This window comes from Anguilla anguilla, chromosome 2 (assembly GCF_013347855.1).
Source record: "Anguilla anguilla isolate fAngAng1 chromosome 2, fAngAng1.pri, whole genome shotgun sequence".
NCBI lineage: Eukaryota > Metazoa > Chordata > Actinopteri > Anguilliformes > Anguillidae > Anguilla > Anguilla anguilla.
In genome coordinates this window covers 21,317,866-21,462,044 of record NC_049202.1, presented here as the reverse complement: position 1 = coordinate 21,462,044, position 144,179 = coordinate 21,317,866, and the positions used below count along the sequence as shown (strand labels likewise).

The window sequence follows — 144,179 nt, the reverse complement described above, 5'->3', positions numbered from 1 at the left end:
GGGTCGGGGTATCTGGATCAGGAAACCCTTAGTGCCAAATGAATGTAATGCAATGCAATTCAGTTGAAGGGTACTGAATAAGAGGAAATGGTAGTTAGGGTTCTCCTGTAGCTTCACTATGGTAACACACCCATGAGCTCAGACTCACCTGAAGCTCTGCCAGGGAGTGCGTCTTTCAGAGCTCCTGCACAGGTGCACCATGTAGTACAGGGGGAAGACCAGGATGTTCCAGGAAGTAGCGAACCAGGTGAGGGTGAAGGGGGCATCGAACTGCCTGAAGGTGACCTTGGCCAGCTGGGTGGAGCCCGCCCAGGTGGAGCACACGCAGGTCACCACGGCGACGCCCCACAAGGCTTTGCGCAGGTGAGCGACCGTCACGCGCAGGCAGCAGCGCAGGGTCTGCCCGCCTCCTTGGGATTCTGCCACTGCCCCGACCCCAGAGGCATGTCCGTCAGCCGTCACTGTGGCATTCGCCTTCAGCTGAGCCTCTCCTACACACACGCACAGACGTGCACATGCACACACACGCGCACACGCGCACATGCACACACACACACATGCACACGCACACACACACAAACGTACATACACACACACACACACACACACACACATGCACACGCACACACACACAAACGTACAAACACACACACGCACACACATGCACACACACACATGCACACAAACACATGCACACACACACGCACACGCACCCACACACACACACACACACACACGCACACACATGCACACACACACAGGCATACACACACACACACACGCACACACATGCACACACACACACACACGCGCACATGCAAACACACACGCACACGCACCCACACACACACACACACACGCACACACATGCACACACACACAGGCATACACACACACACACACGCACACACACGCACACACGCACACACACACACACACACATGCACACATGCGCACACGCACACACACACAAACGTACATACACACACACGCACACATATGCACACACACACAGGCATACACACACACACACACGCACACGCATACACAGGCATACACACACATGTGCACACGCACACACACACACACGCACACACACACATGCACACACACACACACACAGGCATACACAAACGTACATACACACACACGTGCACACACACACACACACACACACACGCACACACAGGTGCACACACACACACACACACACATGCCCACACATACACACACACATGCATGTACACACACACACACACACACAATTCAAAAACTCAATACACAGATACACCAAAATTACAATAGAGAAACACACAAACCCAACAATTACAGTTCAGCATTTATAGAACTGGATATATATGAGCGCATTTCAGCATCAGTGTCCCTCCTGGGAATCAAACCTGTGATCTTTAGGTCATAAGCCCAGTTTCCTACCCATTACACCACACTACCACCCATACCTGTGGAGCCTGCCCATCATTAAGAATGATTAATCAGGTAACTGCCACTTGCTGGGCTCTTGTAAAATGCCCAAGCAATCGTAACCCAGCCAGGTCTAATTCAAAGAAGCAGCTACTGAAGGCAATGTCATGTCACATGATATGAGGGGACACAGTAAATCCCCTTGGGAACACATAGCTTGGGGTGGGGGGAGCACATTTCTCAACATTTGTAACAATCTGATGGAAGTGAAATTTCAGCTAGATGGCATCTGGAGACTAGAGGTTGGAGCAGGTCACAGACCCACACTGGATCGAGCCACTTCTACTCCTGAGAACATGACTGTGGAGGTTCCCCGTGGTTTGGGCATGAGATGGGAACTCACTTTACAGATGCAGTAGTTAGGAACATGCTGACTCAGCACAAAATGTTCCATGAATAAAGCTGACTAGAGAGTAGTACAGCAAAGAGTAGCAGAGGCATTGGATAAGGCTGCTTCAGAGAATTAGCAGGCAGTGGGGCAATTTTGCAAACAGCAATAAAATGCAGAGACGAGTTAAAAATAGCTTTCACAGCAGAATCATCATGTGTGCCATCTCTTAAGGAAGCATATTATTACTTAGACATGTCACAGATTGGGAGCAGCACACTTTATTTTTTAATGTAGAGACAGACCTACTAGACGTAAAGCTAGGGTATCCAGCAATATGTCTAACTTAGTATCTCAAATGTATATAGAAAAGCACTAAGAAATAGGGCTTGAAACAATGTCCGTGAATTCTTCAGACAGACACACTGCAGACCAGAAAAGTCAGATAAGTTAAATATAAATATCTTCCTCCCCAATCTGTACCTTTAAATCTGGCCTTCTAGTTATTCCAATTAACCTCATCAGGGCTGTGGAATCAGAAGCTAATATTTCGGGAATGTTTGCATAGAGTCTTCTGCAATAGAGACAGGACTTAATTGTATATCCTAGCTGCAAAACTTTCCCACTACATGACCATTGCTAATCTTCATTGTGCTGCTTCATGAAGGTAATGGTAATGGTGCTGTCCATGGTTCTGAATCTCACTATCCACCCATTTCTGTGATAGCAGCAGTAGCTGCTGTGGTGTTGGGGGATGGGGTACACAGTACCCACTGATCCACATGGGACAACTGGAGCTGGGACTACAGCCAGGAACATAAGCACAATCCCAGTACTACTGTTTCTCTAAAAGAAAACTCTTAAGACAAACTGGAGTGCAAGATCAGGTTTGTTACCCCTGTTTAACCTGTACCGGAGGTGACTGCCCTAAGCAGTCTGCACACTGACTTCAAGGCAGCGCTGAGTATGTGAATGAACTGCAGAACAAGTCACAGTGCACTTTGTGGTGTGGAGATGGCTGGTTTAAGCAGCCACACCTGCCCTGGGTCAAGCTAATTAGACCTGGCCAATTGAATAATTGGTTAAGAATTAGATAATTGGCCAGGCTAATTGGACCCAGGAACAGGAGTGGCTGCACCTGTGCGTAGTGAGGTAATCACTGCGCACAGGTTAAATCTGCCATCCCCACCCACACCAGGGAGCTTCGGTCATGACTGGGTTACATCTGCTCACTTTGGCTGTAACATCTTGCCAAACCCTCGTTAATAAAATCTGGACTGTTTGAACATCATCTCCCTGTGTCTCTGTGCTGGAGGGCCCCTTGGAAAGCCACTTCGGTGGCCTGTGGCAGGCGTGTTTGTCACACACTTAAATACTGTGACTTTAATTTTACCTACCAGCAGAGAAAAGGAATAGGTACTGGTCATTGTCTTTCCTTTTTAAACCGTAACTTAAGTCTAATTTCAGCTCGAGGTATCTCGAGGAAGGCTAATGGCTTGTGTTATCATGTGCAGCAGGGGTGGGCAATATCTCCAAAAAAAACCCCCAAAAAAACCAAATAATTTAAAAATCATAATTTTTATCAATGCACAATACATATAACAATATTTTGTGTTAACATGATCAATAATCTAAGTAATCATGATAATGTGATTAATAAATATATGCCTTTGCTAGGTTGTTTTAAAAACATAAATACATTAGACATCATCAGTGACCTATTGACAAAAGCAATGAGTGTATCTACTCACCGACAACCCGCTCTGTCTGACACCAGAAATGACAGATTACACCTGGTAATGCCTGGCCTCAGTAGATTACAGGTGCTCCTGTGTCATAGTCTAAATTTATTCATGCCAAAACTGAATACACTTTACCTGAATTAATTTATGCGGACAATAATTTTCATTTCCCCTGACCTAACCCAGTGTAAAGAAAAAAGAAAAACATTTAAAAATGTACATTTAAAAATATACTGTATATTTCCATTTCCCTTACAGCAGATGGCACTGTACGTCAACCTTAGAAAATGTAGCACCCCAGAGTACCACAGTCCAGTTCTGTTCTCCTTTGGTCAATAGCCCATTGGAGAAAATACCACATAGGCATGTGCTTCAGAAATTGCTTCCATTGTTCAGATGTGGAGGCTCTCCTGGCTGTCCCTAATATGGGCTGAATTATGACAAGGAACGGTAAGTCATCACACCCCTACTTAGTCCTAAAAGTCCTAAACATTCTAATAAGGTCTGGAAAATGACAACACGCTGACAGAGTTATCAATTATCTTGAACACCTAAAATTTCATTTAAATTGTGCCCTTAAAACCTGATCCTGGATCCGAATCCACATTGAAAGAGCTGATGCAGGAAGAGGCTTTAGAGTCTGCAACACTCATTGCATAATCTACAGTACAGATCTTAACAGGTCTTTGATTTGGAGGGATGGCACCTTTAAAGGAACTGTAAAGTCTCTGAACTAGTGGTACAGGAAAGTGCGGGAACCCTCGCTGATCAAGAACAAAGTTTCCTTCTGTTCTCTGTTGCTTTGCCATAAGTCCTCCATACTCTATGACTACACACATTTATACTGTACATCTATTCTGACATTTATTCTACTACTTCTACTCCAAAATTAGATGTGCATGTACTCCAACATCAACAGTATACATTGTCTAACATTCATAACACACATACTCCAATATCTACTGTACACCTCCAATATCAATGGCATATCTACCGCTGAATCCACAGTACATCTAATCGAATATATCTATTCCAAGATCAATTGTGTATACACTCTAACATTTAAAGTTCATGTTCTACAGCACCGACTGAACTCCAGATGAAGCTACAGCTACAGCTCTGTACCCTGCTCCATGCTGAATCCTGAGCCCACACCGCTTGTGTGTGCTGTCAGTACCTGACAATCCTGTAAATTAAACTGCATGTTAAGCAGTTTCTTTCCAAATTATGTGACCAACACAGCACTACTCAGCAGTGTGCCAGTGTGAAGCTGGACATTCAGCGACAGTAGACGGTGGAGTTCAGGATGAAAGCGCGTTCTCACCCCTGAGACACAGAGAGACAGAACAGCTGTATCTCTCCCTCACACTATGGAGCCTCATTAGTGAGAACCTGTCATTTCTCACCCCCTCTCTCATTTTTTATCCATTCACCCTCAAATCCGGCAGGTGTGCGGACGAGGGCATCATTTATTGATCACAGGAAAACGCGGCACTCGTAATGTCTGGACTTTCCACACCAAACAATAGTTCCTCTGTCCTCTTTCCCCTGTGTGTTATCCACCATTACCCCCCGGTGGCGTTCACCCTTACCAACCAGATGAGAAGCGACAGTGTAACTCAAATGTCCACTGTCGGCAGCATCAGCCTGCTTTCACATGCATGCTATTAAACCAGAGAGCCATCAATACGAAACACTGAAGTCCCTTTCAGGTGTCAACAGATGTATGGATGTATGCATGTGCGTGAGCACATACACTATATGGCCAAAATTATGTGGATGCCTGACATCCAACATCTCATCTTATTTTCTCCTATAACAACCTCCACTCTTCCGGGAAGGCTTTATATTAAATGTTGGAGCATTGCTGCTGGGATTTGCTTCCATTCAGCCGGAAGAGCATTAGTGAGTTTGGGCAGTGATTGGGCCATTAGGCCTGGCTCACAGTTGGTTTTCCAATTGATCCCAAAGGTGTTGGATGGGGTTGAGGTCAGGGCTCTGTGAAGGCCAGTCAGGTTCTTCCACGCCATTGTCAACAAAACCATTTCTACATGGACCTCACTGCCCGAGGGCATTGTCATGCTGAAGCAGGAAAGGGTCTTCCTTAAATTGTTGGGGAAGCACAGAATTGTCTAGAATGTGATTGTATGCTGTAGCATTGAGATTTGCCTTCACTGGAACTAAGGGGCCTAGCCCAAACCACAAAAAACAGCCCCAGACCAAGGGGTGTCCACATACTTTTGGTCATACAGTATATTTGCATATGGGCAGGTTTATGCAATCAGTGGCAACTTTATTAGGTACACCTGCTCATTAATGCAAACATCCTGATCCTCCAAACAGTGAACAGTGAACTATAAAGCATGAAAATATGATCAAAGGTGTTTACAGTAGTTGTTGGTTGACCAAACAATAGAACGGGCAAGACACGTGACCTAACTTGACTTTGCCCATTGTTGGTGCCACAAGTGGTGGTTTCAGCATCTCAGAAGCTGTCCTCCAGGGATTTTCACACACTACAGTCTCTAGAGTTTACAGAGAATGGTGCAATAAACAAATCACATCCAGGGAGTGGGAGTTCTGTGGGTGATCAGCCACTAACCCTGTTAACCTTGTTAATGAGAGAGATCAGAGGACAATCAGTATTATTATTATTAGACAAGCCAACAGAAAGACAACAATGCTCTAATAACAGCTGTTTACAACAATGGTGTGCAGAAGTCATAAAACAGTTGAGCTACACCAGGGAAAGAACACGCTAGATGTGGTTCAGACATTCCTTCTGCCTTCCCTTTTTTAACTACAGGAGCTTCTGGCTAGCAACAGGAGTTTCCAGAGCTCCTAAGCATCCACTGAAATGGTATTATACTTGGTTAATTGGTCACACACATGTATTTTCAACAAATGTCAATGAAAAGTAGAAGTAGACAGAGCTGAGTATCTGGTAGCTCTGACATAATCTGTGTCACCACTCACTATGAGAGAGGAATGCTGCCAGCCTCTCGCCCACAGGAGAGCCCAGGATGACACTAGCTGACTGTATCATGCAGCTCTGTGAGAGGCCCTTCAGAGTGTCCCTGAGTGACCTCAACCAATCCTTACACTGAGCGCGGGGCAGCCATCGACTTAGCTAGCTCCTCCTGATTGTTTTTCCCATCCATAGTATCGCCATGCACGACTCAAATTATGCTCAAACATGCATTAATTATCAAAGGATAAATGAAAGACTGTGAACAACACTACGATTATCAGCATACTAAAACATTAATGCTTAAAACCGGTGAGCTGCACATCACATTTAAATTCTGCCAAAATGCCCTGGCTGAGCTGCTGTCCCTGAGCCACACATTTAACCCCGCACATACTGAGGACAGGGGCAGGGTATTATGGTGAGAAGTAATGACAGAGCTGCCAAGCTGAAATAAAGAGGAGGGTGAACTCTAAAGCGCATGTTAAATTCAAGAGAAGGTGCTGAAGGAGATCTCAGGTCTAGATGTGACATACAGTGCAAAGCTTCAGTAGAGAATGCCTTGTGTTCACTGCTAAACCTGCCCCAGTCAACCATGTGGAATATTATAACTGCACTGAGCAGAAGAGCCTAAACTTGCTTTCTTATTCAAGAGGCTACAAGTATCTACTTTACACCAGTCTACTACAGGCACTGGGAACTTCAGAAAAAATCCTGCAGTTTCATTCTGCGCCAAAGCAACTGTTCCTTAGTGTACCATTCCCATCCGGTTGTGTGTGTGTGCATTTCTGTATGTGTGCGTGTTTGTGCATTTGTGTATATAAGGTAAATACGGATATGCATACATTTGGTACGTGTGTGTAAGTTTATATGAATGTGTGAGTATGAACTGTATGTAGTTTTGCATACATGCATTTCCATTTGGGCGTGTCTGTGCGTGTCTGTGCATTTGTGTGTACTGTACATGTACGTGTGGATGTTTCCTGACAGGGCAGCAGAAAAGCCTGACTTTAATAACAGTTAATTGCAGCTTATAATATCAGCAGATATGAAGAATATGTTAAGGCATTATGCTGTAAGCTTACGTATATCTATGATCCACAGATAATGTATATACCATAAAGTGGAATTCAAAGACTGCTCACATCCCAGTGAATATTTTTGTGGTGAAAAGTTGATGAAAAGCCACCTAGGTGTTCTGGTGAAACCCTGTCTACAAGTGGTTCAAAAGCGTAAGTTCTCTGGCCGACTATGATGTCTGCCAGGCAACATCTGGGTAAAACCTGAGCGATACTGGGGTTAAACCTAGTTCATATTGTCAAAATATCTCTCGACTTACATTTCCACCGCTCTAGACGTCTATATTCCGGCTGTTATTCACTACATATACGAGAAGATATTAGAAGGAACAAAACGTCTGTGCATGCTGCAAGAACAAATAAGGCCACAGAGGGGAGCAAGCACTGTGGGTGTATTTGCTTTGTTTTGCCACGATAGACTGGTAGCATGTCAATGGCTGGTCATCACTTCATGTACATGGGCCCTTGTTTTTTGCTTTGTGGTAACAGATTGACAGCTTGGTAATGACCATGTTTCTCACTTTCATTAACAACAGCCCAGGTCTGTTCAGGAGCCCCCGCAAGTGTGCCAGTGATGATCCGCAACAGATCTAACACTGCCACGTGCTTCACCACATCAAAGTAACCTTAGCACATCATCCAATAGCAGAGGCTGATTTACTGTAGAGCCCTACAAGGTTACGCCCCTTTCCCCTGTAATGGTACTTTCCCTTGTCACCTCTGAGCCTTGGGGCGACATAGCTCAGGAGGTAAGACCGAGTGTCTGGCAGTCGGGGGGTTGCCGGTTCAAATCCCGCCCTGGGCATGTCGAAGTGTCCTTGAGCAAGACACCTAACCCCTAACCCCTAACTGCTCTGGTGAATGAGAGGCATCAATTGTAAAGCGCTTTGGATAAAAGCGCTATATAAATGCAGTCCATTTACCATTTACCTTACCCAGCACATTGTTGGCAGAGCTGGGATGGAACGCATCAGAAAACTGCAGCCACAGCCACTGTCACCACAACCAATCAAAAGCTTGGAAACAGAGCTTTAACAGACCCAAGGTAAATCTCCACTGTGCACTAGCAATCATACTGATTGGCTTTGGTCCAATTACATTTCAGCCATTTAGCAGATACTCTTATCCAGAGCCACTTAAACAACTTTTTAGAAAGGAATTTACATTGTATCCAGTTATACAGCTGGATATATACTGAAGCAATGCAGGTTAAGCACCTTGCTTAAGGCTACAACGGCAGTTTGGTACCAGGGAATCAAACCTGTGACCTTTAGGTTACAAGACCAACTCCTTACGCATTATGCTACACTGCCCTCACAATTGTGGCCAAGTTCATGAAGAAGTGCAGCCCAGCTCAGACTATGTAAGAATGAATTAAAAGTGCATCTCATCATTGTTAATGCATTAATCCTTCTTAACATCAACAGCTGTATTTTAAACATTTAAGCATAGTAGGTAGGTAGGCTACTGTTAAATTCTTTGGTTGAGGCAACAGTGGTCCAAGGTCACATTTGGCTTCTATAATCACACACACAACTGATAGGCTTCCTGGCAAACACTTGAGGCTACAGTGACATTGCAGCAAGGTTTATCCAACATTACAGAAACATAGTACTGGGGGGCGTAATGCATTGGCTAGGATTTGGAGTAGGACTGATCTCTGCCACCTCAATAATTAATGTAGAAACAGGCAGAATAAGCCAGAGGAGGAGAATAGAAGAGGCTGACCCACGTATCCAGCGCTGTGCGTCAAGATCGCCATTTCCTGTGCGAACAGAAGCGTAGCACACAGGTGAGGACCTGCTGATGTGGGCTTTGTGTGACTTTGAGTAATGTGTTTACAGAGGAGGGAACAAACAAGACGCTCTGATGTTCCACTCAATATAAAAATGCAGCTGTGTGTGTGTGTGTGTGTGTGAGAGAGAGAGAGAGAGAGAGAGAGAGAGAGAGAGAGAGAGAGAGAGAGAGAGAGAGATAAAATGCTTATTATGCCCTATTTCACTATTAAATTAATTTGGGGCAAAATTATCTTTAAGTATCATTAACCATCAGATCTGGAAGCTGCCATTACCAATATCCAAAAGGCCAGCTGGGCAGATCGTTTCTCATAAATGACTCAGCCAAGCCAATACTATTTTAACCCAGTAGGTGATGGGCTGTGAGAAAGAGAGAGTGAATGGGAAGATGAGGCATGAGAGATTTTATCTTTAAAATGCTCTTTCTTTAATTTGAAAGTAATTCTCTTAAAAAGCTAAAAGACAGAGGACAGAATGATTGAGTGGGAGAGAAAAATGGATGAATTGGCCATAGAGATTCTTCTTTGTTTTTAGTTTTTCATGCTATAACTGTATTTCAGCTTGCTATTTCATATATTGAACCTGGTTTATCATTTTGTTCATAGGCAGGTATGCATGCTTGTTTTACTTTATCGTGCTAAGGAAACCTCCATGTGGGTTGTCTTGCTTAATGGTGTCTTTTTGGCCAGGACTGCCTTGAACAAGTCGAGCAATTTTTCAGCGGTACTTTCCACAGAATATAAATGATGAATAAAGAAATACATGTAGAGAGCCTTCTGATCATGCCAATAAAGCCAGTTGCCCTGAGAGGAACTGAGAAGAAGTCAGAAGGACAGATGAGCCTGGTATTTGTTCTACAGTGCTTTGGTGGCCAAGGATAGCTCCCATTGTGCTGTTAAATTGAGTCTGAACCCACTGAAACATTGAATACTTGAGAAAAACAGAAAGACTGACTTTTTAGAAGTTCTATGCTGAAGTGCTATGAAAAAAAGTCCATTGTTGTTAATATACAAAATAAATCTGTGATTTAAAAAAAACTGCAAGATAATAAATCCTTAATGAACATATTTTACACTGGAAGTTGTGAAGCTTTTATGAAGGCCTCCTTCATCGGCAGCACAGACTTCCTCATTTATTACCCAATTACTAAATCAGACTGGTGGATGCAAAAGAATGTCAAAGTTGCCGTTGGACACTAGCATTGCTATCAGAATTATGACCGCATCATTAACCCCCTGTCTGTTACGAAGAGCCATAGGAGATTTGTCGACGGCACACTTTGTTTTTCAAAAAATGCAACTAGTCCACACTTGGAAGTTCTTTATTTATCTTTTTGCCATCTTATGCTTCCCACCAAATCCCATGATAAAAAGTACTACTGTGTAAGAACTGGACACCATTTTGGATCAACAGGTCAGACTGACGTCAAATGATCACAGTTGGACAGACTGATCACATGGTGACTGGATGCAGTGCGTTGCTTTCCGTCCAAAAATGAGCCCTCCTATCTCTGTTTCTGCCTCTTTTGCCATTCTTCTCTTTGCTACTCAACAGGAGAGACGTGTAGAAAGCATGGTCTCTAAGACAGGCCTAAAGAGAGTAAAGGAACATGCGTAGAGATGCACTGTGTATCTCAGGTTATAGCGATGACCAGCGGCTTATAACTCCAAGTAAACCTGTTAGCTACACTGCAAGAAAGCTAAAGACATTGAATAAGACCATAGGACCAATTTAGGTACTAACTTCACACATTGCTATCATTCTGCAACATAGCAACATGTTAAGAATACATAGTCTATTTACCTTCCTACGACAGCGGGCCAGCACAGCCTCCATCTCCAGCAACGACTTCTCAAAAGGATGGAAGAATCAGCAAAGATGGATCAGCAGGCTGGAGACCGGCTTTTTCTACAGACATGGTGCCCAAGTCAGAGTTTCCTATGACAAGCCAGTGCCACAAGGAACCATCCGAGCTCCCGCAGCAAGACTGACAAACATCCAGGCATTACTTAGATTAAAAAAAACTTCTGTTCTTCTGTTTCAAAGTGTGTTCTTGATTGTATGTAATCCCATTTAAAAAAAAAAAAACATGTTTTCAACGTAGAAAAATGCCAAGTTACTCACACATACAAGACATACACTGTCTATAACTCATTCATTCAAACTGGCAAAATCTAGGCCTGCCATTAAAAGTATTGATATCAAAATGACGCCAAGTTACTGTACTACAAACAATACAGGCTATCTTGCCTAACCAAAATTAAATAAGCTGCAATTTTTCCTCAATTGTGAGAAATTGAAAATTGCATTAAAAAAATGCATGTTCTAGTATATTTCTCAATGTATACTTTGGCAAACCTTTACAAGGGTATTTAATGCCAATAAAGTATTTTGAATTTGAAAATGAGAAATTGAGAAAAAGAAAGAGAGAAACATAGGGAAGAGAGAGACAGAGAACATCTGTATTGCAGGGAATCACTCTCCAATGTTTATCTGATCTTTGCTAGCACTGTGCCCTGTTCAATCAGCAGGGGAACCAGCTAGAAGCATTGCTATGACTACGTGACCCCAAAATCTCAACCATTGATCCACACACCCTTTGAATGGGCTCAGGGGGGAATGGCCTGCTTTAATCCTTCACTGCCTTGTGTGTCGCGATGGAGCTGGCCAGGAAACTGGAGAAAATAAAATGTGCTAGTCGTTTCGGTTAGAAGCGTAGGGGCTAGCTGGCGTCTGCCATGCATATAAAACCCTGCATTTACAGCATTAAAGAACATGGGCGTAAGAGTTTATAACACTACTAGACAGCACAACACTTATGTAAACTCTCATAAGCTGAAAGGAGAAATGTGCCTGTGATTGAGCGCATGCGTTCGTGCGTGTATGTGTATGTGTGTGAGCGCATGCGTGAGGTGCGTGTGTATGTGCTTGTGTGCATGCGCGTGTGAGTGTGTGTCTGCGTCCAACACTCCCATATTCTCCCATATCACCCCACTCTTCCACCCCCTTTACTGCCGCTCAGTAACAGCTCACATCAGGTTCGTTTTGGTTTTGTACACCTCTTCAAACCTCTGGCCACCGGACACTCCAATCCTTTAGAGGAGCCTGCAGAAGCTCCTCCCAGTCACAGCTCCTCTTTGTCCTTTGTCCTTTGACCTCTGTACCATCGTCAGGACAGAAGAGCGGCTGCCCATCACCCACTTCAGACAACCCCTTGGCTCCCTCAATCCCATCTTCCCTCAAGCACTCTTATAAATATGGAATGGACACAGCTGCTTGCTTCTCTCACAAAAGTTGTAGCAACCAATATGTGACCACTGTTGTGGAGTAGTTTAACAAAATCAGACTAGGTCAATTACATTTTTCAGCAGTTTGCTGGTAGTTCAGCTACATTAAAATTTGTGTAGTAGCTAATTTCTTTTCAGTCGAGTTCAGGTCACCTATTTCCCAAACCCCTTTGATGAAAATACCAAATCCTCTCTCATTTTTCCCTCTAATCCTGATTGGTGAGATGTTCAACTGCCAATTGTCCAAATTGCTGGTTCTCTCCACTGAGCATTCACATTCACAGCATATGCAAAAAGAAGGCCCGGCTGACACATACACAAGTCTGAGGAACATGAAAATAAATTTCAGCTAAGGTTTTGACAAAGTAGTTTGAACCACATTTTTTGAGTAATTGTAGCGGAAAACATTTCTCATTTCTCAAACTAGTTCAGCTAGTTTGTACTACTACGCTTTCCGTTTCCCCAACACTACTAACGTCATGTCACCTTTTATTACCGAATCATGTCAAGGAAAACAAGAGGATTAACACCAGTGGATTAATCGGTTTGGAAGAAAAAGGCAGGAGTTTCCCAACTTTAGTCAAAGGGAAATCTATGGGGCACTGGGCACTATATTGGTTGCTGCTACTTCTTCTCCCACTTCTCAGTTCCTATAGTTGCTCTTTGGCAATTGTTCGAATGCAGGTGAACAAAAACACAGTGCACAAAAAACCAAAAGTGAAGTACTCTGGGTGATTCCATTATTGTCTGAGGCACGTTTCCTGGGATGTTTGGATGGAACTCAGTGACCATCTTCCCGTCATATTAAAGCATTTCTTTCCTGTACAGAGGCATTTCTTTCATTATAACAATGTTAATGTGTCGGAAACTGAAAATAGTAGTACAGCAATACCCTGTACACCTTGTGTGGTGTTTTACTGCAGTAGTGATGGCTGCCACACAGCCAGTTGTCCCCAGAAATGGGAAAGTGGAATGGTTTGAAATGCAGGTATCTGTGTTAGGTCAGCGACACCATGTACACAAAGCTGATCTGTAGGCAGTTAATCTGAGTGTGCTGAGACATATCTTTTGGCTAATATTAATGATTGACTTAATTTTTTATTGGTGACTTCTTTCTTTCCAGAGGAACAGCTTTATAACAACCAGCCTAAAGACTCATGCCAATATTTCACTTTGATTAATGTTACATGCGTTCTTGAATTACCTACTGTGTATATCTAGCAGTCATTGTGAAACATTCAAACATCCATCCATCCATTATGTATACACACTTATCCTGGGCAGGGTTGTGGGGGGTGCTGGAGGGGTGCCCAGCATTTATTGGGCGAGAGGCAGGAACACACCCTGGACAGGCCGCCAATCTATCGCAGGGCACGCATTTAAACAGACAACTTTAAATTCCTTGATGCAGAAGTGTGCCAATGATGAGAATACATAATTGCTAGTAGTCCCAGTTTCTTCAAACCACATCAGAGAATGTAAATGATGTAAATGGTAAGGCAAATATTAATATAATTTGTATATTGGAATTTGATATATTGTGGAATATCAATCAATACACTGAATACACCTTTAACTCAAAAGGATCATCACTCTGTTAACTGCATACTGCGTACCAGCTTTCTGTACAACATGCACTTAAGGCTATCCAGCAAACCAGACATCTGGACAAAGTCTGGACAAATGTCTGATTGTGTAGAGTAATGCAATATTACCATAAAATAACGTTGTGAATAACTGGCCATACTATTGGTTTAAATTATTTTCATCATAAACCAAGAAACAGAAATAAAAAGCAACTGAGGCCAATGCTCTTTTTGAATAGTTGTGCGGCTTTCTCTGTATCCAGCTCACCAACCACACTATACTGTACATAAAAGGCATCTTGGATCAAAGCATCTGATAAGAAAATAAATATAGCAATGTAATGCATCTCTATTCCATTTCGTAAAAACACAACCCCTCTCCCCTCCACAGACATGCAGCTGATCTTAGGCTCGTTTTTTGTACATTTCCAGTCGAGACCTTGCTTAGGTTTCATGGGTTTATATAATGCACTTCTCCTCAGATAATATGCCAAATTAAGTTTCCCCCTCACACTACAGGGAGCACTAAAAACACCCAGGGGAACCACATTCATCGCAGCACACAGATAAATAAGCCTGCACTCACATTCAAAAAATGACTACAAACCAACCAGCAACCGGGCCTGAAATTTCACCCTACACTTTCAGCACAACAATGGGCAGAAAGAGCGTTTCACAAGTACTTTCACAAAAATGTTTCGTGAGAACATTTTACATTCACAGAGCCTCTCACTCTGTGGTTACATGTTGAATCACTGTGGAGCCTGTCTAGCTGTTCGAAAGGCAAAAATCCACATTTTCCATTGACATTTTACCAGTGCACCTGTTACAGGCCCAGCATGCTTGTTATTTACATATAAATAATATATAAATAGCAACCATACACGTTGTTATTTTAACGCATTAAAAACATTTTGATTCAATATTTAATGAACATTTTAGAGTAAATCACTATTACAGAGGGGGGTGGGGTTAGATGAGGCCAGAATGTTACCAGCTTTTTCTGGTGACATCACCCTGGCTGACACGCATGATCTTCACTAATTTATGCGCATTTGCAAAACACATTTTGTTACATAGGCACAATTGCAAGGGCTGGGCTGACTCCTAATCTCCCTACATCCATACAAACATCTTCATTTGCAGGCTCTCAAACAAACACACATGCACACAAAGACAATCATGTACATACAATTCATCATACATGAACACACACACACACACAAATACACACAGAAATGCACCGTACCTGACCACAGTTAAGAGGGGAAATTCTAGTAAATCAAAATCTGTCACATTTTATCTCTGCAGAGGTACACCTGATGCTTTTGAGCCCAATTGTGGTGTTCTTGGGGTAGAGGTACACCTGATGCTTTTGAGCCCAATTGTGGTGTTCTTGGGGCATCATAAAAAATGTAATTTCTTAAAAGCTGCTAAGACCTTTGTGCAGAATTAATTATAAACTGTACAAACTCCTCATGCTGGTGACACTCATGGTGCATTCACACCATTGAATCTCTTGCTGAGTTTCTTTTCAACTGTCTGTGCCAGACGCCACCAGACAGTATTTAGTGGAGACCATTATTTTCACAGGTTCCATTCACCACAGGTGAAAATCTATGTAGGGCCCCTCACCTTTGAAAGGCACATTCCACGGCTGGTATCCGTAGTAGCCTGTTATTCTCAAGATTCTCTCCTCGATAGAGGCACTGTTTATGTCCTCGACCGAGCGGGATGACTTCAGCTCCTCCTTGATCGCTTCCTCCACGACCAGGTGCTTGAGCTGGCGAAGCTGGGGGCTGATATCAGACAGCCGCCGCGGACTAACATCCGGTGACTTCCGCATGCCACTGAAAAGATAGGAAACGTCTGTCAAAGTCTGCTACGGGTCAAGGCTGTCAGTGGGACACAGGACACATTATGGTCAAAACCCAGCTGTGATGTGAGGTGTGAGGTGTGGTGTGTGCGATGGGTAGTGACCTCATGCTAAATAATTTCACAGAGTCTACCATAGTCAATTCTTACCACATTGGATGCACACACACCATAATCACATATTAAATGGCACACACTACACTGAAATTAATTAAAGAGTGCACATAGGTGGATAGGGATACCAGGGTCATTGGTGAGAAAGTGAAAGGCGTTAAGATAACTGGCGTAGGTTCTATGACCGCCAGAATATTATTTATTACAGTGCCTTCCTGATACAACGCACGCACACACACAGTGCCACCCGATTAAATAATAACTATTTTAACAGTTGTACTTACTGCCGAGCCGAAAGCGAACTGTTTCCTAATTTACACCGTAAGTGTATTATGTGAAGTGTAAAGACATGCTTCAGTTTAATCGGTTACACGTGAGTTCCGTCCATTAAATGTGAAAAAGCCAGAAAAGCGCACGCCTGATAATGTAGGATGAACTAGCGCCAGCTGCACACATTTCTCACTCACGCAAGGACTTGCCTTTGTTAACGCAGCAATGTCAATCAAAATCCTATTTTGTGATACCAATATCAATGACCAGTTCAATTGATGTTTCAGATTCGAAATTGATTGTATACACGTTGCCTTCAGTTTCTGGCTGCAAAGTGCGTAGGTGCAAGTGATTTTAAGGCGTTGGATACTCAGACAAGGAGGGTCTTTTGTTTATACTAGTATTTATCCATTTGCGCTTTGATTTTATGTAGCCAATTTAGTAACCAGAAAAAAGAAAAGAAACGAAAACTCATATCTCACATCGGCAACTTGAAATTGAGTATCTTTGGATTCAACATCGATCCAAATGAGCACCTTGCTGAAGCCAAGGGAAAAGTTCAGCCTCTCTAAAATGGATTAGAACCAATAACAGTTGACAATGCTGCGCCATGCTTCTGTACTGTAATTACTGGAGAGACGCTGTGCTAACACACAAACGTGCTCCTTTTCGATTGCATTAGTCAATAAGCTAATAATATGTAAATAGCCAGCAATCATTTACATATAAAAATGTAGCATTCTCTACCGATTGATAAATTAGCGTTTTCATTAAAAGTAGTGCAAAAACCTTGACGTTAGATAGTTCAACTTTTTTCTTACTTGGGAATAAAAGAAGTCGGCGGAGCCAGGTAACACATGTAGTCGCTCCGGGGGCGTCCAATTCGGTCCCAAATCGCCCCCTTTGCACCTCCATACATGGTACGCACACACACAGCGGTAGACTGAGCCCGCTACAGTACATGCACCGCTCCAACGAGGTGGATAACATGAAGAAACAACAAATGGCTTTCGTCTTCCCACTTTCCCACAGAGATACACTCAACACTTGCTTGTTTCAGAACACACACTGTGCGACCGGTCTGAATCCCTTCATAGACCTGTACTAAACCGGTGTCTCTTTATCCGCAGTACAGGTGACATCTACTGGCAGCAATTTATATTGAAATGTATAATTCCGGCATATTACAGTAGGTATGTGCGTTTGTGTGTACGTGTGTGTGCGCGCCACCACCCCCGTGTTAAATAAGATTCGTGAAACGTAATTACATAAAGCTTTTAGCAATATTTGAGCGCTCTCAGACATGAAATTAATGTTATAATGTAAAATTATGTAAACATATGCAATTAATATGACAGGCCCAGAACACTCTTGCTAGGTTAGCTGTAACCGACGAAATCCAGAGTAATTATTGAAATAACCTGCTCAGACATTCAACTGTCTAGGGAAATGAAATACAGTACGTTTTGTGTAATTTCAATATTCAACAGTTTCAAGGGGGTAGAAGGCACCATTAACTTCCCTCAGCTATAAGAAAATGCCAGGTGCCAGATGTGTGCTGTGCCAAAGAGTTAAACCCACTGAATGCTTCTGATTAGCCTGGCTCCCTTGCTCGGGAACAAAAAAACAGAACACAAAAACATGGCCATGTACTGTATATGTGGCTCAAAGTCCCATTGAGCCTAATTCTGGCAAATTCTACACAAGGGGTGTCTGTCCATCCTATCCGAAAATGGCTGATGTGAGTGCAGGTTTTTGTTTTAGCCTAGCACTATGACACCTGATTCAACTAATTAACTAATCATAATCTTCAAGACAGACCTTGATAAGAATAATCAGGTGCTGGGCTAGAACAAAAACCAGTACTCACACCATGCCTTCAGTTTTCAGTTCAGATATTTGCAAATCCAGTTTTGACCTTATATGGCTACTATTAATCAATAGTGATTAGTAGTATACTTCGCTATGCTATTCACTTTGATATAATACCCTTTTTCATATGCATTGTTTGTCTTTATGTATGTGCATGTTTCTGTGTGTGTGTGTGTGTGTGTGTGTGTGCATATGTCAAGTATAGTCACTCTTATTTGCAAAAGTTGCAACTTTGGCTACATTGTGTAATAATTGTGTAAATAAGTGCCATTGCTTGTGATTGTCATGTGGGGCATAGCTACCATATTACTTTTGTAAATATCTAGCTATGCAAATACATGTGTAAAATATAAGCCATGCCTGTGTCCCTAAATTTCCCCAGCCACATAAGCCCATGTGTGCTGAATGTTCTGGTGCAATCAATGTACAATCAGTGTACATCAATTTAAAGTCTCACCTTTCAATTTAAAGAGATCTGAGAAAGTGTTATAGAAATCATGTATTGATGTTGTTGTTGTTGTTCTCCTTCTTCTATTTGTATTCTGTTCTTTTTTCTTCTATTCTTTATTTTTTTATTTTTCTTCATTTGTATAATAATAATAATAACAACAACAACAACAATAATAATAATAATAATAATAATCATACTATTAATAATAATAATAATAATAATAATAATAATCATAATCATAATCACATTAATGTGAACCCAGATACAGGTGCTAAGCGCACAGACGTATTCAATTTAAGTTAAGCAAACTACACAGGTCTCCTCCCCTCCTGTGTGGGCTCTGCATGGCTACAGCTGCAGCAAGGCATGTTCTTCAGCAAGGCTGAGAGTTACATACACAGTGCAGCATTTCACCTAAATCAACTGCCTGCTTGGTGTTTCATTTAAGTGAGACTTGACACTGCATATATATTAATTTATTTTTTTTGGCTAAATGAACAAACTGAAAAATCTTTTGTTAATGTTTCGGCATTGTGTGAAATGCAATTTTAGATGAAGTAAGCAGTATGTGATAGGTAATTATTTAAATTGAGCGGGGTGTGTGATAGGCATTTGAGCAGTATGGGAATCTCTTTGGTGTTTTGAGCCTTCAGCATTGACCTTCAGGCTGTGACACACATCCCACCCTCCAAGAAGTTAGATCCAATCACCACAAACCTCATCTGCATTCAAACTACCTTTGTTTCCTTTCTAGCTGCTCTGCTGTAAAACCTTTCTGCTAGCCCAGACCGCTTGGAGTTAACTAACCAAACGTAGCCTCACATAGCTTAAGCTAAGAATCAGAACTGGGTTGTTTTTGGTGAATTCTTTGTTTATTAAAATATAACCCATGTGAAAAAGCAAAAAGGTTACTACTTAGTTGATAATACAGACATTTAAACTAGCTCTCTAGCTCATGTTAGCCAGCTGTATAAATATAGTGTAGCCGACTAATATAGTTTGAGGGGTTTGCAATGATCGGGTCATACTCTTGGAGGGTGTGAAAGATTGTGGAAGGCTATCAGTTAAAGTGAGCAGTGTGTGAAGGTGTATTAGTTAAAATGAGCAATCTGTGAAAGCTGATGGGTTAAGGTGAGCAGTGACACGTTCAAATGAAAGGTGTAAAAGGTGGTAGGTTCAAGTGAGGAGCGTGTGATGGGCGGTTGGTTAAAATGAGCAGTGTGTGAAAGTAAATTTGTTAAAGTGAGCTGTGTATGACAGCAGGGCGGTTTGTGTGAACAGCATGCAAAAGAGGAGTAGTCAGGGATGGGTTTGAGGAAGAAAATGGCTTCTTTCTCACCAGCCCTCTGCACCAGGGTGAGATATCCAGGCCCCATCAGTGGCTTAACAGTTGTTGGCCTCAGGGTCAAAAATAACTCTTTCTGAGTAGAGAAAACCACTTAAATTTACTTTTTTTTAGCTTTTGATGAAATTTGATGGCCTTTCCTGGAGTGGCCCTACCATTACAAAAAGTCTAAATTAGCCCTTTAAAAATATTTTTATAAAGTGTACACTATCAGGGTACCAGGATTGTCATGAATCTTAAACTTTGCAGCTGTGAAATCAGAAGTTATAATCAAAGTTATGTTCCACACATCTATTACAACAGAAAAAAAGTCTCTCTGGACTGTGAAGTTGGAAGACAGTTATTCATATAATTTATTGATGAGTGACAGGTTATTTCTACAAATTATTGATATTGAGGGTTTAAAATTCCCTGAAGAGGCTTTATCACAGAGGGTCCAGCAAGGGTGAGTCACTTTTGACCCTGTGGACACAGGGTGAATACATAATATGAAGACAACGCAAGGGTTAAAATAGTTTAGAAACAGTTTGTCATTCAAAACTGTGCTCAGGGCCCCAGTGTGCCGTTGTCATGGTGTCTGTACCCACTGAGCGTTGCCGTGGCATCAAGAAACCAAGCTGTTTGTCACAGGTTTGCTGCAGTTGTCATTCAGCACTCTTGGGGCCATTTGTGCAACTCAGCCAGGATACATTGGCCCTTACTGTACTGGCTCTGTACTCCAGCACACTGGATTTTAAATAACACATCGAATATGAGTTTAAACGGCAGATTGTCAGCTTTAAATAGAGGGTATTTACATCTATATTGGATGTAGAAATTACAGCCCCTTTTTTTTTTTTTTTACTCGGTTCAAATTATTTGTAAATATAATTTTTTTTTTTAATTTTTTTTTTTTTTTTTGTATGAGTCTGGGCCTGGGAGCCAGACACAGGAAGTTCTGAAGATCTGAGAGAGATGGACACAGGGTGGTGATGAATACTGCTGGAAACTGTCCCAGTAACACTCTAAAATGTGTCTTCTTTTTATCAGTAAAAGCTGAACTAAACTAAACTTACTGAACTAAAGTTAAACTTAAATTTTCCTCCATTAAAGACCGAGCAATGAAGTCCCATCAGACCACTGTTGCTTTGCAAATCGGCACTACAGAGGTCTGCAACAGGCTGGAATATTCATTCATTTTTTGTTCTTCTAACAGCAGACCGGCATCTCCACTGCCTTGCCTGAACTGTCTGCGTGTGAACACAGGGCGCTGTAGTGCCGATTAGCTGGCAGACCGACCGGTGAAGAGACGATGGGGCTCTAGTGGGCAGCTAGCAGGCAACTGGGGAGCTGATACAAAGAGCTGATAGCAATGGGACAATACGACATCAACACAAAAAAACCATCCCCACTAGCACCTCAGCTATCCCTTCCAATCTCTTAATGACTTGCCCGAATGGCAGGATTTGGTAAAGAAATAAAAAATTTTTTTTTTTAAAACCTAGTCAAAGCAAACAGCCGTTACAGTCATTTCAACAGCAACCACACAAACCGACTCGTGTGAATTTAGATTTGTCCCCGTGAAAAACAACACAAATCAAAAGAGAATAGACAGGAGCCAACCTTAACGTACACTGCTGGAATATCGTCTGAGGAAACCACAGGCGTCCGGACGGCGGCGGCCGAAGCGACGGGAAGGGCGTACCTGTGGTTGCGAGCGCTCGCTGGCGCGCGGTCTGTCGGTGTCCGATCCGCCGGCTCTCCGCATCGCACGGGCATGCTGCGGCCTCCCCGCCTGCAAGCGTGGGAAGAGTCGTCTGGAGCGCTTCGAAAGACGGGTCTGGCATCGATCAGAAGAAGAAGCGCACGGCTCCTCCTCGCCACCCCCCCGCCGGCCCGCCAACCATCTTTCCATTCGCTCGCGCGCTCCCCACCCACCGGAGGAGACCTGTGCTTACTCGAGCAAAACTTACGACGCCGGCCATCGATATGCGGATCAGCAGTTCAGATGGAAAACCCCCTGGGGAGGAGGGTGTCAGGTTCCTCCTGCATACGCTTAAACTCAACTCCAAACTTGGCAGACGCCATCTCGCACGGTCTGACATTCGCAACCTGCGGACGCCATCTTGCGCAGTCTAACATCCCAGGCCCAGATAAGCAGGCCTGAGCAGTGGAACAGCGAAAGATGGACGACCAGGGGGTTGCAGGTTCAGACCCTTGGTCAGCCTACTGCAGATATATGTTCAGGGATGTGATTTGGAGATGGGCTTGCAATTTTTACTGGCAAAACAGGGACATTCTTATTAAAGTAAAATACTTAATTTCATTTAATAAATAATGTTATTTTTAGCAGACATATTTAATAGTCTGCTAAAAATAACATTATATTTAACTCAAGTAAAGTGATCCTAAAGGCTATTGTCCTGAATTTGTTTGGTTGAACTTTCCAGCAGTATTAGTGATATACATCTACCACAGACACCAGTCTCTGCTCAACAAAAAGGGAAAATAAAAGATACATTTTATAATAATAATAATAATAATAATAATAATATATTTTTATAACAAAAAGTTGCTATTTAAAATTTAGAATTCCCTTCTAGACTTCGCCATCAATTGTTTTTGATTTTTTCACTGACTTGAGGTTCAGGGTCACTTTTCTCATTGTCAGCGTTACCTGGCAGAATTTGGAGTCAGTCTCTGTGTCTGGACTTGAACCAGCCATCACCGCCCCCGCTGTGGGATGCTGGTGGAACAGCATCAGCTGTGCCTCAGGCTTCAAGAACACAACAATCGGGTCACAATCAAGAGAGTAATCAGGTCACTGTCTCTGTGGATATACAGTATGCAGAAAGATTTAGCTTGTTCACAGGTCTCAATATCAAAAATAGTTGTCTGAATGGCTCAGTGGTGTAAACCAGTGACTGGTCTGAGGCATTCATGTCCCATGAACTGGGCCACAAGTCTCCATCATGCGACCTACAATGATTTCAACTTGCATTTGAATTGTTATCCTCCAGTCTGCAATGAGCTGTTATATATAGATATAACTTATGAACTTATATATATAGATTATATATTTAGGTCAACAAATATATAATGTAGGCATCAGCTATATACAGTATATTTATATCATATAATATTATTTGACCTATACAGGGAGGAAGGTGAAAGCGCGTGGAACATCATTGCACACACTACAACAAATGTTCTTAAATGAACTAATGTGACAGCATCTGCTTGGTGAGCTGCACACAGAAGGATTTACTTTGCACAACAATAAGTAATGCAAAGAAGATTGAAGACTGACAGTTAAAAGCAAACAAACATCATTTAAGGTCTCAGATCAATACTAAGGAGGAATCAGCTGTCAGCAGGGGAGAAGACAGCCTTAAGCTGGATCAGATTCAAGATTTAACAGATGCGTTCTGAAAATATTTCAAAGAAAGGGTCAGTAATTGCAAAATTAAGCATGTTTTTAAACAACAACTGTGGGACAATTCAATCAGTGAGATAGCTTTGAAAGAACTACTGTATGCACCCCTGACCACTGCTTTGCATAAAAGCAAATTAAAGAGCTTATCAAAACAATGTACAGAATATCAGTGGTCATGGACAAATCAACATATGAGCAAACAATTGCTTTACACGTTTTATTTGTTCAGGAAGTAAAATCCATCACAACAAACTACGGTTTGGGTTCTGATACATTGCACCATACTGCCATGAATGAGTCCTCAGTTGCACTGTTGCAGACAACAGTGCTGTGCTGACAAAGCTGAGGGCATTGCTGAGGGTTAAGGGTGTGGAGGCGTCTGGATGACATGATCCTGCAGTTTCACAATAGTGAAGTCAGAACCCACACAACCTTCAATTAAACTGAACGGCTTACAAATAAATATCCCGCTTTGACTCAGCTCAGACAGAATAGTGAACCACCAACGTTTGAAAATGTGCAGTGCAGTTGTCCACAGTCAGGTTTTTTGATCCCAAGCAAACAATTCAACATGACAACTCTTCCTCTAGACTCAATTCAATGATCCAATGACCACAAACCTCACCTGCATTCAAACTACCTTTGTTTCCTTTCTAGCTGCTCTGCTGTAAAACCTTTCTGCTAGCCCAGACCGCTTGGAGTTAACTAACCAATTTGTGTGAAATGTAGATCCCATCTGGGCAAACAGCAGAATGTCATCACAATATTCTAGAACACTGCTGAAATGTTATTTAAAAGGCAAACAATGTGCCCATTGTAACCAACTCTGTTGATGTAGATGCTTCTCTTCATATGGACATGTTTTCATCAAGCATTGTCAATCAAGAAGAGTATATTAAATAACTGACCTTGAGATTTCATCACAGTTTAAAACCTTACATTTTCATTTGAATAGTGCACATGACATTCACAACTTTGATTTATCATTATATACCGCTGAAAATATACTGAAAATTATTTTGGTCAATTGCAGTGTGTCTAGCTGGCGTTTAAACCTCCTTTAAACCTGAAGACAACAGAACTGCATTTCAACTGAAACTGCTATGCAAAGCTGTGTAATAATGATGAACGATTCCAGTTTTAATTCAGTTCTGTGGTCTAGAGGTTTGAACCAGATCTAAGCACACTGCAATTGACCCTTTATTATGACTATTTATTTGTGTATTTATTTATTTAGCTTTTTTCTGTGCAAGTTAAATGCTATATAACTGCTCTCATTTTTAATGTGAGTACACAGACTGTTTTAAACATAAACAAACATACCCTGTACAACATAAAAATATTGCCACATGACTTATGTTTTCTTGTGTGTTTGTGTGTGTGTATGTGCATGTGCCAGGGGGTTTGGGGGGGGGGGGGGGGGTGGTCTGCAAGGCCTGGGGGGTATTTCATGAAGCAGGATTACAAAGTCAGCTGGATAACTGTGCTGTGTAAAACCCAGAAACCCAGCTCCTTTTTACTTTAGTCTATGCTTCAGATTTTGGAGGGTTCCGGGTTTTACTCAGTGCAGTTATCCAGCTTACTCAGTAAAGTAATCCAGCTTTGTGAAACAGGGCCCTGGTCCATGGTCCTAAATCACACTGATCTTGACATGTGAGTCTTGCTTGAAAACATTGCCGTCAATCATCTGTGTTTAATTAGTAATAATTGATTTACCACCATAGATGATTGGGATGATGTAATCATAATAATTGACATACGGCTTAACAAAAAAGGCTATCGACCTCTTGTTTGTGGAGAACTGAAATACACGCAAGCAAACATGTGGAAACAAGCTAGTGGCTGTGCCTGTTAAGGCCAATTCATCAGAGCACTGCTTGACCTAAAAAGAGCACCTCTGTTCACAACGTTGGTGCTGTGCAGATCTACGGATATTTTCATGATGTGGTTGAATTTATAGAAGACACGGATAAGTACTTTAACCAATCCATTTGTTACTGGATGTGTACCATTGCTTATCTAAATTGTAGGTAATTGATGCAGTTAGCGCCTGCTCTTGAGTGAATTAGCGACCATTAGTGTTCTAATGGGCACTTAAGTTTTGTTGAATCCAGAAAAGATGCTGCTTCTACAAAAACGAGAGCTGTGGAGGCAAAAATTAGCAAGGCACCCACACACACATTTATTATTTTCTTAAGGCTGTGAAATCTCCTCCACATTTCTTGTATGGATTCCTATCAAAGTTATTTTCTATGACAGCAGCACAAGGACTTATGTAAAAACATGATGCTGTCAAGCACAATCAGAAATAAGTTCCTATTAGTATGATATAAGTACAATTTGGGGTCATGAATAGACCAGTGGCTAATTAACTACATAAATTCAAAAAGACACTGAAGTCCAGAGTGGCAGTCTACCGGTAAAAACAAAATATTCTATTAAATGTGTTACAAAAAAGAAAACCTAGATCTATTTGAACTGTAAGAGGTCTCTACATTGTACATTCACATTTATTAGTAAAACTGATTAATTTGGCTACACAATTTCTGATCACTTAAAATAAAGTGCATGTACAAGCACTATAATGGAATGGTGATGAAAAGACAAGTGGAACAGCACAGCTTATTCACAAACATCTGTATGCCCACCTAAGAGAGGTAAGTGGTTATTGTCAGTATTAAGGAGTATCATGCCGCTTCTGTTCCCAATCAGCATTAAAGTGGCTTTCCTTTAGAAACAGTGGCACAGGCTGACAATTTCATGTCTGAAGTAATCATCACTTTACTTCATGACTAGTCAGTACATTGTTTTGATTTATTCAATATACGTGCAAGTTTGAATTCCATTATTCCAAAAACCCATATTTTATGGTGTTAGCTAGTTTCCTTCAATACATGCCGCCCCATTTTTTCTTATTTTGATATTTCTTCTTGATTATTTTTTTGTCAATCAGTTCAAGATTCCTTTGTCTTTTATCCCAACTTCTGCTCTTAATTATTCAATTAGCTGAATAATTCTTGATCTGACATTTGTATAAGCACCCAATACAGACTGAGAGGGTATCCTAAATATTTTACCCTGCTCAAATACAAGAGTGAACTAGCATAATATAGAGCGGTTAGGAAAATAAAACCAAGGTAACTGGTTAGAACAAAAACCAGCACGCAGACCACCTCTCAAGGACCGGAGTTGTGCACCGCTGCCAAGCAGGTGACAGCCCACTGTGATGAAACTGGTACAGGCAAGTGAGGTTTCATAAAGCGCCAAATAATAGGAGCTGCAGTGTGCTGTAAATCCTTGGCTTCTGGGAACTGATGAAAATATTTTTCTCTCCCACAGCAGAACGAAATGACTGGTGAAAATGAGTAAGCTTATGACAGCCCCGCCAATTTTTGGTTTCATGGAGCCATATTCTCCTACCATTAGCTGCCATTGCATCTTTCATTAATTTGTTGTACAATAATTGTTTGGGAACCTGGATGAAACCGTTTCTGTCAGGACCACTGTCATCAAGTAGAACTTTATTGACAATAAAGGCAATACAGTTATGTTTGGCGGTATGGCTCTGTTCTGGAGCTCTCCCGCCAACCACGCAGCCCGCGTGGATAAGGCCGGGAGGCCAGCAGCCAAACCCCCCCTAGAGGGGTACACACAGAACAGATCCAGCAGCAATACAACTTCTTAACACATAGGAATGGAGCAAATGCAATTTCTTAACACATAAGGATGGAGCAATACAACTTCTTAACACATAGGAATGGAGCAAATGCAATTTCTTAACACATAAGGATGGAGAATGCAAGCTGGAATGGGAAGGAGCTGGGGTGGTGGAGGGGATTTACGAAGCAACGTGCAGCGCTTGCATGCAGGAGGAGCAGCCGAATGAGTAGAGGGAGGCTGTTTAAGTAGACCGCCCTGTTAGTGAATGTACTGTGATAGGCTAACATCACTCAGCTGAGCCATCAGCTGATTCGGCCGGAGCGCTTGACTCTCGTGACCTGCCAGAACTACGCGATGCTCTATTTGTGCTGGACAAAATACTTTTTATGTACTGTATGCACTTTATGTTGCTTTAGATATAATTTGTCTTACATTTTCAAGAAGAAGCACAAGCACACAAACACACACACATACACACAGATGAAACGGTCTCTGCAGAAACTTAAATGTTTTTTCATCGTGCCCAACGAAAGGAGAGCCTTTCTCTCAGTTTCAACAGCATGCTTCACGCAGAGAAGCTGGCAGGCTCTGATCTCAAAGCAGAAGTTTAGCTTTGAAAATGTGAGCATCAGCTGAACAGGTTTGGGATGAGATGTGCCTGTATGTCAGAAATGATGAAGCAGCTTTACAAATGATGTCCAGAGCTGATTATCTGTACCTTAGGCCAATGCCAGCAAAGAAAACTATTTGCATAAATTAATCATAATGAGTTTTGTGTGTGTGTGTGTTTGTGTCTGTGCGTGCACATTTGTGTGCGTGTGCGTGTGTGTGTGTGAGAGTGAGTGTATGTGTGTGTGCGCACACGCACATAAAATAAAATGTTCTGGGGAAATGGGTGGATAGGTGGGAAATCCAGACTGAATCTTTCATTGGTGAAGGAATGCTACGTAGTACACAGAGGGCATGGTTCATGAGTCATGGGTCATGAATGAAGGAATCAGATGATCCATTCAGTGTCTCATTAAGCTTCCTGTCTGTACTCCTCTCTGCCCTTACATGCAATTCATTGGAACAGGAGCAATATTGTACAGTTAGTAAGAAAACTGACAACCATGACAAGTGTATCAATAATGCCATTCTGCCATCCCAGGTATAGCATCCTCTGGCAGCCCCAGCAACACAACCATGATCCTGTGGGGTGTGGGTGCATTCCGACAAACCGAACAAACACACATACTGGCAGGCATGTACTAAAACACAAAAAGGAAAAAATATCCACACACCGAACCCAACTTGGGCTGGATGTGCACAGTAATATCTATCCTTTGTATGTATTATAACACACACACACACACACACACACACACACTCACACACATACACACGCACACACATGCACACGCACCCACACAGACACAGACACAGACACACACACATAAGGTAAAAATGTGACAGTGGCACATGTATGCGCATACAGACACACAAACTCTTGTGGACAAACGTGTACAGAAAGTGTCAGATGTAGCTGTCCGTTATCAACACAGAACTAATTGGTAATTAGTCTTTTCTTCCTGCACGTGTACACACACACAGGTGCTGTTGTCTGTTCAGTTTCAGCTGCTGAAATGGTTTAACTGTGTTGGTGAACTGGCTTATAGTACCTGACTTCCCTCAGAAACATGTACACAGATCCTCTCCAGGGATATTCAGGGATATTCAATCCAAGCTAACATATAGCAGTCTTACTAGACATGCACAGAGGTTTACCTACAGGCATGCTCAGCTGAGGTCTACATTATTGGCATATACTGCGATTCACTTACAGGCATGCACAGCTTTAGTTTATTTGCATGTATGCACAGCTGAGGCCTCACCTATTATGGGAAATTAATAATGTCAGTGTGGTGTGGGGATGGCTGGGTTAAGCAGCCACACCTGCCCTGGGTCAAGCTAATTAGACCTGGCCAATTGGATAATTGGCCAGGCTAATTGGACCCAGGAACAGGAGTGGCTGCACCTGTGCGTAGTGAGGTAATCACTGCGCACAGGTTAAATCTGCCATCCCCACCCACACCAGGGAGCTTCGGTCATGACTGGGTTACATCTGCTCACTTTGGCTGTAACATCTTGCCAAACCCTCGTTAATAAAGCTGGACTGCTTGGAACATCATCTCCCTGTGTCTCTGTGCTGGAGGGCCCCAAGGAAAGCCACTTCGGTGGCCTGTGGCAGGCGTGTTTGCCACAGTCAGAATTACAGATGTTACTCCAAATGAAAGACAACAAAATGCAATGCATATTGGTGTGCTGTTTTCCATAGCAACGCACATTTATCATGCATCATAAAAAACTATGCGCACATTGAATTACAGTTTACATTGGCGTGTAGTTCTTTCTTGCATTGCTTTTTGTAACGTCGTGATTTATTCATTCCACAATGAAACACAATCAAAATCTTTGTAAACAGCACACAGGCTTCCTGCATTTCACTCTGAGACCTTCACTTTCCTAAATGTGTCAAATGAAATCTGAATACAAAGCACATGTATTGTATTCACATTTCACAGATGAGGGGTAGGGTACTTTGGATCATGAGCAGTTCCTTTGTTTCTCCACTCTTTCCTTTATCCATCACTTTGGTGCTGGTTGATATTTGTCCCATCTGTCCATAAGACCTTGTTCCAGAACTCTACAGCTTTTTAAAATGTACTTTTTTTTAACAAACTCTAACCCCTTCTGTTATTGAGGCTTGCCAGTGATTTGCATCTTGTGGTGAACCCTCTGAAATTATGCGGGTGTAGTCATCTCTCTGTGATACATCTATACCTACATCTTGGAGAGTTTTCTTGATGTGTTCGACACTTGAAATGGGGGTTTTCTTCACAATAGAAAGTATTCTTTGGTCAGGTTGTTTGTTATTGCTAGGCTCACCAGCACTTTCTTGCTTGCTAACAATGTATCAAACAGTTGATTTTGACACACCCAATATCTTGCCTGTATCTGATTGTTTTATTCAGATTCTTTTTTGCCTCATTGTGGTCTGCTTTACTGAAATTGATACTTGTTTAGTCCTCATGTTGAGAGACAACAGTAACAGACTCCAAATACAAATTCCAAACCTCAAATCAACACCTTTCGTTAGTTTCTTGTGCCTAGACAGCTGAGCCACTGATTGCCCCATTAATTTTCTCCCCTAAAATGGGGGCCTATGTATAAAAGCGGCTGTAATTTCTTCACAGATCACTTGATATGGATGTAAATACCCCCAAATTAGAGCTGACAGTCTGCACTTTAACCATTATTTATTGTTTTATTTCATATCCAATGTACTGGAATATAGAGCCAAAACAATGAAACTTACATCACTGTCACTTTTGTATTTAACTGTACACTTGGTAAAGAGCCTCCTGGAGACATTCAGAGCAAGCTTCACCATCAAGAATGCCTGTGATGTCCCGCCATCTCCCAAAAATCTCAGCCAGTGGTATGGAGAAGACCCCACATGCTCCCTCTGCCCGACTCCAGCAACACTAAAGCACATCCTGGTGGGCTGGAAGACCAGCCTCACTCAAGGCCGATACACCTGGCAGCACAACCAGGTGCTACAGTGTCTCGCAGCAGTGCTGGCGGAGGATCATCAACACCCTTCCTCCCCCATCATCCCACTGGCTGGCAACAGCATTTGTCTGGGAAGGCCAGGGTGAAGCCAGACTCACCACATCAAGACCAGACACCGGGCAGCTTGGCGGGGCAAGTGATTGGAAGATGGTAGCAGACTTAGACCAGAGGCTCTGCTTCCCAGCTGAGATCGTGTCAGCCAACCTCAGACCAGACCTTATGCTATGGTCGGCCTCACTCCATCTCGTTTGCATCATCGAGCTTACAGTGCCCTGGGAGGACGCAGTGGAGGAGGCCTACGAGCGCAAGAAGTTGAGGTACGCTGAGCTTGCAGCCGATGTGCAACAACGTGGCTGGAAAGCAAAGGTCCGACCGGTTGAAGTAGGCTGCAGAGGGTTTGTAGCCACATCAATATCAAGGCTACTCCGGGAGATGGGAGTGCGAGCGAAGGCCCACCGGCAGGCAGTCAAAGACCTCTCCAGAACTGCTGAAAAGGGTAGTCAGTGGCTCTGGATGAAGAGAAAGGACTCCACCTGGGCGCTCAAATGAGTGGCATGGCATCTAGGGGGTGAGCCCGGGACGCCGGGATTCACTGCTGAACCCTCTGGAGGTGTCGTGGGCCTATCAGCGAAACATCGAGGAAAGAGGGCGCCCACTTGATAACCCAGAGGATGCCGTCACTCACTTAACCATCCTGCAGAGTCTAGGCAGCATGTCTCACATCTAGTCCTACATAACAGATCTTGGTTGTAGGCTGGCTGGTCTGTGTCTGAGATTCTGTGTTTTCAGATGTATGGTTTGGAGATATTGACCCTGAAGTGTCTTCGCTTAAAGCACCCAGTACCCAGACACCCTCATTGAACTGTCCTCCCCAGGCCCAATGCAACTGTTTAAATCCAATGCACAATCCCAGGGATCTGGCTATACCTAGACATTATCTCTAATGGGCCTCATAGCCACAGTTAAATTCAATGTGTTTCCTATTAATTACCTGCATCCTTCCAATGACCCCTGTACACCCATGACTTAATTCTGTTTGTACCGTAAATTCCACAGTCTAACCCAATCACATTTTTTTAAAAAGTCGAAAATCAAATATGCTACAAGGTAATGACTTTGGTCACTTAACTGCATCACATCTCTACAATGTTTTGAGGCCCAATTTATATAGCTTAACCAATCTAACTGACTGAATCAATATTAATGGTTGCCCACCTTTGAACAAACAGCATGCAATTAAACCTCTCTGTTTGTGTTTTTCCAAAATTTTGAGAGTCATCTTTGTGACTTTGCAAGTTTTGTGAAATTTAGAGATGTATCATGGGCCACAGCACGCACATCAAAATCACCTGAGGATTCGACAACGCAGGAATAAGTGCTTTAGAAATCAGAAATACCACTAGGCGGCTTGTTTTGTTGATAGGCCGTTGAATTGTAATGGTAAAACTGTTTTGTTTACCATTTTGATAAACTGTTAAACTGCAAAATAATGCAGAGATTTCTTCTCTACCAAATCATCTCATTCAGATTCTGCTGTATCAGATAAAGAGCACATATGTAATGCGCTTAATGAACATTTCATTTCTTTGGGTAATCTACTTGAAAAAAAAAAAATCTCTGCCCCGTAACAATGCAAAAAATGAAACTCAGACAACCAGCATGAATAGGCTTACCAGGTTACATTTTTTTTCTGAGGTAAAGGTGCAATTATTTCAGTTTTACATAAGACATCCATAGAGCTTGCAGAAAGATGCAGAGTAGAAGTATTGGTTTTCTTTCAATAAAAAATTTATATTGACTATGAATTTGTAATTACACATATATTTGCTTTCCATACGCTGTGCTGTATTTACAGTATATGTTTGTCTGGGGTTACAGGCTCCAACAATGTTCCTCAGCCAGTAGCATGCTCATCTTGCTCGACTTGTGCAGCTGGTTGCCAGTTAGAGTTACAGTGCTGAAATGGCTGGCTTACTATGTAGAGGCTCAGCTCGACCAGAGAGCTAAGCCCAACCAGCACTAGATCCAAGAAATCCCACTATCCGTCTCATAAGCTGAATGATAAAAGTTTTGGGAAAATGAACATTGGGTTTTCTTCAGTCATAGCTAATGTTAGTCTCTATGCATTACAAACAGCACTGCCCACAGCTTGCCCATATAACACGAGACAATCTGTGTAGCTCATGCATTGCTATAATCTATTATAAAGTTGCTATACCAATATATTATTAATTATATGTCCTTATAAGACTCATCTCTTGACATTTTGGATGCTACAATAGCAAGCTTCCCAGCACACTACATTCAGTGCTGTACGACGACTGCACAAAGACACAGGTTGTGAGAGAACCTGGCAACCACTCGTTGGGACAGAGTTCTGATCAAGAGCAACTAGCAAGGTGTCATACCTTGGGTTGGGATTGCAGTTCTCACTTGTGGACACTAGATGGTGTTTCAAATAACCCATTGCTCCTTAAATGTTTATTGACCCAAAAAAGCTACTGGTGCTGATTCTCTTGATTCAAGATGCTTTTGCTGGCAGCTTTCATTTTGGCTTTCAAGTTGTCTCACATTTTCAAATTTACTCTTCACTTTATATATATATGATCTTGGCTCTCTGATTACACATAGTTCTGTTCATTATTATGCATATGATACCATTGTTTACACATCAGCACCCTCAGTTGCTAAAGCTTTCAATAATTGTAACTTGTATTCTCAGGGCTCTGTTATAAAGGAGAGCTTTGCTCTCAACTGGCCTATCTCTGGTTGAAGGTCTCTAAAATCAGAAATATGAAACCTCAATTCCCATTTTGCATAACCCTTCAGGAGCAACTTCCTCATGAATGATAAAAATCAAAGCACTATTCTGTAATTTAAATCAGATCAGAGACTGATTCACCATAGTCACCAAACTCATACACCATTCAGAATTTACACAAATAATCCACTCGTACATTCTGAGGAACTGAGTAATTACATTACCACACTTGTTTTTGCTTCAGAACACACTGAAAATGCACAACACGCTGTAGTGTATTTTTTCACCACACAGTACAGTACGCATTATTATGAAATTGTATTTTTTATTCTCTGTAGTTTTTTTCTCCTGTAATATCTATTTTAATTGTACCTGTATTTTTCTGCTTTTCTGCAGTGATGTCTCTACGGATGCACCTAACAAAATATGGCAAGAATTACCATTCACACCATTACCCTTTCTCTTGGTAGTCTGCGGTAAAGTGCCCCTGAAACTTAAATCTGGCGGTATATTCAATAAGAAGAAAGAACTTCAGGATTGAGAAACAGTGGCAAACATGTCCACGAACACCGTTGACGTTATACTCAGTGAGAACACCGTTGACGTTATACTCAGTGAGAACACCGCACCGTTTACTGTCACTCCACGCCGCTGGTGGGCGTGGAATAATTACGAGGCAGTTATTAACCGGGGCTGGAATCTCGCCCAGACCTCCGTCTCGCGGCCACGCCATGGGTGTATAAAGAGAAGGGCTATGCGAGATCACAACACAAAACAACAATGGCGGCGGTGATAGAAGCACAAAACAGAGACAGAGAGGGGAGTTTAAAGTGGATTTAGTTTATCTAGCTATGCAAAAGGAGAAAAAAAGTTGAAAGAGGTGGTACGTTCGCCCTCTACCACAGTACAGTACAGGCAATGAATGAACCGGAAAATAAAGTCTGCCCTCTGAACCACGGTTGGTTACCGTGACGTTTTGACCAATTTTGACCAATAGCTGAGAGGGAGAGGTCGGTGAACAAGAAAGACATTTTCTAAAAGTTCTCCCTGGAGGCCGTCGCACACTGCACCATGAGAACACACAACACCGCATGTTTTTGTTCTTCAGTTGTCATTGCATCTTTTTGCTCAAAAAGTTCTACTTCTTACTAAGTATACCGCCTACTTAAACATATCACAGCTCCTTCTTCCTGAGAACTTCCCTTCAGTGGAAGGGACTTTTCTTGGAATGTTTTACTTTTCTGATTGGCTGGCCACCCCACTTATCTTTCAAATGGAGGAAATGTTCAGTTTCCTCCCCTTCAGTGTTTGCATAACCAAAAGCACAGCCCAGTCACAGTCCACCATCCTGAACTCTAATCACTGTCTCACTGTCTTTGTTAGTTTTTTTTAGATATGACCATGAGAGAATCAACCAGATGCAGTCCACATACGGTTTTTGATCACTTTTGTTGACCGGAATGTTCCTCCCTTTGTAGTTATTTTCTATTGACTTCAGATATGGAGGTGATTCTGGGACATGCTCTGGGTTATGGTGAGCAAATACAAAGACTGGATGATGAAAGAGCTCTTTCCTCCTCCCCACCTACAATTGCACTGCCCACTCCTTAATTTTCCCCTCTGTCTCACTACTATTTATATTGAAACCACAATGCACAATGCTTACTCATCTGCCACTCCCAACGCCTCTTTCTTTCCGTGTATTTGCAGTCCATTTCTCCTATCACCATTCTGAGCTTGTGCACACAAACACACACCCACAGAGACACCCAAACACACACGAAAAACAAACACCCAATGAGTCAAAATCTCAACCATCTATAATAAAACATGAATTTATTTTTAAGACATAATATTAGATTTCTACTAAAATGCATGAATTAGTTTACACAGGGCCATAATACATGTAAAAGATGTGTGCCCTTATAGGCCAGACCTTGGTTGTAAAAACACTCTTCCTCTTAATTCAAAAACACTAAAATAAGAGACTTAAACATTCACATTCCTCCAGAACTTTCCATCCACACTTACGTGGATGTCCTAAGTCAAAATACAACGTTGACTCCATTCATTGCTTCAAGAAACAAACCTGTTGAACTTTCTTTATGAAATAACAACATTGTGTAACAATACACAAGTTGGGAGAGTAGTGGTGTGAGTAAGAGTTGACGTAGTTGTTTGTTTGTATTCAGTTTTAATATCTAAAATAATAAATAAAGGAATGGTAGCTGTTAGTCAAGACAGACAGGCCGTCGCTCAAATTAACTCACATGCTGATGGAACACATGCAAAAACAAGCGTCCTGAACATGTCTGTTTTTCAAATGCAGGTCTCACCGGTCATTCTAAGTGGGCCACTTTGAACACTTATTACTATTTACAGGCAACATTAACATGTTACAATTTAATGAACACAACTTGTGTCCTAGGGGTTCAGTTCCTGTCCTGCAATTTTCATTAATTAAAAAAGCGATTGCCCTTCTTGTCCTTCTAACATCTGATTTTTATTGAATGTTCTCTTATCTACGACTACTGACGCACCACCTATCCATCCCCATATGAAACCCCATCTCCTCACCTTTTGTATAAAACATGAAAAATAAAACCACACAAATCAAGGGGTATGACACATACAGTACAGTTGAACAGACTGTTGAAGATTGAAATACCCAAAAAATTCAATGGGTTTAATTTTTCTTGGTGATATTTTCCTGGGATGCAAGTCGCGTAAAAAACTGTCAACAGTGAGATGATATATCAGAACCTGCTGTAAAATAATAACTTGAAAATTACAAATGAACTGAAATAAATAGCCAACATACAGCTGCTAAAAATCATCAGATAGATAAGAACACAGGATTCTGATTGGACATTTCCCATTTCCTGAGTCAAAAGCCATCCAGTAAAATCTACCCTCAAGATATGCATATGTTTTTAGAATTTCAGACGTGAGGATCACAGGTTTTCTGCACAAGGAACATGCACGGACCTGAGTCTCTAAACATCAGGATCGATCATCCATCTAATTCATTTATTTTTATTTTATTTGTCTGAAACCCTTACCTCCTGGTTTAAAAGCTATGACCAAAACACTGACCAAATCTCAGCAGGACAGCTGTTAAGGTCTCTTAATCACTTTATGTTTATACACACTATCCATATGTACAGCTACACACTTTAATACTATATGCATTAGATTTACAAAGTTGCCTTAATTTCCAGAATAACTTTAGTAACTAAGACATAATATACAATAGAAGATTTAAAATTGAAGCTATTTTGTGTTTCTATGGTAAAGCTAGCGAAACCTTTCACGTAGGTGAAACATTGTTCTGGGATATGCCACTTCCTCAACCCATGATTGGTGGAGCTACAGCACACTATACAACACCTTGCTCATTTGATTAAATAAAAAAAGACTTTCCTCCCCACAATTAAACAATGTATCCGGTCCAGGACAGCAGGTCAATGGTAAAGTGACAGCTCTGCACATTTTTGGGAATTCATTCAAGGTCTTAGTGACCCCCTTCCTCCCTCACAGCAAGGGCTGACTGCTAGGTACCCTGCAGTCCACCTCTTATCTGATAATGGGACTGTTCCCTTTTATGATAATGGTACCCAACCCTGTAACACGACGCAACGCCCCCCCCCCCCCCCACACACACACACACACACACACATTCCACAGACTCCGCCCACTTATCGGACAACGGGCTCCTCCCCCTCAGGGGGCCCCAGGACCTGACCCTTAATGTAGGGCTCAGTCCTCTCCTCTGGGAGGGGTGTGACCTGCTCGGTCACGGAGGAGAAGGACAGGTGGTCGTGCTCCAGGATGTTCAAGCGGTCCTCCGGCCGCTCCTTCCTCAGGTAGAACATCTTCCTCAGATCCTTCAGCTGCTGCAGCTCGCAGAACGTCTCCAGCACCACCAGCATGGCCACCAGGCCCAGGAGCAGGTACACTGCACACAGAGAGGAATACGATAACACACTCTCACATACACACACTCAGGGCTGCCTGGTGAAATTCCAAGGCCCGGGACAAAGTTACATTATTATACTATTCCTGGGCCACTGAGGCCTAGGACAACATACCTTGCTGTCCCACCCTGACAGATAAGATACACACACAATGTGTATATTTGAAATCTTACATTTTGACTAAAGGTCTAAAATCATTCAGTGTGACAAATATGCAATAAATATAGGAAATCCGGAAGCAGGCAAATACTTTTTCATGTAACTGTATCTCAAATCCCCAATACTGACTATTTCTCAGAGGTGCCCTGAAAATGAGCAGCTTTGCTCATCAAGGGGAGAGAACTCACCCTCCCTCGCATACAGGGACGCCTACCATTCATTTGATATTCGAATATTTTACGGTTCCCAAAATGTGAATATTTGAATAACCACCTCCTCCCTCACTGCAGCAGGATCTGCATTCACTTCATCCACACATTCAGGCAAGGCAATCAATGCCGTTGAACAATCATCCAATGTTTTAGGCCAGGTTCTTGGCCCAGATAATTAAACATCACATATCACAAAAGGTCCAGATGATTGCTCTCTTTTCATTTCCCTTTGTTACCACCATTTCGACAAGGAGTCGAACAAGAATAATAGTTTAGCAAGAATACCTCCATGTGGAATATCTGACTTAAAAGAATACTTGAACTCAACTTACTATATGGTACTTCTCGGATGGTGTAAAGACACACTGCTCTCCAGCAGTAACCACCACCTACCCCTCCACAAACCAAACAAAAAAAATAAGCTCACCGGTGATGCCCACTTTGTACAAGTCCCGGAATTTCTGATTGGAGCCCTCCCCCGGGACGTAGTCTCCCAGCCCGATTGTGCTGAGGGAGATGAAGCAGAAGTAGAAGGACTCCAGGAAGTTCCACTCATCCTCCAGGAGGGTGAAGATCACGGCGGGGATGAGGAAGAAGAAGGAGGCCGTGACCAAGGCCAGGATGGTGGCATGCACCACGCCCACCAGCGACTTGGACAGGCCCCAGCGCATGTGGATGTACTGCACCGGCCGCCGGGTGCTGAAGACCATGATCCTCTGCACCACTGCCGTGAGGAACAGCAGGGTGAAGGGGATCCCGATCACAGAGTAGATGATGCAGAAGGACTTGCCTCCGTCTGACAGTGGCACCGTGTGGCCATACCCTGTAAGCACACGGAGGGAGAGAAGGCAAGTGACTTACTGAGGACTCGGTGGGTCCGTAGTCTATACACTTAGCAGGGTTTCTTCAGGAGCAACTCAGCCCACAGAACTCAATCAGTGGGAACTAAATCCATAACCTGTCGATAGAGTTCATGTCCATGACCACTGTTACAGGTTTCTGCCAAGGGATCTGTAGGTTACATATAAAAAAAATCCCCAAAAACGACCAAATTTTTCAGAGTGAACTGGCAGCACATTAAAATGTAGTATCCCCAGTGGGGAAATCTGTTGCAATGTCATTAAAAAATAAATCTAAAAAACATAAATGTAACATAACAGCTAGGTAATTTCCAGGTGAGGCATTAAAATCACATACTCCAAAACTGCAAGTGCGACATGGCCTTTGAGAATGTCTGCTCTTCCATGCCATTACGGCAACAAAATCAAAAAATGACTTTCCACAGCTTCCCTCCATAAAAGTACATCTGGAGATACAGGGCCACAGAATGATGCTGCACGTCTACTGAAATGGCTATCAATATAGTGTCTGAGTCTGAGCTGCTAATGGATAACATACAGACAAATGGCTATGCTGCTGCGACCATCAGCCAATCAGCATGTGATAGAAAGAATTCCCTAATGAATCACCTTCTCTGTCCTGTCAATAACTTTGCTTAACTCTCTGTGTAAATGACTCTTTTGTGTACATTAACAAAGAGAGTTATTAATGTATGGACCAGCTTACTATGATTTGTAGAAGACGGCTTTGGGAGGTCAAAAACCATGTTTGACAAAGTTCTGGATATTCGCATCCATCACGGCCCTCTTGTCCTCTTGCTGGTTCTGATTTTGGATGTGAGTATTAAAATCTCTGATACAGTGTCTTGGGAGAAAGCAGAACTCTCTAAGCAATGTCATTCCAGGACATGGTTTGGCATGATGCTGGTATGTTCAATTGGATTTGTCCCCCAGGTTGCAAGCAGGATCCAATTCATCCTGTATTCTTTCTGAGTACATTTAATGGTTACAATTGTGTACAGAGTTATTTTAAATCACAACCTCCAAATTCGTTAGCACTATGACACTTTATTCTTAAAAAAACAAACAAAAAAAAATACAAGAACTCTTACCTTAATAAACATTTAAACCAACTTTGATCTTAGACTGCTAAAATGTTCAATGGCAAGAGCTAGTACATACTGGAGAGTAAACCCAAGTAATGAGTTTCATTGGCCCTACTGTAACAGGCACACATAGGCTTGTTGAAAGCAGAAGTCTGTTTCAGTGCTGGCAGGCAATTACAGAGGGTTAAGAGGTTGTATTTTAGGAGCTGCTCTGGCAGGCACGCTTCAGAGAAATGGCCAGAGAGGGTGGTGTGCCGAGAAGCAGGTTAAGCTATTACTGTACCCGTGGTGATTACTGAAATCCCTCACCCACTCAGCACACTCCCCCATAACTGTTATATAACCACCATCAAGACTCGTAGTCTCTTCCTCTCTCTCTACACCAGATCTCTTGGCCCTGTCATCTCTGCCCATAGACTATCATATCATTGCTATGCTGATGACACTCAAGTATTTCTTTCCTTCCCCCAAGCTGAGCTGCAATGTCACCAGGCGGATCTCAGCTTGCATGAATGACATTTCGAGCAGGATAGAAAAGCACCACCTAAAGCTCAACCCAGCAAAGACTGAGATTCTCTACCTCCTTTCCAGACCCTCTCCTTCATCTGACTTTTCCATCACCTTAGGTGATACCATACTATCCTCTGCCTATACTGCCAAGAACCTTGGTGTGGTGGGTGGAAGTGTAGTATAATGGGTAAGGAGCATGTCTTGTAACCTAAAGGTCACAGGTTTGATTCCCAGGTAGGACACTGCAGTTGTACCCTTGAGCAAGGTACTTAACCTGCATTAGTTCAGTATATATCCAGCTGTATAAATGCAATGCAATGTAAATGTTATTTAAAAGTTGTATAAGTCGCTCTGGATAAAAGTGTCTTCTAAAAGCCTGCAATGTATTGGACAGCAGACTGACTGATGCTGAGAACATCACAGCAGTGTGCCGGGTGTGCAGATTCTTCCTTCATAACATCAGGAGGTTCCGCCCCTTCTTCCCCACCAACTCAACTCAGCTTTTGGTCCAAGCATGGTTCTCTCCCGACTGGCCAACCCCTACTCTCTTCCTCTCGCCATCAGGCCCCTCCAGCTCATCCAGAATGCTGAAGCTCACCTGATCTTCACCCTCCGAAAGCATTCTCACGTCACCCCTCTTCTCACTTTCCTTCACTGGCTACCTGTTGCCGCTCGCATCAAATTCAGAACCTGAGTGCTAGCCTACCGGATAGCTAAAGGGTAGTGCTCCAGTTTACCTCAAGGCGATCAGCAAACCTTACAGACTAACTAGACCCCTTCGTCCTGCAACCTCAGCACACTTGGCTCCTCCCCCTCTGCATGCCTGCACGTCCAGGTCATGACTGCTCTATCTCCTGGGCCCCTGGTGGTGGAATGACCTCCCCATATCAGTCAGAACAGCAGAGACACTTCTCACCTTCTACCACAGACTGAAAACTCACCGCTTGAAATCTTAACTTGGCACAAACACCCCCCCCCCCCCCCCCAACTCTCTGTAGTACTTCTGCCAATGATTTGACTACTATGACTGTGAATAATTACACTTATAGTTTGCAATGAAAAAAATACAAGCAATGTAACTGTAATCTCTTTGTTTTGCAAGTTGTACATCTCAATATTGTGTAATCCTCGTTTTTTTTTCTAACAGGCTTATGTAGTTTACAATCGAGCCTAGGTTTTCACATTTGTGATCTGAGTATTTACCTCCGACCTCTAAAGTTACTGTTGCTCTCAACCCCGATTTATGCACTTGTCTTCTCATTGTAATTCGCTCTGAATAAGAATGGCTGTCAAATGCCAGTATTGTAATGTAATCAAACCATTGCTCATATACCCTAGGGGTAAACCATGAAGAGAAGTAGATAGAGTGCAATTGTGTGTGTGTATGTGTGTGTGTGTGTGTTTTCATGTGAAAGAGTGACAGTGAGAGAATGTGTGTGTGTGTATGTGTGTGTGCGTATGTGTGCTAAAGACAGACAGAGAGAGAGACAGAGACAGAGAGGGAGGGAGAGGGGGGAGAGAGGGACAGAGAGACAGGGTAAGTAAGAGAGAGATAGAGACTCCCTGTATCAGTGAAAGTTGCAGGTTTTTATATTCCATCCTTGGAGCATATGCTAACCTTGCACAGACACACTCAGGCTTCTCACCTCCCACAGTGTGAAGGCCACAGCCTTGGGATCCCTTTGAACATGAATGTTCATAGACCGACTGCATGTGATACCTGCATGGAAAAATACCTGTGCTGCAGCTCACACTCACTTCCTCTTTCCCGTTACTGTCTTCTGTATGAAGGCGATGCCCCTAAGCACTGATCCTAGATCTGACAACTCCACCCTACACCCTAGACAAACTGCAGCTGATCCGGGATAAGTATAGTTATAAACAAAAGAAAACGCAGGAAAAATGCGGCCAAGAATGAGTCATGAGGGCCACACCTACAGACGGTCTGATCTGTCACTTGTAAACAGGTCCAGCAATATTGGTCAGAAACGTTGCAGTTACTGTGTTTGTACGTATGTGCAGTTGTCAATTGTGTGTTTGAGTAAGTGATTTTTGTATAAGTGTACATCTGTGATTGTGAGCACACATAAACCTGGAACTGTGTGTCAGAATGTCTGAGTGAATGCGTGTGGTTGTGAGGGTGCATGTGTCTGCGTGTCGCGTGTGATCATGTTTCTTCACTGCAGTCAAACCAGCTCCCAACGCTGGCATGCGCAGGTATCCAAGCTTTCTCACTCAGGTATCATGTTACACCTGCTACAGGCTGCTCGATACTCTAGTTAGTTAAATTCTCTATTAAGAACAAAAAAGAACTAACCTCTAAATAATGGCTAGGCCATATAACATACACTTACTTTTGCGTTAAAAACGCATAACAACGGGGAAAAATAGCCTAACCTACATTCGCTTTACATGGGAATTTGATGTATGATACAACTACATTTAGTATCAATAGGCCTTTAAAAACGGCTACACTTTTACTGCAAATGGTCAATGTGTTTGCTTGTTCATTATACCGTTGCCGTCACAATAGCTGGCCGTTTATTAACTTTAATGAGCGGTGTAACAGAACACTTACAGGAAGGGAAGTGCCGTTGAAGTAAAAAGTACTCAAACACGTAATGTAGCCTATGTAATCATTGGGACAAGTGTGCTAAGAAAAAAAAAGAAGGAAGATAGGCTACTCTATAGGTAATCTCCGTACCGCTTAAACTGTAATGTTGTTTCACCCACGAAGAGGACAGGCTATCTGAATGGCAAACATTTTTGAATAGACGATACACTTCACTTGGTTAAAAAAACAAAGCAAACATTTACTTTGCTGTGCCGATAACCCCGTACTGCATTCAGCCAGCCCCTGCTTTGCTAGCATTTGACTACACCTATACTGTACGGTCGCTTCTTCAATCGGGTAATGTGGTGGTCCCTTATAATTCCCATTATTACCTGTAGTGGAAAGCACGGTACTGGCGAAGAAAAGCGCCGAGGCGAAGTCCCAATTCCAATTGACTGAGGCATTGTTCAGAACAGACACCCCATAGTTACTGGCCTCTAGCGCTTTCTCCAAAAAGGCATACAGGCGCTCCTCCGATATGCATTCGTTCTCCTGGAGGAACTTGTCCTTGATGGCCTGGAGCTCCTGTCGTAGAAGGTCTTCGTAGGGCAGCTCCACCGAGGAGAAGATCACTGCGCCGAAGATCAGATAGAGAGTGTAACCCAGGACAAGAAATAAAAAATAACATGTCGATCTATTGTTCTGAACCAGCCGTACGCATGAGCCGCTGGGGACAGACTGTAACATTTCCAGTAGCTTTCAAACAGTTTCAAACGCGTAACTTTAGAAACATGTAAATATTTTAATCTAAAGTCTCTTTACTACTGCCTATTAGTACCGCATGACATGATGGCGAATTCGCAACTTATTTCTTTCTTTTCTTTGACCAGTTTCCTCTTCCTTCCTGTACCGTCAGTTTGCTGAACGCGAGGTGATGTGGCGGGTGACTTCACAGGTGAACGTGTGACGTCGCAGGGTGTTTTATCACGTATTTGTCAAGGACAGTAGCTGTCAGCGAAAGCACCGGTCGTCTAGCTTCCTTGAACACCAGCAGCGGATATTCTGGCACGGTTTTGCTAAACCAGGAACTTTCTTACGATATATTCTGCACTCAAGATATGTGCTGATAGTTGCCAACTGCCCGTGCGTTAATTTACTCTGCCATTACTGTGATAATAAAATGATACATCAATAGTAGGGAACATTTTGCAAATGAAGCTCAGATATAGGCTACTGCTACTGTCTTTATCACTGGTAGCCTCGAGCAAGAACGAGAAACAAAAAACGTCATTTAAAAGATAATTATCCTGAAACTGTTCACCTCCTTATCTAAAGGTTTAACAGGATGACGCGCTATTGTGAATGATCGCACTCAAAGATACGACGCTCAGCGCGCCAACCGTATTGTACTGCGGTTTCTCCAGATGTCTTCACCTCCTATCACTCCAGGGAGGCGTAATGTCGATGAATGGTTATTACAACATTGCAGCAACTTTATGAAAATGAATTGTTATTATAGGAAGTAATTCACTTTCTTTCATTTTGTTTTACTTACTTATTTTGCCTTCTGGACACCCTGATTTTCCAGATGAATGGCATTGTTTGTTGTACTTAAATCAGGAATGTATTTTTTTTTTTTTTTTTACTGAAACGATCTTGGGATTTATCTTTGATAAATGGTTAGCTTGTAGAGTGGCTGGATGATAACTTGAACCCTCAACATTCGGGGCATACATCAACTAAGCCACCCAAATAACCATTGCAGGTCTGTTTAAGCAATGACATGACACAGAGACAACTAACAGAAATACATGTGACGGGTATTTAATAGGACTTAATAGGATCGTGTACTGTTGCTTAATAGCTTATATGTGATATTAACCATCATGCCTTCCAAACAGAGAAACGATTTATGATGGGTTAAATAATGTATTGTGTCATGGTTGGTATCCCCCTGTTTTCTTTTACTTTGGTATGTATTTCAGTAGGTATTTTGTTCTGCGTAAGAGAGACACACCTGAGACACACCCATTATTGTTCTAAAAAGCGATACAACCCAAACTCAGGTCCCAGCCTTTCAGACCATTTGTGCTGCAATGACGTTTGACAAGACGGGATTAGTTTTTATTCCGAGGCTGATTGGTGTGTGTGTGTGTGTGTGCGCGCGCGCGCGCGCGCGTGTGTGTGGAAGGGGGTGGAAGGGCTTTGTGGATACGATTACTTATTGGAAGTTTCACAAAGGCTTTCACGTTTGTGTGTGTTTTTTAAAATGTTATTTATTTATTTATTTATTTATTTATTTATTTATTTATTTATTTATTTATTTATTTATTTATTTTCTTGTCTACACCTGTAAACAAAAAAATAATAATAATAATAACTCGTCCAGTGAAATGAAGAGAACAAACGGCTCTAGGACTGTGTGTCGGCATTCATACTGGGTTGGTGTTGAATGAATTTCCCACACGTTTTCCTGGTTCCATCGTGGAAGTTGCCGTGCTCGTGTTTTTCTAAAAAATAATGTTTTCACTGACACACTCCATGCAGCCACATATTTGTTAGACCTTTCGCTCTTGGTGCCCAGACCTGAAATTCAGTCTTCCTGGTATCTAAGGGGAGGATCGTATTACTTACCTCCTCATGAAAATCATAATGAGCCAACCAATAAGATCGTTTTGGGCTTCAATAATCACGTTAATATTCAATAATAATATTCAATACGAAATGTAATGAGCTGAACATCGTTTTTTTTTTTTTTTTTTTTTGGCAATCTGTGATAATAGCATGTCAGTGAGAGGTCTTCATTGTCATAGGCTTTGACAGCCAAAACAACACATCTCTCTCTCTCCGTATGGGTTTAGGTTACGGGGGCAGATTTACGGGAAAAGCGATTGAAATGACTCTAAAGTAGTCAAGATTAAAACCTGTTGTACGGCTCACGCTTGCAAATGAGTGCAAGTCTCCTCTTAACTGGATGAAATCAAAATTTGAATGAAATAAACGTTTATGAATGATTAAAAACAGCTACAGAAATTCCAGGACCTCCTCACTATGGCCCTGCACACACCTTTGAAGTTTGACAGCTTTGCTTTACAAAAAGTTATTTTTTGACAAACCCGTGTGCACACATTTGGACAAAACATACAGAGGCGAATATAGTAAAAGATATTGAGTGGAATATAACTTTTTTCAGCCATTATAAAATCCAAATGAAAACGATGTATTTGCACTGTTGTACAAATAGGATCTATCATGCTTTGTGTGCACGCACACTTTTTATGTTTCACTATGGGAATGTGCTGTAATATGATCATTCAGTACACACACCCATAAAATAAGAATACATATGTGGGTTCACTGACAGGAGGAGGATCAGGACTGAGCAGGGGTTTGAGTAGGAGTGACATGGCAGGTTCCTCCTAACATGGCTTGTTTGGTTGTTGAAAATGTTCACAGGTTTTGAGATTTGTAGTTTTGAGTCTGGGTTTGATGTGCCAAATTAAGATGAAGGAGGGGTGAATGTTTTATGTTGATGGCATCCCCTCAGATGTGTGCTGCATCATAGGTTAAACAATTGCTTGAGCAGACTGGACTACCATTGAATCTAAAGTCACGCATGTGTGTTTGCAACAGGAGACACCTTTTCCAGAATGGTCTGGCTTTGAGCAACAGTTGCCTCACAGAGAAACTGGGAACATTTTGCTGCATTTTATTTGTCCATAAATAAGGAAACTGGCCATAGAAAATCCAACAAACCATTGGACCCTTTGATATGTCCTGAAAACTGAACTTTCCCTGATGTGCAAAACATGATGTACAAAACTTGTTGTTATAAATCAAGATACATAAAGTGTTCTCTATTCAGTTCAAAATTTGCAGAAATTAAATACATATGTAAACACATTGCAGAGAGTCTACATGTCATGGTCCTGTGTTCCTGTCTGCGTTTTCCCTGTTGGGCCGCCAGATGGCGGCACTTCTGTTTTGTGTCCTGCTCCCCCTGTGTTAATTGTATGATTGTTTCCAATTGTCCAATCATTGTTTTCTGGCTGTCTCGTTTTCCCTTCCCCTTCCGTGGCCTGATTGTTCATGGTGCCCTCCTGTGTCTCGTCAGTGTGTTCTATTTAAGTTTCCCCCTCCCTTGACTCAGGTGCTGGATTCTTGTGGTTATGTCTGGTTGTTCTGTGCTCCCCTCCTCAAGTTCCTGCTCCATGCGTTCCTGTCCATGTTCTGGTTTCCTTGTGTTAGTATTTTTCTGGATTTTCTTTGTTTCTGTGTTTTGTAGTTTCCCTTGTTTGTTAGAAGTTGCCCTGCGAGGCTTTTTGTTCCCTTCATTTGGAATTTTTTGCATTTTTGCCTCTGCATTTGGGTCCAAACCCCCCACGCATCCTGACACTACACTTAACAAATGTAACAAATGGGACTTTCCTAAGATTTTGCTGAAATAATATTGCTTTCATGCAAAAGGAAACTATAAATTTATGGTCAACTACAAAATAAAAGAAATTAGTTTCAACACGTCCAACAACATGTCCAGGTGAAAAGCATTTACTACAGAATGTATGTCTGACATGTGCCATTCTCACAGTGTTTCTGCAATGTTTCAGCTTTGCTGCATGCTCTTCCTGTCGGGCACCTATTGGTTAGAATCAGCCCACATCTCTCTGCAAACATCGCGATGCCGAGCCACTCTCTATCCAAAAAAAAAAAAACATAATCTGCGCTGATGTCCTCTGGCTTCCTGCTCACTCTGCACTTTTCCCTCAGCTTTGCATGAATAAGGTTTTATGTATCACCCTGTCTGGAACCATTGGCAGTGTCAGAGGCCCAGAATAGCAGCTGTTCTGCAGCGTGGGTATTTCTGGGTACTGTCCTGGGAACCCGAGACCTCTCCTGGAGCTGCAGTTATCATTTGCCGCTCAAGGTTGTTAGCTCCACTTTTCTTGTACCCTATGAGCAGCATTACTGGCTTTGGCTAAATGGTGAATCGCTCTGTTATCATAGGATTCCTTTCAGATGGGAGGAGTGTGCTAACAGTTGGCAGCGTTACATGCAATGCACTCATTTACATGTAATGTAAAGCCATTAAAAAAGCATTTTGTCATGAAAGCTTCTCAGAGTTTTCTCTCCCTTCATTGTCCAGTCTGGCTTGTAGCAACAGTACCATTTATTTTCTTCCTAACTCTGCCTATCTCTAGTTCTAGTGGTGTTTGCCTACCATGTAAAAATGCACTTTGGTTTGTCGCTTTGGCTAAAAGAATCTTTGAAATGGATACATTATTAATTGTTGCTTGACGTACAGTGCTGCGAGGAAGGAGGTGGTTATTCAAGCATTCAAAATTTTGGAACCATATAATATTCAAATATCAAAAAAATGGTAGACGTTGTATACTAGGGTGACTTCCTTCATCTTGATGAGGAAAGCTGACAGTATATTTTCAGGGCACCTCTGAGAAATAGTCAGTATTGGTCATTTGAGGTACAGTGCCATGAAAAAGTATTTGGCAGCTTTCCAATTTCCTCTATTATTGAGGAATTATTATTGTTTTTCACACTGAATGGTTTTAGATCTTTAATCAAAATGTAATATTAGACAAAGGGAATGTGAGTAAACACAAAACTCATTTTAAATTATTGTTTCATTTATTTAGTGAAAATGTAATTTCCCCCTTAGTTACGCAATCAACCAATTAACCAAATTTTATTTATAAGCAGATGTAACTGATTTGACATAGCCAGGCTTAATTGCAACCAGAAGAAGAAGAAGTATGTTTTGTGTTTACTCAGGTTCCCATTATGTTATTGTGGGGATGGCTGGTTTAACCAGCCACACCTGCCCTGGGTCAAGCTAATTAGACCTGGCTAATTAAACAATTGGTTAAGAATTAGATAATTGGCCAGGCTAATTGGACCCGGGAACAGGGGTGGCTGCACCTGTGCGTAGTGAAGCAATCAGTGCGCACAGGTTAAATCTGCCATCCCCACCCCGTCATGACAGTGCTTAACATCTGCTCCTTGGCTGTAACGTCTTGCCGCCCTTGTGAATAAATGTGGACTGGTGTGAACATCGTGTCCCTGTGTCTCTGTGCTGGAGGGCCCCTTGGAAAGCCACTTCGGTGGACTGTGGCAGGCTCGTTTGCCACAGTTATGTTTTGCGTAAAGATCTGAAACCATTCAAAGTTACAAGTATGCAATAATAGAGGAAATTAGGAAGGAAGGGGGAAATACTTTTCATGGCACTGTACAATTGAATATAGAACATGCAATATATTGAATATTGATAGACAATTATTTTCTATGTCATGGTATATATATATAAATAGTTAATATTGTTATTACAATTCACAATTCAATTTTTCATAATATGAAGGAATGAAACCTCTCACATTATTTATTCTATTCCCATTATCAATTGAGTTGACATACATTTGCATACTTTTGTCATGCCAATAAAGCTTTCTGAGTTGAAAGATGGAACATAAAGAGAAATAATTAGGGGAGGAGGAAGCATTGCTTTAGTGACATTAGATAGGAGAGAAAGATAACAGAATTGAACTTGAACAGCCTCTGTGGAACCAATTACAACAAAACACAAACAAAAAGAAAGGGGTTAAAAAACAAAATGTCAAGGCCGTATTGAAAACACAATATGGGATAAAGGATATCTGTCAAAATAAAACAAATTGCCTACCCAACCTGTCCCCAGCAGTAACTCCAAATGCTTGTTCAAGAGTGACCCTCATTTGCTGTGTCAATCCCTGGTGGAAATTCCAGCTTGGATTCAGTCTTGTTTTAAGCTGGTCCAGCTGATTTTACTGTAAGTTGGTTTGAAGCTGGTCACACTGACAACAAGATGGTTGAGATGTCAGTCATGCTGGCAGGTCCATGTCCAGCTGGTGGGCCAGCTTAGTGCAGGAATCAGACCATAACCAAATTCCAGATATATCCACCTGGAGCAGAAGCTGGTTCCAGCTAGATTCCCTCTTAGGCCGGTAGCTGAAATTTCCACCAGGGTGTGACTTCAACGGGGAAAGAGAGATTGCGAAGAAAATAAGAATTAGAGATAGAATGAGAGACGGGGAGAAAAATGGAGAGATGCCAGGCATCCAGAGATTGTCGAACAGACAGCTTTAGCAGGTGTTGAAGGTCTGATGATCTTTCGAAAATATAACAGCTGTTCCTTTAGCTGCCCAATGATTGTATGCTTATCGGTGTTTATGGGTAGGATTGCAGTATTGTTATCATTTGTAATTGATTTCTGGTGCATATCTTGAGTTTTTAAAGCAAAAAATTTTACAACAACAGCCATTGATGATGATGATGATGATGATGATTATTATTATTATTGCTGTACTTTATGTTTAATATCAAAAGTAGGCGAATGGAGGTGGAGCAGCCAGGGGTGGGGTGTGGTCTCTCAGCAAACAACCATCAGGGACAGCAGTGAGGGCTGATAGATATTTTAATGGCTGAAGCAGTAGTCTCAACACCAGAAGCCTGGAGATCAGTCTGCGCTCCACACATTGGCGCTGGCCTAAGGCACTCTCCAGCTTCTCCTCTTGGTTCATCTTTGTGCTTTACTGCTGTCTGGTATAACCACTGTTGTTCAATGAGCGTGGTGGAACTTCCCCCCGCCTGTGTGAACTCTCACTATCAACATGACAAGAGCTGTTACAAACACCTCTGAAATTCCACCCAAATATTGAAAATGAACAGGTATCATTCTTTAATATCATCCATGAGTTCTGTGTGCAGGTCGACAAACTGTTCATTTGTGCTTGTCAATAAGCCTCTCTCTCTCTCTCTCTCTCTCTCTCTCTCTCTCTCACGCGCACACACGTGTGCACACACATACACACATGCACACACACAAAAACATGCACTTACTGCATCATTAGTCACTGTCCAAATCTCTCATTATGGCTCTATTGTCATCATGCTCTCAGACTCTGGAGTTTTGAGGGTCTGTATTGATTTTCTTCAGGTGATAAGGCCTGCATGCTAATCCTTCGGGACAAACTCAGGGAACTAACCACAGGTGGAGGTGACAAAGGTCATGCATCCTCAGGCTCCGAATGCCAGATAGCATAGTGATGGACCAGCCAGAACTTGTAGCAGTTCATCAGCCATGTTCAAATGTGTCAACTTAACTTTAGCTATACTCATAGTCGACTTTTGAGTGCAGTGGGTAGCACTGTTTCCTCACAGCAACAAGGTCCTGGGTTTGAATCCAGCCTGAGACTTTCTGTGTGGAGTCTGCATGTTCTCTCCTTGTCTACGTGAGTTTCCTCCAGGTTTCCTCCCACAGTTTGAAGACATGCTGATAGGTTTATTGGAGACTCAAAATTGCCCATAGGTATGAGTGTGTGAGTGAATTGTGAGTGAGTCAGTGAATGGTGCGTGTGCCCTGTGATACTGTAGATTGGCAGCCTATCCAGGGTATATTCCTGCCTCTCGCCCAATGCACGCTAGGTTCTAAAATTCCCTGCGACCCTGCCCAGTATAAGCGGGTATGTATAATGGATGGATTAATGTACACTACCATTCAAAAGTTTGGAATCACAGAGAAATTATTTATGTTTTTGAAAGAAAGTGATACCAAGGTAGCATTAAATTGATCACAAAATACAGTCAAGACACTGATAGTGTAAAAAAGAAATGACTGGAATAACAGTTTCAGCAGCCATTTTCAGCAGCCATTACTCCAGTGCATTGACAGCACACTGTTACCTCATCCTTATGTGTTCATGCTAAAGTCCTAATTTAGTATGAGATAAAGTACCATTGTATTTAGTGCAACTGAAAACAGCTAAAAAATAATTATAATTAACCCGTGTGTGGTGTGTTTTTGTTACTCACCCAATGTTCGTGGGTCTGGTGGACCCACAACATTTTTGGGTTTCTAAAACCATACAGCCGTAACAATTTATGTTAAAATACTTCACAGATGTTGACTGTATCTCAATTACAAGCAATACAGACAGCATATATGGTTAATACATGCCATTTACCTCCGCTAGATCACATTTATCAATGAAAGTGCTATTCGTTTTTTGTGATAAAATGTGATTTTTGCAACAACAAAAAAAATCAATTATCAAGACAAGGGTGGGATAAATCATGTTTATCATGAACAAATATAAATGAAACAATATTTTCATCACTATTGGAGTTTATTGCTTGTACTGAACAAATAGGACAGACAAATTTTACATACAGAATTTTATGGAAATGATAAACGAGCCCCATTGAACACAAATTAATGACGGTCTACACACCACATGAGGGACAGAGTTTTACTGTGTGTGTGTGTGTTGCAAATGTATTTCTTTCTTCTTGTCTCCTCTGGATTTGAGGTCTTAACAATGCCCTGCCCAGCTCCTCGAGAAAGAGCAGTCTCCTCTGGAGCTCCCCTCTGTTCCAATCTGGGCTGGTCTTGGGGCTGGCTGCTGACGGGCTGGTCTTGGGGCAGGCTGATGGTCAATCTCATCCTCTTCTTCAAACTCACTGTCAGACTCTGAATTGACAGAGGCATGATCCTCATATTTGGAAAATTCTTCATCTTCCAAAGTGGAAGACATTCCTTCCACTCTAGCTTCTCTCTCTTCTAAAATGATTTCTAAGGCCCTCTGAGCAGAGATTCTGTTTGCCATACTGATCGATTGTGGCAAGGAGCCACGCACGCAAAGTTATTTATTTGTTGTGTCCCTCTCCCAATTTTCAGTTGGGGTAGAGTATGAGAAAATATTGAATGTTTAGAATGTTTTGAAATAACATTGTGCAGGTTCCCTCAAGACATTGTGTAGTTTCACACACTACAGAAGGTAAAGATTGCGGGGAAAGCAGTAGTAGACAGGTTCTTGATGCTTGAAATGTAACAATGTTACAACCTTGTCTCTGTGTGTGTAGTTTCACTCACTACAGAGGGTATAGTGTGCGGGCAAAGCGGGAGCAGACAGGTTCTTGTCTGTTGAAACCTTGTGTGTGTGTGTGTGTGTGTTGTCCACAGAGAAACTGGGAAGTGATTTCTGATTTTGAAAAGAAAAGAAATAAGAATCCTTATGGACTGTGCGTGTGTGTGTGGGATGGGGGTGTATTGGTGGAGGTGGGGTGGGTGTAGGGGGTGGTAATGGGATTAGGCTTGGGATATTTGGTAATAATGCCTATAAAATCTATGAAACATGCTGCAAATCTCAAGGACAAACCATACACACACACACACACACACACACAGCACATCCAGGTAGGAGGAAGACAGAGTGAAGGTACACAGAAAACATTTTTGTTTCATTTTTACCATGCTGACTTGTTTTCACCAACAAGTTCCACACTTTTATTACCCTCGGGTCCAGTGGACCCGAAAACCGCATATGTAATATAAATGTGTAGGGGGGGGTGCACAGTATGCACTCAATAATAATGTGTTCTTTTACATGTTCTTCATAGAAAATGAGCCAAGGCCAATGAGTCTCAGGTTGAAAAAAATAATTAATTGTATCATTTTTCTTTTAGTAAACACTGAAAATGGGTTCTACAGACCCGAACACGACACAAGCGTTAAGATAAAAAATATCTTCCTTTTGTTGCTACAGTATCTAGAACACTGTCATTTCTAAAGTACAATTTTGACAACAACAAAAAAAAACAGCCAAAAAGAAACAACTTTTCAGTCAATTGTTGTTTTGAGACATGTAAGCTATTCCATTGAGATTGCCAAGAAACTGAAGATTTCATACAATAATAATAATAATGTGCACTACTGTCTTGAAAGACGAGAGCAAACTGGACCTAAGCAGGACAGAAAGAGGAGTGCAAGAGGGCTAGTACATCAGAGTCTCTAGTCTGAGAAATAGACACCTCACAGGTCCTTAGCTGGCAGCTTCATTGAATAGTACTCGTTAAACATCCATTCCATCTGCAAGAGAAGTGACGACTCTGGGATGCCATCCAAAATACTCTTTTCTGATCATCTGCCGTCCAATCTTTGTGTCCTTTTGCTTAATTAAACCTCTTCTTGTTCAGAAGTTTCAGAAGCAGGTTTTATAAGGCCGGTGTCCTGTAGTCGTCTCTTCGCTTGTACATTTTACCAAGCAATATAATGCCACATCATTGCCATTGCCTGTCCATGACAAGTCTGGCACTACTTTAGTATCTGGTAAAAAGAGATATGCACAGCTTCTAATAAGCACTTTGCAGCGGACAGTCACCTCTTTTATAATGTGTTCACAACTGACATGCTGGGGCCCTCTTCCTTTTGTGATCAGGACTCTTTTGTCTTGTACTCTGTCCGTTTGCAACTAAAGAGGTTGCAGATGCACTTCTAGTTATAAATCTTAGGTCCACCACTGGTGAGGATAACCTGTATCTTGTCTAAAACTTGCTGGCCCTCTTATTATGTTTGGCATTATCCATAAAGTCTGGAAAAGTGCTCATGTGCTGCTCTTCCATGAAGCTGGGTAAAAAAGTAATTTAAATAATTATTAGCCAATTTTCAAATTGGCATGCCTGACTAATTGAGTCTACAGACTCTAATTAATGTGCATTTCTAATCATTTCTTTGGAGCCACTCTTTACTTATCCTTTATTATTCAGAATTCAGGGTTAAGCATAGCACCATCACTGCCACGTCCTAAGTCTTAAATGAACTTGTGTCTGCTTAAGACTGGAAGCTTTATTGTTTTGCACTTTGTATTGACCTTTCTATGGCCTTCGACCAGTTGACCATTCCATGTTATTACACCGACTGCCACTTATTCAGCTAGACATTGCAGCACAATATTTCATCCATAATTACCTCTTGGACAGATCTCAGTTTGTGAAAATAGGTACAGTACAGTTTTAATTATTTGGTAGTCTTGTGCTGTTCTCCATTTACATGAATGACATTGTTAATTTTTTTTAAAATGATTGTAACTTCCATTTTTAAGCAGATGACACAATTCTCTGTTGCTTTTCAACCACACCCCCTGGGTGTTAAACATCTACAGCTTACTTTTGTTGCTTTGAAAACAGCACTCATAGATCTGAAACTTGTTTTAAATAAAACAAAGTGCATGCAGTTTATCAGATTAAAAAATGGATTGTGACAATCTCCAGATATCTACCCTAGATAGTACTCCTATTGAAATAGTCCCTCATTATTAGTGGGAGGAGTGTGGCACAGTGGGTAAGGAACTGGGCTTGTAACCGAAAGGTTGCAGGTTCGATTCCCGGGTAAGGACACTGCCGTTGTACCCTTGAGCAAGGTACTTAACTGAAATTGCTTCAGTATATATCCAGCTGTATAAATGGATACAATGTAAAGTGCTATGTAAAAAAAAAAAAAAAGTTGTGTAAGTCGCTCTGGATAAGAGCGTCTGCTAAATGCCTGTAATGTAATGTAATTATATTGCATAACAGGCATTTAGCAGACGCTCTTATCCAGAGCGACTTACACAACTTTTTTTACATATCATTTTACATTGTATCCATTTATACAACTGGATATATACTGAAGCAATTTCAGTTAAGTACCTTGCTCAAGGGTACAACGGCAGTGTCCTACCCGGGAATCGAACTTACGACCTTTCGGTTACAAGTCCAGTTCCTTACCCACTGTGCTACACTCCATCCTGTTATATATTATAAATACTTGGGCAATTGGATTAATGATAAATTCACTTTTAAGTTCCACATAAACAATTGGTGATAAAGCTGCGGGTGAAGCTTGGCTTCTTATATGAGAACAGAACTTGCTTCCCTATGTTTACCTGAAAGAAGTTCATTAAATCCACGTTTATGTCTGTCCACAATTATGAGCATGTAATTTGTACACATGTTGCTTGTATTACTTTGTGATCCCAATATGCTGTTTATCATTACACATTTAGATTTATTACTGGGGACAATTACGGTACTCATCACTGTGTCCTATATGCAAAATTTGGATGTCCCTCTCTTTTTGTAAGAAGAAATCACTGTTTGTATCTGTTTATTTATAAAGCCCTCCTTCACAAATTACCCTTTTACCTCACTTTACTTTTAGTCTCGAAAGATATACCTTATCAGACATGTTTGCAAGATTGGCTAGTTTGGTTACTCAAATTGTCTGTAATCTGGGTAAAAGTGCTTTAAAAATATTATGCCCCTCAAATTAGGAACTGAAACTTGACACTGTGTTAACTCTTGGTCATTTTAAGTCTTTGATCTAAACCTTAGTTAAAATAGAAGGTAATTGTTTTTAGAATTTTGTTGTAATATTTGTGTTTGTGATCTTACTATCTATGGTATTTATTTTAAATGTATTATTGCTGTTATTAATTATATAAAAATGTATTTATTTTAAACAATTTTTACTTTTTATTATTATTGTTTTAATTGTATTTTGTAATCACGGCACCATTGTAAATGAGGGCTCATTCCTTCATTGTGTCTTCCGATAATTAAATAAAGGTTAATTGATTGATTGATTGATTGATTAAGCTGCTTCCTGATCAAGGCCTGTTCCAACAGCATAACCATTTTAACTGTAATTATTCAGTGGTCCAAAACCAAAAACTTATTAAGCCAGTGCATTGTTGAATTACCCATGAATGGTAAAACTCAGGACCCTGTGATTTCAGTAACACCTACAGCAGCTACCCTTGCCAGTAGGAGCGTGCATATCCATACATTATATCCATTAGATGGCGCCATTGTAGCACTTTTGCATTACAAATTTCCCTGAGTGCATTGTCCTTCATTTATTTGTTGTTGTTGCTTAGCATGTCATTAATTCCACTGATCATTGCAAAATAATTTTAATGCTTTGAATTATTGATGTCTGTGCTTATTATTATTATTTTTTCAAATAGAATTATTACAATTATTTCAGGCTGAATTTAACTGTGTTTTTAAAAGAACTAAACTCACCATTTTTCCTTAAAGATAAAGCTGCATAAATAAGGTTTCTTTGTATAACCCATTTTATGAATGTACTTGAGCTTATAACTTCATTTTGTTTATGACTGCATGAGGAAGTTTCCTTGGTTATGGGCAAGTAATAAATATTTGTATTCTGGGTTGTGTCTTGATTACGGAGGTGTGGACAGACACATGCTGCTCGAACACTGATCTTTCTACCTTTTTCTTACTCTAATCCTCCTCCACAAGTGCACACGCACACATACAAACACACAAATACATGTAGGTAACTGAATGCATACATACATGAGCAGACATGAACACACAGATACACATGTGCATCCACATGGGCATACACAGGAACACATACACGCATGCAAGCATTCACCAGTATGTGACCACACACAAACACAGGTGCAAAAATGTTGCCGTACATGCACGCATATGCAAACATGGTCCTGCACATGCAGATGTCCACACATATATGTGGACCTGTTAACACACACTCACGCGTAGGCTTGTTTAGTACTGTGATGCTTCCTATTGTCTGGACTGTATTGCAACTATGCCACTGCCATGTCCTTTGGGGGCACATAATTGGGCACTCTTTTTCTGAGAGGGAGGGCTTCATTTGACAGGGAATCCCGCATACCTCATTGCTCAGTAGCAGCAGCTGGCAAATCAGATGGCTGCACTCTGTCTGCATCAGCTGCGCAGTCCTCTAGGGGCCTATTCGCACATGAAATGCATGTGCGCAAAATCACTTAAATATAAATAGTTTGCACCTTTGCAGTTCATGTGAATTTCACTTAAATGGAAAACAAGTGAAGGGGAGCTACAGTTGAGGCCAAACGTTTACATACGCCTAGGCTAAAGACATTCAAACTTAATTTTTCACTCCACACATTTCATGTTACCATACATTTTCTGTGTTAAGTCAATTCGGGAGTCTACTTTATTTCTATAAGAGGTCATTTCAAAATAGTTGCTAAGAGACAGATTTATTTCAGCTTTTATGTACTATATCAGATTTTCAGAGGGTAAAATGTTTACGTACACTTTGTTAGTATTTGGTGCCATTGCCTTTTAATTGCTTAACTTGAATCAAACGCTTGGGCTAGTCTTCCACAAGCTTCTCACAATACTTCGCCAGAATTTTTGCCCATTCCTCCTGACAGAACTGGTGTAACTCTGTCAGGTTGGTGGGCCTCCTTGCTTGAACATGCTTTTCAGGTCAGTCCACAAATTTTCTATGGGATTCAGGTCAGGGCTTTGTGATGACTGCTCCAATATTTTCCCTTTGTTGTCCTTAAGCCATTTTGTTATAACTTTGGAGGTATGCTTTGGATCATTGCTCTGCTGGAAGACCCAGTTGCATCCAAGTTTTAACTTTCTAGCTAATGTCTTGAGGTGTTGCTTCAGTATTTCTAGGTAATCCTCCTTCCTCATGATGTCATCTATTTTCTGAAGTGCAGCAGTCCCTTTTCCAGCAAAACACCCCCACAGCATGATGCTGCCACCCCCATGCTTCACATTTGGGATTGTGTTCTTCATATTAAAAGCCTCACCCTTTTCCCTCCATACATAGTGCTGATCATTATGGCAAAATAGTTCAATTTGTGTTTCATCTGACCAGCGAACATTCGGCCAAAAGGCTAGGTCTTCATCCTGGTGATCACCTGCAAACTTCATTCTGGCTTTTTTATGCCGGTCTTGGAGTAGGGGCTTCTTCCTTGCGCGACAGCCTTTCAGGCCATGGCAATGTAGGAATCTCTTAATGGTGGGTGTAGATACTTTGGTACCTGACGCTTACAACTCCTTCACCAGTACCTTTGTTGTTGTCTTGAGGTTCAGTTAAACCTTTCGGACCAAATTCAACAAAGTTATTTTTTGTTAATTTTGCTTAATATCTTTTTTCTTTTTTTGAAGCACATTTGAAGTATTTTTGTGTTTGAAATGTGCTATATAAATAAAATGTGCCTTCAGGTCCAGTGGTGCACTACTGCACTCTATAAATCCCTTTAGACCAGCCAGTTAAGATATTATCATCTCTATAAGTGAGAGACCATGAACACTGTCAAGAATTACCTACGGACTCAAAACAGCAAGCCTGATCAACAGGTCTGTCCCGATTTTAAAAGTACATAGTTCTGTCCTAACTTAAGCAAAAATGAAAGTGAAAATATCAGACTGAGAGTCTGTAAAATTTCAGTTGAAGTTTGGATTCCTGAGGATGAGCTTCGTTGCTGTGTGTGTTGTAATTTTTAAAGATCGGTTGTCCTGAAATGCAGCCACAGCTTCTGTAGAGTGTGTCTGAAGCAGTCCTGGGAAGAGAAGAGCTCTTGAGAGTGTCCCATCTGCAGGAGAAAGGCCTCTGTGGATTCTCCTCCGGTAAGCCTGGCTTTAGGAAGCACTGTGATGTTCTACTTCAAGCAGAAGACTGAGACTCAAATTGCAGACATGAGTGACACTCACTGCAGTCTCCACGGTGAGAAACTTCTATTATTCTGCGAACATGACAAAGAGCCTCTCTGCCTCGTCTGTCAGACTTCAAAAAAACACAAAAACCACTCGGTCTGTCCAGTGGAAGAGGCTGCACTGGATCTGAAGGTATTCTATTTTAAATATATTTCATGTACTCAAGACACAATGAAACATGAGTAAAATGTCTCTAAAAAAATTCAGTTCTGACACACAGTTGTAGTCATGTAAATACATTCAAGTGAAGAGGCAGCACTGTATCTTAAAGTCTCGTTTTCAACCATAAAAACATTAAGTATTTGAGATTTTCAGTACAATTCACTGAGTAAAATACTATGTTGTAATTAGATGTACTAGGAGCATAAATACAGATGTCAGACAAGAGCTTTAATCAAACAGAATGAAGGTCAGGTCCTAATAAAACTGCTGTTATATGCTTGGGGAGAAAAATGAGCAACAACCAGGAACAACCAGGAAGTACAGAAATCCCCAAAGAGACAAGAGCTATATATACATATAAGAAAATGTTGTTCCAAAGCGTCAAACCAAGTTCATAAATGCTTCAAGATTTCCTAAAATTAGCTATGAATTGTATAAAATACAACCTAGTAAAATTGTTGTTTTGTAATCCTACATATGGAAAAAAAAGTAGTTTAATTGTCCTGCAAATGCTCTCCTTGTAGCAGAGCTATTTTACATATGACATTTCCCATGTAGGCTACTTAATAAGTTATACAGGCCATCACTTGAAATACAGCTGGGGTATTACTGTGTGATTTGTGTATTTCTGTAAGTGACAGACGGCTGTGGTGTGAGGTCTTGTAAATACAGACAGTCTGGCCTCCACTTCCACTCACAAAGGCAGCAACAGGAACAAACCTGCTGATCAGGCAAAAGCAGGAAGAGGCAGCACTGTATCTAAAAGTGTGTTTACAAACGTTAAAACATCATGTATATTAGACTTTCAGTGCAGGTGTTTCGCCAATCTTTACTTAATTTGTAGGAGGACTATTTTCCTGACAAATTTTGCAATGTTCTTAATAAGCTGTACTGACCTTCACTTGTATTACAGCAGGGGTATTACTGTGCCATTTGTGTCTTTCTGTAAGTGATAACTGATTCATGTAACTCCAGGAGGAACTCAAGCCTGCACTTAATCTTATTAAAGAAAAACTGAAGAGGTTTACTGAGGTTGAACAAGAATGGAAGGAAAAAGCAGAACATACCAGGGTAAGGAAAACAATTAAGAATACTTTCTAGGTACACAAAAATACAAAAGCATTGTTTTTGGTTTATGATGTGTGTGGCAGGCATAACAAACACACTGGCAGCCACACATAAATAACAAAACATAGTTACACTATTCAAGTTTAAAATAGTGTGTTTGAATTGCAGAATCAGGCCCAGCACACAGAGAGGCAGATAAAGGCAGAGTTTGAGAAGCTCCACCAGTTCCTGCGAGAGGAAGAGGAGGCCAGACAAGCTGCTCTGAGGGAGGAAGAGGAGCAGAAGAGTCGGATAATGAAGGAGAAGATAGAAAACATCACAGGACACATCTCCACTCTTACAGACAAAATCACAGCTATAGAGAAGGCCATGGACACTGAAGACACCTCCTTTTTACAGGTAAGAGCTGGATTTTCTGTAATTCAGTATGCTGGTTTGTGGTTCTTCACAATATTTGGCTGTGTTCCCTTATTCTGCACCAATGTAGCAGTAGCCTACTGTGACAGTGTCAAACTCAGGGTGCAGGTGTTCATAGATATGCATCTGCTCATTTTATGTCATCACATTTTTTTAATATTTTAGAATTTTGTGAAAAATTGGTGTCACCAGAAAGTCAATAGAAAACATCACCACTGCAGAGTAGGACATGTCCTGTATAATTTACAGAAGGCCTCATTTTCCCCACATAATTGTCTTTCACCATTGTGTCCTCTGTAATAGCAATGACACTGTGCACTACATGCAGGTAACTGCTGCAAAGTTCAAGACAGAGGGATGAAACTGCCTGTTCACTCATTTGATTCAGAGTTGCTGAGAAATCTTCCAGCCACATGGTAGCAAAATTAATGGTCAACAAAACCTGCCAAGCATTTTTATACACAACCCTGAGAATGCTGGGATGTTCATTGCTTAATTATCTCAGGAGTCACACCTGGGTGGAAGCTCCTGCTTTCAATATTCTTTGCATCCTTCATTTATTCAAGCGTTTCTTTTATTTTGACAGTTACCTGTACATTACAGTACCTTCATTCATATTTGCTTACTGTTAAAATTATTTCACTTTTATTTGCATGGCTTTTGTTTTTCACTTATTATAACGTATCTCTCATAATGGTCTCTACTGAGTACATGTATACATCTTATCACAATTGTGCTGTTATGTGTTTTTCAGAGCTACAAGAACATCAAAGAAAGGTATGTAGACTCTGACCTATTTTCTATTTCTGTTTAAAGTCTCTTCAAACCCTAAATCTGGGGCGACATAACTCAGGAGGTAAGAGCGGTTGTCTGGCAGTCAGAGGGTTGCCAGTTTGATCCCCTGCCCTGGGTGTGTCAACATGTCCCTGAGCAAGACACCTAACCCCTAATTGCTCCCAACAAGCTGATTGGTACCTTTCATGGCAGCCTTTCACCGTTGGCGTGTGAATGGGTGAATGAGAGGCATCAATTGTAAAGCGCTTTGGATAAAAGCGCTATATAAATGCAGTCCATTTACCATTTAAAGCCTGAGTGACTTCTGCTTGTCATTACAGAGCCCAGTGCACACTGCAGGATCCAGAGCTGCTCTCAGGGGCACTGATAGATGTGGCCAAACACCTGGGCAACCTGAAGTTCAGAGTCTGGGAGAAGATGCAGGAGATGGTGCAGTACAGTGAGTATCTAGGGCAGATGTTGAAATCACATTATTTGTGAACATTTAATGTAAACATCAAACTCAAAAAACGAGCTGTATGGTGTGTACAGAATCTGGGAAGATTCTGGGGCTGCACTACACTACTCTCAATTTAATATCAGAAAGCAAGCAAGCACAGAATTAGTAGACCATTTAAAACCTAATTAAAACTGCAGTTTGTAAGTTTGGAGAAAATAACTAGTGTTACGGCCGGCTCGAAGGGCCGCAATAAACAAGTCCAATGTACCAAAAGACAGACATTTATTAGAATAACCAACAAACTAATCACAAACTAAAACAAAGGAAAACCCACAAAGTTCAAACAAAACAATCTTCACAAAAACTACAAACCCAAAACCACAAATCACAAAAAAAAACAACACACCAAAGAAAAGAACTCTACGCAAACCACCAAACACAAACCACACAAAAGAAACCCCAATGAAGATCTCAAAGAAAGAACTCCCCTGCCTCATACTGCAGGGCTTATGTTGGCCACCGGCAGGTGGAGGCAATCAAGCAATTAGGCAATCAGGCAACTACCTCCTCCTGCACCACCCAGACCAGCAGAGGCAGGGGACATAACACTAGATTAAAAAAAAAAAAGAAAAAACATTCAACCCCCTCCCACCCCTCCCCTCAGCTCTCCCTTCAAGCCCCTCCCTATTAGGCCTAATTCATATCAGGAACTATTAGCTGTGTGAATTACGTGCATGAATGAATGGATTTTATTATTGTGTCATGCATCACACCGATGCCCAGCCCACATTGGCTTATATGACACCAACATTTTGCATATAACAGATCCAGAGTAAATCATAAACCTATTAAAATGCAACAAACACATATCTGATACATATGCCCTGTACAAAACAGTATAGACTCCATAACGAAACCTTCTTATCTTCTTTTTCAGGTTTTTGCAACATATACATGGTCATTACATAAATAATAACACCGCATTAGAGACTAAACAAACAATCCATCTTGCCTTCTTTTCCAGGCGTTTGATACGAAGTTAGCCATTTTAAAAATGTCAAACTTAAATAGCAATTTTTCATCATTCCCACCCCCCAAAAATACTTCAGGGTTTCGTTTAGACATTTCATGGAAAATTGGTGCTCTTAGATCATCATAATATGTACAGTACAGCATAAAGTGGGATTCGTTTTCAATTTCACCCAGATCACATAACAGACATAGTCTTTTTTCTTCAACTACATCATTAGATCTGCCTACCTCAATAGCCAGAGGAAGGATACCGGTTCGTAACTGGGCAACCAGGGACCTTTGGCTTCTGGTTAGGTATGCCATAACGTATGGTTCAGGGCCATAGTTTTGCTTAACATGAATATATGTCCTTAACTTTGGTTTTAGCAATATATTATTAGACAACTTTTCTTCAAAGTTTGATAAAACTTTGCTTATATTTAATCATGTTATATTACACCGTAAGTGATTTCTGTAAATATATTATAAATCAACTTCCTCAAAAAATGCACCAAGTTCTTTTGTCCATGGGGTGTTGTGTAATTTAACCCTGAATAACTAGAACTGGAGCAAATTTATGTACCCCAAGAAAACATTATATGGATCTGTTCTGAATAGAATTGGCGTTTTTTGGATTCTTTAAAGCCCCATATGCCAGCAGCATAATTCAGTACAGGAGAGACACAGGCATCATAAAGTTGTGAATATGTTGAATTGCCAAGATCTTTGCACACTTTAAATTTATTAATCACTGAGCCTAACACTCCTCCAGCCAAAGTCACTAGGGATTTTATCCCCACCTCGTAGGTCATAAATTCATCCAGGGCAAACCTCAGGTATTTATACACATTAGCATATTCTAGTGGCGATGGTCCAAAAGTGATATTTTGTGTACTTCTTGCTGTACCCTTTTTCCTGAAATGCATTATCTGGGTTTTACTCTGATTTATTGTATTGCATTGAATTTGCTATGATATGTGTTCATTTATTTAATTTCATGATGCAAACAGATTTTGTTTTTAAAGCATAAATCACTATGACTACCGTGTATTTGAAATTAAAACAATGATATGCAGTTTCCCATGTATGTGACCTAATCAGAATAGAGTATTTGAAATGTGCCTCTTCTCACAGCCTTTTAAATATCTTTCTTCTTGATATTTCAGCTCCTGTGGTGCTGGACCCCAATACTGTACATACCCATCTCTCTCTCTCTGATGATCTGACCACTGTGAGACACACAGATACAGACCAGAAATATCCTGACAACCCAGAGAGGTTTAACTCCTGTGGGAGTGTGCTGGGATCTGCGGGGTTTACCTCAGGGAAACACAGCTGGGAGGTGAAGGTGGGGAATAAACTTGAGTGGACTATAGGAGTGGTGAAAGAGTCCATCAGTAGGAAGGGAGTGATGACAGCCAGCCCAGAGAAAGGATTCTGGGTCTTACTGCTGAGGAATGGTGATAAGTACCGTGCATCTGGAGCTGGTGTCCTCACACTGAAGAAGAAGCCCCAGAGCATCAGAGTGCAGCTAGACTATGACAAGGGGAAGGTGTCCTTCTTTGACTCCAGTGACACGTCACTCATTTACACTTTTAAAGACACATTTACTGAGAGAGTGTTTCCGTACTTCTGTCCCTGTTTGAAAGAAGATAAGAATGAAGGACCCCTGCAAATATGCCCAGTGAAAATCTCTGTGAAAGTGACGTCAAATTAGTGAAGGTATTTGTTTTTTAAAAAAGAGTAGAGATGTTGTACTTGGAAAGAACTTTTGTTGTTTTTAATGTGCCTCTGCATTCCTGGTTGCTGACTTGGGTACTCTGGGGTAGACTTGCTGGAGATGTGAATTGATGAAGGTGAGGTGGTTGATGGCCTACCAGAACTAAATGGGAGGCAGACATACACTCAGATAACAGTGATCATTTGGTTAATGTAATAAGCCTCAGTATGCATGACAATTGATTTGCGACAGACTGAAGGAATTGCAAAGGGGGGTGTTTTAATAGTCTGTAAGAAGAGAGCAGACATGCATACAGAGGTGACAGTTACAGTTTGATCACCTGCAGCCTCATTGCTAGATTTTGTTCTGGGTAAGGGGTACAAAGTTGGTGCTTGAACCACACTGTATTGTAACTGACCTGCATTGCTTTTACCTTGTTCTTTCATGCTGAACAGGAGACTATATTTGTTTATTCGTATAAATTGGTGTTGATCTAATCTTTTGAACTAAGAATTTTACTTTACAAAGGACCACATTCCATCATACCTAAAAAATACTATAGAGGAAATTCATTTATTATTATTATTATTATTATTATTATTATTATTATCATTATTATGAAGAAAAAAATTAATTTTGTATGTTTTGGGTTTTGTTTTTATCTAGATCATCGGACTAAACTAAAATTTCATATAATGTTTATACGTAAAGCAGATGTGCTCTTTTTATCAGATTTTATAGATTTTTCATGCAGATGCACTCTCCTAGCTAAATCAAATATCTGATTGATTTCATTCCTGGGTGGATAAGGCAGTGTACAAGCGTGAAATGTATGCTTATGGTGAGCTCTGGTCAGACTGATTGCATCAGTCTCCTGTACACTTCTCAGATTTTACTTTGCAGATGCTGTAAAGAATAAATTCACCCTGTCAGCTCCATGCTGTAGGATTTACATCTGAGCCTTCAGTAGCCTCACCTGCACACCTGCCATTAGTCTCTCATTCCCTTTCCTTGAATGAGAGACCAATGGCAGTTATTAGAATAATCAACCATAATTGAATAACTGATTTACACAATTTAATTGGTTTTCACATGAATGACTTTTTCTGCAAGGCAATTACAATAAAAAATATACATTCAAACACAACCCCATATTTCTCCCAATATTTTCAGATTTGTCCATTATTCTATTGTTGTGTTTCACTGAAACATGAATAAAATGAATGTAGTTTTACATATCAGTATTAGTAAAAATACAACACAACCTAGTTAATTAACCCTCTAAAACCTCATGTTTCCAATGTCCCTCATTGTGGTTCTGTGCTCACTCCACTCCAAAATATTTGATAATAATATGATTAATAATAAATTAATGTTTCACTTATTTTGTCCACCCCTGTATGTTCTTGTACTGACAAAGGGCCGAATTGCTTTAATTTTTATCCACTACGGAATGTTTTAATGCCTTTTTTTTACCCCACAAACACCTTTATTTTTTACATTGGCTCTGTGTAAAATTACAAACCCAAATCAGAAAAAGCTGGGACGTTAAGCTTGGATGTTAAATTAAAACTGAAAACAGTGATTTGTAAATTATCTTTGACCTGTGTTACATTGAAAACAATACAACAGCACATTATTTGATGTTTTACCTCATGAATTTAGTTTTTTTTTTCAAAATAAACATTTATTTCAATTTTGATTCTTGCAACATATTTTTGAAAAAGTTGGGACAGTAAAGCATTTACCACTTTGTAATGTTGCCATTCCTTTTCACTACACTTAAAAGATGTTTAGGGACTGAAGACACCAAGCGATGAGTGTCGGTTCAGATGTAATTTTGTTCCATTCTTCCTGCAAACAAGTCTTAAGGTGTGCAACAGTATGGGGTCTTCGTTGTCGCATTTTGCATATCAAAATGCGCCACACATTTTCTATTGGGGACAGGTCGGGACTGCAGGCAGGCCAGTCCAGCACCCGCACCCTCTTCTTCCGCAGCCATGCCTTTGTAATGTGTGCAGAATGTGGTTTTGCATTGTCTTGTTGAGATATGCATGGGCGTCCCTGGAAAAGATGTCGTCTTGAAGGCAGCATATGTTGCTCCAAAATCTCTATGTACTTTTTGGCATTAATGCTGCCATCACAGAAGTGGAAGTTACCTTTGCCAAGGGCACTGACATAAACCCCATGCCATGACAGACCCTGGCTTTTGGACTTGTTGCTGGTAACAGTCTGTATGGTCCTTTTCTTCTTTGGTCCGGAGTCCATTTCTTCCAAAAAAGACCTGAAATACTGATTCGTCTGACCACAATTGACATTTCCACTGTGTGATGGTCTATCCCAGATGCCTCCAAGCCCAGAGAAGTCAACGGTGCTTCTGGACATGGTTAACAGAAGGCTTCCTTTTGGCACAGTAAAGTTTTAACTGGCATTTGTGGATGTAACTACATATTGTCGTGCTTGACAAAGGTTTGCCAAAGTAATCCTGAGCCCATGTGGTTATATCGCTTATAGATGAATGACGGTTCTTGATGCAGTGTCGTCTGAGGGATCGGAGAGCACAGTTAGTCAGCTTAGGCTTGCACCCTTGCCCTTCACGCACTGAAATTCCTCCAGATTCCTTGAATCTTTTAATTATGTTATGCACCATAGAGGGTGAAATATCCAAATCCCTTCCTATCTTTCTTTGAGGAACATTGTTTATAAACATTTCAATCATTTTCTCACACATTTGTTGGCAAACTGGCGATCCTCGGCCCATCTTTTCTCCTAAAGGACTAGGCCTTTCCTGGATGCTGCTTTTGTACCAAATCATGATTACAATCACCTGTCGACATCACCTGTTTAAAATCACATCATTATTTAATTATTTTACCTCATTACTAGCCCTAATTTGCCCCGTCCCAACTTTTTTTGGAATGTGATGCAGGCCTGAATGGCAGCAATGGATGTATATTTACAAATTAAGTGAAGTTGACCAGACAAAACATGAAATATCTTGTCCAAGTAAATTTGGAAATCACTGCTTTCTTTTTTTATTTGCATTTTCCATACCGTCCCAACTTTTTCAGAGTTGAGTTTGTATTAGTCTCATAAACGTGGTTTTGTATTTGAATGAAGTAATAAAATGAGCGGCATGGCGGTGCAGTGGGTAGCACATCAAGAAGGTCCTGGGTTCGAATCTCGGCTTGAGCCTTTCTGTGTGGAGTTTGCACGTTCTCCCCATGTCTGTGTGGGTTTCCTCTGGGCACTCCAGTTTCTTTCCACGGTCCAAAAACATGCAGGTAGGCTAATTGGAGACTCTAAATTGGCCGTAGATATGCTTTTGTGAGTGAATGGTGTGTGTGCCTTGCAATGGATTAGCAACCTGTAATCCTGAATTTCGCCCAATGCATGCTGGGATAGGCTCCAGCAGCCCCTGTGAGAATAAGTGGGTATAGCTGATGGATGAAGGAATGAAATGTATTTCATAAGTAATAAAATGTATTTAACAAAACTGCTAATATTCTCTCAGCTGAATAGTACAATATGAGTTAATGCAACATATTTTTGGTCACTGTGCCAACATAAAAGCTTGGAATTCGTAATTCATCCCAACTTTGTATTTGTAATCCACAGTTTCTTGAACATTGAAAGTTTAGCAAACTTAAAACTGCTTCTGTAATCAGTTCCTAAAAAAATTTAAAAAACAAACTACAATTTTTTTTTTTACATTGTATATCAGATACACCTTTGTCAACATAATGACTACACACAAAAGAAAGACATCACTTTGCTTAGATGACATCACTGTCAGAAACATATACACTGGGACGACATCATTGTAATAGACATAGACACCCTTTCTGGGAAGATCTGAAAAGCTCCTGGATTTGCTCAGTGTATAAATTAGCACTTAAATATGGGAAGAGATTCTCGGTAAAGGAGTCTCAGGTAAATTTATGTCTCAGCCCCACCCCACAGCCGTAGTGCCTATAACCGTGGCTTCCATTAGACCCCACCCACAGTATCTCCTCCCTTCTGTAAGGGAAACATGAGAAATTACTTCTTACATATATATATACTTGCTTTTACACAACCTTAAGAAATCATTTAAATTGCTTAGTTTTCTGTCTCAGCAAAATCTGTCTCAGCCCCGCCCCACAGCCATAGTGCCTACAACCGTGGCTTCCATTAGACCCCACCCACAGTATGTCCTCCCCCTTCCTAATTGGTGCTTGTTGCTCTCAGGACACAGAAGTAGTGTAGCGATTGGCACAGACTCCCATGAATTCAGGATTTTCTTACATTTTGATTGAATAGATCCGAATAACTTGCCGAACCTGCTTTCTGGAACCAACCCCAGTCAACCCTGCTTGTCTGCCTTTTCTGAAACAGCTGTTAAATATCGCCATCTAGTGGCACATTGTGAGACTGATAAGTGGTAGTGAAACAAACTTACAGCTTTAATTTTGTGGTTGGTCCTTTCCTCATCATGGCCTGTCCATACTACATATCAGCATAACCTTTGGGACTGTAATTATGCAATTACTGGCTCTGTAATGGTGTAAGTGTGTTTACAGAAACTCCACGTTGATAGCATGCAGCCTAGATTTAGTGCTGTCTTCAGTGGAACTGGCTTGTGCAGACTCTGCAAACTTTAGTAGGCTATTCGGTAAAATCAACCCTGCTGTCCCTATAGTGTGTACAGGCCACCAACACTAAAATACCTGCTTTCCAGCCTGTTCAGATAGACTCTGGAGTTTTAAATAAATGCATCTCCATTGATATGCAGCTGTTTTTTATTTGGAATAAATGTACAAATTGCTTGGTTGTAGACCTACTATGTCCATAACCATAGAACATGAAATAACGCAAACCAGTGCATTGTTGAATTACCCTCAAAAAGTAAATCACAGGGCCCTGTGATTTCAGTACCACCTACAACAGTTACACTTTCCTGGAGGAGAGTGAAAAATGACCACAGAGCTTTATCCAGCAGATGGCGCCAGTCTACCACATATGCTCACTTCCTTCTTAATTGTAGCTACAGTCATTTGTTGTTAATTCACTTGCTTAGCATGTAATTCATTCTAGTGACCATAAAAAAAGATTTTCAAAATATCACCTTTAGATATCTGTGGTATTTTTTTTTTTTCAAATTGAATAACTGCAATTATTTCAGTCTGCATTTATCTGCATTTTTAAAACATCCACACTCATGAATTTCCTCTTAAAGATAATATTACATGCATAAATATGGTTTCAGTCATTGTATAGCCCCTTTTATGAATGCACTTGATGATATAACTTCATTTGGCTTATGACTGCATGAAGTTTTTGTCACTACAGACAAAGGTCTGGGTGGGTAGCAGATATTTCTTGCCTGACGTGTTTCTTGATTCAAATGGTGACAGAGAAGATGGGGAGAGACACATGCTGCTCCAACACTGATCGTTTTCCCTCTTTCTTTCTTTCTTTGCTCTAACTTCACAAGCGCATGCGCGCGCACACACACACACACACACAAATATATGTAGAAACTGAATGCATAAGCATGGACATGTACACTCAGATACACATGTACACTCACATGGGTACACATACAGAGACACGCATGTAAGTATGCACAAGCATGTGACCACACACAGATGCATGCATGAAAACTATGCCATACGTGCACACCTACACAAGCATGCTCATGAACATGCAGATTTGCATGCATATATACATGGAGATGTAAATACACACAGGCACACACACACTTAGACACAACAGTACATTCTATTATAGTTAAAGGGGTCTTCCTGCTGCTCCCCTTTTGTACCTCCTATGGGCTGCTGTATTTAAGCGTGTGCCTTTGTTTGTATGCATGTATCTGCACACATTAATGTGGGTTCTGGCTATATTGATGATTGACAGGTTGTTTCTACATGGAAATTTTTGATTTTGAGTTTTTTACATTAGAGTATGCATACAGTGAGCACGATAATGTTTGGGACAAAGGCATAACATTTTTTTGCTTGTAATCCACAATTTGAGATTTGTAATCAAATAAAAAGTGGTTAAAGTGCATTCTCAGCTTTTATTTAAGGGTATTTATTTATTTAATTTATTTATGTAATGTTAAGTAAATTAATGTAGTCCTGTTTTGTACTTTGTCAGATATCCTTTGCATATAATAACTGCTTGAAGTTTGTGACCCATAGGCATCACCATGTACTGAGCATGTTTCTGATTAGTCAGACAGGGGTTTTTTTTTCATTGTAGTGAGAATTCTTCAGTCATCAACTGTATAGGTTTTCCTTAGCCTACCATGTTCTTACAATTACGGAGCTCACTAGTGCTCTCCTTCTTCTTAATGATGTTCCAGACAATTAATTTTGGTAAGTGTAATGTTTGGCGTTTGTCTTCTTATACTCATAGTGGCTTTCTTGATTTTCATCGGCACAACTCTGGTCCTCGTGTTGACAGCCACCAATAAGCAACTCCAAGGGCAATCAAAAGCCTAGAATTAAGACTAGATACTTAAAGCTCTCTTATGCCTGCACTACGATAGCAAATGAACACACGGGAATAATCAGAAACACCAGTGAAACCATTTGTCCCAAAACATAATGGTTACCTGAAATCTATAAAAAGCGGTGTAATTTCTACATGGTGAAACCAAAATGAGCAATAATGGCCTTTCAAAAAAGCTGAGAGTCTGCACTTTAACCACATGTAAATTCTTTGATTACAAATTGTAGAGTACAGAGCCAAATCAAGAAAAATATGCCTTTGTCCCAAACATTATGGAGTTCAATGTAATATGTGAGCAACAGTGCCAGAATGGCTAATAACATTCCCAGGTCAACCAGTGTAACCAGGCTCTAAATGTTAACATATATGTCAATCTAGATGTGAATCAGTTTAACATTGCTAATGTCATGTAGCCTAATAAAGGCTTGAATTCCCAAACTGACACCATGTACGAAACAGCCAGGAGCTGCATTGAAACCATTAATCTATATTCATAAAGACACACCAAAGAATATGGCTGCTGGGTAGTTCCATTTAGGATAATTTTGGGAAAACTCATTTTATTTGAACTTGTTTTGTTGGATTTTTAAAGACTGGTGCGTTACATCACCTATAATTGTCCTAAAAAATGTCCAAAACCTTTCAGCTCTGCTTAAAGCAGGTTCATAAATCTAATTAGAGCCCTAAATTATGATTTAATGATGATCAGCTGGGAGAAAGCAGAATGGAAAATAAATATGACTGGTGCACACCTTTTATGTAAGCCTTCACTCCCCCAAACACACGGCCATATAGTTGCAGCTGACCGCTGTGACTCACACAAATGTGTGGATACATTATGATATCAAATATGTATATGCCTGTTTAAGAACCATTTTTTCCGCCTTTAATGTCAGCCCATACTGCGTTGAATTCATGCTGTTAAAAAATAGTTTATTCCAGCTTTCACCACTAGAGGACAAGGAGGCATTTTCTCCTTGTGAGACGGGTAGGCGTGCTGGCCAGCTCTCGCCTTTTCAGGCCAGTAGAAGCGAGAGAAAAAAAATGGCCTAGCTAGCATTTGTCCATCTCTCTGATTCCCAGCTCATTCCAGTTAGTACGTACACGTACATGTGTTCAAGATAATTTCAGTGTGATTTTCCAGTATTCTGTTCTTTTTGAGTGTTGTAAAAGTAGATAAACTTTTCCCACTCGTGTGAAGGTGGCTATTTTACCTCCGGTCACAAATACATAGGCCTACGGGTTAATGGCAGCTAGCAGTTCAGTTTACCAACTTTGTACATTTTTTAATGGATCCCCTGTGATGTTATTTGCTATCTAAGGCTCCTGTCATAACGTTAAGATGTGTATTAAGCGAAGTTGACAATGTATTTTCCCAGTTTTAAGCTCATTAGCTTTATGTTCATATAATCTAACTAGCCTACTCCCCCCTTTCAAATGTCTTGAAACAAGCAAATTAAATGTTCCTGAATGAATGTGCTATATAAATAAAATTTGCCCGGGCATTTTTATTTAATCCAGGGGGACGCTACTGGCTGCACCTTGTAAATACCTCCAGAGAAGTCAGTTCAGGCACATTATCATCTCTGTATTTGGGCAAGAAGACTGACGACAACAAGCCTGATCAGCCAGTTTGTTCCAATTTTGAACGATATGGGGTGTGTTCTGTCCAAAGTTCAGCAAATCTAAAAGTGAAAATATCAGACAGAGAGGACGGAGTCTGTAAAATGGAGGCTAAAGCTTTGATTCCTGAGGACGAGCTCTGTTGTTCTGTATGTTGTGATATTTTTAAAGAGCCTGTTGTCCTGAAATGCAGCCACAGCTTCTGTGGAGTGTGTCTGAAGCAGTATTGGGCAGGGAAGAGCTCTCGAGAGTGTCCCATCTGCAAGAGAAATGTCTCTATGGAGGAACCTCCTATAAACCTGGCCTTAAGAAGCATTGTGGAGTCCTACTTAAAGCAGAAGACTGAGAGAGAAACTACAGACAAGAGTGACGCTCGCTGTAGTCTTCATGGGGAGAAATTTCTATTCTTCTGTGAACATGACAAAGAGCCTCTTTGTGTTGTCTGTCAGACTTCAAAAAAACACAGAAACCACCCAGTCTGTCCAGTGGAAGAGGCCGTACCGGAACTGAAGGTATTCTATTTTGAATATAATGTATTTCATGTTTTCAAGACACAATCAAATATGAGTAAAATATTTCTGTGTAAAACATTCAGTTCTGACGGACGGGTGTGGTATGAGGTCTTATACTGTAAATACAGTCAGTCTGGTCTCCACTTCCACTTGCAAAGGCAGCAACAGGAACAAACCTGCTGATCCGGCAAAAGCAGGAAGCACTGTATCTGAAAATGTTTACAACCATTAAAACATCATGTATATTAAACTTTCAGTGTAGGGCTTTATGAATAAAATGCAAGCATGGTTAATCTTGATTGACAGTTGTGCGTGGGGGCCTTTTACAGAGAATATGGCTCCAAACATGAACACTGAAATACGCAGAGCCATTTTAGAAATATATAGCAATGATATGTCAAATTAGAAGTACTGACAGGACAAATGGAGATATCACACATGAACTTTAATATAATAAAGGAAACAATCTAATAAAATTGCTGTGAAATACTCTGTTATTTGCTTGGGGAGAGAAGTGAGCAACAACCAGGAAGTAAAGAAATCCACAATGACTGGTGGAGACAAGAGCTATACATATGTGCAAAAAATTATTGTACCAATAAGTCAAATCAAGTTTATAAGTGCATTAACATTTCTTACAGTCTAATATAAAGTATATTAAATTACAACCCAGCAAAAGTTATTTTTTAATCTTATATGCTGTAAAATTTGACTGGTTTAATTGTTTTGAAAATGCATCACATAACATGTTATGCTGTGTTATAAGTAATGTATGTTTCACTAATCTTTACTTAATTTATAGCAGGCCTATTTTCCTGACTACTTTCCCCGTGTTCTTAACAAGCTGTTGTGACCTTCACTTGTATTGCAGCAGGGGTATCACTGTGCCATTTGTGTCTTTCTGTAAGTGATAACTGATTCATTTAACTCCAGGAGGAACTCAAGCCTGCACTTAATCTTATTAAAGAAAAACTGAAGAGGTTTACTGAGGTTGAACAAGAATGTAAGGAAACAGCAGAACATATCAGGGTAAGGAAAGCAATTAATACTTGCTAGGTACACAAAAATACAAAAGCAATACAGGCATAACAATCACACTGGCTGCCACCATAGGCGGTTTTACCATAGGTCATAAGTAAGAAATTGGTTGGGGCCTCGTCCGCCAAAGGGGCCTCGTGCATTTGTTTCCTTTTTTTTTTTTAATTTATAAAACTTTTTTTTTTCTTGTCACTCCAAACAAATAATAATCTGTAATAGATACAAATAAATCTGTCTACATGTAAATGTGGGCCTATCCAATTAAATATCTATATTTGCCAATATTTATTATCACCCACATTTCACATTTAATGGACTATTCCACCTTGACCTTCCTGCATTTGCGTCTAATCAATGACGTAGAAATTCGAGTTGCCATCAGAGACAGAGAGTCATGATCTTTGTTACCACAAAGAGTTTTCACAGCGGATTTGAGAAGAGAAAGAGGAAGAAGGAAGATGCCCAGTTTAAGGAAAGTTTGCCTAAACTGACAAAATTCTTTAGTAAAACAGCCAGAGACTCCACGACAGAGGAGCAACAAGTAGAGTGAGAGCACCTATTATCGACCACCCTAACGGCTAGTATATTTACTTCGTATTTATTAGAACGAACTGGACATTGTTACCTATTTAAATGTACGTCCTGTAAAAATACACATAATAAATTGTCTAAATGTAAAAAACTAACTTCATACATATACATTTAGTTAGATTTTGATATAGTAATACAGCATTATTTACTATATCAACTTTAAGACAAGCAGCACGCTTGGAATTCTCATCGCGACTCATTAAATCCAATGGCACAGACGTTGCTTCATAATTTCAAACTGCTTTCCTAACGGTTATTTTGCATCCTGCGACTTGGGTTACAACAGTGAATATATATGGATTCTTAGACATGCTGATAGCGACCACCCTTTCTCATATTAACCTCAAATACGCAAGACAGGACACTTATACAGTACGCTAGCAAACTTGTGTCAAGTTCCATTCATTTATATGGGGTGGTCGATACACGTCCCTTAGCAACCAAAATCTAGCGCTGGACCACCTCTTACGTTTATGTTTTCCTGTCTGTCAAACAAAGTTGGTTGATAATAGGTGCTCTCACTCTAGCTGACGTTAGAACAGGTGTAACGTTAGTTGAAGAAGCTGAGCTAGCTAACGTTAGCAGCCTTAGTGCTGCTTCAGCCTGTTGTGCACCCACCGCACCTACTAGAACATCTAGCGTTACTGTCTCTGCTGGTTGCGGTGAACCAGCTACAGTGTGGGAGGAAAGTGTCAGAGGCGACGCAGACAGACAGCAGCAGCTCACCACAAACCAGACACCCGCTCGGACCGGGACTTTTACCCCTAGAGAATAGTGAATGTTCAAATGCTTTACCTTTTTTTGTCTTAAAAGAATTAAAGATTATATACTTATCTTCTTCTTGCCATATTGTCTTCTTCTAACTGACTGAAGGTCATTTGAAGTTCTTCATTTAGAATTCTCATTAGAGTCTGTCCTTTAGTTCTGTGGCTTTGTTAACTGAAAAGAGCTGCCTCCAAATAGTTTTTGTTCACTAGCTATGATTGCGTTAAGCAAAATTGACAAGGGCCTCACATTGGTCTTTGCCTGGGGCCTCCAAATCACTAAAACCGCCCCTGGCTGCAACACTTAAATAAGAAAACATAGTTACACTATTCAAGTTTAAAATAGTGTGTTTGAATTCCAGATTCAGGCCCAGCACACAGAGAGGCAGATAAAGGCAGAGTTTGAGAAGCTCCACCAGTTCCTGCGAGAGGAAGAGGAGGCCAGACTAGCTGCTCTGATGGAGGAAGAGGAGCATAAGAGTCAGATAATGAAGGAGAAGATAGAAAACATCACAGGACACATCTCCACTCTTACAGACAAAATCACAGCTATAGAGAAGGCCATGGACACTGAAGACACCTCCATTTTACAGGTAGGAGCTTGATTTATTGTAATTCAGTATGCGGGTTTGTGGTTATTCACAATATTTGGCCGTGTTCCCTTATTCTGCACCAATGCAGCAGTAGCCTACTGTGACAGTGTCAAACTCACGGTGCAGGTGTTCAAAGAGATGCATCTGCTCATTTTAAAATGTCATCAAATTTTTCTTTTTATATTTTTGAATTTTGTGAAAAATTGGTGTCACCAGAAAGTCAATAGAAAACATCAGCACTGCAGAGTAGGACATGTCCTGTATAATTTACAGAAGGCCACATTTTCCTCACATAATTGTCTTTCACCATTGTGTCCTTTATAATAGCAATGACACTGCACACTACATGCAGGTAACTGCTACGAAGTTCAAGACGGATGAAACTGCCTGTTCACTCTCTAGATTTGCAGTCATTCGGAGTTGCTGAGAAATCTTCCAGCCACATGGTAGCCAAATTAATGATCAACAAAACCTGCTCAGCATTTTTATGCACAACCGTGAGAATGCTGGGATGTTCATTGCTTAATTATCTCAGGAGTCACACCTGCATGGAAGCTCCTGCTTTCAATATTCTTTGCATCCTTCATTTATTCAAGCGTTTCCTTTATTTTGACAGTTACCTGTACATTACAGTACCTTCATTCATATGTGCTTACTGTTAAAAATACGTAACTTTTATTTGCATGGCTCTTGTTTTTCACTTATAACTTGTCTCATGATGTTCTCTACTGAGTATGTTTATACATGTATACAACTTATCACAATTGTGCTGTTATGTGTTTTTCAGAACTACAAGAACATCAGGGAAAGGTATGCAGACTCTGCCCTTTTTTCTAGTGTCTGTTTAAGTCTCTTCAAACCCTAAGTCTAGGGCGACATAGCTCAGGAGGTAAGAGCGGTTGTCTGGCAGTCGGAGGGTTGCCAGTTTGATCCCCCGCCCTGGGTGTGTCGACGTGTCCCTGAGCAAGACACCTAACCCCCAAATGCAGTCCATCTACCATTTAAATCTTGAGTGACTCCTGCTTGTCATTACAGAGCCCAGTGCACACTGCAGGATCCAGAGCTGCTCTCAGGGGCGCTGATAGATGTGGCCAAACACCTGGGCAACCTGAAGTTCAGAGTCTGGGAGAATATGCAGATGGTGGTGCAGTACAGTGAGTATCTGGGGCAAAAGTTGAAATCACATTATTTGTGAACATTTAATGAAAACATCAAACTCAAAAACCGAGCTGTATGGTGTGAAAGATGAACAGTACAGAATCATCCAGTCTCAGTTCCCGTCAAGTTTACTAAGATTCTGGGGCTGCACTACACTGCTCTCAATTTAATATCAGAAAACAAGCAAGCACAGAATTAGTAGACCATTTAAAACTTAATTAAAACTGCAGTTTGTATGTTTGGAGAAAATAACTAGTGTTACGGCCGGCTCGAAGAGCTGCAACAAACAAGTCCAATGCACCAAAAAACAATCCAGAAACTAATCTAACAACACAAACCCAGACATTTATTAGAATAACCAACAAACTAATCACAAACTAAAACAAAGGAAAACCCACAAAGTTCAAACAAAACGATCTTCACAAAAACTACAAACCCATAACCACAAATCAAACCACACACAAAAGAAACCCGAAAGATCTCTCAAAGAAAAGAACTCTACGCAAACCACCAAACACAAACCACACAAAAGAAACCCCAAAGAAGATCTCAAAGAAAGAACTCCCCTGCCTCATACTGCAGGGCTTATGTTGGCCACCGGCAGGTGGAGGCAATCAAGCAATTAAGCAATCAGGCAACTACCTCCTCCTGCACCACCCAGACCAGCAGAGGCAGGTGACGTAACACTAGATTAAAAAAAAAAAACATTCAACCCCCTCCCAACCCTCCCCTCAGCCCTCCCTTCAAGCCCCTCCCTATAAGGCCTAATTCATATCAGGAACTATTAGCTGTGTGAATTACGTGCATGAATGAATTTTATCATCACAGCGATACCCAGCCCACATTGGCTTATATGACACCAACATTTTACATATAACAGATCCAGAGTAAATCATAAACCTATTAAAATGCAACAAACACATATCTATTACATATGCCCTGTACAAAACAGTATAGACTCCATAAGCAAACCTTCTTATCTTCTTTTTCAGGTTTTTGCAACATACACATAGTCATTACATAAATAATAACACCTCATTAGAGACTGAACAAACAGTCCATCTTGCCTTCTTTTCCAGGTGTTTGATACAAAGTTAGCCATTTTAAAAATGTCAAACTTAAATAGCAATTTTTCATCATCCCCGCCCCCCCAAAACACTTCAGGATTTTGTTTAGACATTTCATGGAAAATTGGTGCTCTTAGAGATCATCATAATATGTACAGTACAGCATAAAGTGGGATTCACTTTCAATTTCACCCAGATCACATAACAGACATAGTCTTTTTTCTTCAACTACATCATTAGATCTGCCTACCTCAATAGCCAGAGGAAGGATACCGGTTCGTAACTGGGCAACCAGGGACCTTTGGCTTCTGGTTAGGTATGCCATAACGTATGGTTCAGGGCCATAGTTTTGCTTAACATGAATATATGTCCTTAATTTTGGTTTTGGCAATATATTATTAGACCACTTTTCTTCAAAGTTTGATAAAAGCTAATATTTAATCATGTTATATTACAACGTAAGTGATTTCTGTAAATATATTGTAAATCAACTTCCTCAAAAAATGCATCAAGTTCTTTCATCCATGGGGTGTTGTGTAATTTCACCCTGAATAGCTAGAACTGGAGCAAATTTATGTACCCCAAGAAAACATTGTATGGATCTGTTCTGAATAGAATTGGCGTTTTTGGATTCTTTAAAGCCCCATATGCCAGCAGCATAATTCAGTACAGGAGAGACACAGACATCATAAAGTTGTGAATATGTTGAATAGCCAAGATCTTTGCACACTTTCAATTTATTAATCACTGAGCCTAATGCTCCTCCAGCCAAAGTCACTAGGGATTTTATCCCCACCTCGTAGGTCATAAATTCATCCAGGGCAAACCCCAGGTATTTATACACATTAGCATATTCTAGCGGCGATGGTCCAAAAGTGATATTTTGTATACTTCTTGCTGTACCCTTTTTCCTGAAATGCATTATCTGGGTTTTACTCTGATTTATTGTATTGCATTGAATTTGCTATGATATGTGTTCATTTATTTAATTTCATGATGCAAACAGATTTTGTTTTTAAAGCATAAATCACTATGACTACCGTGCATTCGAAATCAAAACAATGATATACAGTTTCCCATGTATGTGACATAATCTGAATAGAGTATTTGAAATGTGCCTTTTGTCACAGCCTTTTAAATATCTTTCTTCTTGATATTTCAGCTCCTGTGGTGCTGGACCCCAATACTGTACGTGCCACTCTCTCTCTCTCTGATGATCTGACCACTGTGAGTGACTCAGGTACAGGGCAGAAATGTCCTGACAACCCAGAGAGGTTTATATTCTATGTGTGTGTGCTGGGATCTGAGGGGTTTACCTCAGGGAAACACAGCTGGGATGTGAAGGTTGGGAATAAATTAGGCTGGGATATAGGAGTGGCAAAAGAGTCCATCACTAGGAAGGGAAGTATAACATACAGCCCAGAGAGTGGATTCTGGGTCTTAATGCTGAGGAATGGTGATAAGTACAGTGCATCTGGAGCTCCTGGCCTCACACTGAAGAGGAAGCCCCAGAGCATCAGAGTGCAGCTGGACTATGACATGGGGGAGGTGTCCTTCTTCGACTCCAGTGACATGTCAGTCATCTACACTTTTAAAGACACATTTACTGAGAGAGTGTTCCCATTCTTCTCTCCCTGTTTGAAAAAGGATAAGAATGAAGGACCCCTGCAAATATGCCCAGTGAAAATCTCTGTGAAAGTGATGTAAAACCAGTGAAGGTATTTGTTTTTAAAAAAAAGAACAAAGTAGAGATGTTGTTCTTGGAAAGAACTTTTGTTGTTTCTAATGTGCCTCAGCATGCCTGGTTGCTGATTTGGGTACTCTGGGGTAGACTTGCTGGAGATGTGAATTGATGAAGGTGAGGTGGTTGATGGCTTACCAAAACCAAATGGGAGGCAGACATACACTCAAATACAAGTGATCATTTGGTTAATGTAATCAGCCTCAGTATGCATGAATACGGATTTGGGACAGACCAGAGGAAGTGCAAAGGGGGATGTTTAATAGTCTGTCAGAAGAGAGCAGACATGCATACAGAGGTAACAGTTGAACAGTTGAACTGCTTGATTTCCTGCAACTTCATTGCTAGATTTTGTTCTGGAAAACGGGTACAAATCTGGTGCTTGAACAATACTGTATTGTGTCTTACCTGCAATGCTTTTACCTCATATCTTTCATGCTGTACAGGAGACAATTTTTGTTTATTAATGTAAATTGGTATTGATCTAAACTTTTGAACTAAGAATTTACTTTGCAAAGGACCAAATTCCATCATACCTAAAGAATACTATAGAATAAATACATTTATTATTATTATTATTATTATTATTATTATTAATAATAATAATAATAATAATAATAATAATTATTATTATTATTATTATTATTATTATTATTATTATTAATTCATTCATTTATTGGGTTTTGTTTTGATCTAGCTAATAGGATAAATCATTTCATATAATGTTTATACATAAATTATAGATTCAGATACAGATTCTTCTGGTTTAATCAATTCTTTTATATCTGATTTCTTTAATTCCTGAGTGGATAAGGCAGTGTACAAGCTTGAAATGTTTGCGTATCGTGAGCTCTAGTCAGATTGATTGCATCAGTTTCCTGTGCTCTTCAGATTTTACTTTGCAGATGCAGTGAAGAATAAATTCACCCTGTCAGCTCCATGCTGTAGGATTTTCATCTGAGCCTTCAGTAGCCTCACCTGCACACCTGCCATTGGTCTCTCATTCCCTTTCATTGAATGTCAGTTATTATACAACATTTATTAGAATAATCAACCATAATTAAATAATTGATTTACACAATTTAATTTATTTTACATTAATAACTTTTTCTATAAGGCAATAACAATAAAAAAATACACTTTATTTGGTACACCCATTCAACTGCTCGTTAACACAATTATCTAATCAGCCAATCACGTGGCAGGAACTCAATGCATTTAGGCATGTAGACACGGTCAAGGCAATCTGTTGAAGTTCAAACCAAGCATCAGAATGGGGACGCCACAGCCTACCTGAGTATTGTTGCTGACCATGTCCATCCCTTTATGACCACAGCATACCCATGTTTAAATGGGTACTTCCAGCAGGATAACGTGCCATGTCACAAAGCTCAAATCATCTCAAACTGGTTTCTTGAACATGACAATGAGTTCACTGTGCTCAAATGGCCTCCACAGTCACCAGATCTTAATCCAATAGAGCACCTTTGGGATGTGGTGGAACGGGAGATTGGCATCGTGGATGTGCAGCCGACAAATCTGCAGCAACTGCGTGATGCTATCATGTTAATATCGACCAAAATCTCTGAGGAATGTTTCCAGCGCCTTGTTGAATCTATGCCACGAGAATTAAAGCAGTTCTGAAGGCAAAATAGGGTCCAACCCAGTGAGTGTACGTATTCAAACAGAACCCCATATTACTCCCTATATTTTCAGATTTGTCCATTATTCTACTGTTGTGGTTCACTGAAACGAATAAAATGAATATAGTTTTACACATCAATATTAGTAAAAATACAACACAACCTAGTTAATTAACCCTCTAAAACGTCATGTTCCCAATGTCCCTCATTGTGGTTCTGTGCTCACTCCACTCCAGAATATTTGATAATAATATGATTAATAATCAATTAAGATTAATTGATGAATTAACATATTCATCAGCAGGGCAAGCCACACTGTAAAAAGTACAGAATACTAAAAATTTCAAGCCAATTTATTTCACTAAATGTTTTAGTTTTGAGCAGAATTTAGATTTTTAAACTTTGTGGTCAATTTATGCTATTGAACAACAATTATTATAAAACCTTAAACCTGCCTTTAAATTTTCAGTATTTTAGCTTTTTTGACAGTGCATAATATAAAAGAAACAAATGTATAACAGTCAAAAACAGCACGCCATAATTAGGTGAAAAACAGGTTGGTGCTTTTGCCAAAAAAAAAAGAACATGGCAGTTGTTGATGTCGAAGTTTCACTTAATTTTGTCCACCCCTGTATGTTCTTGCTTATTTTTTTACCCCACAAACACCTTTATTTTTACATTGGTTCTGTGTAAAATTATTAGTCTCATGAACTTGGTTTTGTATTTGAATGAAGTAATAAAAAGTAATCGAATCTCGGCTTGGGCCTTTCTCTGTGGAGTTTGCATGTCCTCTCCATGTCTGCGTGGATTTCCTCTGGGTACTCCGGTTTCTTTCCACAGTCCAAAGACTATGCAGGTAGGCTAATTGGAGATGCCAAATACACGCACGCACCCACGACCACACACAGACACACACACGCACCCACGCCCACAGCACAGCACCAGTTATCCCACTGTGGACTGAGCAGGACAGAGCACACTCGCGCTTGACAGCGTTACTCAGTGCACGTCCCTCACTCGGCCGGGGCTCCGCCCCCGCTCGCCTCCTGCCTAGCCCGGGGCTCATGGCTCCACTCCAGGTTTCAGGTTTCCTTCTCCTCCCACTCAGGTTTTCCCCAACCGCCACCACCATTCCTCTCCTCATGGTTCCAGGTTCGCAGTCCCCACCGCCACGCACACACCTCACTCACGTAAAATAAATCCCCCACAGGATTACTCCCAGAAGAAAATAACAAATGAAAAAGTTAAATGAAAAAAAACTACATAGGCGGAGTTTGAGGGTGTGTCCCACGTTAGACTGGTTAGAAGTGCATTCAGGATATAACTTTATCCTTTTTCCATGCTTTTCACTCATAAAAGAATGAATATGAAGTGCAGTTCTTCAGGGAATATTGAATGTTGAATTGAACTACCAGCGAGATCAATAAAAAAAAATAAAAAAAAATTATTTCAGAGAATACTTAACCCTTGTTTTGTCCTCAGAGTGAAACATGCACTATCCTGAGTTTTGGTAGTAGTGAAAACCCCAGAAATATTTTTTTTTGGCATGAAACTGCAGAGACTTTCTGGAATGTCCCTACCAGTAGAAAGAAGTTAAACATTCCCCTTTTCTATATTTCGATAAAATGAGTTCACCATCAAGGTACACAGATTGTCTTAAGAAGTATTTTTAAACCTACAGTCATGAAATCATAAGTCATAATCCAAGTCAAATGTCACACATCTATTATAACCAAAAAATCTATTATGATGAGTGTTTTGTAGTAAACAATTGAAGTGAAAACTAAAGAAATACAGTCTCTGGACTGTAAAGAAGGAAAACAGTTATTCACCGATTATTCACCAACAGTTATCCACCGATGAGCGTCAGGTTGTTTCTACATGAAAAACATTGATTTAGGGTTTAAAATTCAATTAAGAGAACAATGTTCTTATGTACAATGTACAATAGGGTCATTATCCAGTTGGAGTGGCATTTGGGGTGGATAAAAATTTAAAAATCAGTTTCATTAATCCCAAAAGCAAAGTACTTTAATGTGTCTTTCAATATCTTCTATGAACAGATTTACAAGATAAAGAGCTTAATTCCAAATATATTTAAATATATTTTATTTTAAAATGCAAGACTTTTGTCATTTTGTCACTGGTGTTATCACATTATCAAATCTTTATTTAGTCATAAAACAGCGTTTTTTTTAAATAAAATTTGAATGTGTCTACATTTAATGAATGACTGAATTTGAAATATTTAGTTATCAATGCTCATTTAATAAAAACATATTACAAGAATACAGTAATATAGAGCTCTGTATGAATTTCTAAGGTGTGACCATGTCATACTTAGTAAAAAATTAAGAAGTCTTTGTAGAGTAAACATGAAAATTGAACAATGATGGTTTAAAAACAGTACAAAAGCAGATCATGTCAACATTTCAAGTGAGATACTTTCCATTAAGATCATATTCCATCAAAAAAAACAATGTTGTCTGAACAGACTTATATAACACCTGTGAGACTGTGTAATAACAGTGATGGAACAAGTGATATAATTGAATGAAACAGTCTCCTCTCCTTTCCCCTCCTCTCCTCTCATTTAACCCCCCCTCCTTTCCTCTCCTCTCCTCTCTTTTCATTTCCCCTCCTCTTCTCTCCTCTCCTCCTCTCATTTCATTTCCCTTCCTCCTCTCCTTTCCCCTCTCCTCCTCTCCTCTCCCCTCCTGTCCTTTCCCCTCCTCTGCTCTCCCTTCCTCTCCTCTCATTTCAATTCCGCTCCTCTTCTCTCCTCTCCTCCTCTCATTTCCTCTCCTCTCCTCTCATTTCAATTCCCCTCCTCTCCTCTCCTCTCTTCTCCCCTTCTCTAAATTATATAAGGATATGGCAAGGCTGTCTTCAATTCAGAACAGAGAAGATGGGTTAGTGGGGTTTCGCACCTCCAAATAGACTAGAACATCCAGCACTATCTGAACAGATCTCTTGTTGACAGGGACTGGCTCTGGGATAAGGCAAACAATGTGTTCATCTCTATACCAGCTGACATCTTCTCTTGGGCTGGGCCAGAAGAATTTGTTGATGCCATTTCTGCACATAAATTTAACCTTGACATTATGCTCTTGCACTTCAAGGATGATGCCTGGATAAGGAATCTGCATCGTAGTTGACAACACACCACTGGCCAATGTGCTCTGTGTCAATTACCTCAGGCCGGACTGTAGAAGGGGCAGATATTTCAGTGGTGTGGCAACTGTGGGCTTTTTGAATTTCATTGGCAGAAAAAGTGAACTCTTAGAGCTCATAGCATGGGCAGTCGAGGACTCCATCCATCATTTTACAAAGGCAGCTGATGTCCCTGTATTTAACACTGCCTGGGACAACACTGACCACCTGGTGCATCGTCATGGTGCCTTTAATCGCTGCAAGAGGGGGTCCCTCAGCAATATGTTGTGCCATCTTCTCCACTTCTTCTGAAGACACAAAGAATAGCTCTGCAGAAGAGGTCTTCTGTTGCAGCTGCTGGAACAGGGCTTCAGCATCTGGAATATCACTTCAATGGTGCATTGTTTTAAAAAATGTCCCAAAACCTTACAGCTCTGCTTAAAGCAGGTTCATAAATCTAATTAGAGCCCCACATTATGACCTAATGATGGTCAGCTGGTAGAGGGCAGAATGGAAAAGAAAGATGATTGGTGCACACCTTTTATGTAAGCCTTCACTCCCCCAAATACATGGCCATATAGTTGCAGTTGACCATTGTGACACACAAATGTGTCGTCACATTTATGATATCAAATATGTATTTTCCTGTTTAAGAACCATTTTTCCGCCTTTAATGTCAGCCTATACTGCGTTGAATTAATGCTGTTAAAAAAATAGTTAATTCCAGCTTTCACCACTAGAGGGCAAGGAGGCATTTTCTCCTTGTAAGGTGGGTAGACATGCTGGCCAGCTCTTGCCTTTTCAGGCCAGTAGAAGCGAGAGAAAAAATGGCCTAGCTAGCATTTGTCCATCTCTTTGATTCCCTGCTCATTCCGTTTAGTAAGTACACGTATATGTGTTCAAGATAATTACAGTGTGATTTAAACTGTGTGATTTTCCAGTATTCTGTTCTTTTTGATTGTTGTAAAAGTAGATAAACTTTTCCCACTCGTGTGAAGGTGGCTATTTTATCTCCGGTCACAAACACATAGGCCTACGGGTTAATGGCAGCTAGCTGTTCAGTTTCCAACTTTGTACATTTTTTAATAGATCCCCTGTGATGTTATTTGCATTCTGAGGCGCCGGTCATAACGTTAAGTATGTTTTTGAGTGAAGTTGACAACGTATTTTCCCAGTTTTAAGCTCATTAGCTTTATGTTCATATAATCTAACTAGCCTACTCCCCGCTTTCAAATGTCGTGAAACAAGCAAATTAAATGTTCCTGAATGAATGTGCTATATAAATAAAATTCCCCGAGCATTTTTATTTAATCCAGGGGGACACTACTGGCTGCACCTTGTAAATACCTCCAGAGCAGTCAGTTCAGGCACATTATCATCTCTGTATTTGGGCAAGAAGACTGAAGACAACAAGCCTGATCAGCCAGTTTGTTCCAATTTTGAACGATATGGGGTGTGTTCTGTCCAAAGTTAAGCAAATCTAAAAGTGAAAATATCAAACTGAGAGGACAGAGTCTGTAAAATGGAGGGTAAAGCTTTGGTTCTTGAGGAGGAGCTCTGTTGCTCTGTATGTTGTGATATTTTTAAAGAGCCTGTTGTCCTGAAATGCAGCCACAGCTTCTGTGGAGTGTGTCTGAAGCAGTACTGGGAAGAGAAGAGCTCTCGAGAGTGTCCCATCTGCAGGAGAAAGGCCTCTATGGAGGATCCTCCTGTAAGCCTGGCTTTAAGAAGCATTGTGGAGTCCTACTTAAAGCAGAAGACTGAGAGAGAAATTACTGACTAAAATGATGCTCGCTGTAGTCTTCATGGGGAGAAACTTCTATTATTCTGTGAACATGACAAAGAGCTTCTTTGTGTCGTCTGTCAGACTTCAAAAAAACACAGAAACCACCCAGTCTGTCCAGTGGAAGAGGATGTACTGGAGGCGAAGGTATTCCATTTTGAATATAATGTATTTGATATTTTCAAGACACAATCATATATGTGTAAAGTGTCTCTGTGTAAAACATTCAGATCTGACGGCAGCTGTGGTATGAGGTCTTGTAAATACAGTCAGTCTGGCCTCCACTTCCACTTGCAAAGACAGCAACAGGAACAAACCTGCTGATCAGGCAAAAGCAGGAAGAGGCAGCATTGTATCTGAAAGTGTGTTTCAACCATTAAAACATCACATATTTCTCACTTTCAGTAGAAGACTTTATAAGTAAAATGCTAGCATGCTTAAATTTTGACAGACAGTTGTGCTTGGGGGCCTTTTACAGAGAATATGGCTCCAAACATGAACACTGAAATACGCAGAGTGATTGTAGAATTATGTAGCAATGATGTGTCAAATTTTATTTACCAACAGCCAAAATCCAGATATCACACATCACACATCTTTAATATGAAGTTCAAGTCCTGAAACATACTGTTTGGTTGGGGAGAAGACTGAGCAACAAGTAGGATGTACAGAAATCCACAATGACTGGTGGAGACAAGCTATAGATGTGCACAAGAAAATCGTGTATCAATAAGTCAAATCAATTGTATAAACATTTCTTAGACTGCTAAAAAATATATTAAACTACAACCTAGCAAACATTTTGTAATCCCTATATTCTGCTAAATCTGACTGGTTTAATTATATTGAAAACGCATCACATTAAATGTTCTGCTGTGCTACAATATAACGATGTTTCACTGATCTTTACTTAATTTGTAGCAGGGATATTTTCCTGACTACTTTTACAATGTACTTAATAAGCTGTACTGCTCATGTAAATAGCTCCTTCACTTGTATTGTAGGAGGAGTATTACTGTGCCATTTGTGTCTTACTGATTCATTTAACTCCAGGAGGAACTCAAGCCTGCACTTAATCTTATTAAAGAAAAACTGAAGAGGTTTACTGAGGTTAAAAAAAATTGTAAGAAAACAGCTGAACACATCAAGGTAAGGAAAGCAGATACTGTTACACAACAATACAAAATAATTCTTTTTGGTTTATGTTCTTTTTGACAGGCATAACAAACACACTGGCTGCCACACTTAAATAACAAAACATAGTTACACTATTCAAGTTTAAAATAGTGTGTTTGAATTGCAGAGTCAGGCCCAGCACACAAAGAGGCAGATAAAGGCAGAGTTTGAGAAGCTCCACCAGTTCCTGCGAGAGGAAGAGGAGGCCAGACTAGCTGCTCTGAGAGTGGAAGAGGAGCAGAAGAGTCAGATCATGAAGGAGAAGATAGAAAACATCACAGGACACATCTCCACTCTTACAGACAAAATCACAGCTATTGAGAAGGCCATGGACACTGAAGACACCTCCTTTTTACAGGTAAGAGCTGGATTTACTGTAATTCAGTATGCTGGTTTGTGGTTCTTCACAATATTTGGCTGTGTTCCCTTATTCTGCACCAATGCAGCAGTAGCCTACTGTGACAGTGACAAATTCAGGGTGCAAGTGTTCTTAGAGATTCATCAGCTCATTTTAAAATGTCATCATGTATGTTCATTTCATTTTCATATATTTTTGAATTTTGTGAAAAACTGATGTCAACAGAAAGTCAATAGAAAACATCACGACTGCAGAGTAGGACATGTTGTGTATAATTTACAGAAGGCCTCATTTTCCCCACATAAATGTCTTTCACCATTGTGTCCTCTATAATAGCAATGACACTGCACACTACATGCAGGCAACTGCTGCAAACTTCAAGACGGATGAAACTGCCTGTTCACTCTCTAGATTTGCAGTCATTTGATTCAGAGATGATGAGCAATCCTCCAGCCATATGGTAGCAAAATTAATGGTTTTTAATTCAACAAAACCTGCCCAGCATATTTATACCCAACCGTGAGAATGCTGGGATGTTCATTGCTTAATTATCTCAGGAGTCACACCTGTGTGGAAGCTCCTGCTTTCAATATTCTTTGCATCCTTCATTTATTGAAGCATTTCCTTTATTTTGACAGTTAGCTGTACATTACAGTACCTTCATTCATATTTGCTTACTGTTAAAATTATGTAACTTTTATTTGCTTGGCTCTTGTTTTTCACTTATTATTACGTCTCCATTAATGGTCTCTACTGAGTATGTTTATACATGTATACATCTTATTACAATTGTGCTATTATGTGTTTTTCAGAGCTACAAGAACATCAAGGAAAGGTATGTAGACTCTGACCTATTTTCTAGTGTCTGTTTAAGTCTCTTTAAACCCTAAATCTGGGGCGACATAACTCAGGAGGCAAGAGCGGTTGTCTGGCAGTCGGAGGGTTGCCAGTTTGATCCCCCGCCCTGGGTGTGTTGACGTGTTCCTGAGCAAGACACCTAACCCCAAATTTCTCCCAACGAGCTGATTGGTACCGTTCATGGCAGCCTTTCACCGTTGACGTGTGTGTGAATGGGTGAATGAGAGGCATCAATTGTAAAGGGCTTTGGATAAAAGCGCTATATAAATGCAGTCCATTTACCATTTAAATCTTGAGTGACTCCTGCTTGTCATTACAGAGCCCAGTGCACACTGCAGGATCCTGAGCTGCTCTCAGGGGCACTGATAGATGTGGCCAAACACCTGGGCAACCTGAAGTTCAGAGTCTGGGAGAAGATGCAGGAGATGGTGCAGTACAGTGAGTATCTGGGGCAAAAGTTGAAATCACATTATTTGGGAACATTTAATGAAAACCGAGCTGTATGGTGTGAATGATAAACAGTACAGAATCATCCAGTCTCAGTTCCTGCCAAGTTTAGGAAGATTCTGGGGCTGCACTATACTGCTCTCAATTTAATATCAGAAAACAAGCAAGCACATAATTAGTAGACTATTTAAAACTTAATTAAAACTGCAGTTTGTAAATTTGGAGAAAATATCTAGTGTTACGGCCGGCTCGAAGGGCCGCAACAAACAAGTCCAATGTACCAAAAGACAATCCAGAAACTAATCTAAAAACACAAACCCAGACATTAGAATAACCAAACTAATCACAAACTAAAACAAAGGAAAACCCACAAAGTTCAAACAAAACGATCTTCACAAAAACTACAAACCCAAAACCACCAAACACAAACCACACAAAAGAAACCCCAAAGAAGATCTCAAAGAAAGACCTCCCCTGCCTCATACTGCAGGGCTTATGTTGGCCACCGGCAGGTGGAGGCAATCAAGCAATTAGGCAATCAGGCAACTACCTCCTCCTGCACCACCCAGACCAGCAGAGGCAGGGGACGTAACACTAGATTTACAGTTTTTCTATTGCGAAGACATTTTATGAAACAATTCCCTTTTCTCAAAACTATTAACACAATCCCAAAACTACACAATCAGTACAAACCTCAAACATCCATGCCAAACTCAAATTATCTTCTCAAAAACATATACTCTTCCATCAAAATTAAACTTTGCCTTCAAATGGCACACACAAGCCATCGAAAACACAGACAATGTGGATTACCAGGAACACACCAGTGAGTTAAATTCAAAGCACTACTGCAAAAACCCTTTATAGAAGTGAGTCTGGAGTTGCAACTTTCCACATATTTTATTTGCAGTACTGAAAAGTGAAATACTGTACAGTATACAGTACACATCACAGTTGAAGGAACAAAAAAAAAAAAAAAAGTAGTAATTTCAAGAGAGTAGTATTCAAAAAAGGAACTCAAAAGTATGTGCAGTACAAAAAACAAACAAAAAAAAATTAACAAAAACAATTTAGAGAAGTTTACACACTACTCAGCATTGTCAGCTTGATCGCCGTCTCGTCTCTGGGTCAGGCCACAAAATTTCATTCACATCACACATGTTAGCTCGTGCAAGGCAGCGTGGGAAATATGCCCTGGTATGTCTAATCCACCCTTGGATGGATTCAAGTGCAATATCTCCACAGGCCTCCTCCATGGCCTGCAGGAGATTTTCCCGCACATAAGGGTTGCGATCGTACACCCTCCACCGCCATGCAGAGAAATATTCCTCAATAGGGTTGAGGAATGGCGAATATGCAGGCAGAAATAAAAGAAAATCTAGGATGGTCAGTGAACCAGGCACGAACCAGAGCAGCATGATGGAAACTGACGTTGTCCCATATGACAACATAGTGGGACTGCTCTGGCCGCCCTGGCTCCCCTTCCTGTTGATGTATCTTGTTTTCCATGTTATTTAGGAATGCAAGAAGGTGTGCCATGTTGTAAGGCCCCAGGGTAGCATGGCGGTGGAGGACGCCCCACTGGCTGATGGCGGCACATAATTTGGGAGTTTTTGCTAAAAGAACCAGTTTTAGTGTTAGCAATCGAGAAAAACTGTAACATGAATATATGTCCTTAATTTTGGTTTTAGCAATATATTATTAGACCACTTTTCTTCAAAGTTTGATAAAACTTTGCTTATATTTAATCATGTTAATATTACACCGTAAGTTATTTCTGTAAATATATTGTAAATCAACTTCCTCAAAAAATGCATCAAGTTCTTTTGTCCATGGGGTGTTGTGTAATTTCACGCTGAATAGCTAGAACTTGAGCAAATGTATGGACCCCAAGAAAACATTGTATGGATCTGTTCTGAATAGAATTGGCGTTTTTGGGTTCTTTAAAGCCCCATATGCCAGCAGCATAATTCAGTACAGGAGAGACACAGGCATCATAAAGTTGTGAATATGTTGAATAGCCAAGATCTTTGCACACTTTCAATTTATTAATCACTGAGCCTAACGCTCTCCCAGCCAACGTCACTAAGGATTTTATCCCCACCTCATAGGTCATAAATTCATCCAGGGCAAACCCCAGGTATTTATACACATTAGCATATTCTAGTGGTGATGGTCCAAAAGTGATATTTTGTGTACTTATTGCTGTACCCTTTTTCCTGAAATGCATTATCTGGGTTTTACTCTGATTTATTGTATTGCATTGAATTAGCTATGATATGTGTTCATTTAATTAATTTCATGATGCAAACAGATTTTGTTTTTAAAGCATAACTCACTGTGACTACCGTGTATTCGAAATCAAAACAATGATATACAGTTTCCCATGTATGTGACATAATCTGAATAGAGTATTTGAAATGTGCCTCTTCTCACAGCCTTTTAAATATCTTTCTTCTTGATATTTCAGCTCCTGTGGTGCTGGACCCCAATACTGTACATACCCATCTCTCTCTCTCTGATGATCTGACCACTGTGAGATTCACAGGTACAAACCAGAAATGTCCTGACAATCCAGAGAGGTTTAAACCCTGTGTGAATGTGCTGGGATCTGAGGGGTTTACCTCAGGGAAACACAGCTGGGAGGTGAATGTTGGGAATAAACTTGTGTGGGATATAGGAGTGGTGAAAGAGTCCATCAGTAGGAAGGGAAGTATAACATTCAGCCCAGAGAGTGGATTCTGGATCTTAGTGCTGAGGGATGGTGATGAGTACTGTGCATCTGGAGCTGCTTGGCTCCCACTGAAGAGGAAGCCCCAGAGCATCAGAGTGCAGCTGGACTATGACAGGGGGGAGGTGTCCTTCTTCGACTCCAGTGACATGTCACTCATCTACACTTTTAAAGACACATTTACTGAGAGAGTGTTTCCTTACTTCTCTCCCGGTTTGAAAGAAGATAAGAATGAAGAACCCCTGCAAATATGCCCAGTGAAAATCTCTGTGAAAGTGACGTCAAACCAGTGAAGGTATTTGTTTTAAAAAAAGAACAAAGTAGAGATGTTGTACTTGGACAGAACTTTTGTTGTTTCTAATGTGCCTCAGCATGCCTGGTTGCTGATTTGGGTACTCTGGGGTAGACTTGCTGGAGATGTGAATTGATGAAGGTGAGGTGGTTGATGGCCTACCAAAAGAAAATGGGAGGCAGACATACACTCAAATACAAGTGATCATTTGGTTAATGTAATCAGCCTCAGTATGTATGAATACTGATTTGGGACAGACCAGAGGAAGTGCAAATGGGGATGTTTTAGTAGTCTGTCAGGAGAGAGCAGGCATGCATACAGTTACTGCTTGATTTCCTGCAACTTCATTGCTAGATTTTGTTCTGGAAAAGGGGTAAAAAGCTGGTGCTTGAGCAACACTGTGTTGTGACTTACCTGCATTGCTTTTACCTTATATCTCTCATGCTGTACAGGAGACAATTTTTGTTTATTAATATAAATTGATATTGATCAAAAGTTTTGAACTAAGAATTTTACTTTGCAAAGGACCAAATTCCATCATACCTAAAGAATACTATGGAAGAAATCAATGTATTATTATTATCATTATTATCATTATTATTATTATTATTATTATTATTATTATTATTACTATTATTAATAATAATAATAATAATAATAATAATAATAATAATAATCATTATTATGAATTCATTAATTGGGTTTTGTTTTGATCTAGCTAATAGGATAAATCATTTCATATAATGTTTATACATAAAGCAGATTCTTCTTGTTTCAAAAATATCAAATTCTTTTATATCTGATTTCTTTAAATCCTGGGTGGATAAGGCAGTGTACAAGCTTGAAATGTTTGCGTATCGTGAGCTCTAGTCAGATTGATTGCATCAGTCTCCTGTGCTCTTCTGATTTTACTTTGCAGATGCAGTGAAGAATAAATTCACCCTGTCAGCTCCATACTGTAGGATTTACATCTGAGCCTTCAGTAGCCTCACCTGCACACCTGCCATTGGTCTCTCTCGTTCCCTTACATTGAATGTCAGTTATTATATGACATTCATTAGAATAATCAACCATAATTAAATAATTGATTTACACAATTAAATTGATTTTACATGAATGACTTTTTCTATAAGGCAATAACAATAAAAAAATTCACTTTATTAGGTACACCTATTCAACTGCTCGTTAACACAAATATCTAATCAGCCAATCACGTGGCAGCAACTCAATGCATTTAGGCATGTAGACATGGTCAAGACAATCTGCTGAAGTTCAAACCAAGCATCAGAATGGGGAAGAAAGGTGATTTATGTGACTTCGAACGTGGCATGGTTGTTGGTGCCAGATGGGCTGGTTTGAGAATTTCAGAAACTGCTGATCTACTGGGATTTTCACCCACAACCATCTCTCGGGTTTACAGAGAATGGTCCGAAAATATCCAGTGAGCGGCAGTTCTCTGGGCAAAAATGCCTTGTTGATGGCAGAGGTCAGAGGAGAATGGCCAGACTGGTTCGAGCTGATAGAAAGGCAACAGTAACTCAAATTTGGCGTAAACAACATGAAAGCATGGACCTATCCTGCCTTGTATGAACGGTTCAGGCTGGTGGTGGTGGTGTAATGGTGTGGGGGATATTTTCTTGGCACACTTTGGGCCCCTTAGTACCAATTGAGCATCGTTTAAGCACCATAGCCTACCTGAGTATTGTTGCTGACCATGTCCATCTCGTTATGACCGCAGTGTACCCATCTTCTAATGGCTACTTCCAGCAGGATAACATGTCAAAGCTCAAATCATCTCAAACTGGTTTCTTGTACATGACAATGAGCTCACTGTACTCAAATGGCCTCCACAGTCACCAGATTGTAATCCAATAGAGCACCTTTGGGATGTGGTGGAACGGGAGATTTGCATCATGGATGTGCAGCCGACAAATCTGCAGCAACTGCATGATGCTATCATGTCAATATGGACCGAAATCTCTGAGGAATGTTTCCAGCACCTTGTTGAACCTATGCCACGAAGAATTAAAGCAGCTCTGAAGGCAAAAGGGGGTCCAACCTAGTGAGTGTATATTAAAACACAACCCCATATTTCTCCCAATATTTGTCCATTATTCTACTGTTGTGTTTCACTGAAACATGAATAAAATTAATGTAGTTTTACAAATCAATATTAGTAAAAATACAACACAACCTAGTTAATTAACCCTCTAAAACCTCATGTTTCCAATGTCCCTCATTGTGGTTCTATGCTCACTCCACTCCAGAATATTTGATAATAATATGATTAATATTCAATTAAGATTAATTTATTAATTAACATATTCATCAGCAGGGCAAGCCACACTGTAAAAAAGTACAGAATAATAATAATTTCAAGCCAATTTGTTTCACTAATTTTAAGTAAGAAACTAGCAAAGACACTTGCGTTGCGCTTGGCGCCACTTTGTGCCTGGTATAAGATAGAGCCCTATGAGTTAATGCAACACATTTCTGGTCGCTGTGCCAACATAAAAGCTTGGAATTAGTAATTCACCCAATCTTAGAATTTGTAATCCACAGAACCTTGAACCTTGAAAGTTGAGAAAACTTAAAATTGCTTCTGTAATCAGTTCCTAAAAAAAGAAACTCTAAATTTTTTTTACATTGTATATCAGATACACCTTTGTCAACATAATGACTACAAGCAAAAGAAAGACATCACTTTCCTTAGATGACATCACTGTCAGAGACACATACACTGGGATGACATCATTGTAATAGACACCCTGTCTGGGGAGATCTGAAAAGCTCCAGGTTTTGCTCAGTGTATAAATTAGCACTGAAATATGGGAAGAGATTCTTGGTAAAAGAGTCTCAGCTAAATGTATGTCTCAGCCCCACCCCACATATATTCACTTGCTTTTACACAACCTTAAGAAATCATTTAAATTGCTTAGTTTTCTGTCTAACTGAGTATTGGAAGTGCATAGCCCCTTCCGCGTGTGTTTCTGTTTTCCACAGAAACCTGTCTCTGTACTGTATCATTGTTTTTTATCACTGTGACATGTTAGCTTTGAAGAAGTCAGAACTTCTAAACAAGTCCGTATCTCAGAAATCCAATGTTTTTAACCAATCAGAGACGAGCTGCAAAACTGCACTACATGCAGTTTGAGACAGACAGGTTTTGGGAAAATTCCAGAACACGCCTTTCACCCACTTTCAACTGAATAAAATGAAGGACTTTTCACCTGTTCGGAGAGCCTTCATACAGAGGCGTTGTTGCACCATGTGGATTCTCCCATTCGGTCGAATAAAGGTATCTGAACTGAATATTGTCTGTATGTCTGTTGGGCTCTTCTCACCGACCGGGGGAAATTAAGATAATTTCCACCACACTTCCTAATTGGTGCTTGTTGCTCTCGGCACACAGAAGTAGTGTAGCGGTTGGCACAGACTCCCATGACCCGAGCGACCCAGGCTGATACTGGATTTGTGGCACACTAATTGTGAGTGTGTAATCTGTTAATGATACACTGTCTTGAAAAACTATAGCATTTATGACAATATGCAATTCTCCTGAATGAGCTAATATATCTATTTGTGGTTTAATCATTTCAAGATGTAAACCCTGGCAAATGATTCCCATATCCCTTATCCACTGGGTTGTCCAAGAAAGGACACGCCACACTGAAAAAAACCCAAAAAAAACAGTAGAAACTGTTTCGGTAAAATGTAAAATTTACACTATTTTCATTTTCAAAACAATGTCAAAGTCATGTAGAATAACGATAACTCGATATTTAATGGCCATCCCATAAGGATTTCAGGAAAACAGTTTTTTTCCTACATTAATTTTTTTTTTTTCATTGACAGCATTAATGCTCGTCTTTTCACCATTTTATGATGGGGTTTTTATTTTTATTTAGTACAGTTTATCAAGGTCACCTGCAAAGTGACTGGTCTCCTGAATTTGTCACACCAAATGATATGGGGTAGGTCGGGTTTAGCTCAAGTTAACCTGTCAGGTGGCAGGTTAGTTTCAGAGCAAACGTTACCACAGCATCTGACTCAGGCTTTCTCTGATCCTCGTATTGGGAACCGATAATTCAAGATTTTCTTACATTTTGATTTAATAGAACCGGATAACTTCCCGAACCCACTTTCTGGAACACACCCCAGGCAACACTGCTTGCCTGCCTTTTTCTGAAACAGCTTTAAAATATTGCCATCTAGTGGCACTTTGTGAGACTGATAAATGGTAGTGAAACAAACTTACAGCTTTAATTTGTGGTTGGTCCTTATCTCATCATGGCCTGTCCATACTACAAAACAGCATAACCCTTGGGACTGTAATTATGCAATCATTGACTCTGTGATGGTGTGTGTTTACAGAAACTCCAGGCTGATAGCATGCAGCCTAGATTTAGTGCTGTCTTCAGTGGAACTGGCTTGTGCAGACTCTGCAAAGTTTAGTAGGCTATTCGGTAAAATCTAACAACCCTGTTGTCCCTATAGTGTGTACAGTCCACCAGCACTAAAATACCAGCGTTCCAGCCTGTTCATATAGACCCTGGACCTTTTAATGAAATGCATCTCAATTGATATGCAGCTGTTTCTTATTTGGAATAAATGTTTTTTTATTGTACAAATTGCTTGGTTGTAGACCTACTGTGTCCACAACCATAGAAAATGAAATAACGCAAGCCAGTGCATTGCTGAATTACCCTCAAAAAGTAAATCACAGGACCCTGAGATTTCAGTACCACCTACAACAGCTACACTTTCCTGGAGGAGAGTGAAAAATGACTACTGCACTTTATCCAGCAGATAGCGCCAGTCTACCACTTTTGCATCATGATTTTTCCTTCATACAGTAGGTGCAGTGCCAGCCATTTGTTGTTCATTCATTTGCTTAGCACGTCATTCATTCCAGTGAACATAAAAAAGATTTTCAAAAATAACTCATTTTGATATCTGTGGTTAATTTAAAAAAGAAAGAAAAAGAAAAAGTAGAATAACAGCAATTATTTCAGTCTGCATTTATCTGCATTTTTAAAACATCCAGACTCATGATTTTCCTCTTAAAGATAATATTACATGTATATATAAGGTTTCAGTCATTGTATAGCCATTTTCATGAATGTTCTTGATGATATGACTTAATTTGGCTTATGACTGCATGAAGTTTTCCTCACTACTGACAAAGGTCATGGGTGGGTAGCAGATATTTCTTGCCTGATGTGTTTCTTGATTCAAATGGTGACAGAGAAGATACATGCTGCTCCAACACGGACATAAGCATGGACATGCACATTCAGATACGCATTCATGCTCACATGGGTACACATACAGACACATACGCACATGTAAGCATGCACAAGCATGTGACCCCTCACATGCATGCATGAAAAATATGCCATACGTGCACACATACACAAGCATGCTCATGAACATGCAGATTTGCATGCGCAGTAAATATACACACACACACACACACACACACACACACACACACACCCTTAGACACCACTGTGCATTCTATTATAGTTAATGGGGTCTCCCTGCTACTCCCCTTTTGTGCCTCCTATGGGCTGCTGTATTTAAGTGTGTGCCTTTGTTTGTATGCATGTATGTGTACACATTTGTGTGGGTTCTGTCAAAAATTTCCATGTAAAATTTATTATGTGATACATTTCAAAAGGGTTGCGTCATGTTTCAGTAAACAAAGAAAGTGAATGACTGCAGCACACCGCAATTGAAAGGTCACCTGCTCTGCCCTGCAATCTGACCAATATAGAATGTTGGGACACTCAGTGTTCTAATTGCAGAATTCTGGAGTTCTGCTGCCTAGTGATGGTTCTGTTCGTTTGGTCAGACTGGTACTGTTTAGTATGAATGCATGTTCTCCCCTCCCACCCTACTGGCTGCTGTACTTTTGTTTGTAACACACTGATCAGTCTTTGCTGTTCAATAAACTCCCTGTTTCAGGAGAAGCATGTAATGTATTGATATAGGGCAGACATCACAAATATACCCCAGGACTAATTCTGGGTGATTCTGGGTCTTAATGCTGAGAAATGGTGATGCTTATAGTGCATCTGGAGCTTCTGACCTCACACTGAGGAAAAAGCCCCAGAGCATCAGAGTGCAGCTGGACTATGATGGGGGGGAGGTGTCCTTCTTCAACCCCAGTGACATGTCAGTCATTTACTGTTGTAAAGACACATTTACTGAGAGAGTGTTTCCGTACTTCCCTCCCGGTTTAAACAAAGACGGTAGGAATGAAGAACCCCTCCATATATGCCAAGTGAAAGTTTCCGTAACAGTGATGTTGGCCCAGTGAACATGTTTTTTTTTTTTAATGAACAAAGTAGAGATGTTGCACTTGTAAGGGATTTAGGTTATTTCTAATCTGCCTCAGCACGTCAGGTTATTGATTGATCTGGGGCAGAACTGCTGCACATGTGAATTGACCAAAGGGAGCTGGTTTATGGCCTACCAGAACCAAACGGGAGGCAGACACACAGAGGCAACAATGTATAAAGGATAGTAATTCCATCTGCAGGAGCATCCCGCTCGTGAATCCCAGTAGCGTTAATTGAATTATTGAATAGGTGGTATTATTCAATAAGTGGACCTCCGTATTGGGTCATTGGTGGCACCTGTGTGGTAGGCAGTGTTCGGCAGTAGCGTTGCTACAAGTAGTGGCGTTACTAGTTTAACTACATTTCTCAGTAGCGTGGTGGTAGCGTGGCTATTTTCTGAATCAAATAGCTTTTCAGTAGCAAAGCTCTTTTGTTGATCAACTAGTGCGGTAGCGTCCACACAAGCTACATTTTCCCAAGCATTTCTGAAGCTCTGAAATAAAACTGCTAAGGATCAGTAAATGACGAAACCGCCATACACGGGCCTGTATGTGTAGCAGACAGAAGCACTTCTGTATGACGGTGACATCACATACCAATCCTTGGGCTGATGCCTGGAATACAGACACACGCGAGCTTGAGTTTACTTGATGGAAAGATAGGTATGTAGCTAGGTAAGCTGTTTAATTTAGTTTATTTTAGTTATTGCACTCGCGCCTACTAGCTTAATTATTGCTTGTATTATTTGCCTAGACTGCTTTGTTGCGTTTGTTTGTGTTGATCAGATTAACCTACAGAGTCCAAACTACGCGGTCGTTCCTTCCCTGCACTTGGAACTGTACTTCCCTCGAGGGTTTTCAACACACTTGTCCCTGGTTAAGGCTATAGCCTACACTTTGTCATCCTTCGCTTTGCATAAGAACATCTGCCAAATGCATGTAATGTAAGGTAATGTAACATAGGGGAAGAGGTGGGGAAAAAATGAGGGAACAGAGGAAAAGTTGAAAAGTTTAGATTACTCTGAAATAATTATGACTTTTGTAGTTTTTAACGTTGACCAGCAGAAAGTAAAACAAAAATGCAAGTCTCTACAAAACCAAAGTATAGTGGTTAATCTAAATATTTGCTTGAAATGTATGTAGATATAGTTACTAGTACAGAGTGAGCCTAATAAAAATACCACTTTGTAAACTGCCAATCATATAGATAGATAGATAGATAGAGTACTTTATTAATCCCAAAGGGAAATTAAAGTGTTACAGCAGCCACTTGACATGAATCAAAATACAAAAACAATGAGGTAGGCTAGGTAAAAGAAACAAATACAATTAAAGGCTGAATGATATGCAATAACTAAATAGACTAACTCAAATATTAAAATAAATAGAATAGCTAAAACTAGAACAGAGACTAGAGATAACCATAACTATAATATACTATTTGCTGAGTATACACTGTTCAATTATGTTAATATCAGGTGGATATTGCTATGGTAATAAGGTGCATGATTGTCCATGGATGTGCATTGATACTTGAATAAGACAATATATAAAATTGTACAATTTTATTTCTTTTGTAGAAGATCCACCCAACTAAAATGGCCTCCTTGGAATGAAGTTGGTTCAATGTAAAACATTTTTTTTTTTTTTAATAGCTTCGATGTAGTAAACTACTTTTGCCATGTTGCTGGAGCTTAGCTTGCTGCATTTCTCTGGGGGGCAGCTTCAGTGTAGTGAAGCTTAATTTAATGTAGAGTAACGTGTAGCTTAGCTCACTACACTTTTCATGTAGCTTGCCCAACACTGGTGGTAGGCAGTGTTGAGCTGATGAAAGTGCCTCGTACGAGTAGGTGACAGAGCGGGGGGAGAATCAACTGCTGCGGGACGCCAACATCCCACGCCGGAATGCCGAATGGTGAACTTTGTTTGTTTTTGTGTTGCCCTGGTAAGCTAAATACATGATACACTCTGATCAGATTGATGCGTGTTATCCCTCCCAGTTAACAGGATTATCAATGTCCTGTACACCCCAAATTGATTGAGTAATGTTTGTCCAGTGTCGGTGTGGGTTGAATGGTGTCCAGCAGTGAAACCCGCCGGAGGTACAGTTTGTGTATTGTTTTATTGACGTGAGGGGGAAGAGAAGCGGAATTCCCCCTGAATATTGCTTGTGGGCGTGAGCGTCTGCGCTTATATTTCTGTAAGGATTGGGTATCTGGGGGGGGGGGGGGTGTCTGGTTTAAACCACTTAGCAATGACATATGGTAGGTTGGTCCTGATTCTCTTGTTGTTTAATGGTTGTATGATAAGAAATAATATTGTATTTTTGGCCTACACCCAGTTATTCAACCCTATTCTGAAAGAACCACCTAAACTAGAAAGGTGAAACATAATATTTTGACCCGTCTCTACAGTAACCAAATCGTCATTTGTAAATTAATCGGCCACAGTATGCATGAATGTTGATTTAGGATGGACCAGCTGGAGATGTGGAAGTACAAATGGGGGTGTTTTAATAGCCTGTTAGAAGAGAGCAGGCATGCATACAGAGGTAACAATAACCGTTTGGTTACCTTGTCGGTACATTTTGCTCTGGGAGATGGGTATAAAGCTGGTGCTTGAACGGCACTCTCTTGTAACCGACCGGCCTTGCTTTGACCAGTATGTTTCCTGCAGTAATGGAGACTATTTTAGCTTCTTAATATAATATTTTATTGATCTAAACTTTGGAACTATATGTTTTACATTAAATCAATTACAGTTAAATAAACAGCTTTTATACCTGATTGATGTCATTTCTATCTAGCTGGGTTTATAAGGCAGTGTACAAGCTTGAAATGTGTGAGTATCACACCCGTAACTTGGCATCATTTGGATATCAATACTTTTAATGGCAGGCCTGGATGTTGGCAACGTTGAAAACGTGTTTTTTATGAGATATTGTTTTACACGGTTGACAGACCAGTAAACCCCCCTGCATCAATCGCCCCCGAGCCTACCCCTACTGCAAAATGTAATTAATTTGCTGCCTTTACAAGTGAGATTATAAATATTAACAAGTCATCAGTGCCTCCATCCAAAAATAATATAGGTACCTGAAAGGGCCAGTATGTCATGTGGATTGGCTTCATCCTTCTGATGAAGACTACGACAGCAGAACACATTACACCAGTCCTTAGGTCACTACATTGGTGAACCACAGAATAGATTTTAAAATCCTTCTGCTTTTCTGTAAAGCAAAAGTGTCTTTAAGCTATGAACCATTCAGGCCTCTCTGGTAATCTGGGACTGGTCTGCTTATTGTCCCCAAGCTGAAAAAAAAAAAAGAAACTGAGGAAGCTGGTTTTAGACATCATGGCCCACGCTGCTGGAATAAACTGCCAGATGGCCAGAGACCTGCCCCAAATTTCACCTCCTTTAGAAGCTCAAAACAGTCCCACTCTCCATCGCCTTGCACTAAATTATTCTTATTTATCTATTGCTTTTTATAATATTGGGGTTTTAAATTATCTGTATTAATTTAACTATAATTATTGCAAACATATTTTGAAAATGTAGAATTATCTAATTTAATTCCTTTTCATTTTAATGTCACCTTAAGGCTTTTACATTTCTATAAATACAGGGCGCGTACGCTGTGCGGACGGACAGTCCGCAGTCGTTTGCCCTTTCATACTCCAGTCGTACCACCGCATACCCAAGCCCTACATTTCCCACAGTCTTTGCGCGTTGTTTTCCTTTTCTGCCGGGAGTTGGACTGTAAACAACATGGCCCCGTCCTTGCCCAGCGTTGTGCTTATTTCTCTCCATGAATTGTTGTTCTTCTGAAAATCTTCATAATCCCGTTGGTATGAATCGTATAGGTGCCTGTACCTTCTCACCCCTTCAGCCAGTCTCTCTTCAAATGTCGACTCCATGTCTGTTTTGTGTATTCCGCATCATCGCGTGTTTCCGGTGCCGCATGAAATGCATGTCGATGTGAAACAGTTTCATACCGAGCCATGATTTGTGTGACACCGGTACGCGTACGCTAGGTACTCACGGTCACAAAAATTGAGCTTCGCGCGGACATGCCCAGGCGGACATACACTGAGGTCCGCTATTTCGTCATTTTGACCGTGCGGACCCCAGCGGAGTTCGATCCGTGTATGCTACGTCTGGACGATGAATTGGCCTTTAGCCTCTACATGCTTTTATTGGGAATGTGTTGTCTATTTGTCCAGTAAGGGCTCTTAGAGGAGTGCAGATTATGCATTCTTGTTTCAATGTCTTGAAACAAGCTAAATAAATGTTCCTGAATGAATGTGCTGTATAAATTAAATTTGCCTGGGCATTTTTATTTAATCCAGGGGGACACTACTGGCTGTAAATCCCCCAGAGCAGCCAGTTCAGGCACATTATCATCTCTGTATTCAAGAGGACTGAAGACAACAAGCCTGATCAGCCAGTCTGTTCCATTTTTGAATGACATGGGGTGTGTTATGTTGTAGTTTCAGCAAAAGTGAAAGTGAAACTATCAGACTGAGAGACGGCGTCTGTAAAATGGAGGCTAAACCTTTGATTCCTAAGGATGAGCTCTGTTGCTCTGTATGTTGTGATATTTTTAAAGAGCCTGTTCTCCTGAAATGCAGCCACAGCTTCTGCAGAGAGTGTCTGAAGCAGTACTGGGAAGAGAAGAGCTCTCGAGAGTGTCCCATCTGCAGGAGAAAGGCCTCTGTGGATGATCCTCCGGTAAACCTGGCCTTAAGAAGCATTGTGGAGTCCTACTTAAAGCAGAAGACTGAGAGAGAAACTACCGACAAGAGTGATGCTCGCTGCAGTCTTCATGGGGAGAAACTTCTATTATTCTGCGAACATGACAAAGAGCCTCTCTGTGTCATCTGTCAGACTTCAAAAAAACACAAAAAACACCCGGTCTGTCCAGTGGAAGAGGCTGCACTGGAGCTGAAGGTATTTAATTTTCAATATAATGTATTTCATATTTTCAAGACACAATCAAATATGTGTAAAATATCTCTGTGTAAAACATTCAGTTCTGACGGACGGCTGTGGTATGAGGTCTTGTAAATACAGTCAGTCTGGCCTCCACTTCCACTTGCAAAGGCCGCAACAGGAATAAACCTGCTGATCAGGCAAAAGCAGGAATAGGCAGCACTGTATCTGAAAGTGTGCTTACAGCCGTTAAAACTGTGAAATACTCCGTTATTTGCTTGGGGAGAGAACTGAGCAACAACCAGGAAGTAAAGAAATCCACAATGACTGGTGGAGACAAGAGCTATACATTTGCGCAAAAAAATTCTTGTACCAACAAGTCAAATCAATTTTATAAGTGCTTTAACATTTCTTACAGTCTACTATAAAATATGAAATTACAACCCAGCAAAAGTTATTTTTTGATCCTATATGCTGTACAATTTGACTGGTTTATTTTTTTTGAAAATGCATGACAGAACATTGTATGCTGTGTTATAAGTATGTTTCACTAATCTTTACTTAATTTGTAGCAGGGCTATTTTCCTGACTACTTCTCCCATGTTCTTAATAAGCTGTACTGACCTTCACTTGTATTGCAGCAGGGGTATCACTGTGCCATTTGTGTCTTTCTGGAAGTGATAACTGATGAATTTAACTCCAGGAGGAACTCAAGCCTGCACTTAATCTTATTAAAGAAAAACTGAAGAGGTTTACTGACGTGAAACAAGACTGTAAGAAAACAGCTGAACACATCAAGGTAAGGAAAGAAATTACGAATACTGTTTAGGTACACAAAAATACAAAAGAATTGTTTTTGTTTTATGTTCTTTTTGACAGGCATAACAAACACACTGGCTGCCACACTTAAATAATGAAAAATAGTTACACTATTCAAGTTTAAAATAGTGTGTTTGAATTGCAGAGTCAGGCCCAGCACACAGAGAGGCAGATAAAGGCAGAGTTTGAGAAGCTCCACCAGTTCCTGCGAGAAGAAGAGGAGGCCAGACTAGCTGCTCTGAGGGAGGAAGAGGAGCAGAAGAGTCGGATAATGAAGGAGAAGATAGAAAACATCACAGGACACATCTCCACTCTTAAAGACAAAATCACAGCTATAGAGAAGGCCATGGACACTGAAGACACCTTCTTTTTACAGGAAAGAGCTTGATTTACTGTAATTCAGTATGCTGGTTTGTGGTTCTTCACAATATTTGGCTGTGTTCCCTTACTCTGCACCAATAGCCTACTGTGACAGTGTCAAACTCAGTGTGCAGGTGTTCTTAGAGATTCATCAGCTCATCACATATTTTGTTTATATATTTTTGAATTTTGTGAAAAACTGATGTCACCAGAAAGTCAATAGAAAACATCATGACTGCAGAGTAGGACATGTCCTGTATAATTTACAGAAGGCCTCATTTTCCTGAATTCCTGCTGCAAGACGGATGAAACTGCCTGTTCACTCTCTAGATTTGCAGTCATTTGATTCGGAGTTGATGAGCAATCTTCTAGCCACATGGTAGCAAAATTAATGGTCAACAAAACCTGCCCAGCATATTTATACACAACAGTGAGCATGCTGGGATGTTCATTGCTTAATTATCTCAGGAGTCACACCTGTGTGGAAGCTCCTGCTTTCAATATTCTTTGCATCCTTCATTTATTCAAGCGTTTCCTTTATTTTGACAGTTACCTGTACATTACAGTACCTTCATTGCTCTTTGTGGTGTGGGGATGGCTGGTTTAAGCAGCCACACCTGCCCTGGGTCAAGCTAATTAGACCTGGCCAATTGGATAATTGGTTAAGAATTAGATAATTGGCCAGGCTAATTGGACCCAGGAACAGGAGTGGCTGCACCTGTGCGTAGTGAGGTAATCGGTGCACACAGGTTAAATCTGCCATCCCCACTCACACCAGGGAGCTTCGGTCATGACTGGGTTACATCTGCTCACTTTGGCTGTTACCATCTTGCCAAACCCTCGTGAAAATAAATATCTCCCTGTGTCTCTGTGCTGGAGGGCCCCAAGGAAAGCCACTTTGGTGGCCTGTGGCAGGCGTGTTTGCCACACTCTTGTTTTTCACTTATTATAACCTGTCTCTCATGATGTTCTCTACTGAGTATTTTTATACATGTATACATCTTATCACAATTGTGCTGTTATGTGTTTTTCAGAGCTACAAGAACATCAAGGAAAGGTATGTAGACTCTGACCTATTTTCTAGTGTCTGTTTAAGTCTCTTCAAACCCTTAATCTGGGGCAACATAGCTCAGGAGGTAAGAGCGGTTGTCTGGCAGTCGGAGGGTTGCCAGTTTGATCCCCTGCCCTGGGTGTCTCGACATGTCCCTGAGCAAGGCACCTAACCCCCAATTGCTCCCAACGAGCTGATTGGTACCTTTCATGGCAGCCTTTCACTGTTGGCGTGTGAGTGTGTGTGTGAATGGGTGAATGAGAGGCATCAATTGTAAAGCGCTTTGGATAAAGGCGCTATATATAAATGCAGTCCATTTACCATTTAATTCTTGAGTGACTCCTGCTTGTCATTACAGAGCCCAGTGCACACTGCAGGATCCAGAGCTGCTCTCAGGGGCACTGATAGATGTGGCCAAACACCTGGGCAACCTGAAGTTCAGAGTCTGGGAGAACATTCTGGAGATGGTGCAGTACAGTGAGTATCTGGGGCAAAAGTCGAAATCACATTATTTGTGAACATTTAATGAAAACATCAAACTCAAAAACCGAGCTGTATGGTGTGAAAGATAAACAGTACAGAATCACCCAGTGTCAGTTCCCTTCAAGTTTAGGAAGATCCTGGGGCTGCATTGTACTGCTCTCAATTTAATATCAGAAAACAAGCAAGCATTAGTTAACATTAGTGAATTAGTGCACTGTTTAAAACCAAATTAAAACTGTAGTTTGTAAGTTTGGAGAAAAGATTAAAAAATATTTAAAAAACATGCCATCCCCTCCCACCCCTCCCTCGGCTCTCCCTTCAAGCCCTTCCCTATAAGGCCTAATTCATATTAGGAACTATCAGCTGTGTGAATTGTGTGCATTGAATTTGCTATGATATGTGTTCATTTATTCATTTTCATGATGCAAATAGGTTTAGTATGTACAGCATAAATCGCTATGACTACCGTTTATTCAAATCCATAACGATGATATACACTCTCGTGTATGTGACCTAATCTGAATAGAGTGTTTGAAATGTGCCTCTTCTTACAGCCTTTTAAATATCTTTCTTCTTGATATTTCAGCTCCTGTGGTGCTGGACCCCAATACTGTACATACCCAAGTCTCTCTCTCTGATGATCTGACCACTGTGAGAGATGCAGGTACAGAGCAGAAATATCCTGACAACCCAGAGAGGTTTAAACCCTGGGTGTGTGTGCTGGGATCTGAGGGGTTTACCTCAGGGACACACAGCTGGGAGGTGAAGGTTGGGAATAAATATGAGTGGGATATAGGAGTGGTGAAAGAGTCCATCAGTAGGAAGGGAGATATAACATGCAGCCCAAAGGGAGGATTCTGGGTCTTACAGCTGAGGGATGGTGATCAGTACTGGGCAACTGAAGCTCCTGTCCTCAGACTGAAGAGGAAGCCCCAGAGCATCAGAGTGCAGCTGGACTATGACAGGGGGGAGGTGTCCTTCTTCGACTCCAGTGACATGTCACTCATTTACACTTTTACAGACACATTTACTGAGAGAGTGTTTCCGTACTTCTGTCCCGGTTTGAAAGGAGATAAGAATGACAGACCCCTGCAAATATGCCCACTGACAGTTTCTGTAAATGTGACGTCAAACCAGTGACGGTATTTGTTTTAAAAAAATAGATGGTGTACTTTTAAGGAATGTTTGTTGTTTCTAATGTGCTTCAGCATACCTTACCTGGTTGCTGACTTGGGTACTCTGTTGTTGACTTGCTGGAGATGTGAATTGACCAAAGGGAGCTGGTTGATGGCCTACCAAAACCAAATGGAAGGCAGGCACACACAGAGCAATAACAGTGGCCATTTGGTTAATGTAATCAGCCTCAGTATGCATGAATACTGATTTGGGACAGACCAGAGGAAGTGCAAAGGGGGATGTTTTAATAGTCAGTCAGAAGAGAGCAGACATGCATACAGAGCTAACAGTTACTGCTTTATTTCCTGCAACTTCATTTCTAGATTTTGTTCTGGAAAAGGGGTACAAAGCTGGTGCTTGAACAACACTGTATTGTAACTTACCTGCGTTGATTTTACCTTGTTCTTTCATGCTGTAGAGGATACTCTTTTTGCTTGTTAATATAAATTGGTATTGATCTAAACTTTTGAACTGCAAATATTACTTCATACGTAAAGAGTACTGTAGAGGAAATTAATTTAATAATTATGATGAATTAATTTAGTATGTTTTGGGTTTTGCTTTGATCTGAATCACAAGACAAAACATTTCATGTAATGTTTATACATAAATCAAATGTGCTTTTTGTCAGTTTTTATTCTTTTCCGTTATAATTGAATAAAACAAAATGGTGTCAATCAGTCTTGGTAACATAAAAACAGATAAATGAAAAACATTAAAATAATCTTTTAAAATAAAAATATGGATGGACTCTTCTGGTTAAATCACATTATTTTATATATGATCGATTTCATTCTTGGCTATATGGGTTTATATTGCAGTGTACAAGCTTGAAATGTTTGCGTATCATGAGCTCTAGTCAGATTGATTGCATCAGTCTCCTGAGCTCTTTCCTGGTTTTAGTTTGCAGATGTAGTGAATAATCAGTTCAGCCTGTCAGCTCCACGCTGTAGGATTTACATCTGAGCCTTCAGTAGAGCACACCTGCCTTTGGTCTCTCATTCCCTTTCATTGACTGACAATTATTACATGACAGATACTGTTTTAGAATAGCCAATCATACTTACATAAATGATTTACACAGTTTAACTGATTTTACACAATTAAAACACAATCCCATATTTCTCCCAATAATTTCAGAATTGTCCATTATTCTACTGTTGTGGTTCACTGAAACATGAATACAATGAATGTAGTTTTACAAATCAATATTAGTAAAAATACAATACAACCTTATTAATTAACCCTCTAAAACCTCATATCTCCAACGTCCCTCATGATGGTCATAACCCCACTCCAGAATATTTGATAATAATATTAATCAATGGTCAATTATGATTAATTGACATATTCATCAACAGGGCAAGCCACACTGTAAAAAAATGTTTCACAATTTTTTTTAGTTTTGAGCATAATTTAGATTTTTACATTTTGTTGCGAAGTTATTCCAGTGAACATTTATTTGTTCAGAAAAACTACATTTTATTATAAAAGCTTAATTCATTTCTTTACGGTTTTCTAATAATTAAATTATAGTTTTGTTAATAAAACAACTTGTATTGTTTTCATGTTAGTTTGCATAACAATCAAAAAATGTAAAATAGTTAAGCTTGAGTGCCTTGAAATTTTGAGTGTTTTAAATTTTTTGACACTGCGTAATCTAAAAGAAAACAAATGTATAACAGTCACAAAATAATCGGGTGAAAAATATGTTGGCAGTTTTGCCCAGAAATTTGTTCAGTTGTTTTATATTTTATGGGAAACCAATGTTTCACTTATTTTGTCTATCCCTGTATGTTTTAATACTGACAAAGAGGCCAGTCAACAGTCATTGTTTTCATTTTTTATATAATGTAATGTTTTAATGATGTTACAAAATGAATAATAAAAGTACTATTTCAAGAATACTACTTCAGGATTACAGTTTTGTTGCAGGGTACCAATGTGTTGCCTCACAGCAAGAAGTTACTGTGTTCAAATCATGGCTGCATGTCTGCCAGTCCTACGCATGTGGAGATGGGTTCCAGGCCCAAACAACCCCAACTGGGAGTCAGCAGTATATGGGAAAGAGGGATGGAAGGAATTTAGCCATGCCTTGTTTATTTTTTATTCCACAAACACCTTTATCTTTTACATTGACACAGTGTAAAATTATTAGTTTTATAAACTTGGTTATTTGTTTTTGTATTTGAACGGAGTAATAAAATATAGTTAACAAAACTGGAAATATTCTGTCAGCCGAATAACACAATATGAGTAAATGCATAATATTTTTGGTCGCTGTGCCATCATAAAAACTTTGTGGATTACAAATTCTAAAAAGAATTTGTAATCCAATCAAGTTTATAAATTGTAATCCACAGAACCGTGAACCTTGAAGGTTGAGGAAACTTAAAACTGCTATTGTAATCAGTTCCTAAAAAAGTTTTTTTTTTCTTTTCATAGTGCCTATAACTGTGGCTTCCATTAGACCCCACACACAGTATATCCTCCCTCTCCCTCTCAGCACACTAATAGTGTAGCGGTTGGCACAAACTCCCATGACCCGAGTGACCCAGGTTGATACTGGATTTGTTGCTCACTGTAATCGCAAATGTAGGATTTTTTTCAAACTGTTAAATGATAAATGATAGATTGTCTTGATAAACGGCAGCATTTATGAAAATAGGCAATTCGTCTGAATGAGCTAATATATTTAATCATGGTTTAATCCTTTCAAAATGTAAAGCCTGGCAACTGATTCCCATATACACTGCGTTTTCCAAGAAAGCGCCACACTGTAAAAAAGTAAAAAGAAACAATGGTATTTGGTAAATGGTATATTAAATGGTATTTAAAGGCTGTTAAATAGCGGCATCTAGTGGCACGGTGGGAGACTGAAAAGTGATAATGAAACTTACAGCTTTAACCTGTGGTTGGTCTATACCTCATCTGCTTCCTGATCAATGCCTGTCCATACTACCAAACAGAGTAACCATTGGGACTGTAATTATGCAATTACTGACTCCAGGCTGATAGCATGCAGCTTAGATTTACTGCTACCTTTAGTGGAACTGGCTTGTGTGGACTCTGCAAAGTTTAGTAGGCTGTTCAGTAAAATCTAACAACCCTGCTGTCCCTATAGTGTGTACAGTCCACCAGCACTAAAATAGCTGCGTTCCAGTCAGTTCATATAGACTCTGGACTTTTTAAAGAAATGCATCTCCATTGATATGTAGCTGATTTTTATTTGGAATAAATGTTTCTTATTGTACAAATTTCTTGGTTGCAGACCTACTATGTCCACAACCATAGAAAATTAAATAACGCAAGCCAGTGCATTGTTGAATTACCCTCAAAAAGTAAATAACAGGACCCTGTGATTTCAGTACCACCTACAACAGCTACACTTTCCTGGAGGAGAGTGAAAGATGACCACTGCATTTTATCCACCAGGTGGCGCCAGTCTAACACATTGAATTTTCTTTCATAACCGCAGCGCCAGCCATTTGTTGTTAATTCATTTGCTTAACATTCATTCATTCCAGTGACCATAAAAAAGATTTTAAAAAATATCACCTTTTGATATCTGTGGTTAATTTAAAAAAAAGTAGAATAACTGCAATTATTTCAGTCTGCATTTATCTGCACTTTTAAAACATCCACACTCATGAAGTTTCTCTTAAATAGGAGAGGAAATTCTTTATTAGGAATAACCCCTTGAGATGTACCATCTCGTTTTCAAGGGGGTCCTAATATTAAATATTAAAGATAATATTACAAGCATAAATAAAGTTTCAGTTATTGTATAGCCCATTTTATGAATGTACTTCTTCCAGTGACCATAAAAAAGACTTTAAAAAATAACACCTTTTGATAACTGTGGTAATTTTTTTTCAAATTGAATAAGTGCAATTATTTCAGTCTGCATTTGTCTGCTTTTTTAAAACATCCAGACTCATGAATTTCCTCTTAAAGATAATATTACATGCATAAATAAGGTTTCAGTCATTGTATAGACCGTTTTATGAATGTACTTGATGATATAACTTAATTTGGCTTATGACTGCATGAGGTTTTCCTCACTACAGACAAAGGTCATAGGTGGGTAGCAGATATTTCTTGCCGTGTTTCTTGATTCAAATGGTGACAGAGAAGATGGGGAGAGACACACACTGATCGTTTTCCCTCTTTCTTTCTTTGCTCTTCCTTCACGAGCGCACACACACACACACACACACACACAAATATATGTAGAAACTGAATGCATAAGCACAGACATGTACACTCAGATACACATGTACACTCACATGGGTACACATACAGACACATACACACACGTAAGTATGCACAAGCATGTGACCACACACAGATGCATGCATGAAAACTATGCCATACATGCACAAATACACAAGCATGCTCATGAACATGCATATTTGCATGCGCAGTAAATACACACACACACACACACACACAAGCACACACACTCAGACACCACTGTGCATTCTATTATAGTTAACGGGGTCTTCCTGCGACTCCCCTTTTGTGCCTCCAATGGGCTGCTGTATTTAAGTGTGTGTCTTTGTTTGTATGCATGTATGTCTACACATTTGTGTGGGTTCTGGCAAACATTCCCATGTAAATTTAATTATGTGATACAAGTCATTTCAAAAGGGTTGCATGATGCTTCAGTAAACAAAGAAAGTGAATGACTGCAGCACACTGCAATTGAAAGGTCACCTGCTCTGTCCTGCAGTTTGAGCAATATGGAATGTTGGGACACTCAGTGTTCTAATTGCAGCATTCTGGAGTTCTGCTGCCTAGTGATGGTTCTGTTTGTTTGGTCAGACTGGTACTGATTAGTATGAATGCATGTTCCCCCCTCCCACCCTACTGGCTGCTGTACTTTTGTTTGTAACACACTGATTATTTTTTGCTGTTCAGTAAACTGTTTCAGTAGAAGTATGTAATGGATTGATAAAGGGCAGACATCACCATTGTGCCCCAGGCTTAATGCTACATTCAAAAGAGCTGTTGAGTTTTCATCTCTGTGGTCTTCAGACGGTGGTGATCCACAGCACAGATGATGGAAATGTGCTCTTGTTTTAGTTTCTGCACCTCCCACAGTTTGAGCTCCTGCCTTTCTTTCATTGAATCAATTCTGTTTGACTGTTTGCTGTGCTCTGATGAGAGTCATCTGGATGGACATGTTTTGATTAGGAAAGGGCTCCGGTCATGATCTGAACAACTAGCCATAATACACTGAGCCTGGGACAAAAAACCAATAAACAGCCCAAAAGTGTATGCACTCACACACGCGCGCGCGCGCGCGCGCACACACACACACACACACGCACACCCACACACACACACACACACACGCACACCCACACAAGCACATACGCACACACACACGTACACACACATGTACACACACATACACACACACACACACAGCGCACACACACATGCACACATGCACACAAGCACATACGCACGCACACATGTACACACACACGCACACATGCACACACGTACACACACACACACATGCACACACGCACACATGTACACACATACACACAAATTCACTCAAATGTAACACAAGTGAAGGGGACAGGTGAAGTTTGAGGGTGTGTCCCATGTTAGACTGGTTAGAAGCGCATTCAGATATGATTTATATACTTTTTCCATGCTTTCCACTCATAAAAGAAGGAATATGAAATGCAGTCCTTCAGGGAATGTTGCATAACTACCAGCTAGTTCAATCATTTTTTTTAAATTTCATATAGAATACTTAACCTCCATTTTGTCCTCAGTTAAACATGCCCTATCCTGAATTTTAGTAGCCATGCAATTTGATGACTTCCTGGAGTGAACATACCAGTACAAAAAGTTTTACGTATTTCTATAAAATTAGTTCACGATCAAGGAATGAAGATTATCTTAAAATGTCTTATTAACCTCGCAGTCATGAAATCATAAGTCATAGCCAAAGTCAAAAGTCACACATCTATTATAGCAAAAGAATTAGTTATTATGGTGTGTGTTTTGTAGTAAAAAAAAATAAGTGAAAAATGATTAAATACAGTCTCTAGGCTGTAAAGAAGGAAAGGAGTTATTCACTGATTTATTGTTGAGCAACAGGGTATTTCTACACGAGAAATATTGATTTAGGGTTTAAAATTCAATGAAGAGACTTTTTTCCAGGGGGTCTGATGGAGGTGGGTCATTTTTGACCGGCATGGGAGGAATTTTGACCCTGTTGACATGCAGTGCATCGGTAATACGAAGACAACATATGGGTAAATGAGTGATGTGCATGCCTAATTATGAATTAAAATGAGATTATATTGTCATTGTACTGTCATTTCCAAAATTATTTCCATGTTCCATACAATGTTCTTCTGCAGGCTATAATAACAGTTATTTATTGCATAACCACGGACAATGGCTTGCATCATTACGGGATGCTATTGCTTCAGGTCAGCACTCATATGCACTTTACATTATATTCATTCAGCAGATGCTCTTATCTACAGTGACTTACAATAAAAGAGAATATAAGCACATCCATGTATGCCTGTGTGTGTGTGCGTGTGCGTGTGTGTGTGTGTGTGAATGTGTGCGTGTGCGCATGTGTGTGTACGCCTGTGTGTGTGTGTGTATGCCTGTGTGTGTGTGCATGTGTGTGCGTGTGTGTGTATGTACGTTTGTGTGTGTGTGTGCGTGTGTGCGTGTGTGCGTGTGTGTAGGAGAGGCCCAGCTGAAGGCGAATGCCACAGTGACGGCTGACGGACATGCCTCTGGGGTCGGGGCAGTGGCAGAATCCCGAGGAGGCGGGCAGACCCTGCGCTGCTGCCTGCGCGTGACGGTCGCTCACCTGCGCAAAGCCTTGTGGGGCGTCGCCGTGGTGACCTGCGTGTGCTCCACCTGGGCGGGCTCCACCCAGCTGGCCAAGGTCACCTTCAGGCAGTTCGACGCCCCCTTCACCCTCACCTGGTTCGCTACTTCCTGGAACATCCTGGTCTTCCCTCTGTACTACATGGTGCACCTGTGCAGGAGCTCTGAAAGACGCACTCCCTGGCAGAGCTTCAGGTGAGTCTGAGCTCATGGGTGTGTTACCATAGTGAAGCTACAGGAGAACCCTAACTACTGTTTCCTCTTATTCAGTACCCTTCAACCGAATTGCGTTGCATTACATTCATTTGGCACTAAGGGTTTCAACCTTTTCTGATCCAGGTACCCCAACCCAGGCTCAAAGAGGACGCTATAAGTTATAAGGGTTATATTTATAAAATGGTTTCATGTTTTGAAAGATTTCCCCAAATCTAGGCCTATATACTGCATGTCATGCCTGGCCAGAGATACCTGGCAGTACCTTCAAGGACCCCCAGGGGTCCACGCACCCTGTGGGGAAAACCCAGGATTTAGCAGACATTCTATGAATAATTTACACTGTAAGAGATCATAAAGATGTCAGGAGGTAGCCTGACAGCTGTGCCGGATTCACTGGGGGATTGATTATTGGAGTCTGGGTGCACATGCAGATCGGGGCGTAAGCCGATTCGCCGGTCGCGGGAGTTGGGGGCGTGGCGCAGCTGTTTTGTGTTTGTCCTAACAACCTTGCAGGGATAAAGAGGCAGGTGAGAGGGAGAACACGAGAGACGCCGGGGTGGATGTTGGGTTCCTCAGATGAGGATTTTTTCCTTTTTTTTTTTTTTTTTTGCTTTAAGTTAGTTTAGTTTAGTTTTTGTTGGGCGGGTTTTCATTTCTTTTGTTATTGTTATTTCTGTTTCTCTTTGTTTGAGCTGTCTCCCGTCCTGGTGGTGGGCTGGCGGTCCCGGACGCTGCACTGGTGCCACGAGGAGCGAGCTGCGCCCAGACCAAGCGGAAAACGTGGTGGGATCCGGGGAGGAGCGGCGCTGTGCAGAGCCGGACTGGTCCGGTGGCAAGGACACTGCGCTACTTTGGCAAGGACCAACGCCGTGAGGGGAGAATCTAGACAAGCCCTGACGAGGGCGGAGGAACAGCGAGTCTCCCACTCTGAGACTGTAAAGCGCGGACCAGGACCGGAGCCGGCGCCGACTCGCTCTCCAGCTGCAGGGCGCAGCAGGGACTCTGCGTGGTAACCAGTGGAATTTCAAGAACATGCAGCGGACGGCAGAGTGGGCCGGGCCGCCGCCCAGCAGCCCAGAGACTGACGTGGACAGTGGGAGACAGTAGACCTTTGGGGGTTTGATTTATTTTTCTTTATTTTATTATTTTTTTGGATGTAGAGTGGCCCAGCAGTGAGGTGTGGGCCAACTACATCCTTCCTTTGATTTTGATGCTTGTTTGTGGTGTGTGTGTGGGAGTGAGAGGTGTGAGTGTGTGTGAGACCCCGCCTGTGTTAGTGGCTCCCCCCTCCGGCAGCGGGGCTGAGGCGCAGGGGGGCCAGAGTGGGTACACTGTTTTTTTGCTGAGTGTGGGCACGTGTGAGGGGAACCCCAGCGGCTTAAAAGTGTGTGGCGTGTGAGGGGTGTTGCTCTTACCTGCGTCGGGGCTCCGTGGAAGGGAAGGGGAGGGCCAGAGTGGGGGAGTGCTAGAGGAAGCCGGGGGGAAGAAGGAAGGGCGGGGTTGGTGCGAGATTGTGGCGTGCTCTGTTTTTTGAATTAAGTGTTAAATAAAAGTTTCCCTTTTACCTGCCTTGTCCTGATCTCCTGGTGGTGGGTGGGTTGCTGAAAAAAAAAGAAAACATTGTTAGGTGGCGGGAGGCAGCGCGGGGCTGCTCCTGACTCCCGACATGTGCATTGAATTTTGAAATGTATTAGTTGATTTATTCATTTTTAGAATGCAAATAGGTTTCTTATTTAAAGTATGAATCACGTTAACTACAGTATATATAAATCCATAATTATCATATAGGCCTACATTTCCCTGTGTATTTGGACTCTGAATGAAGTATTTGAAATGTGCCTCTTCTCACAGCCTTTTAAATATTTTTCTTTTTCATATTTCAGCTCCTGTGGTGCTGGACCCCAATACTGCACGTACCACTCTCTCTCTCTCTGATGATCTGACCACTGTGAGAGATGCAGGTACAAAGCAGAAATGTCCTGACAACCCAGAGAGGTTTAAACCCTGGGGGTGTGTGCTGGGATATGAGGGGTTTACCTCAGGGACACACAGCTGGGAGGTGAAGGTTGGGAATAAACCTGCCTGGACTATAGGAGTGGTGAAAGAGTCCATCACTAGGAAGGGAAGTATAACATGCAGCCCAAAGAGAGGATTCTGGGTCTTAATGCGGAGGAATGGTGATGCTTATAGTGCACCTGGAGCTTCTGACCTCACACTGAGGAAAAAGCCCCAGAGCATCAGAGTGCAGCTGGACTATGATGGGGGGGAGGTGTCCTTCTTCAACCCCAGTGGCATGTCACTCATTTACTGTTGTAAAGACACATTTACTGAGAGAGTGTTTCCGGTTTAAACAAAGACGGTAGGAATGAAGAACCCCTCCATATATGCCAAGTGAAAGTTTCCATAACAGTGACGCTGGCCCAGTGAACATGTTTTTTTTTTAATGAACAAAGTAGAGATGTTGCACTTGTAAGGGATTTAGGTTATTTCTAATCTGCCTCAGCACGTCAGGTTATTGATTTGATCTGGGACAGAACTACTGCACATGTGAATTGACCAAAGGGAGCTGGTTTATGGCCTACCAGAACCAAACGGGAGGCAGACACACAGAGGCAACAATGTATAAAGGATAGTAATTCCATCTGCAGGAGCATCCCGCTCGTGAATCCCAGTAGCGTTAATTGAATTATTGAATAGGTGGTATTATTCAATAAGTGGACCTCCATATTGGGTCATTGGTGGCACCTGTGTGGTAGGCAGTGCGAGCTGATGAAAGTGCCTCGTACGAGTAGGTGACAGAGCGGGGGGAGAATCAACTGCTGCGGGACGCCAACATCCCACGCCGGAATGCCGAATGGTGAACTTTGGTTGTTTTTGTGTTGCCCTGGTAAGCTAAATACATGATACGCTCTGATCAGATTGATGCATGTTATCCCTCCCAGTTATTGGGATTATCAATGTCCTGTACACCCCAAATTGATTGGGTAATGTTTGTCCAGTGTCGGTGGGGGTTGAATGGTGTCCAGCAGTGAAACCCTCCGGTGGTAAAATTTGTGTAATCGTTGTATTGACGTGGGGGGAAGAGAAGGAGAAATTCCCCCTGAATATTGCTTGTGGGCGTGATTGTCTGCGCTTATATTTCTGTAAGGACTGAGCATCTTGGGGGGAGTCGGATTTAAACCATTTAGCAATGGCATATGGTAGGCTGGTCCTGATTCTCCTCCCACAGCATTTTATAAACTTGTTGTTTAATGGTTATATGATAAAAAATAATATTGCATTTTGTTAAACTCACTGTCTGTTTTGGCCTACACCCAGTTCTTCAACCCTATTCTGAAATAACCACCTAATCTAGAAAGGGAGTATTTAGCCTGAAGATTGTGAGCTCCAACTTGCGACAAGTGTCGTGCAACAAAAATGAAAGTGTCGCACAACGTTTTGCATTTAGACTTTGGCAAAGGGCTGTGGAGAAGGTTCTGTTGTCTATGGTAAAGAGACACCAAACTGCTGATTTTTACATCTGTGAAAACATTGCAACGCCTATTGAAATTACAGAGAAACAGGGCAGGAATTAATTTCATATCTACTTTTGTTAAAAAAATTATGCTAACAGAAAAAGAAGGCAGTCTGTCACTCAAATAAACTGAAAATAATGACGTTTCCATGACAATGAATTTCGGTGTTTCATCTGGCTGTCCAGCGATGCTCGACAATGTATGAAATTCTGCAACATAACAAAATTCAAGTGGTGTGAGACACTTTTTCTGTTGAAAATACATTTTTGTTATGTGGGTTTTTCTTGTGATAAAATGTGTAATAATGCCTTCAATGTGGTTAATTTTTTTTATTTTAACCCAACTGATTTTGGAGAAGCTGAGCTTGTTAAAGTGAGCTCAGATGCCAGTTTTGTTTTTATGTTTGTGTGTGGGGTTCACCGATTATGATTACATTGCAGACAGAACGTTGGACCTCCCTGACAATGAACACAGTTGTTAGCGCTATGCTAAGCACTGGGTTGCATCTAAGACCATGTAGATTACAATGTAGCCCAGTTAAGCAAATATCCAGGTTTGAATTCTGTCAACACAAGGACACAAAGTCATTGTATTGCCAAAAGCCAGTGTATTGAAGCTGCAGTATGTAATTCAAAGCCTGATTAGAAAATGCATATGTGGGGAAGTTATGTATTTCAGTGGAATGCATTTGTGGATAAGTGAGTGCAGTAAGATGCATGAAATTTGCGAAATTAATATTGTAAATAAAGACCGGCGGAGGCGAGAGAGAAACCGGCCTAGCTAACTTCCGTCCATCTAATTATTCCCCTGCTCATTCAGGAACAGACATTTAATCTGCCACCAAGCCTCTGGGGCCTGTATCACCATACTAACAGGGGGAGAACCTTTCCCAATAAAGAATGAAAGACATCTGCTAAGGGCTTCTGGACATTAAACTCATGGGGCTGCTGTCTCCCAGAGCCACGGTCAATGGCCACAGTCACAAAGGCCAGCTACACTTTGTAGAGCTTTATTGGAAACACAGTATCACCACTGAACATACTGTATGAGTGAAAGGCAGTGTCTTTCAGTAATCTATTATTTATAATTGATTCAGTAATCTTTTTTTTGTAAAAAAATAAAAATAAAAAAGTACATATTGAACCCTTTTCCTTAATCCTTCCCAAATCCAGAACTGCAAGTTGGGCTGAAAACTGTGTATCCATGAATGCTACTGCAGCGTTTATGAAGGCAATATCTATGTCACCAATGCTCACAACATATTCCATTAATGATCTTGTGGAAAACTTTAATAGTAAAATAATCAGTGTTAATGATGACATTGCGCCAGATAAGATGGAAATAACCTCTGGAAAACACAAAGCCCCCTGCAGAAATGTTGTGTCTGTCAGATGAGAGAAAATAAAATGGCAAAAGGTTGAGTGTAAATGGCAAACTACAAAACTCACAAGTTCTGAATCACATGACATCAATAATAAAGAGAGGCTTTTTGCTAGACAATTCTGCTCATGATAGACAATCTTATCACAAACACAAACCATGCACGTATACTTTTTTCCACGGTTGACAGATCGATAATCCCCCCCAGCCTGAGCCTACTCCTACTGCACAATGTAATTAATTTGCTGCCTTTACTAGTGAGGAAATTGTATTAGAAAAAGCATCAGTGCCTCCATGTCTAGCAGAAAAATTATGCCTCCATCTGAAAATAATATAGGTACCTGAAAGGGCCAGTATATCATGTGGAGTGGCTTCATCCTTCTGATGAAGACTATGAAAGCAGAACACATTACACCAGTCCTTAGATCACTACATTGGTGAACCACAGAATAGATTTAAAAATCCTTCTGCTTGTCTATAAAGCAAAAGTGTTTTTAAGATATGAACCATTCAGGCCTCTCTGGTCATCTGGGCCTGGTCTGCTTAGTGTCCCCAAGCTGAAAAAAATGAAACCGAGGAAGCTGGTTTCAGTCATCATGCCCCACTCTGCTGGAATAAACTCCCAGATGGCCTGAGACCTGCCCCAAATCTTGCTTGCTTTAGAAGCTCAGAACAATCCTGTTGTCCATCATCTTGCACTATATTATTCATATTTATATATTGCTTTTTATAATGTTGGGGTTTTAAATATTCTGTATTAATTTAATGATAATTATTGCAAACATATTTTGAAAATGTACAATTATCTAATTTAATTCCTTTTCATTTTAATGTCTCCTTAGCCTCTACATGCTTTTATTGGGAATGTGCTGTCTGTTTGTCTAGTAAGGGCTCTTAGAGGAGTGCAGTTTATGCATTCTTGTTTCAATGTCTTGAAACAAGCAAAATAAATGTTCCTGAATGAATGTGCTGTATAAATTCACTTTGCCTGGGCATTTTTATTTAATCCAGGGGGACACTACTGGCTGCACCTTGTAAATCCCCCAGAGCAGCCGGTTCAGGCACATTATCATCTCTGTATTTGAGAGAGTTCAAGAAGACTGAAGACAACAAGCCTGATCAGACAGTTTGTTCCAGTTTTGAATGACATGGGGTGTGTTCTGTTGTAGTTTCAGCAAAAGTGAAAGTGAAACTATCAGACTGAGAGACGGTGTCTGTAAAATGGAGGCTAAAGCTTTGATTCCTGAGGACGAGCTCTGTTGCTCTGTATGTTGTGATATTTTTAAAGAGCCTGTTCTCCTGAAATGCAGCCACAGCTTCTGTAGAGAGTGTGTACAGCAGTACTGGAAAGAGAAGCGCTCTCGAGAGTGTCCCATCTGCAGGAGAAAGGCCTCTAGGGAGGATCCTCCTATAAACCTGGCCTTAAGAAGCATTGTGGAGTCCTACTTAAAGCAGAAGACTGAGAGAGAAACTACCAACACTAGTGTTGCTCGCTGCAGTCTTCATGGCGAGAAACTTCTATTATTCTGCGAACATGACAAAGAGCCTCTCTGTGTCATCTGTCAGACTTCAAAAAAACACAGAAACCACTCGGTCTGTCCAGTGGAAGAGGCTGCACTGGAGCTGAAGGTATTTAATTTTCAATATAATGTATTTCATATTTTCAAGACACAATCAAATATGTGTAAAATATCTCTGTGTAAAACATTCAGTTCTGACGGACGGCTGTGGTATGAGGTCTTGTAAATACAGTCAGTCTGGCCTCCACTTCCACTTGCAAAGGCCGCAACAGGAATAAACCTGCTGATCAGGCAAAAGCAGGAATAGGCAGCACTGCATCTGAAAGTGTGCTTACAGCCGTTAAAACTGTGAAATACTCCTTTATTTGCTTGGGGAGAGAACTGAGCAACAACCAGGAAGTAAAGAAATCCACAATGACTGGTGGAGACAAGAGCTATACATATGCGCAAAAAAAATATTGTACCAACAAGTCAAATCAATTTTATAAGTGCTTTAACATTTCTTACAGTCTACTATAAAATATGAAATTACAACCCAGCAAAAGTTATTTTTTAATCCTATATGCTGTACAATTTGACTGGTTTATTTTTTTTGTAAATGCATCACAGAACATTGTATGCTGTGTTATAAGTATGTTTCACTAATCTTTACTTAATTTGTAGCAGGGCTATTTTCCTGACTACTTTTCCAATGTTCTTAATAAACTGTACTGATTTTCACTTGTATTGCAGCAGGGAGATTACTGTGCGATTTATGTCTTTCTGTAAGTGATAACTGATTCATTTAACTCCAGGAGGAACTCAAGCCTGCACTTAATCTTATTAAAGAAAAATTGAAGAGGTTTACTGAGGTTGAACAAGAATGTAAGAAAACAGCAGAACACATCAAGGTAAGGAAAGCAATTACGAATACTGTTTAGGTACACAAAAATAGAAAATAATTATTTTTGGTTTATGTTCATTTTGACAGGCATAACGAACACACTGGCTGCCACACTTACATAACAAAACATAGTTACACTATTCAAGTTTAAAATAGTGTGTTTGAATTGCAGAGTCAGGCCCAGTGCACAGAGAGGCAGATAAAGGCAGAGTTTGAGAAGCTCCATCAGTTCCTGCGAGAGGAAGAGGAGGCCAGACTAGCTGCTCTGAGGGAGAAAGATGAGCAGAAGAGTCGGATCATGAAGGAGAAGATAGAAAACATCACAGAACACGTCTCCACTCTTACAGACAAAATCACAGCTATAGAGAAGGCCATGGACACTGAAGACACCTCCTTTTTACAGGTAAGAGCTGGATTTACTGTAATTCAGTATGCTGGTTTGTGGTTTTTCACAATATTTGGCTGTGTTCCCTTACTCTGCACCAATAGCCTGCTGTGACAGTATCAAACTCAGGGTGCAGGTGTTCATAGAGATTCATCTGCTCATTTTAAAATGTCATCACATATTTTTTTTTATATTTTTGAATTTTGTGAAAAACTGATGTCACCAGAAAGTCAATAGAAAACATCACCACTGCAGAGTAGGACACGTCCTGTATAATTTACAGAAGGCCTAATTTTCCCCACATAATTGTCTTTCACCATTGTGTCCTCTGTAATAGCAATGACACTGCACACCACATGCAGATGGATTAAACTGCCTGTTCACTCTCTAGATTTGCAGTCATTTGATTCGGAGTTGATGAGCAATCTTCCAGCCACATGGTAGCAAAATTAATGGTCAACAAAACCTGCCCAGCATATTTATACACAACCGTGAGAATGCAGGGATGCTCATTGCTTAATTATCTCAGGAGTCACACCTGTGTGGAAGCTTCTGCTTTTAATATTCTTTGCATCCTTCATTTATTCAAGCGTTTCCTTTATTTTGACAGTTACTTGTACATTACAGTACCTTCATTCGTATTTGCTTACTGTTAATATTACATCACTTTTATTTGCATGGCTCTTGTTTTTCACTTATAACCTGTCTCATGATGTTCTCTACTGATTACGTTTATACATGTATACATCTTATCACAATTGTGCTGTTATGTGTTTTTCAGAGCTACAAGAACATCAAGGAAAGGTATGTAGACTGACCTATTTTCAAGTGTCTGTTTAAGTCTCTTCAAACCCTAAGTCTGGGGCGACATAACCCAGGAAGTAAGAGCGGTTGTCTGGCAGTCGGAGGGCTGCCAGTTTGATCCCCCGCCCTGGGTGTGTCATGGCAGCCTTTCACTGTTGGTGTGCGAGTGTGTGTGTGAATGGGTGAATGAGAGGCATCAGGTGTAAAGCACTTTGGATAAAAGCGATATATAAATGCAGTCCATTTACCATTTAAATCTTGATTGACTCCTGCTCGTCATTACAGAGCCCAGTGCACACTGCAAGATCCAGAGCTGCTCTCAGGGGCTCTGATAGATGTGGCCAAACACCTGGGCAACCTGAAGTTCAGAGTCTGGGAGAAGATGCAGGAGATGGTGCAGTACAGTGAGTATCTGGGGCAAAAGTTGAAATCACATTATTTGTGAACATTTAATGAAAACATCAAACTCAAAAACCAAGCTGTATGGCGTGAAAGATACAGTACAGAATCATCCAGTCTCAGTTCCCATCAAGTTTAGGAAGATTCTGGGGCTGCACTATACTGCTCTCAATTTGATATCAGAAAACAAGCAAGCACAGAATTAGTAGACTATTTAAAACTTAAATAAAACTGCAGTTTGTAAGTTTGGAGAAAATAACTAGTGTTACGGCCGGCTCGAAGGGCCGCAACAAACAAACAAAGTCCAATGTACCAAAAAACAATCCAGAAGCTAATCTAACAACACAAACCCAGACATTTATAAGAATAACCAACAAACTAATCACAAACTAAAACAAAGGAAAACCCACAAAGTTCAACCAAAACGATCTTCACAAAAACTACCAACCCAAAACAACAACTCAAACCACACACCAAAGAAACCCCAAAGAAGATCTCTCAAAGAAAGAACTACCCTGCCTCATACTGCAGGGCTTATGTTGGCCACCGGCAGGTGGAGGCAATCAAGCAATTAGGCAATCAGGCAACTACCTCCTCCTGCACCACCCAGACCAGCAGAGGTAGGGGACGTAGCGCTAGATTAAAAAAAAAAAAAACATGCAACCCCCTCCCACCCCTCCCCTCAGCTCTCCCTTCAAGCCCCTCCCTATAAGGCCTAATTCATATCACAAACTATTAGCTGTGTGAATTACGTGCATGAATGAATGAATTAATTTTATTATTGCGTCATGCATCACACCGATGCCCAGCCCACATTGGCTTATATGACACCAACATTTTGCATATAACAGATCCAGAGTAAATCATAAACCTATTAAAATGCAACAGACACATATCTGATACATATGTCCTGTACAAAACAGTATAGACTCCATAACCAAACCTTCTTATCTTCTTTTTCAGGTTTTTGCAACATATACATAGTCATTATATAAATTATAAGACCTCATTAGAGACTAAACAAATAATACATCTTGCTTTCTTTTCCAGGTGTTTGATACAAAGTTAGCCATTTTAAAAACGTCAAACTTAAATAGCAATTTTTCATCATCCCCACCCCCCCCAAAACACTTCAGGATTTTGTTTAGACATTTCATGGAAAATTGGTGCTCTTAGATCATCATAATATGTACAGTACAGCATAAAGTGGGATTCATTTTCAATTTCACCCAGATCACATAACAGACAGTCTTTTTTCTTCAACTACATCATTAGATCTGCCTACCTCAATAGCCAGAGGAAGGATACTGGTTCGTAACTGGGCAACCAGAGACCTTTGTCTTCTGGTTAAGTATGCCATAACTTATGGTTCAGGGCCATAGTTTTGCTTAACATGAATATATGTATAGAATTGGCATTTTTTGGATTCTTTAAAGCCCCATATGCCAGCAGCATAATTCAGTACAGGAGAGACACAGGCATCATAAAGTTGTGAATATGTTGAATAGCCAAGATCTTTGCACACTTTCAATTTATTAATCACTGAGCCTAACGCTCCTCCAGCCAAAGTCACTAGGGATTTTATCCCCACCTCATAGGTCATAAATTCATCCAGGGCAAACCCCAGGTATTTATACACATTAGCATATTCTAGTGGTGATGGTCCAAAAGTGATATTTTGTGTACTTCTTGCTTTTTCCTGAAATGCATTATCTGGGTTTTACTCTGATTTATTGTATTGCATTGAATTTGCTATGATATTTGTTCATTTATTTAATTTCATGATGCAAACAGATTTTGTTTTTAAAGCATAAATCACTATGACTACCATGTATTCGAAATCAAAACAATGATATGCAGTTTCCCATGTATGTGACATAATCTGAATAGAGTATTTGAAATTTGTATCTTCTCACAGCCTTTTAAATATCTTTCTGCTTGATATTTCAGCTCCTGTGGTGCTGGACCCTAACACTGCAACCCCCTGGCTCTCTCTCTCTGATGATCTGACCACTGTGAGAGACACAGATACATACCAGGAATATCCTGACAACCCAGAGAGGTTTAAACCCTTTGTGAATGTGCTGGGATCTGAGGGGTTTACCTCAGGGACACACAGCTGGGAGGTGAAGGTTGGGAATCAACCTGTGTGGGATATAGGAGTGGTGAAAGAGTCCATCAGTAGGAAGGGAGATATAACAGCCAGCCCAAAGAGAGGATTCTGGGTCTTAATGCTGAGGGATGGTGATGAGTACAGTGCAAGTGGAAGTACTGCCCTCACACTGAAGAGGAAGCCCCAGAGCATCAGAGTGCAGCTGGACTATGACATGGGGGAGGTGTCCTTCTTCGACTCCAGTGACATGTCTCTCATTTACACTTTTAAAGACACATTTACTGAGAGAGTGTTTCCGTACTTCTCTCCCTGTTTGAAAGGAGATAAGAATGAAGGACCGCTGCAAATATGCCCATTGAAAATCTCTGTGAAAGTGACATCAAAACTGTGAAGGTATTTGTTTTAAAAAAAGAACAAAGGAGAGATGTTGTTCTTGGAAAGAACTTTTGTTGTTTTTAATGTGCCTCTGCATGCCTGGTTGCTGATTTGGGTACTCTGGGGTAGACTTGCTGGAGATGTGAATTGATGAAGGTGAGGTGGTTGATGGCCTACCAAAAACAAATGGGAGGCAGACATATACTCAAATACAAGTGATCATTTGGTTAATGTAATCAGCCTCAGTATGCATGAATACTGATTTGGGACAGACCAGAGGAAGTGCAAAGGGGGATGTTTTAGTAGTCAGTCAGAAGAGAGCAGACATGCATACAGAGGTGACAGTTACCGTTTGATTTCCTGCAACTTCATTGCTAGATTTTGTTCTGGAAAGGGCGTACAAATCTGGTGCTTGAACAACACTGTATTGTGATTTACCTGCATTGATATAATGATAATAATAATAATAATAATGATTAATTCATTCATTAATCGGGTTTTGTTTTGATCTAGCTAATAGGACAAATCATTTCATATAATGTTTATACATAAAGCAGATTCTTCTTGTTTAATCAAATTATTTCATATCTGATTAATTTGATTCCTGGGTGGATAAGGCAGTGTACAAGCTTGAAATGTTTGTGTATCGTGAGCTCTAGTCAGATTGATTGCATCAGTCTCCTCTACACTTTTCAGATTTTATTTTTCTGATGCAGTGAAGAATAAATTCACCCTGTCAGCTCCATGCTGTAAGATTTACATCTGAGCCTTCAGTTGCCTCACCTGTACACCTGTCATTGGTTTCTCATTCCCTTCCCTTCAATGATAGTTATATTAGGACGGTTATTAGAATAATCAACCATAATAATTGATTGACACAATTTAATTGATTTTACATGAATGACTTTTTTTATAAGGCAATAGCAATAAAAAATATACATTATTTTTAGGTACACCTATTCAAATGCTCGATAACAACAAATATCTAATCAGCCAATCACGTGGCAGCAACTCAATGCATTTAGGCATGTAGACATGGTCAAGACAATCTGCTGAAGTTCAAACCAAGCAGAAGAAAGGTGATTTATGTGACTTTGAACATGGCATGGTTGTTGGTGACAGACAGGCTGGTTTGAGTATTTCAAAAACTGCTGATTTACTGGGATTTTCACGCATAACCATCTCTAGGGTTTACAGACAATGGCCCAAAAAAGAGAAAATATCCAGTGAGCGGCAGTTCTAGGGCGAAAATGCCTTGTTGATGGCAGAGGTCAGAGGAGAATGGCCAGACTGGTTCGAGCTGATAGTAAGGCAACATTAACTCAAATAACCACTCGTTACAGGCAACATTAACTCAAATAACCACTCGTTACAGGCAACATTAACTCAAATAACCACTTGTTACAACCGCTGTATGCAGAAGAGCATCTCTGAATGCACAGCACGTCGAACCTTGAAGCAGATGGGCTACAGCAGCGGAAGGCCAGACCGGGTGCTACTCTTGTCAGCTAAGAACAGGAAACTGAGGCTACAATTGGCACGGGCTCACCAAAATTGGACAATAGAATATTGGAAAAACATTGCCTGGTCTGATGAGTTCTGCTGCAACATTCAGATGGTAGGGTCAGAATTTGGCGTAAACAACATGAATGCATGGATCCATCCTGCCTTGTATGAACGGTTCAGGCTGGTGGTGGAGGTGTAATGGTGTGGGGGATATTTTCTTGGCCCCTTAGTACCAATTGAGCATCGTTTAAGCGCCATAGCCTACCTGAGTATTGTTGCTGACCATGTCCATCTCATTATGACCACAGTGTACCCATCTTCTAATGGCTACTTCCAGCAGGATAACATGTCACAAAGCTCAAATCATCTCAAACTGGTTTCTTGAACATGACAATGAGTTCACTGTACTCAAATGGCCTCCATGAATGTTTCTAGCACCTTGTTGAATCTATGCAGTTATTCTTAAAGCAGTTCTGAAGGCAAAATGGGGTCCAACCCAGTGAGTGTATGAATTAAAACACAACCCCATATTACTCCCAATATTTTCAGATTTGTCCATTATTCTACTGTTGTGGTTCACTGAAACATGAATAAAATGAATGTAGTTTTACACATTAATATTAGTAAAAATACAACACAACCTAGTTAATTAACCCTCTAAAACCTCATGTTTCCAATGTCCTTCATTGTGGTTCTGTGCTCACTCCACTCCAGAATGTTTGATAATATGATTAATAATCAATTAGGATTCATTGATTAATTAACATATTCATCATCAGGGCAAGCCACACTGTAAAAAGAGGTGTAAACAGAATACTAAAAATTTCAAGCCAATTTATTTCACTAAATGTTTTAGTTTTGAGCATAATTTAGATTTTTAAACTTTGTGGGCAATTTATGCTATTGAACATCAATTAGTTCAGAAAAACTATTATAAACCTTAAAACCTGCCTTGACATTTTCAGTATTTTAGCTTTTTTGACAGTGTATATTCTAAAAGAAACAAATGTATAACAGTCAAAAACAGCACGCCATAATTAGGTGAAAAATAGGTTGGTGCTTTTGCCTAAAAAATTAACATGGCAGTTGTTGATGTCGATGTTTCACTTAATTTTGTCCACCCCTGTATGTCCTTGTTTATTTTTTTACCCCACAAACACCTTTATTTTGACATTAGTTCTGTGTAAAATGATTAGTCTCATAAACTTGGTTTTGTATTTGAATGAAGTAATAAAAAGTAATCAAATCTCGGCTTGGGCCTTTCTCTGTGGAGTTGCATGTCCTCTCCATGTCTGCGTGGGTTTCCTCTGGGTACTCTGGTTTCTTTCCACAGTCCAAAGACTATGCAGGTAGGCTAATTGGAGACTCTAAATTGCCCATAGGTATGAGTGTGTGTGCCCTGCCATAGATTGGCAACCTGTAATCCTGCTCTTCGCCCAATGCATGCTAGGATAGGCTCCAGGAGCCCCTGCAACCCTGTCCAGGATAAGTGGGTATAGATAATGGATGGATGAAGTAATAAAATGTATTTCACATGCAATAAAATGTATTTCACAAAACTGCTAATATTCTCAGCTGAATAGCACAATATGAGTTAATGCAACACATTTTTGGTCACTGTGCCAACATAAAATCTTGGAATTCGTAATTCACCCAATCTTAGAATTTGTAATCCACAGAACCTTGAACCTTGAAAGCTGAGCAAACTTAAAACTGCTTCTGTAATCAGTTCCTAAAAAAAATAAACTCTACAATTTATTTTTTTTACATTGTATATCAGATACACCTTTGTCAACATAATGACTACAAGCATAAGAAAGACATCACTTTGCTTAGATGACATCACTGTCAGAGACACATATCCTGGGATGACATCATTGTAATAGATACCCTGTCTGGGGAGATCTGAAAAGCTCCAGGATTTGCTCAGTGTATAAATTAGCCCTGAAATATGGGAAGAGATTCTCGGTGAAGGAGTCTCAGCTAAATTTATGTCTCAGCCCTGCCCCACAGTCATAGTGCCTATAACCGGGGCTTCCATTAGACCCCACCTACAGTATCTCCTTCCCCTTCCTAATTGGTGCTTGTTGCTCTCAGCACACTGAAGTAGTGTAGCGGTTGGCACAGACTCCCATGACCCGAGTGACCCAGGCTGATACTGGATTTGTGGCAAACTGTAATCGTGAGTGTGTAATCTGTTAAATAATACACTGTCTTGAAAAACTATAGCATTTATGACAATATGCAGCTCTTCCGAAAGAGCTAATATATCTAAAGGGTAGAAACGGTTTCGGTAAAATGTAAAATTTATATAATTTTCTTTTTCAAAACATTGTCAAAGTCATGTAGAATAACGATAACTCGATATTTAATGGCTATCCCATAAGGATTTCAAACTGTTTTTTTTTTTCCTACATTATTATTATTTTTTCATTGACAGCATTAATGCTCTTCGTTTCACCATTTTATTATGGGATTTTTATTTTTATTTAATACAGTTTATCAAGGTCACCTGCAAAGTGACTGGTCTCCTGAATTTGTCTCAAAATGATATGGGGTAGGTCGGGTTTAGCTCAAGTTAACCTGTCAGGTGGCAGTTTAGTTTCAGAGCATACATTACCATCGCATCTGACTCAGGCTTTCTCTGATCCTCATATTGGGATCCGATAATTCAGGATTTTCTTACATTTTGATTTAATAGATCTGGATAACTTGCCGAACCTGCTTTCTGGAACCAACCCCAGTCAACACTGCTTGACTGCCTTTTCTGAAACAGCTGTTAAATATCGCCATCTAGTGGCACATTGTGAGACTGATATGTGGTAGTGAAACAAACGTACAGCTTTAATTTGTGGTTGGTTTTTATCTCATCATGGCCTGTCCATACTACAAAACAGCGTAACCTTTGGGACTGTAATTATGCAGTCATTGGCTCTGTGATGGTGTAAGTGTGTTTACAGAAACTCCAGGCCGATAGCATGCAGCCTAGATTTAGTGCTGTCTTCAGTGGACCTGGCTTGTGCAGACTCCGCAAAGTTTAGTAGGCTATTCGGTAAAATCTAACAACCCTGCTGTGCTGGCCCTATAGTGTGTTCAGTCCACCAGCGTTAAAATAGCTGCGTTCCAGCCTGTTCAGATAGACTCTGGACTTTTTAAAGAAATGCATCTCCATTGATATGCAGCTGTTTCTTATTTGGAATAAATGTTTCTTATTGTACAAATTGCTTGGTTGTAGGCCTACTATGTTCACAACCATAGAAAATGAAATAACGCAAGTCAGTGCATTGTTGAATTACCCTCAAAAAGTAAATCACAGGACCCTGTGATTTCAGTACCACCTACAACAGCTACACTTTCCAGGAGGAGAGTGAAATGTGACCATTGCACTTTATCCACCAGATGGTGCCAGTCTACCACTTATGCATCATGAATTTTCCTTAGTAAGTGCAGTGCCAGCCATTTGTTTTTAATTAATTTGCTTAGTATGTCATTCATTCCAGTGACCATAAAAAAGATTTTCGAAAGTATCACCTTTTGATATCTGTGGTCAATTTTTTAAAAATAGAATAACTGCAATTATTTCAGTCTGCATTTATCTGCATTTGTATAACATCCACACTCATGAATTTCCTCTTAAAAATAATATTACATGCATAAAGGTTTCTGTTATTGTATAGCCCCATTTATAAATGTACTTGATGATGAACTTCATTTGGCTTATGACTGCATGAAGTTTTCCTCACTACAGACAAGTGGGTAGCAGATATTTCTTGCCGAGTTTCTTGACGTGTTTCTTGATTCAAATGATGACATAGAAGATGGGGAGAGACACATGCTGCTCCAACACTGATCGTTTTCCCTCTTTCTTTCTTTGTTCTTCCTTCACAAGCGTGCACACACACACACACACACACACACACACACACAAATACATATGTAGAAGCTGAATGCGTAAGCATGGACATGTACACTCAGATACACATGTACACTCACATGGGTACACATACAGAGACACACATGTAAGTATGCACAAGCATGTGACCACACACAGATGCATGCATGAAAACTATGCCATACGTGCACACATACACAAGCATGCTCATGAACATGCATATTTGCATGCAAACACACATACACACACACATGCACACACACGTAGACACCACAGTACATTCTATCATAGCTAATGGGGTCTTCCTGCTGCTCCCCTTTTGTACCTCCCCTACTCCCCTTTTATGCCTCCTATGGGCTGCTGTATTTAAGTGTGTGCCTTTGTTTGTATGCATGTATGTGTACACATTTGTGTGGGTTCCGGCAAACATTCCCATGTAAATTTAATTATGTGATACATTTCAAAAGGGTTGCACGATGTTTCAGTAAACAAAGAAAGTGAATGACTGCAGCACACTGCAGTTGAAAGGTCACCTGCTCTGCCCTGCAGTTTGAGCAATATGGAATGTTGGGACACTCAGTGTTCTAATTGCATAATTCTGGAGTTCTGCTGCCTAGTGATGGTTCTGTTTGTTTGGTCAGACTGGTACTGTTTCTTATGAATGCATGTTCTCCCCTCCCACCCTACTGGCTGCTGTACTTTTGTTTGTAACACACTGATCAGTTTTTGCTGTTCAATAAAGTGTTTCAGTAGAAGTAGGGGCGACATAGCTCAGGAGGTAAGACCGATTGTCTGGCAGTTGGAGGGTTGCTGGTTCAAACCCCGCCCTGGGCATCTCGAAGTGTCCTTGAGCAAGATACCTAACCCCTAACTCCTAACTTCTCTGGCGAATGAGAGGCATCAATTGTAAAGCACTTTGGATAAAAGCGCTATATAAATGCAGTCCATTTATCAAGTAATGGATTGATAAAGCGCAGACATCACCATTGTGCCCCAGGCTTAATGCTACATTCAAAAGAGCCGTTGAGTTTTCATCTCTGTGGTCTTCAGACGGTGGTGATCCACAGCACAGATGATGGAAATCTGCTCTTGTTTTAGTTCCTGCACCTCCCACAGTTTGAGCTCCTGCCTTTATTTCATTGAATCAATTCTGTTTGACTGTTTGCTGTGCTCTGATGAGAGTCATCTGGATGGAAATGTTTTGATTAGGAAAGGGCTCTGGTCATGATCTGAACAACTAGCCATGATACACTGAGCCTGGGAAAAAAAAACAATAAACAGCCCAAAAGTGTATGCACGCACACACACACACACACACACACACACACACACGCACACCCACACAAGCACATACGCATACACACACGTACACACACACACGCGCGTGCGCACTCACACACGCACACAAGCACACAAGCACATACGCACACACACACATACACACACACACACGCACACCCACACAAGCACATACGCACACACACGTACACACACACACACACGCGCGTGCGCACTCACAGACACACACACACGCACACACGCACACACACACACACGCACACCCACACAAGCACATACGCACACACACGTACACACACACACACGCGCGCGTGCGCACTCACAGACACACACACACGCACACACGCACACACGCACACAAGCACACGCGCGCGCACACACACGCACACAAGCACATACGCACACACACACACGTACACACACACGCATACACACACGCGTGCACACACACACACGCACACAAGCACATACGCACACACACACGCACACTTGCACGTGCACACAGACACACGCACACACACACACACACACACAAGCACATATGCACACACACACGCACACACACACACAAGCACATACGCACACACACACGTACACACACATGCACACACGTACACACACACAAACACACTCAAATGTAACACAAGTGAAGGGGACAGGTGAAGTTTGAGGGTATGTCCCATGTTAGACTGGTTAGAAGCGCATTCAGATATGATTTATATACTTTTTCCATGCTTTCCACTCATAAAAGAAGGAATATGAAATGCAGTCCTTCAGGGAATGTTGCATAACTGCCAGCTAGTTCAATCATTTTTTTAAATTTCATATAGAATACTTAACCCCCATTTTGTCCTCAGAGTTAAACATGCCCTATCCTGAATTTTAGTAGCAGTTAAAACCCAAGAAAAGTTTTTTTAACATGAAATTTGATGACTTCCTGGAGTGAACATATCAGTACAAGTTTTACGTATTTCTATAAAATTAGTTCACCATCAATGTACGAAGATTGTCTTACAGTTTTTTTACGATTGCTTTGACTCATTTTGCACAACTGAGTTTCAATGTGCAAAACTCTTAACACAAAATGCTATACTGCTCATTTCGGTACAAAAAAGTAATATAGCATGCAAAATAAAAATACCAGTGTCAAATCAGGGAATATTATATGCAAAAGTTTATCACAGCAGCAGAACATTAGATATTTCAAACAATGAAGTTAAATCATTGCTGCATTTTCAATATACAACAGTCATCATCAAATAATGCTGCCAAACACAAAATCCTTCTGATCAAAAAAGAGTTTGAAAGTGTTCTTTGGCCATAATGCAAACAAACTGTGCAATGGCCATTTCCTCATAAGTACTTGAAATTATGTACAGCAAGTATCCCCTGTGATAGACTGCAATATAGCACTTGTGTTTTTATAAAAGACAAACAAAATATTAGATTAGATTATATATAAGTTTAATCATTAAAGAAAAATCATACAGTAATGCAGTACTGTAAACTCAACTGTATTGTACAGTAAAAACAAAAACAACAGTAAAAGCAAAAACAGTTACAGTTATAACAAACTCTACTGTAAAGTAAAAACTTATTTTCGGTGCTTACAATTTTTCTCGATTGCTAACACACTAAAACTGGTTCTTTTAGCAAAAACTCCCAAATTATTACTTCAGTTCTCAGAGGACCAACACATCTCTCAAAACTATAAACACTTTTCACTTGTTTTAACACATGCTGCAAATTGTTAAACTTTTTCTGCAAATCTCTACAAACAAATGCTCTCATGAATCACTGGTTACACACTGTGCTCATGCAACAAACACTAGTAGTCAAAACAGTTAACTCAAGTCATCACAACCTAAACTCAGGTAACACACCTTTCTCTAGGTGCAAACACTTGGCAGCAAAATTGTTTACACACCGGTCACAATCTCTGGATCAGTAAATAGGGCCACAGTTTGTGTGCTTTTGAACAATGGATCCTCAAACTGGACAAGCTATCCAAAGATCAGGAAGACAAAGGAGACAAAGAGGCAGGAGACAATTTGTCCCAGATGAAATACGTGCCACCTTGACCATGTGCTGGTGCATGGTATGATGATGAGGGAAGCTGGACAGAGAGTTCAGACAAACTTGAATTGTTTCACAGTGGCATCCATTGTCCATACTTTCAGACAAGAAACCAGGTACTATAATTTACTGTAATGTTACATATTGTATCTGCTGTACTACTGTGAGAGGATATGCTGTCTATGTAATGTTGAAGTGCATTTACAGACTATATGTTCTTTAGATTTTATTGCTGTTTTTGTTTATAGTGCTGCATATACTGAGTTCCTTTTCTGAATGCTACTCTCCTTTGAAAATACTACATTTTTTTGTTCCTTCAACTGTGTTGTGTTTACTGTACAGTACTTTTCACTCAGCATCACTTTTCAATACTACAGATAAAATATTTGGAAATTTGCACACTCCCTCATTTGTTAGTAGTGTAACATTGCAAAGATCAAAATCTGAAAACCATAAAATAAGTAGAATAACCAGGAGAAAATAACTCCTTAAACACTGCTATAAAAGGTTTTTGCAGTAGTGCTTTGAATTTATCTCACTGGTGTGTTATGGGTAATCTACATTGTCTGTGTTTTCGATGGCTTGTGTGCCATTTGAAGGCAAAGTCTAATTTTGATGGGAGAGCATATGTTTTTGAGAAGATAATTTGAGTTTGGCATGGATGTTTGAGGTTTGTGCTGATTGATGTGTAGTTTTGGGATTGTGTTAATAGTTCTGAGAAAAAGGGGAATTGTTTCATTAAATGTGTCTTAGCAATCTGTAAGCAGCATTTTGCCTCTCCGCTGCATTTGTTCACAGAATTTCATTGACGTCGCATCTGATGTCTTCGTTGGCAAGACAGCGCTGGTAAATTCTTTTAGAGTGCCTTATCCACCCCTGACACTGCTGGGCTATAATGTAATCGCATGCCTCATCCATGGCATTGCCTGCTTATATGGACGCCTATCGTATACCTTCCACCTCCAGGCCGAGAAAAACTCCTCGATGGGGTTCAGAAAGGGGGAGTAATGTGGAAGAAATTTTGATCGGAACTCTGGATGGGCTGTAAACCAGTCTTGCACAGCCAATGCACGATGGAAGTTTACATTGTCCCAGACAATGATGAACACCATCTGAGCATTTGGGTGTATGAGACGGTTGTACAGCCCATCCAGAAAATGTATGAGGAGCACAGAGTTGTATGCCCCCAGCAGAGGGTCACGACCCTGTCCTTCGTTACCAACCTCAGCCTCACCGACCTGCTCCATGTTGTCAGAAACTGCCATTCAGGTTTCTAAGCAGCCTTTCATGTAGTGGTGAAGAGATTATCAATTGTGTTGACATGCTACTCACCTGGGCAAGGTTGTTGGAAGTACTGAGACATGACTACAAACACCTGTTGAATTGATTTAGTGATCTGCATTTGTAGTAATAAGAATTTGAACATTGTTGTAATATTAGGTGGCTGTATTCTGAGAATGGAGCATATGATTTAGAGTTTGCCACTTCGTATTAACAGTTTTGCACTTTGCATTATGAGTTTTGTACATTGAAATTCTGCTGTGCAAAGCAATCGTAAAAAACTGTAAAACGTCTTAACCCTGCAGTCATAAAATCATGAGTCATAGTCAAAGTCAAAAGTCACACCTATTATAACAAAAGAATCATCATGGTGTGTGTTTTGTAGTAAAAAATAAGTGAAAACTGATTAAATACAGTCTCTAGGCTGTAAAAAAGGAAAAGAGATATTCACTTATTTATTGTTGAGCAACAAGGTATGTCTACACAAGAAATATTCATTTAGGGTTTAAAATTCAATGAAGAGACTTTTTTCCAGGGGGTCTGATGGAGGTGGGTCATTTTTGACCGGCATGGGAGGAATTTTGACCCTGTTGACATGCCGTGCATGGGTAATATGAAGACAACATATGGGTAAATGAGTGATGTGCATGTCTAATTATGAATTAAAATGACATTATATTGTCATTGTACTGCCACTGTTCAATTCCAAAATTATTTCCATCAACTACTCATGAGTTTAAAAAAAACAATATTCTTCTGCAGGCTATAATAACAGTTATTTATCGCATCACCATGGACAATGGCTTGCATCATTACAGGAAGCTATTGTTTCAGGACATCACTCCTATGCACTGTACATTATATTCATTCAGCAGATGCTCTTATCTACAGTGACTTATAATAAAAGAGAATATAAGCACATCCATTAGAGTTATGTGAGTAACTGTGTTCCTGTAATCTTGCTCCTGTGATCTGTTGTTCTGTAGGTTTTCATTTCAACCCTATTTTACCACACCTGATTCTACTAATCAGCAGCTCAATGAGATCTCTAGTTGTTCAATGAGGTGTACTGTGTTAGGGCTGGAGTGAAAACCTACAGGACGATAGATCTCCAGGAACAGGGTTGGGCAGCCCTGCTATAATTGTGCCTAGAAATGTCCCCAAACCTTACAGCTTAAAGTTTAAAGCTTAGGTTTATGTTCCAGCTTAAAGCAGGAACATAAACCTAATTAGAGCTCTGTATTATGCCCTGAACGCTGCTCAACTGGTAGGGAATGAAAAAGAGAGTCAACCATTTGACAGCATTTACTGGGTGCCTGTGTAAATCCTCACTCCCCAAATACATGGGCGTGCACTTGCAGTTGACCATACTAAATAGAGAAGAAGTATTCCCAATCAAGAATGAAAATAATCTGCTTAGTGACTTGAAAGAATTGAGGAAAATTTGGGTATCATTGCTTTGGAATACATGTTATTAAATTTTGGTGAGGCAAGATAGCCTATATTGTTTGTAGTACCGTAACTTGGCATCATTTTGATATCAATACTTTTAATGGCAGGCCTGGATTTTGGCAGTCTGAATGAATGAGTTATTGACAGTGTATGTCTTGTATGTGTGAGTAACTTGACATTTTTGTACGTTGAAAACGTGTTTTTTATGAGATAACATAAACAAGCTGTACTCCAAAGCAATTCTACCCAATGTTTCCTGAATTGTTTCAAGTCACTTACATTTTGTGTCTGTATCCGATGTTTTTTATTGGTTTATGTACCTAAAATGACCAATGGGGAGACATATTCTTTGTGAGCTAGGAGCATCTGAGGCAAAATTCCCCAAGGTTGAGGCTTTATTGTGTGGACGTGTTACGTTGTTTGTGAATTATGTCTGTTGAAATGGGGTCAGAAGGTACCAAAATGATTGCTTTTATGGGCTGAGCGCCTGTGGTCATTGTGGTTATTTCTGTAAGGAACCCTGAAAAGCGTCAAACTCTCGGTGCTGTATAGGAATGAGGCACGCTACCCCACCAAGGTGTAACCTGGCAGGATGGCATACCTGCCATCCCAGTACATGCATAAATCTTATCACAATTATGCTGTTATTGTGTTTTTTTCCCCAGAGCTACAAGAACATTAAAGAAAGGTATGTTGACCCTCACCTTATTTCATCTTGTCTGTTTAAGTCCCTTCAAACCCCAAAGCCTGAGTGACTCATGCTTGTAATTACAGAGCCCAGTGCGCACTGCAGGATCCAGAGCTGCTCTCAGGGGCTCTGATAGATGTGGCCAAACACCTGGGCAACCTGAAGTTCAGAGTCTGGGAGAAGATGCAGGAGATGGCGCAGTAGAGTGAGTATCTGGGGCAGACGGTGAAATCATGTTTTTTGTGAGTATTTAATGAACACACGAATCTAAAGAAACAAGCTGTATTTTGAAAAGATTAAATATTAACAGTGCAGAGTCAACCAGTCTCAGTTCCCTCCAAGTTTAGGAAGATTCTGTGGCCCACACTGCACTGCTCTGAAATCAGAATTCAGGCAAACGCAGAATTAGCATTGCTTAAAACCTAATTACTAATATGGTTTTTTTAGCTGTGTGAATTGTGTGCATTGAATTTTGAAATGTATTAGTTGATTTATTCTTTTTTATTATGCAAATAGGTTTCATATTTAAAGTATGAATCACTTTAACTACAGTATATATAAATCCATAAGTATCATATAGGCCTACAATTCCCTGTGTATTTGGACTAATCTGAATAAAGTATTTAAAATGTGCCTCTTCTCACAGCCTTTTAAATATATTTCTTTTTCATATTTCAGCTCCTGTGGTGCTGGACCCCAATACTGTATGTGCCTCTCTCTCTCTCTCTGATGATCTGACCACTGTGAGACACACAGATACAGACCAGAAATGTCCTGACAACCCAGAGAGGTTTAAACCCTGTGTGAATGTGCTGGGATCTGAGGGGTTTACCTCAGGGACACACAGCTGGGAGGTGAAGGTTGGGAATAAACTTGAGTGGACTATAGGAGTGGTGAAAGAGTCCATCACTAGGAAGGGAAGTATAACATGCAGCCCAAAGAGAGGATTCTGGGTCTTAATGCTGAGGAATGGTGATAAGTGCTGTGCATCTGGATCTTCTGATCTCACACGGAGGAAAAAGCCCCAGAGCATCAGAGTGCAGCTGGACTATGATGGGGGGAGGTGCCCTTCTTCAACCCCAGTGACATGTCACTCATTTACTGTCGTAAAGACACATTTACTGAGAGAGTGTTTCCGGTTTAAACAAAGACGGTAGGAATGAAGAACCCCTCCTTATATGCCAAGTGAAAGTTTCCGTAACAGTGACGCTGGCCCAGTGAACATGTTTTTTTTGTTTTAATGAACAAAGTAGAGATGTTGCACAAAGGGATTTAGGTTATTTCTAATCTGCCTCAGCACGTCAGGTTATTGACTTGATCTGGGGCAGAACTGCTGCACATGTGAATTGACCAAAGGGAGCTGGTTTATGGCCTACCAGAACCAAACGGGAGGCAGACACACAGAGGTAACAATGTATAAAGGATAGTAATTCCATCTGCAGGAGCATCCCGCTCGTGAATCCCAGTAGCGTTAATTGAATTATTGAATAGGTGATATTATTCAATAAGTGGACCTCCGTATTGGGTCATTGGTGGCACCTGTGTGGTAGGCAGTGCGAGCTGATGAAAGTGCCTCGTACGAGTTGGTGACAGAGCGGGGGGAGAATCAACTGCTGCGGGACGCCAACATCCCACACCGGAATGCCGAATGGTGAACTTTTGTTGTTTTTGTGTTGCCCTGGTAAGCAAAATACATGATACGCTCTGATCAGATTGATGCATGTTATCCCTCCCAGTTAACGGGATTATCAATGTCCTGTACACCCCAAATTGATTGGGTGATGTTTGTCCAGTGTCGGTGGGGGTTGAGTGGTGTCCAGCAGTGAAACCCACCGGTGGTAAAATTTGTGTAATCGTTTTATTGACGTGGGGGGAAGAGAAGGAGAAATTCCCCCTGAATATTGCTTGTGGGCGTGATCGTCTGCGCTTATATTTCTGTAAGGATTGTACATCTTGGGTGGAGTCGGATTTAAACCACTCAGCAATGGCATATCGTAGGCTGGTCCTGATTCTCCTCCCACAGCATTTTATGAACTTGTTGTTTAATGGTTATATGATAAAAAATAATATTGTATTTTGTTAAACCCACTGTCTGTTTTGGCCTACACCCAGTTCTTCAACCCTATTCTGAAAGAACCACCTAAACTAGAAAGGGAGTATTTAGCCTGAAGATTGTGAGCTCCAACTAGCTGAAACGCCGCTGCAATTGCGGACATAATATTTTGATCCGTCTCTACAGTAACAAAATCGTCATTTGTAAATTAATCGGCCACATTATGCATGAATGTTGATTTAGGATGGACCAGCTGGAGACGTGGAAGTACAAAGGGGGGTGTTTTAATAGCCTATTAGAAGAGAGCAGGCATGCATCCAGAGGTAACAATAACCGTTTGGTTACCTTGTCGGTATATTTTGCTCTGGTAGAGGGGTATAAAGCTGGTGCTTGAACGGCACTCTCTTGTAACCGACCCGCCTTGCTTTGACCAGTATGTTTCCTGTAGTAACGGAGACTATTTTAGCTTCTTAATATAATATTTTATTGATCTAAACTTTGGAACTATATGTTTTACATTAAATCAATTACAGTTAAATAAACAGCTTTTATATGATGATGATGCTGATTGATGTCATTTCTATCTAGCTGGGTTTATAAGGCAGTGTACAAGCTTGAAATGTGTGACTATCATGAACTTTTGTTCGTTTGATTCCATCAGTCTCCCGTGCTCTTCAAATTTTACTTTGCAGATGCAGTGAAGAATAAATTCACCCTGTCAGCTCCATGCTGTAGGATTTACACCTGAGCCTTCAGTATCCCCACCTGCAAACCAGCCATTGGTCTCAAACTATATTCATTTATTTTCCTTGATTGATAATTATTGCATGAGAATTATTACAAGAATCAAGCATAATGAAATTATGTAATATAGTAATCACAAAGCTTTCTCTGATTGTATCTCTCATAGCATCACTATGTGTCTCAGCCCAGGAGTTGTTCTTTACCACCATCGCTCTAGGTTTTTTCTTGTGGGGGTTTTGTCCAGGGCTTACAGTAAAGGCTATTTTGAAAAATGTTGATTTGATAGCATTCTCTTTCATCATATCATGTTAGAGAATTTAAATGAGAATGATGGATTCTAGTGTGTAAATATATATATATATATATGTGTGTGTGTGTGTGTGTGTGTATGTATAGCTTTGAATATTTATATACCTTATATTTAAAATTATATTTTAATATTTCCTAAATTTTGGCATGATATCAAATATGTATTTTTCTGTTTAAGAGACATTTATTCTGCCTTTAATTAATGTCAGCCTACAGTACGTTGAATTCATGCTGTTTAAAAAAAAAAAGTGTATTCCAGATTTCGCCACAAGAGGGCAAAGAGACATTTTGAATTTCCTCCTTGTGAGGTGGGTAGGCATGCTACCCAGCTCTCGCATTTTTCAGACCAGCAAAAACAAAAAAACGGCCTCGAACAAACTTTTGTCCATCTCATTATGTCCCTGTTCATTCCGGTTAGTAAGTACACGTATGTTCAAGATAATTACAGTGTGATTTAAACTTTGTGATTTTCCTGTATTAAGACCAGACGGCCGTATTCTGCTTATTTATTTATGTAAAGTAGAGAAACTTTTCCCACTCGTGTGAAGGTGGCTATTTTACTCCCGGTCACAAACACATACGGGCTATCGGTTTAGTTTACCATCTTTGTACATTTTTTAATGGATCCTATGTAATGTTATTTGCTTTTCTGAAGTTCCTGTCATAACATTATTATGTTTATTAAGGGAAGCTGACAGTGTATTTCCCTAGCTTTAAGCTCATTAGCTTCATGTCAATTCACGCTAATTGCAGCCTACTCCTCTCTTCTCATTATAACAATGATAGGGAGGTCAAACTTGTTTTGGCCATCTTTCAGAAAATATATTTTGACAGCTTATTTTTCATGAATGTCATATATGCTACTGTATAATCAAATCTCATAAAAAACACGTTTTCAACGTACAAAAATGGCAAGTTACTCACACATACAAGACATACACCGTCTATAACTCATTCATTCAGACTGCCAAAATCCAGGCCTGCCATTAAAAGTATTGATATCCAAATGACGCCAAGTTACGGTACTACAAACAATATAGGCTATCTTGCCTCACCGCAATTGAATAAGATGTATTCCAAAGCAGCGCTACCCAATATTTCCTGAAGTCATTTGGCCCTGTGTGTATAAGCATGCAGTACATGGACAGGCCAAACATATGTGTGGATGGCTTTCTCAAAGTCAAGATTGATTGAATAGGCATCTATATGTCCAATTTGTATTGGTATGTATGTATTTCGCTGGCCAGCCTTTCTGTTGCGTGAATTATGTTTCTTGGTATAAATGTCTGTTCGTAAATGTGAATGTAACATGCTGCGAGGGAAATGTCCCCATGGGGATAAAGAAGTTCTCTATGTAGCCTATGTATGTACAATATGTATAGGCTATTACATGCAGAATGTATTGTACGTAGCAAATATACAATCACTTGTACATTTACTGAAATTCAGTTCAGAATCAAGTGTAACCATATGTTTTCCGGATAAATATGCTTTCTGTAGTTGCTGACCAGCAGTTTTCTACATGAATTTCAATGTGTTCCATGAGGCAATTCTAAATATTCAACACTTTGATCTGACACAAAGTGTGCATGGAATGTGAAATGGGAAGATTACAAAACACAGGGCCAAGTGACTTGAAAGAATTGAGGAAATATTGGGTAGCATTGCTTTGGAATACATCTTATTTAATTTTGGTGAGGCAAGATAGCCTATAGCCTATTGTTTGTAGCACTGTAACTTGGCATCATTTGGATATCAATACTTTTAATGGTAGGCCTGGATTTTGGCAGTCTGAATGAATGAGTTATAGACCGTGTATGTCTTGTATGTGTGAGTAACTTGGCATTTTTGAAAACGTGTTTTTTTTATGAGATATTGTTTTACACGGTTGACAGACCAGTAAACCCCCCTGCATCAATCACCCCCGAGCCCACCCCTACTGCAAAATGTAATTAATTTGCTGTCTTTACAAGTGAGACTATAAATATTAACAAATCATCAGTGCCTCCATCCAAAAATAATATAGGTACCTGAAAGGGCCAGTATGTCATGTGGATTGGCTTCATTCTTCTGATGAAGACTACGACAGCAGAACACATTACACCAGTCCTTAGATCACTACATTGGTGAACCACAGAATAGATTTTAAAATCCTTCTGCTTGTCTATAAAGCAAAAGTGTTTTTAAACTATGAACCATTCAGGCCTCTCTGGTAATCTGGGACTGGTCTGCTTATT

At 40.5% G+C, this 144,179-nt stretch overlaps 6 protein-coding genes across 11 annotated transcripts in view; 4 read left to right on the top strand and 2 right to left on the bottom strand.

Annotated features, from left to right (window-relative positions):
* The window catches only part of LOC118219837 (putative thiamine transporter SLC35F3), a 26,329-nt gene extending 4,343 nt beyond the window's left edge, over positions 1-21,986 (bottom strand). Inside the window, exons 1-3 of one of the 2 annotated variants that reach the window (XM_035403296.1) lie at positions 21,880-21,986; positions 15,904-16,118; positions 149-491 (exon numbers count right to left, since the gene is read on the bottom strand). In XM_035403296.1, coding sequence (XP_035259187.1) covers positions 149-491; positions 15,904-16,118; positions 21,880-21,953 — 632 coding nt within the window. In that variant the 5' untranslated portion in view covers positions 21,954-21,986. Of the gene's footprint in view, positions 1-148; positions 492-15,903; positions 16,119-17,348; positions 17,662-21,879 lie in introns of those variants that run through there. The other variant, XM_035403295.1, reaches the window with a different exon arrangement.
* Positions 21,987-35,467: 13,481 nt separating this feature from the next.
* On the bottom strand, positions 35,468-44,041 carry LOC118219531 (potassium channel subfamily K member 1-like). The gene is made up of 3 exons (XM_035402747.1): positions 43,396-44,041; positions 38,422-38,817; positions 35,468-37,604 (listed from the first exon to the last, which is right to left on the bottom strand). Exons 1-3 carry the CDS (start codon positions 43,748-43,750, stop codon positions 37,345-37,347), a joined length of 1,011 nt encoding a protein of 336 aa, XP_035258638.1. The 5' UTR covers positions 43,751-44,041; the 3' UTR covers positions 35,468-37,344.
* Positions 44,042-59,188: 15,147 nt separating this feature from the next.
* Positions 59,189-65,190, top strand: LOC118221157 (zinc-binding protein A33-like). Its single transcript, XM_035405957.1, has 6 exons — positions 59,189-59,494; positions 60,500-60,595; positions 60,761-60,991; positions 61,764-61,786; positions 62,125-62,243; positions 64,421-65,190. Exons 1-6 carry the CDS (start codon positions 59,303-59,305, stop codon positions 64,969-64,971), a joined length of 1,212 nt encoding a protein of 403 aa, XP_035261848.1. The 5' UTR covers positions 59,189-59,302; the 3' UTR covers positions 64,972-65,190.
* A 7,838-nt stretch (positions 65,191-73,028) lies between these two features.
* On the top strand, positions 73,029-93,049 carry LOC118221155 (zinc-binding protein A33-like). Of its 4 annotated transcripts, XM_035405954.1 has the most exons (7): positions 73,029-73,610; positions 74,544-74,618; positions 88,270-88,290; positions 88,445-88,675; positions 89,488-89,510; positions 89,853-89,971; positions 92,451-93,049. In XM_035405954.1, the coding sequence occupies exons 1-7, from the start codon at positions 73,203-73,205 to the stop codon at positions 93,002-93,004; spliced, it is 1,431 nt and encodes a 476-aa protein (XP_035261845.1). In that variant the 5' UTR covers positions 73,029-73,202; the 3' UTR covers positions 93,005-93,049. The 4 variants fall into 4 exon arrangements, with proteins under 4 accessions (XP_035261845.1, XP_035261844.1, XP_035261843.1 ...); XM_035405953.1 differs by lacking the exon at positions 88,270-88,290 and having other exon boundaries at positions 73,030-73,610; positions 74,544-74,639; XM_035405952.1 differs by lacking the exons at positions 88,270-88,290; positions 88,445-88,675 and adding an exon at positions 76,366-76,596 and having other exon boundaries at positions 73,036-73,610; positions 74,544-74,639.
* Positions 93,050-103,128: 10,079 nt separating this feature from the next.
* On the top strand, positions 103,129-117,633 carry LOC118221150 (tripartite motif-containing protein 35-like). 2 transcript variants are annotated; one of them, XM_035405946.1, is made up of 6 exons: positions 103,129-104,299; positions 104,985-105,080; positions 105,246-105,476; positions 106,495-106,517; positions 106,870-106,988; positions 117,152-117,633. In XM_035405946.1, exons 1-6 carry the CDS (start codon positions 103,814-103,816, stop codon positions 117,616-117,618), a joined length of 1,422 nt encoding a protein of 473 aa, XP_035261837.1. In that variant the 5' UTR covers positions 103,129-103,813; the 3' UTR covers positions 117,619-117,633. The 2 variants fall into 2 exon arrangements, with proteins under 2 accessions (XP_035261837.1, XP_035261836.1); XM_035405945.1 differs by lacking the exon at positions 117,152-117,633 and adding an exon at positions 107,581-110,080 and having other exon boundaries at positions 103,143-104,299.
* Positions 117,634-121,058: 3,425 nt separating this feature from the next.
* On the top strand, positions 121,059-127,408 carry LOC118221151 (tripartite motif-containing protein 35-like). Its single transcript, XM_035405947.1, has 6 exons — positions 121,059-121,792; positions 122,478-122,573; positions 122,739-122,969; positions 123,733-123,755; positions 124,041-124,159; positions 126,105-127,408. The coding sequence occupies exons 1-6, from the start codon at positions 121,307-121,309 to the stop codon at positions 126,656-126,658; spliced, it is 1,509 nt and encodes a 502-aa protein (XP_035261838.1). The 5' UTR covers positions 121,059-121,306; the 3' UTR covers positions 126,659-127,408.
* Positions 127,409-144,179: the final 16,771 nt, after the last annotated feature.

Excerpts from the sequence above, each read along its gene's own strand:
- LOC118219531 (XM_035402747.1), bottom strand. The coding sequence starts at position 43,750 with ATGTTACAGTCTGTCCCCAGCGGCTCATGCGTACGGCTGGTTCAGAAC. Across the intron at positions 38,818-43,395 it reads TACCGTGCTTTCCACTACAG|GGTATGGCCACACGGTGCCA; the intron begins GTAATAATGGGA and ends GTGTGCTTACAG. Across the intron at positions 37,605-38,421 it reads GTACAAAGTGGGCATCACCG|TGTACCTGCTCCTGGGCCTG; the intron begins GTGAGCTTATTT and ends CTCTGTGTGCAG.
- LOC118221157 (XM_035405957.1), top strand. The coding sequence starts at position 59,303 with ATGTTCTACTTCAAGCAGAAGACTGAGACTCAAATTGCAGACATGAGT. Across the intron at positions 59,495-60,499 it reads AGGCTGCACTGGATCTGAAG|GAGGAACTCAAGCCTGCACT; the intron begins GTATTCTATTTT and ends ATGTAACTCCAG. Across the intron at positions 61,787-62,124 it reads TACAAGAACATCAAAGAAAG|AGCCCAGTGCACACTGCAGG; the intron begins GTATGTAGACTC and ends TTGTCATTACAG.
- LOC118221155 (XM_035405954.1), top strand. The coding sequence starts at position 73,203 with ATGGAGGCTAAAGCTTTGATTCCTGAGGACGAGCTCTGTTGTTCTGTA. Across the intron at positions 88,676-89,487 it reads AAGACACCTCCTTTTTACAG|AGCTACAAGAACATCAAGGA; the intron begins GTAAGAGCTGGA and ends TGTGTTTTTCAG. Across the intron at positions 89,511-89,852 it reads TACAAGAACATCAAGGAAAG|AGCCCAGTGCACACTGCAGG; the intron begins GTATGTAGACTC and ends TTGTCATTACAG.
- LOC118221150 (XM_035405945.1), top strand. The coding sequence starts at position 103,814 with ATGACATGGGGTGTGTTATGTTGTAGTTTCAGCAAAAGTGAAAGTGAA. Across the intron at positions 104,300-104,984 it reads AGGCTGCACTGGAGCTGAAG|GAGGAACTCAAGCCTGCACT; the intron begins GTATTTAATTTT and ends ATTTAACTCCAG. Across the intron at positions 106,518-106,869 it reads TACAAGAACATCAAGGAAAG|AGCCCAGTGCACACTGCAGG; the intron begins GTATGTAGACTC and ends TTGTCATTACAG.
- LOC118221151 (XM_035405947.1), top strand. The coding sequence starts at position 121,307 with ATGACATGGGGTGTGTTCTGTTGTAGTTTCAGCAAAAGTGAAAGTGAA. Across the intron at positions 121,793-122,477 it reads AGGCTGCACTGGAGCTGAAG|GAGGAACTCAAGCCTGCACT; the intron begins GTATTTAATTTT and ends ATTTAACTCCAG. Across the intron at positions 124,160-126,104 it reads GCAGGAGATGGTGCAGTACA|CTCCTGTGGTGCTGGACCCT; the intron begins GTGAGTATCTGG and ends TTGATATTTCAG.